This window comes from Podarcis muralis, chromosome 7 (genome assembly GCF_964188315.1).
Source record: "Podarcis muralis chromosome 7, rPodMur119.hap1.1, whole genome shotgun sequence".
In the NCBI taxonomy this organism is placed as follows: domain Eukaryota; kingdom Metazoa; phylum Chordata; class Lepidosauria; order Squamata; family Lacertidae; genus Podarcis; species Podarcis muralis.
Window position 1 is genome coordinate 77,490,239 of NC_135661.1, and position 142,080 is coordinate 77,632,318.

General features: G+C 45.3%; 5 protein-coding genes and 2 long non-coding RNA genes across 11 annotated transcripts; 6 read left to right on the forward strand and 1 right to left on the reverse strand.

The window, feature by feature from the left end:
• Positions 1-12,210: 12,210 nt before the first annotated feature.
• On the forward strand, positions 12,211-22,291 carry LOC114603430 (urokinase plasminogen activator surface receptor-like). The gene is made up of 7 exons (XM_028742416.2): positions 12,211-12,509; positions 14,911-15,021; positions 16,798-16,944; positions 18,085-18,246; positions 18,382-18,519; positions 19,259-19,405; positions 21,081-22,291. Exons 1-7 carry the CDS (start codon positions 12,461-12,463, stop codon positions 21,341-21,343), a joined length of 1,017 nt encoding a protein of 338 aa, XP_028598249.2. The 5' UTR covers positions 12,211-12,460; the 3' UTR covers positions 21,344-22,291.
• Positions 22,292-28,080: 5,789 nt separating this feature from the next.
• Positions 28,081-46,419, forward strand: LOC144328545 (uncharacterized). The gene is made up of 6 exons (XM_077932503.1): positions 28,081-28,211; positions 29,034-29,189; positions 31,866-32,045; positions 32,813-32,950; positions 34,630-34,831; positions 46,302-46,419. Exons 1-6 carry the CDS (start codon positions 28,133-28,135, stop codon positions 46,417-46,419), a joined length of 873 nt encoding a protein of 290 aa, XP_077788629.1. The 5' UTR covers positions 28,081-28,132.
• A 5,045-nt stretch (positions 46,420-51,464) lies between these two features.
• LOC114603428 (uncharacterized) lies at positions 51,465-53,431 on the reverse strand. Its single transcript, XR_003708097.2, has 3 exons — positions 53,217-53,431; positions 52,496-52,722; positions 51,465-51,830 (listed from the first exon to the last, which is right to left on the reverse strand). It is a non-coding gene; the product is annotated as an uncharacterized LOC114603428 (long non-coding RNA).
• Positions 52,527-67,335, forward strand: LOC114603429 (uncharacterized). The gene is made up of 5 exons (XM_077932155.1): positions 52,527-52,659; positions 54,506-54,661; positions 62,280-62,459; positions 64,119-64,256; positions 65,873-67,335. The coding sequence occupies exons 1-5, from the start codon at positions 52,581-52,583 to the stop codon at positions 66,196-66,198; spliced, it is 879 nt and encodes a 292-aa protein (XP_077788281.1). The 5' UTR covers positions 52,527-52,580; the 3' UTR covers positions 66,199-67,335.
• A 3,932-nt stretch (positions 67,336-71,267) lies between these two features.
• On the forward strand, positions 71,268-81,761 carry LOC144328487 (ly6/PLAUR domain-containing protein 5-like). Of its 2 annotated transcripts, none has more exons than XM_077932158.1 (5): positions 71,268-71,625; positions 75,921-76,076; positions 76,807-76,992; positions 78,155-78,283; positions 79,896-81,761. In XM_077932158.1, the coding sequence occupies exons 1-5, from the start codon at positions 71,547-71,549 to the stop codon at positions 80,270-80,272; spliced, it is 927 nt and encodes a 308-aa protein (XP_077788284.1). In that variant the 5' UTR covers positions 71,268-71,546; the 3' UTR covers positions 80,273-81,761. The 2 variants fall into 2 exon arrangements, with proteins under 2 accessions (XP_077788284.1, XP_077788283.1); XM_077932157.1 differs by having other exon boundaries at positions 71,272-71,625; positions 78,152-78,283.
• Positions 81,762-87,524: 5,763 nt separating this feature from the next.
• LOC114603427 (ly6/PLAUR domain-containing protein 5-like) lies at positions 87,525-129,093 on the forward strand. 4 transcript variants are annotated; one of them, XM_077932162.1, is made up of 5 exons: positions 87,525-88,068; positions 93,259-93,414; positions 126,369-126,554; positions 127,305-127,433; positions 127,947-129,093. In XM_077932162.1, exons 1-5 carry the CDS (start codon positions 87,990-87,992, stop codon positions 128,231-128,233), a joined length of 837 nt encoding a protein of 278 aa, XP_077788288.1. In that variant the 5' UTR covers positions 87,525-87,989; the 3' UTR covers positions 128,234-129,093. The 4 variants fall into 4 exon arrangements, with proteins under 4 accessions (XP_077788288.1, XP_077788287.1, XP_077788286.1 ...); XM_077932161.1 differs by having other exon boundaries at positions 87,527-88,068; positions 127,302-127,433; XM_077932160.1 differs by lacking the exons at positions 126,369-126,554; positions 127,305-127,433; positions 127,947-129,093 and adding exons at positions 94,169-94,354; positions 95,553-95,681; positions 97,735-98,261 and having other exon boundaries at positions 87,563-88,068.
• Positions 117,061-119,687, forward strand: LOC144328488 (uncharacterized). The gene is made up of 3 exons (XR_013393758.1): positions 117,061-117,242; positions 117,680-117,800; positions 119,535-119,687. It is a non-coding gene; the product is annotated as an uncharacterized LOC144328488 (long non-coding RNA).
• Positions 129,094-142,080: the final 12,987 nt, after the last annotated feature.

Sequence of the window (142,080 nt, forward strand, 5' to 3'; positions counted from 1 at the left end):
TGTAGAGCGTCCATTGCCCCGTTAGCTGCCATATGGAAATTGACTGTGCAAGTGGCATGAGAACCATTTGAAGACTAGATCCGACCCATGCTCCAGTCACATGCAATTAATTGTGCGTAACAATTTGAAGTTCCACAGTTCCCTGGAAGTTCAGGGGGCTTTCAGGATGTTGTCAGAAACAAAGATGGTGGCCACTGGGAGCTGGCAAGAGTGTTGCTGCTGCTGTTGTTTTTTAAAAGAGAAGGCAGGACAAGTGTCAGTGACACTTCCATGGTGCTGTCTGAGGTTGCTAGTGCTGGACCTCAGTATGGATATTGTAGTAGGGTTGCCATATTTCAAAAAGTGAAAATCTGAACACAAAAATTGTTGAGGTTTGTGTGTGTGTGTGTGTGAAATGTTAAATTAAAGTAAGCTGGTCCGCAGCACTTTCAGAACCACTTTGGATCCAGGAGCTTAAATCTAGCCTGTGGCTTCCTATTGGTTCTTTAAACTTCCAGAAGCCCAAGAGGTTCAGCAATCTTCTAGATGGGGGCTTGTGGCCCTCCAGATGTTACCGGACTCTAATTCCCATAATTCTTGGCCACCTTGTCAAGAACCAGTGGGAGACAGCATTCAGCAACAGCTGGAAGGCCACAAACACAAGACAGCACAAGAACTCAACCAAACTCCATATACCTCACATTTATTACACACCAGGGATTTTGACCTCTCTGAGGGAATAGCGATGTTTAAATTACATTTAAAGAGTGTGCAGTCTGTGTGCCTGTTCACATAAATAGTTGAGCTGTACATTCAAGCTGTGTACACATTACTGGTTTAAAATGCAGCCAGGGCTTTTCCAGCAGGATAAATGGGTTTTTACCATGAGCGTCCTCTTGTTTTAAATTTATTTTTTGTTTTAGTGTTTGTAACTGTTTTAATTACCTTATGTGGAAATTGCCTTGAGATGGTGAATTAAGTGGTTCTTCTTCTTGTTGTTGTTGTTAATACAGTTTTTGACATGTAGCATTCAACCCATGTACAATCTGTATACCTCCTTACATAACAGTTAAGCTGTACAAGTCAATAAGTGTACATTCTTTCAAGCAAACACCTCTCCATGTATAGACACAATCTGAACCCGTGTTCAGTGAAACATGGCAACAAGGCTACAGTTAAGCTGGTTTAATCATGAGTCCCTTTCCCCAGGGACCTCTGCAAAGGAGTGTTTCGTGGGGAGATGCCAACAATCTAAACAAATCTCAGGCAGAGATTATCTGTGCCGTCAGCAAACTACAATTCCCAGTAGCTCCTATGGAGGAACCCCGACTCTGAAATTGGCATAAATAAATGTGTTGTGTGCATAGGGGCATCATGTCCCATTGCCCTAAGGAAAAGAACCACAACCGCATTTCCCTACTTCTGTCTTTGTTAATTAATTTACAATTGCTGCATGATATAACGAGTTCAGTTTCCATGCTGTGGGACAAAACTAGGAGGATGTCCCCATGCTGTGGGACAAAACTAGGCTCTGTTTATTTATAACTCCAAGGCTTTTCCGTAACGGAATGAACTTAAATTAGGGAGGAGGAAACCCTGCTAAATTCTCGGGTTGCTAATTATAGAACCCTTGCCTTCAATGAGTTTGCAAGTGCTGCAGCAAACAGAGTTTTCTCTAGGTCTAGACAAAAGTCATATATGCACCTTTGTGACTGAAGTCCTTCACAGGCATTCTTAGCTTGTAGTGTGAGCACTTGTTGCTGAGGTGTGTGGGTGTATTATTGTGGTAGCAAGCTTTATCTCCAATCTGCACATATTTACTGTAAGATCTAAACAACAACAACAACAACCCCTGAAAAGACAGCTGTATTAGTGGAGAGTGGGAATGGCTGAGGAATGTAATATTTACAAATTCCCATTTGCATTGATCTGATTCACACCTCCCAGATTAATTTGGTTTTTTCCCCCCTTCTCAAAATTATGTTATCCACTGTGGGGGAACAAGCCCCTGTTGAGATGACCATGCTGTAACTCACTCTATGTAGACTAAAGGTGTAAATATGTGTAATTAAATCATACAGTTGTACCTTGGATCCCGAACGCCTTGCAAGTCGAATGTTTTGACTCCCTAATGCCGCAAACCCAGAAGTGAGTGTTCCGGTTTGTGAACATTCTTTGGAATCCGAACGTCTGATGGGGCTTCCATGGCCTCCAATTGGCTGCAGGAGCTTCCTACAGCCAATCAGAAGCCTTGGTTTCCGAATGTTTTGGAAGTCGAATGGACTTCTGGAATGGATTCCGTTTGACTTTCGAGGCACCACTCTATTTCTAAAGGCACAAGAGTCTCCACCACGTTTAATATTGAGATTCTAAAGTAAGGCTGAATTTCTAAATACAGTTCTAGCTAGGGAGTAAAACATGCTCAACTGAGGCCCCCTCTGTACTTAAAGCAGTACCGCATCACTTTAAGCAGTCATAACTTCCCCCAAAGAATCCTGGGAACTGTAGTTTGTTACAGGATTCTGAGAGTTGTTAGGAGACGGCTGTTCTCATCACAGAGCTACAGTTCCCAGGAAGAGGGACTGATTTGGGGGTGGTACCTCTGTGAGGGGAATAGAGGTCTGCTAACAGCAGACGCAGGTGGCACTGTGGGTTAAACCACAGAGCCTAGGGCTTGCCGATCAGAAGGTCGGCGGTTCGATTCCCCGCGATGGGGTGAGCTCCCGTTGCTCGGTCCCTGCTCCTGCCAACCTAGCAGTTCGAAAGCACATCAAAGTGCAAGTAGATAAATAGGTACCACTCCTGTGGGAAGGTAAACGGCATTTCAGTGCACTGCTCTGGTTCGCCAGAAGCGGCTTAGTCATGCTGGCCACATGACCCGGAAGCTGTACGCCGGCTCCCTCGGCCAATAAAGCGAGATGAGCGCTGCAACCCTTTACCTTTACCTTTAACAGCTCTCAACTCCTTAACACACTACAGCTTGAAGGATTATTTACGGAAAACTGTAACTGTTTAAAGTGCTTTGGAAAGTGCAAATACGCTTAGGAGTGCACTATGAATGCCACTTGACAAATGGCTAAAGCTCACATCCCCTCCTTATATGGGTGTGTGAAACTGTGACCTCGGCCATCTCTTTCCAGTAATAATGTTGAAACATTTGCAGAATAACCATCAGTCTCTCCAGGAAGGGTGAAGTTTGAAGGATGATTAATTCAAGCTGGTTGTTGTTTTTCCCTCAGATCATGTGTATCTGATGACACTGAGAAATAGGACAATGCTTGGTGTAACCAGCCTATTTTCTCCCCCAATCCTCATGCCAGCAGAGGCAGCCAAACGCCACCAAACCCAAAGGGCATCTGGGGGCAACTACCATTGGCACCATGCCATTCCTGGATTTTGCAGCTACTCCACTTCAGTGGAAGAAATGGGGTTTTGCTTTCCAGCAAAAGGGATTCAGATGAAACAGTATTGTCCAAGGGTGAGGAAGCTGTGGCTCTAAGAACATAAGAGAACAAAAGGTATTTAAATATACCTTCTTGAAAAACCAGAGGCCTTTCTCCTGGGCATTGTTGGCCAATTGGTGCCAAAGAAGGATAGAACTTTCTTTATGTATGCTACGACAGCAGCAAGAATACTTATTGCAAAGTATTGGAAGACTCAAGATTTACCCACCCTGGAAGAGTGGCAGATGAAGGTGATGGACTACATGGAATTGGCAGAAATGACTGGCAGAATCTGAGACCAGGGAGAAGAGGCGGTGGAAGAAGATTGGAAGAAATTTAAAGACTATTTACAGAAATATTGCAAAACTAATGAATGTTAGAATGATGCTGGATGAAAAGTTATGTGGTTTTTAGCTATAATGCTATAAGGAGTATGAAAAAATTCGACTATTAATAGACACAAATCTAATGTTATATTATTTTAAGATTAAAGATTAGGATAAGTAAAGAGGGGAAGGATTTGCTGAACTAACAAATTAAACTGGAATACAAAAGAGGGAGGTTTGAGGAGGTCCGGGAATCAAGCAAATGAAAGAATGTGATGGAAAGATGGAATTGTTTTTTATTTGTATGTTTTTCTCTTTTCTTTTTCATTTTGTAAAATTCTAATAAATATCTTAAAAAAAAAAAAAAGAACATAAGAGGACCAAGCCAGTCATTGTCTCTTAGCCCAACCCTACCTCACAGGGTCGTTGTGAGGAGGAAATTGGGAGGGAGAGGACCAGGTATGCCACCTTGAGCATCTTGGAAGAAAGGTGGGCTATAAATGAAATCAATCAATAAAAGAAAAAATAATAGAAGTCCCATTATTTTCTGATTCAGTTGTTTCTCCTGCATTCTAGGAAGCTTAGCTGCGAGTTTGGAAACCACCAAGGAGGCGCTTAAGGGTTCGGCACTGTGATACAGCAAATTCCTTAAATGCTTATGAGACAGGTGAAAACACCTCTCTGTTCAGCCCCCGAATTACGTCATGGCTCCCGTTCAGATACCTGCTCTAATCCCAGCCTCATTCCTTGGCCCACCCCGGTGACGTTCCTCTCTGGAATGTGACTTGCAATCCCTGAGGGTTGTTCATAGGCAACTCAGGTGAGAAAAGAAGGTTGGAGGGAAGCCTGCCAGATTCAGCTGTACAGCCTCCTGCATCCTGGTGTCCTCCAGATGGTATTGAGTTCGACTACAATTTCCATTAGTCCCAGCCAACATGGTGATGGGAGTTGTAGTACAAACGGCTGTGGAATGCTGGAGGGTCTGGCCCATACACTTCCATTAAGGGTGGATAGAATCATAGGTAAAGCAGGACAAACCCAAAACAAAATCAGATGTGCACATAGGGTAGGCTGGTATATCCTGAATAAATCCTAAATTCAACTCTAATTTAACTCTCTATCAAATTTAAAATCCAATAAAAATAGATATGTATGTTTCAAAGTCCTCTCATTTAAACCCTATTAAAACATACGGTCAGGTCTCCTTCCCCAATACTGCCCACACTTCAGAGCACAGGAGCATCAATCCTGCTAGGTGCAGTTTCGCCAGCTCATTCTCTGTGACAAACACAGCTGGTGAGCAGAGGGTTCAATGCTGCTCAGTTTGACTGCATTTGAGTGTCCTCTTGCTGGGAACACAGACATACAGTCAAAGTTTGTGTATGAATGCATATATTGATGAAAATAACATGCAAGGATGATACATATTTGTGTTGGATCCTGGAAGCCAAGACTCAGATTTGGGGCATACACTCTTTGAGGAGAGAACTCCAGCAGAGATTTAGAATTACAAAACATGCAGCAAAGAGAAGCGTGAAAATATCTGTAAAACCTTTAAAGTGTGCCCTTCAAGTAAGTCTCCGAAATATCCCCTTTTAAATTCTCCTAGCTTTCCCACTTCCCTAGCACAGAGATAGACCACATGTTTACTAAATCATAAAATGGTTTACTTACAAACTGTTCAAAGGTCAGATTCATGTGCTTTTCCATGCAGCAGCCAGGAAACATGCACAGGCAGTTAAAATGTTGCTTAGTTAACAAAAGGCAAAAGTTTCTAAACTATTGAGATAGGGGGCAGGGAACCCACTAGTTTCAGACTCCATTCTGATCTGAATAAAAAAAGACTGGTTGAGTTTGGAGTGACCAGCTCAGAGCTCCTTACATACTGAAATCCATATGGAGGGAGAGAAATAGCAAAGACTTGGTAATTGATTGCCTCTCAAGGTGAGGGGTCATGGCATAGGCTAAGCCTGGCAAAACAGCTTATTCGAAGGTTTAACTCCTTCATATGCACTAATTAGATTCAAACATGATAGAATGATATGAGGCTGAAACTCTACAATTTGGACTGCATTATGTTAGGGAAAAGGGGATGTAGGTGGTGCTGTGGGTTAAATCACAGAGCCTAGGGCTTGCTGATCAGAAGGTCGGCGATTTGAATTCCTGCAACGGGGTGAGCTCCTGTTGCTTGGTCCCTGCTCCTGCCAACCTAGCAGTTCGAAAGCACACAGTGCAAGTAGATAAATAGGTACTGTTCCGGTGGGAAGGTAAATGGCGCTTCCGTGCGCTGCTCTGGTTCACCAGAACATGGCCCAGTCATGCTGGCCACATGACCCAGAAGCTGTATGCCAGCTCCCTCGGCCAGTAAAGCGAGATGAGCACCACAACTCCAGAGTCACCCGCGACTGGACCTAATGGTCAGGGGTCCCTTCACCTTTACCTTTACTATGTTAGGGAAGCCATTTGCCCAAAATATGTATAATTAAACAAAAGTGCAAACCACTATGAATGTGCTAGATAAGAAATGCACTCTGAAATGCTGGTGAATTTTTGTGAGGACTTTAGAAGAAGAAATAATCACAAACTGAGATGGAAATATGGTGAAGTGAATTTAAGATTTGAAAAAAAGAAAAACGGAGAGAAACCAAAATTGGTGGTAATGCATTCCTAGTCAGGAGTGTGAAACTGCCCCGCTCCCTCTAACCATCACTTGCAAACCTAGTTCTTTTCAGAGGTCTGACTCTGAGCCACCCAAGAAAGGTCCGCTAAGGCTGAGGTGAGTCAGCATGACTGGAACCCGAAAGCAGAACAGAGTACCACAGGAATCTCCTTATTGGGAAGGTGTCATAATTGCCTTGTTTTCAAACTCTTTGCTTGTAAAAGAGGCTGTCAATAGCTTGCTTCCTCCTGTTTTCTTCTTAAAGAATTTGTTTTAATTGTGCAAACATCTCTGGATGCAATTTGGGTGAACGGCAGTATGAAAAAGGTTTAAGCATATTCAACAGCAATTTAAAGCCTGTGACTTCCCCCAGAGAATTCTGGGAACTGAAGTTTGCCCCTCACAGAGCTACGGTTTCCAGCACCCTAAACAAACTACAGTTCCCATGATTCTTCAGGGAGGGAGTCATGTGGTTTAAATGTGCACTACGCGGGTGGCACTGTGATCTAAACCACTGAGCCTCTTGGGCTTGCCGATCAGAAGATCGGCAGTTTGAACCCGCGTGATGGAGTGAGCTCCTGTTGCTCTGTCCCAGCTTCTGCCAACCTAGAAGTTCGAAAGCACGCCAGTGCAAGTAGATAAATAGGTACCACTGTGGCGGGAAGGTAAACAATGTTTCCATGTGCTCTGGTTTCCATCACACTGTTCTGTTGCACCAGAAGTGGATTAGTCATGCTGGCCACATGACCCGGAAAGATGTCTGTGGGCAAACGCCAACTCCCTCGGCCTGAAAGTGAGATGAGTGCCACAGCCCATAGTTGCCTTTGACTGAACTTAACCATCGAGGGGTCGTTTACCTTTACCTTACCTAGATATGCTTTGATTTCGTTGTGTGGATTTATACATTTAAGACAGTGTGGGAAATTAAAATGCACCCACCTGGCACCATTCAGAGGAGCATGGATGCTACTGGGTAGCCTTTCGGGGTGCATTGAAGGTCCCCACAGAAGGAACCCCTTCCAGAGGACCCCCTCTGCTCAAGCCCACAACTGGCCTGTCCAAACAGCCGGCGTTTTACCCAAACAGTATCATTGTGCTCTGTGAGGTAGCAGTTGTGAGTGGCAATGTCCCTTCAACTCATCCCAAAAGTTGGGTTTCTGGTTTAAAACTGAATTCAGATTGTTTGGGTTTCAATGCTGCTCTGTGTGGTCAGTATAAGGGAAGGCTTAGTCAGCAATGATTCAAACAATTATGGGATTAAGAGTGCCCAGGAGAATCCAAGATAAAGGGGAAGAAGCCTGTCTGCTTTTGCCACGTGGCCTTCCTCTTTCCCCAGTTGCCTCATAAGCAGCAAGTCTGAAGAACGTCACAACATTCAGTTTAGCGCTTTGTGTAGTTTCCTCTGAAAGAGCATTTCCTCAAATGTGTTTGCATCGAGTAGGTATGGAAGGATCTGTCCATTTCAGTTTCCTCAGTTTCTCATTGTTCCAAACTTAAATCCAGTTCTTCACATTTTGCAATTGTTTTTTTTTTTACAAACCCCATGAAAATTCATCACGTTCGTGCAAATTTCATCTAAAAGCAATACTTTTTAATATGCAGTTGTGAGTAATGTAGGTTTCCTTGCAAACAATTTCTCCATACATAATGCATATTTGCATGTCATTTTCACTCATTTATTCATTTTTATGCACATTTCCCCCTAAATGTGCTTTTTTGGGGGGTAAACATTGGAACATTGGTTGGCTGACGAATTGCATTGCAAAATTCAGATATGTACACATTTCAGAGGATAGTTGTGTTTTGGTTCGCATAATGCTTCAGAAAGTGAAAATTTGATAGATTCAGATTCATATGTGTACTGATTTGAAATTCTCCTCCATTCCCAGCATCAAGTAATCTTCACAAGCTTATTTTAAAAACAACAACAACCTTGCTCTTCAAAACTAAAAACATTTCAAAAGTTGCTGACTATTTAAAGCCAACCATTGAAATTTTAAAACCACCATCAGCCACCATAAAGAGACAATTAAATGATGGAAGGTTAGCCACAGTAAGGGACTATGGAGGAATTCATTTTGGTTTGCCTTAACAGTGGACGCTCTGGATACAAATTAAATTATTTTGGGGGTCTGTCTGCAACCCGAAACATCCGTAGACAGAGGTGCCGCTTCTGCGCACATGTGTGGTGTGATTGAGCGCTTCTGCGCATGTGCGTGTGGCAAAACCCGGAAGTATACACTTCCCGGTTTGCCACGTTCGTAAACCGAAAGTTACGTATCCAGAGCGGTACATAACTAGAAGGTCCACTGTAAATGCAAAAATTACCTAATTTGCACTTTCTGCAAGAATACTTAAGCCAAAACACAGTCATCCATTGAGATCTACTTTGGAACACCCTGCCTCTTGAGATCAAGCAGCCACCTTCCCTGTATTCTTTTCAGTGCCTGCCTAAAACAGACATGCTTTTTCAAGTAGACCCATCAAATTCAGTGCCAGCACTCATTTCCTTAACAGCTGCCTTCCATTTCAATTTGTAGGCCTGAGGGAACTTCGCCAGGCTGAGTCAGATGCTGTGCTCAGTGTGTGTGGCTCACAATAGACAGTGATTCATGCTATGTCATCAAGATTCCACTTGTGTGTTTGTTCATGTACACCTGAAATCCTACACTCACTTATTGAGAGCAAGTCCTCTTGAACTCAGTGGGGCTGGGGCTTACTTCTGAGTAGGCACTGCAAAGTACAGCAGTACCTTGGAAGTCAAACAGCTTAGTCATTTTGGCTCCCGAACATTGCAAACCCAGAAGTGACTGTTCCTGTTTGTGAACTATTTTTGGAAGCCGAACATCTGGCAGGGCTTCCGCTGCTCCCAATTGGCTGTAGGAGCAGCCAATCAAAAGCCATGCTTTGGTTTTCAATCTTTTTGGAAGTCGAATGGACTTCCAGAACGGATTTCATTCGACTTCCAAGGTACAACTGTACTTGCCTGTGCCTTTCAAAAAGTCATGAAAACTATGGGCTGGCTCAAAGGCTAGTCCTATGCAGAGTAGACCCACCAAAATTAGGTCCATTAATTTTAGTGAGTCTGTGCTGAGCAAAACGTAGGCCACAATCAGCATACTTTTAAAGTGTTACAAAACTACTTTGAACATTCAAGTCTTCCCCCATAGATTCCTGGGTGTTGTTGTTTGTTAAAAGTGCTGAGACTTGTTTAGGCCACCCCCATTCCCCTCCCAGACCTACAGTTCCCAGAGAACCTTAGGAAGTGTCAAACCACTCTGAGAACTGTAGGTCTGGTAAGGGAATAGGAGTCTCCTAAACAAGTCTTTGCACCTTTAACAAACTACAGCTCCCAGAATTCTTTGGGGGAAGGCCTTGAAAATCCAAAGGGGTATCACAGTGCTCAAGGAATTCTGGACACCGTGGTTTATTATGGGTTGATGGGAATCATAACTCTGTGGGATATAAACTACAGTGCCCAGAATTCCTTGAGGGAAATGTTATGCTTTGAATGTTCTTTAAATGTATTGTGTGTACAAAACCTCAGCTGCAAATTGGCATGTGCTGGAACATCAGAAAATGGGGTCGGTGGGACTTACACGCACTCTTCCCCGATGTAATGCTATTGCATTGCTGTCTATCTTATTGAGTTTTAAATAAATTGTAATATATTGTAAGTTATTTGACACGGGGGGGAGGGGGGGACGGACCTACAGATATGGTCCAAAAGGCGCACAGGCAGTTGTGTATATATGGGAGAATTTTTAAAAGCAAGTGGTCCTCACTGACCTGGTGCAAAAAGGTCTTGTCATTCTGAGGCTGCCTCAATAAAACACTATCGCTCCACACACCCTTACCTGGGAGTAAGGCCCACTGAACTTGTGGAATAGTGGGTAGACATGGCAGACGACACAGCGATTTCTCAAAAGCAGCTCTTTATTTTGTAAGCTGGAACAGAAACTGAACAGCAAACAGCTCAGCCGGCCTGCTTTTATAGGCAGCCAGCTGTCAACATTGTAGCAACAACAACCCAGGGTTTCCCACCTAAAATAACTGACGTGGACCTGAGTGAAAACTATCTACAGTATCCCCCTGTTGGCCCAGGGTGAGAACTTCAGTACATAACAGAACTCAGTGTGGCTTACTTCTGTAAAGGTAAAGGGACCCTTGACCATTAGGTCCAGTCGTGACCGACTCTGGGGTTGCGGCGCTCATCTCGCTTTATTGGCCGAGGGAGCCGGTGTACAGCTTCCGGGTCATGTGGCCAGCATGACTAAGCCGCTTCAGGCAAACCAGAGCAGCGCACGGAAATGCCGTTTACCTTCCCTCTGGAGTGGTACCTATTTATCTACTTGCACTTTGACGTGCTTTTGAACTGCTAGGTTGGCAGAAGCAGGGACCAACCAACGGGAGCTCAAACCACCAACCTTCTGATTGGCAAGTCCTAGGCTCTGTGGTTTAACCCACAGCGCCACCTGCGTCCCATCGGCTTTCTTCTGAGTAAACAGTTATTTACTAGATGTAAGTCAGCAGCTCCAGATGACCCAGCTCGGCTAGGCGCTGGGGCGGATTTCACCTTGCAGAGCCAAGCCAACGTTGCTGATGGGCCCTCCGCCCCTTGGCAACATCCAAAGGCGCTGATCCTCTGGGCCCAGCACTGGTGGCAGCAACAAGCAGCTCTGGCTCACCCAGCCCTACCCATTACCACCCCATCACTGCATTTACCTGACCTGGGGGTTCTGGATCATGGGCTCTGCTGGTCAAAATGGGAGGCTCAGCAATTGCCCTCTCCCTCCGGAAACAAACCAGCACTGCTCTAAGAGAGATAGATAATTTAATACGGTCAAAGACCAGCTCACACAACACAACACAACACAACACAACACAACACAACAAAAACAGAGTTCATAAAGATAAAATATACAATTGGAGAAGATTGCAGCAATAGCTCATGAGTTAAAAATCACACACACACACACACACACACACACACACACACACACACACACCCGTCCAACTGAGATTTGGGCTACCATAAAAAATTAACCCTGAGGCACCCCAAAGGGAAACTTCAGCATTTCCCTAGTAAGCTATTTTATACTAGAGGATGATCTGTGCCTACAAATCTGGGCGCAGAATCTGGCTACCAGCCAGGTCGTCTTATGATCTTTGCCTAAGAGGAGAGAATTAAGTTTCACTACTCTAAGAAAACACATGTGGCAAAAAAGGGGGGAAGCATTAGCCCTGGTGGGCTGCCCTCTACTACTTGTGACTGGCCAAGAGGATACCCCATCAATCAGGATTTCCCCCTTCACTTCTCACCTCCCTCTGTGGACCCCTAGCCTTGTGCTGTGGCCCCCTGTTTGCACGATTTTCACCTGGGGGCCCCTTGGAATATCCGGGGGGGCTGGGGGGGCAGGAATTTGTTTTAAATGCTACACCAGTTTGCCACCCGGAGCTCCTTAGGGGCAGAAGGGTGGCGTCTCTGAGATGACCTTCCCCAGCTCTAAAACCATATAAAAGGCGAGATCATGGGCCAACCAGGAATCTGCCCCCCACCCTGCCCCATTCCTGCTTTTTATTTAATCTCCCTCCCTCCAAGGACTGCAAGGAGTCAGTGGAGATGAGGCTTGCTTCCTCTTCATTCTGGTTTCACATTCTCCGGGGCTCTGTGCTGACGATGAGAGTGCATTTCAGGGAAACCTTTGAGACATACCCAGCACACAACAGAAAACTGTCACCACTTTCCCCCCCCCCCCCGTTCCCCCTCCTTCTCTTCTTCCTGCATCAGTCACATCATCGACTGCGTCACCCTCTGAAGTTCTGCATAGCAGAAATGATAAAAGTTCCTTTCCAATTGATTTCAGGGGTGGGGCCAGAGGGGGAAAAGAGTTTTCTTTTTCTTTTTTTGAAGTAATAAGCAGAGAGAGAGAGAGAGAGAGAGAGAGGTTGGCAGAACATTCTTCCTGCACAGAACAGAGGAACCAGCCAGGGACAGCAAGCTAGATCTGTGAATTAGAAAGAAATAATAACTTCTCTTCCAAACCACATCCATGGAATTATTTTGGTTCAGCTTCTCCTTGTCTTTGATGGTAGCTCACGGTAAGTATCGTGTATGTGTGTGTGTGTCATGTAGATTATCTTCTGCCTAATGCCTGTCTGCTATATCACATGAGTGTGTTTTTCTACAGAATGGTGGTTATGTCTTTTTTAGAATTCTCGGTTGTTGTTTTCCAGTAGTGGAGAGGAGCAAAGTTCAGTGGTGATCAGAATGTGTAACTTTTGGGGGAAGGGAGGGCGTTCAGTTCTCAAACTTCCTAGATTTTTATTTTTGGTATCGTTACAAGAAAATGTGGGTCTGGTGTGCAGACCAGAGGTGTAAAGCAGAGGAGAAGTGGTGTGCTGACTGCAGGCAGATCACCCACGGCAAAAAGGCCAGAGAGAAGTGGTTAGAACATTTGCCTGGCATGCGACTGTCAAAGTTTCGTTGTAAGCATTCCCTGCCCCCAAACATGGTACAGTATATTTATATTGAAATTATGGTTTTCTGCAGTTTAACTACAAACACAGATATCTTTGACTACTTGTTAAGATCCCCCTGAAATTCACTTAGTAGCATACATACTGAAAAGTATTTTAAAAGCTGCCAAACCATCATTTCTCTTGCATGGATTAAATATTGGTCTCAACCTCATCTGATGTCCCAGGGTTTGATCTCTGGCCTCTCCAAGGTAGAGCTGGAAGAGTGGAAGAGGATCTTGGAGACCCACTGGCAGGCAGCATAGACAATGCTAAGTTGACACAAAGGTCTGGTGCTCCTAATTCTGGGTGGAGAGTAAAGTGCAATGGTTGGAGCAAACAAACCAAAAGGAGAACAAGGTGTTTTATTCTTAATAGGAGATAGAGAGAGAATCTCATCTTAGGGGGAAACTATGAACGCGGGACGCGGGTGGCGCTGTGGGTAAAAGCCTCAGCGCCTAGGACTTGCCGATCGAAAGGTCGGCGGTTCGAATCCCTGCGGCGGGGTGCGCTCCCGTTGCTCGGTCCCAGCGCCTGCCAACCTAGCAGTTCGAAAGCACCCCCGGGTGCAAGTAGATAAATAGGGACCGCTTTCTAGCGGGAAGGTAAACGGTGTTCCGTGTGCTGCCCTGGCTTGCCAGAGCAGCGATGTCACGCTGGCCACGTGACCCGGAAGTGTCTCCGGACAGCGCTGGCCCCCGGCCTCTTGAGTGAGATGGGCGCACAACCCTAGAGTCTGTCAAGACTGGCCCGTACGGGCAGGGGTACCTTTACCTTTACCTTTTATGAGGATCTGGGTGTTTGCTGTTGAGAGCACATAATATAATAATAATAATTTATTATTTATACCCCGCCCATCTGGCTGGGCTTCCCCAGCCACTCTGGGCGGCTTCCAAAAGAATATTAAAATACTGTGATACATCAAACATTAAAAGCTTCCCTAAACATGTGAATGCAACCTTAGTCCAGCAATATGGGGAGGGCCACAGGCTTCCTAGCCCTGCAGTAAATCAACTGTCCAATTGCTTCTAGAGCTGTCACATGAAAGTAAAAATAGTCATAATTTTAAACTGGAGAAATCCTTTGTCTGTCAAAGCCTGGTCGCCTGACCTCATTTCTTCACACCTGACAGATGTGTAATATATTCACATCCTGTTGAGCTGGACATTTCCAAGCAGAAGGAAGGAAATGCCCAGCCAGGCAGGAACATAACCTTAAAAGGCGTGATGAGTGATGCCAGGGGGCTAAGGATTTCCCCATCCCCAGCAGTACTTGTGTCCTCACACAACCCTTGTGACAAAACCCTGGCTCAGCAGAGCCTCCAACCCTGGAAGGATGGAGCCCCAAAGACTTGACCCCTTCCCTCCCCGTCTCGCTGTCCCTCATCCTCTCATCTGTCAGCTATGCCACACAGGCAAGATCCCAGCAAGGCCAACTTCACCCTGAAGAGCGCTCAATTCCAAGGTCCACATGTTCTGAGGAAACCCCTACCACCACATGTGAAAGAATGCAGGAGGAAGTTGTGTTGGTCTCTGTGTGTGCCCCTCAATATGCCATGCTGTTGTGCACCATAGCCATGGGCCAACACCTGCATGTTCACCTGGCATAGGAAGGGGCTCCACGCATTTCAAGGACTGCCTCTCCCCATACGAAATGGGCTGGAGCCCACACATGCCATCTGAGGGCCTTCTCTGTGTGATGGAGGTCAGGTGGGTGGCAACATGAGAACTGGCCTTTTCAGTGGTGGCCCCCCACTTGTGGAATGTTCTCCCCAGGGAGGCTTACTTGGCACCATCTTTACACATCTATAGGTGCTGGGCAGATTGTCAGCATTTCTCCTGAAAAATGGGCATTTTTGTGGCTACTACAGTAGTTCCCTAGCCCCCAGATTCGAAAAGGTTAAGGACACACACACACACACACACACACCGATTTGCATTATGCTGAACCTGGTTTGCTAATGGCTTCCCTTCCCTTCTCTCAGTCGCCGGCCTTGAATGCTATGCTTGTGATGGCGACAGCGATTGCCAGGAAACAGAGATCTGCGAAGAGTACCAGGAGCAATGCAGCACCACCATAATGACTATACTGGCCCGTGAGTATTTTTAAAGGAGGAGGCTGTGGGGATTAGAAAGGGAGGACAAGGCAGATGAGAAGGAGCTGGAGAGCAGAGGTGTCAAAGGCAGCCCTCGAGGACAAACTCCCTCGTTCCACCTCTTGAATCATGCCCTTCATCAGCCCAGCGTTGCACCCTCCTCAAAGGTTTTTCCTTGGCTTGAACTCTGACAATGCTTCATGCTTGGCTGGATGGAGGAGCAGGGTGTAGCACAGGCATAAGCAAACTCAGCCCTCCAGATGTTTTCAGACTACAGCTCCAGTGGTCAGGGATGATGGGAGTCCCCAAACATCTGGAGGGCTGAGTTTGCTTATGCCTGGTGTAGAAACTAGCCGGCCAAACAAAGGTAACTCCACCCACTTTTGTCGCTCTTGCCTCTGGCCCCGCCCACCAGTGTCATGCGGTGCCTGGAAAGTTGCCCAGAAAGGAAACTCTCGCCTCGGAAGGGAAAAGACACCCAAACCCTGAGATAGAGGTTTTTAGAAGGATGTGAAAAAGGAGAACTCTCTTCTCCTCATGATACCAGAACTGGGAGATCACCCAATAAAAGGAGAAGAAACTTACTTTATTGTTTCCTTTTCGATATATATTGTTCTTTTTTGTATTGGTGGGGGTCTGCTTGTAATGTTTTTGTGTTTTGGTGTTGCAAGTGAATAAAAGGGGGTTTGGTCAGGTGTGGGGGAAGGGCTGGTGGCCAAAGGGCAAAGGGGTGAGGTGGGGGTTGGCTATCAGAGCGAGAAGCTCTGGTAGCCCTCAGTATTTATCTCTTCTGTGTGTGTGCTTTGCAAATTTTATGGATACATTTACTGAAACGTTTTTGTGCGGAAAGCAATAATTCAACGGCACCTTAGGTTTCCAGTCAACCCCAATGGGGTTTGCTGGAATCTGTCAAACAGAGGCGTAGACAGACCTACAGAAAAAGACATGCAATATTTGAAAGACGGTGGAACATTGCAGGTGTGGAAACATATGCATGTCTTAACACACCCAAGTGAGCCCTGGGAAAGAAGCAGCAACACACTCTTTTGCTAGTCTATAGCATGTTGCGTGTGGACAGTGGCGGTGACGAGCACCTATTGGCAAGTGCTTGTGACGCCACCCGCACTCCGGACCCCGGAGAAGCTTTGCACCAACTTTTAAAATGTCGATAAATTTTATTTCAACGAAGGATGACTATGTACAAACGTATATGTGCCGTAGTCTGTGACAACCAAACAGAACCACAAGGGGAAGACCTAAAGTGAGAGCTAATCTGGTTTGCATATCTGTAAGTTGTGAAAGAGGGACATGGGTGGCGCTGTGGGTTAAACCACAGAGCCTAGGACTTGTCGATCAGAAGGTCGGTGGTTCAAATCCCCATGACAGGGTGAGCTCCCATTGCTCGGTCCCTGCTCCTGCCAACCTAGCAGTTCGAAAGCACGTCAAAGTGCAAGTAGATAAATAGGTACCACTCCAGCGGGAAGGTAAACGGCGTTTCCGTGCGCTGCTCTGGTTCGCCAGAAGCGGTTTAGTCATGCTGGCCACATGACCAGGAAGCTGTATGCCGGCTCCCTTGGCCAATTAAGCGAGATGAGCATCAGAGTAGGCCACGACTGGACCTTATGGTCAAGGGTCCCTTTACCTTTACTTAAGTTGTGAAACAAGATTTATGCTGTGAGCACTAAGTCTGCATTTAGGAATGTTGCCTTCTAAAAAAGAACAGAAAAAAAGAACGGTGCCTTCATTTTTACTTCCTCTCTCTCTCTTTCCTTGCAGGATCTAAGATCTCCAGTTACATCCTGAAGGGCTGTGACGTGGGTGGGAAGCCAAACAGCTCCATCTCCCACCTCTCTGGCAACCAGGTCGTGTTCTTGGCGGAGGAGCACTGCGGGACTGACCTCTGCAACCAGGGGGTGCTAAACGGTCAGTCCATGTGAGCAGAGAGGATTCGCTCTGCGGGCTATGAAGCGCATTAAATTGGAACCCCATGAACAGAACTCCCGGGATAATTTTGTTTTCCCAAAAGCAGCTGCGAGGGTGGGTTTGGAACAGGTGGAGGGGCAGTAAGTCTTTGCCCCAACATCTGTTTTGGTGTGAAAGCAGCCTCACCCCTGGAGCTGAGCTGAATCACCCCCATGCCAAATGATTCCTCTATCACAGGGGTGGGGAAGCTGCAAACCCCACCATCCCATGCTGGCTGGGGCTCCAGAGTCCAACAGTTCCCCAAGGGTATCAGGCTGTGAAAGGCTGGTCCCAAGCCCAAAGTAAGCCTTTTTCTTCTATCCATTCACATGCATGCATTTGAACCACTAAACCTCATGCAATTAGACCTGCTAATTTCTGTAAACGGGTCATAGTTTCAGTTCTGGTGTTTCCCTCTCTGCATTAAATTTTATTTATTAAATGTCAAGTTGCCATTGCCCGGCTAGCATCCGTCTGTCTTGAGAGACAACGGAGGACAATGAAGTCAAACCACTGAAGAGTTACAGCGCCTGCTGTGGCTGCAGAGACTGATACAGGAGAGACATGTTTGGTTGCAGCTGGGGCAGAGGGAGGCGTCCAGTTGTGCTGCTGCAGTTGTACTCTGGCATTTCTTATCTCTGAGTTCCTCTCAGCAGTCATTCCTCCTCTGGTCACTGCTATGGATACACATTATTTATTTACTTATTGCCTGCCCTTTACTGGAAAGTCCCAGGGTAGGTTCCTACATCAGAACAAATTGAAAACAGTTTAAAGTAACGAAAAACATAAATAAAGCGCGGGGGGGGGGAGAGAGAAAGAAGAATACATCTATCTAGGATTTCCCTTCCCTTTTGTTTAATGGGAAAAGTGAATGCACATAAAAAATAAGATTTACATCCTGACAAAACAAAAGATTGCATGACTGTGTAGGCTTGGCCTCCTTAAATCCATGTGCCTATATAAAATTGTTTGATCCCAGCCAGATGGGAGATTCCTGAAAATATATCTGAATGCTTTGTGACTGTGATTCACCTAATAAGTTCAGCCCTGATTGTTCTCTCTGCTTCTCTCCCTGCTGCTGCTGCTTTCCTCAAACTGCAGTCGTGGATATGCTCACTGCTCGCGGTCGCCCACGAAATCCCTTGCATTGCTATTCCTGCAGCTCAGCCGACCAGACTTGCTACAACTCCAGCCATATGCAGATGCGCTGTGCGCGGCCAGAGGAGAAGTGCATAGACATCACATCCTTCACTGCGACAGAAGGTGAGCTCCTGTAGCCTTTGGTTTGATGGGGTTCTTCCTAACCTCCTAAGAGAGGTTGTTGCAATTAAATTTGCACCAGCGCCTCCTAGAGACAAAAGGCCACAATCACAGCCACTGTTTTCTCCCAACTGGCAGAGTTTCCGGGGGACGAACAGCGCATCAAGGGCTGTGGCTCGCTTACCCACTGCCAGGAGCCTCTGGGCTTCCACAACCAGAACAGTTTCCATCTGATCAAATGCTGCAATTCCAGCCAGTGCAATGATGACACACAAGGTAAGATTTGGGATTCCAGGAGCACCAACTGGGTCTGCAACAAAATGTTTCTGTGTGTTTTCCCAACTCCTGATGGCATTATTCTTGCTCAGGGGGGAAGACAGAGGACCCAGCTATACAGCTGCAAATAAAACGTTTTAAGTGTGCTGCAAAGTGCATTATACAGATGTGACCCTAGATGGCGATGGTGAGCTATGGCAAATTCAGTATATTTTCAAAACATTTTTTAAAAGGCATTTTCACAACTTTTTTTATGTGTCCAGATTCCACCATAGTTCTATGTCATACTATAAATTGTAGCAAGTCAATTCACTCCCCCAAACCCTCATAGTTTTCTATTTTCTTTTTCCAACCCTAACCATAGTTTCTTGACCACCCTACCCCAGCTACAAAGACATGGTGTAGGAACAGCTGGAAAAGAAACCAAACTTTGGGGAAACAAGTTTGGGGGAAATTACCCATGGTTACCTCAAAATTTGTTCAACAGACCATGGCTTAAACCAGTCATGCAGTGTTCTTCCAGGTGGCTGCTGGGCTGGCGCCCGCAATTTCTTTCTTTTATTACCCATGATGCCCTAGGATAGTGCTACACTGTGCCATTGCATCCTTTTAATAATGCCTTCCATTTTAATTTTTTTAAAAAAGGACCCAAATTTAAAGCCATAAATATGTGGCCTTGGTGCAGACAGCCTGGGATGAACTTTATGGTACTGAGAGTATTCACTTATTCTGCCTACAGACTACAAGGATACCCCACCCCAACCAAATGGGGTCACGTGTTTCAGTTGTGAGGGGAATTCCACCCATGGTTGTTCCCCAGATGACATCACTAAGGTGCAGTGCCGGGGTGTGATGACCCAATGCCTAGAGGCCTCAGGGATACATGGTGAGTATCATCTACTCATTCCTTCTCACTCACTCTACCTGGAGTTTAATGTGACCAGGTTAATCCCAACAGAAAGAGACACAGAGCAGAGGTTTTCAACCCTTTTGAGTCCATGGCTCCCTTGACCAAGTACTTTCTTTCTGTGGCATCCCTGTGGGGCTCAGGAGCCCAGTTATGTCACCCCTTGCCTGCAGAGCTGGTGGTCTCTCGCCCTTTTTTGAAAACACCCTCCCTTGTGGAGTCTTCCCCCCTCTCTTCTCCCCTCTCCTTGGGAGTCCTCTGGGCAGCCGCCCCTGGAGCTGCCCCCCCCTGCCCCAAAGAGAGGTGCCCCCTCACACTGCCCCACAGGGGCCTGGGAAGCACCCCCTCGCCAGCTCCAGAGGTACTATTTGCCTGGGGAACTTGTAGCCAGGGCTGTTGCAACAAACAACTGTGCAAGCCTTTGGGAGGCAGAGACATGAGAGGGCATCAGAGAAGGGAGGGAGGGAAAGAAAGAAAGAAAGAAAGAAAGAAAGAAAGAAAGAAAGAAAGAAAGAAAGAAAGAAAGAAAGAAAGAAAGAAAGAGGCCAGTGTTGACTGCAGCACTCCTGACCATCATTCAAGACACCCCAGGGTACTACGGAACACTGGTTGTAAACCACTGGCATAGGACAACTATGTGTTCTTTGAAGGGGTGGGAACAATAACATCCATTTAGGTGAATGCACATCATTTCAATGCTTTCAAAACTGACATGGGGAGGCAGACAGTGTGCCAGAAGGATAGGGAAGGGGTAGGTCATGCTGCTGAGTCAGGGCCAAATCCAACAAGACATAGTAGAGCCATAATCATTCCCCATCCCCCTTGGACAATCCTACTGTTCAGGATTGGAAGGCTCTCAAGCACATAGCACGTTACCTGAAAGGTACTATGCACTACAGACTGAGATTCATTAGTTAGAAGTCTGGAGGTCTTGAGATTTTTGCCGATGCAAGTTTTGAAATTGACACCACAGATGGTACAAGTACTTCTGGGGTGTGCTACATGCTTTTAATGCATTTTTGCCTGAAGTACACATTTTTGCAAAGCATATTTCCCCTAATATAATCCTAGAATTGTGGAGTTCGAAGGGACTCCAGGGGTCAACTAATCCAACACTCTGCAATACTGGAATTGCAACTAAAACATCCATGACAGGAAGGAGAGTCCACAGCCTTTCAAGGGAGACCATTCCACTGTCATACAGCTCTTACCATCAAAAGGTTATCCCTGCTTTTAGCTGGAAACTCTTTTCTTGTAGCTTGAAGCCATTGCTTCAAGTTCCAACCTCTGAACCAGGAGAAAACTAGCTTGTTCCCTCTTCCATATGGAAGCCCTTGACATATTTAAAGAGGGCTATCATATCTCCTCTCATTCTGCTCTTTTCCAGGTTAAACATACTCCTTCAACCATTCCTTATAATGCATGCTTGCATGTTCTTTTCACTAATATATGCATTTGTATGTACACACATTTTTGTACCCATTGGAGAACTGCATCGTGACATTTGGAGAAGTGTGCATTCCAGAAGATGGCTGTGTTTTGGTTCTCAGATTGTTTCAGAAAATATGCAATGTGGAGAAAATTGGCTTTTAAATGAGAACTGAAACCAATTTCTCCCCTTCTGTCACTAACCACTGCTCATTTCCACATCCAGGTTCTACTGGGCAAATCTCTGCCGTCAAGGGTTGTGCTTCGCCATCCTGGTGTGACAGTCCTTACACTTCTGTCTACAAGAACCTGGGTGCTATTTACAGCCATTGCTGCACTGGTGACCTCTGCAACAACTGGATTGTCGATGGGACGCTGAAACCATCCCCTAGGAGCCAAGCCAGCCGCCGAGTCTCAGCCCAACACACTTTGCTTTCAATGGGTCTTTTGATCCTTCTGACCTTTCTCCTCTCGTCAGAGAGCTCCTGATCTCCACAGCTAAGATCAGGGCATATTCCAGGCCAGGATGTTCCAGGGTTTTCTCCCCATCTTCCAATATTAGAATGCAGCTGTGAAGAAAACATGTGACATAAGAATGAACCACCTCTGAGCATACACAGAGTGCCTTTCCCCACACCACTGAGGAACTACAGCCCACTCCTATAACACATTGGGGATTAAGAGGCAGACTTTTCAGGTTCTAAGCAAGCACAAGCTCCATGACCTTCTGCTGCAAACGCGAGAAAGGGAGAGTCGTCTTTTGTTTGGCTGCTGCTTGAGGGTTTCCCACAGGCCTCTGGTTGGCCACTGTGAGAACAGGATGCTGGCCTCGATGGGGCCATCTTCTTACATTCTGATGTCTGGGTAATAAGTCCCACTGAAAAAAGCAAGACTTGCTTCTGAGTACTGGATCAGGCAGTAAATTATTTTTTGAGAAAAGGAGTGGAGTGGAGACTAGCGGCTGGGGAAGAGCGAGATTCAGGACTCCTGGGTTCTCTTCTCTGCTCTCTGTGTTGCAAATTAAGGCAGAGGAGCTGGACACCTCTCCTGACTGGAGAAATCCTGGTTACTTTTTTCATTTATGAAAACAGATATATGCAAAACAGAAACGTCCCACCTTATTATTTATTCTTTTTGCACTGCTGTGGAGGACTGCTGGACTCTTTCAAGAAACAAGGATTTGTCCCATTGGCTATTTAAGATCTGGAAGGCGCTTTTGGGTATCGCTCCTCCAACATAAGACTGTTCAGAAAACCAGAAGTTCCATCAGACATGGTAAATTGTGCAAGGCACCATCTAGACTCAGCTCCGGTTTGGACTTCCTGAAGTTTGTTAACCACAGGATGTGGTCACTGCCCTTTATTTTATTATCCTTATATATGTGTGCGTTTGAATATTATTTATCTTAATAAACTATTTTTTTATTATTTAAAGTAAGAGCTCGTGTGTCAGCCGTTTTAAATGCAGTGCTGGGGAACTCTGGAGATTGTTCGACTCCAACATCCATCAGCCCCTGCCAGCATGGCCAACCATCAGGGATAATGGGATCTGTAGTCCAACAACCTTGACAAGTTCCCAAGTCCCTCATCCATAAAGCAATTGACCCTACACAGAACAGATTCTGCTCTTATCCATGATATACATTTATAGTACTATAACAGTTGTGGCTTCCTGCAAAGAATCGTGGGAACCGTATTTTGTTGAGGGTGCTGGGAATTGTACCTCTGTGAGGAGTCCCTTAACAATTCTCAGCACCCATAACAAAATGAAGTTCTCAGTATTTATTTTTTCTTGGGGGGTGGAATCCATGGATGTTAAAGGAGTATTAGTGTGTTTAAAATGTGTAGTGTATGTGTGACCTGTGTGTGTGTGTGTGTGTGTGTGTGTGTGTCCCTCCTTCTGTCCACATCCACATGAACCTTTAAAGCATTATGATACCACTTTAAAAAGTTATGCCATCCCCCAAAAAACCTGGGCAGTGAAGTCTGTTAAGAGTGCTGAGAGTTGTTAGGAGATCACTATTCCTCAAAGAGCTACAGTTCCCAGAGCTCCCAGGGAAGAGGGACTGATTGTTAAACCACTCTGGGACACTGTAGCCCTGTAGTCCAGCTGGATCAGTCAAAATGCATTGCCTATGCACACTCACAGGTCCTATCTGCACTAGGGGAGCAGGTGGCACCGTAGTCTAAACCATTGAGCCTCTTGGGCTTGCTGATCAGAAGATCAGTGGTTCGAATCCCTGCGATGCAGTGAGCTCCCATTGCTGTGACCCAGCTTCTGCCAACCTAGCAGTTGGAAAGCATGCCAGTGCAAGTAGATAAATAGATACCACTGCAGTGGGAAGGTAAGCAGCATTTCCATGTGCTCTGGTTTCCGACACAGTGTCCTATTGTGCCAGAAGTTGTTTAGTCATGCTGGCCACATGACCCCAAAAAAACTATCTGCAGACAAATGCCAACTCCCTCGACCTGAAAGCGAGGTGAGTGCTGCGGCCCATAGCCACCTTTGACTGGACTTAATCGACCAGGGGTCCTTTACCTTTACCTATCTGCACTGCATATTTAAAGCAGTGTTCAAAGCACTTTTAAATAGTCCTGGCTTCTCTTCCAAAGAATCCTGGTTGTTGTAGTTTCTTAACCCTCACAGGGTTGCTGTTCTTATACCCCCCTGGAAAGATGTTATAAAGAGCCAATCCTTTGGCCCTATAAATATCACCAGCCAGTCAGGGCCTTGCTGCTCTGGCAGCAATTGCAATTGGGAGAAGAGTGACTTTGCAATCCAGATAGTCAGTCATGGTGTGAGGAGCATGACCAACCCATACCTGTCTTATGATCATTATGGGTCAGGTTTCCAAGGGCTCAGCCTTCAACTTTGCCCTTTCCTGGCAGTCCTGGGAACCACCATCCTCGGGATATGGGGGTGAGGAAGGGGGTTTGGGAGCGCCTAAACTGCTGGAACCTGAATTTGGGTTTGGAAGGGCTGTGTTGTGAAGAAGGGAGGGAGGGAGGGAGGGCTCAAAGGCAGTGACCTGTCCCAACCTATTGGATGTATGGCTCACATCTATAAAATAAAATTTTATTTTGGATAACCACCGCCTTGGGGTCTGATTTTCCCTTGCATAACGAAGCAATTTCTTTGATTCCCAGGACCCTACAGATTTTGACTGCGATGGCAAAATATTAATGGCTATAGCTAGGGTTGCTATATTTCAAACAGTGAAAATCCAGAGAGAAAAGTTGTTGTGCTTTGATTTTGGCCAAAGTTGCTAAACTTGTTGAGCTATTCTTATGGATGATTGGCAAAAACAGCACTGCCGACATGGGCTGCCATATATGCGGATTTTCCCAAACTTGTTTCCGATTTCTGCCAGGACATGGCTGCCAACTGCTGACGGACGTATGACAACCCTAGCTATACTCAACTAAGTGCTACTCAGAACAGACCCACTGAAATCAATGCACCCAAGTTAGCCATGCCCATTAACTTCAATGGGACTACTCTCTATTGGAATGGCATTGGAGACAACCCAGAAACTACATATTCAATATAATAATATTGTTATAGATTTTGGGGGACCCCTAAACCCTAGAAATTAATAACTGTTTGGATGTTGCTTATTTGGGATATGAAGGAAGAATAGAAGCTGTAGAGGAATTCCAGGACTAGCCTATGCAAAATGACCTGGCCAAGCTAGGGCCATTAAGGAACAATAGAGGGCTCTAGAGGGCCAGTGGCAATGCAAGAGAACCGCCCTTCCCCCCTGCCCTGACATGTGAATGGAGACTGGGGGTTTGGAAGGTTGCATGGGGAACTGGGTGTGAGGTGACAGGAAAAGACAGTTTTGAGCAAATGCTGCTGGGAATAAGAAGAAGGATTTACATTCCCCGATCAATGCACAGAAATTTGACACCCTGTAAGATGGGAAGGGGGTGTTGAAATATGCCTTGGGGGCTGCAGTCTTGCTTTTGAAACATCAGGCTGTTGGGCAAGTTCCTGGGTTGATTGTTTTGAAGAAATGAAGTGAAGCAAGCTGGGTTCAGAAACCCACTCAAACTTTCCTCACATCTGAGAGCTGTATGAACGGTGCCATGCCTTAAGGGAACCCCAGAGAAACAGGAAACTTTTAAAGATTTCTTGGAAATTTTCCATTTGCCTTTGGTTCCAGGAACATTGCTAGACTGCACACCTGTTTCATCATGGGGAGGGCAACCTTCTCCAGAGCAGGCTCCTATATTCTCAAATTTTAGAACCACCTACCCATAGGGCCTCTGTCTTGACAGTCTCAATTTATTGGCACCAGTGGCGTAGCGTGGGTTGTCAGCATCCGGGGCAAGGCAAGTAATTTGCGCCCCCTAACCTGTGGATTTGCGCCCCCTAACCTGTGGATTTGCGCCCCCTAACCCTAACCCCCAGATGTTGCGCCCGGTGCGGCCGGCCCCCCCTGCACCCCCCACGCTACGCCACTGATTGGCACTCATCCAGACCACCACTGTATCTGCCAGTCTACAGTCTGTGCAGCCTTTTCTAATGTAGCTGCCATTATTGATGCTCCCAATCCCACTTCCAATGGTTTCAAGTAGAAGCAGTGTGGTGTAGTGGTTAGAGAGGAGGACTTGGATCTGAGAGACTGGGGTTCAAACCCCCAACTCAGCCATGAAACTCACTGGGTGGCCTTGGCCCTGCCTCTTAGTCCAACCTACCTCACAGGGCTGTTGTGTGGATTAAATGGGCGAGGGGGAACCCTGTATGCCACCTTCTGCTCCTTGGAGAAAAAAAGCAGTAAATAAATGCAACAAATAAATAATATGCAATAAATAAATAATATACAGAATCATAGAATCATAAAGTTGGGAGGGACCAGGAGGTTCTAGAAAACAAGCCTTATGAGGAATAGTTGAAGGAGCTGGGTATGTTTAGCCTGGAAAAGAGGAGACAAAGTCAAAATATATTTAAAAAATAATAATAAATTGTCCAGTAGCACCTTAGAGACCAACTAAGTTTGTTCTTGGCATAAGCTTTTGTGTGCATGCCAAGAACCAAGAACAAACTTAGTTGGTCTCTAAGGTGCTACTGGACAATTTGTTTATTTTATATATAGATATTGAGAGGAGCCATCTTCAAATATCTTAAGGGCTATAACTGTCTTGGTGATTTTTAATTTCTTTTTGCCAGGGAGGGAACATTAGGCTGGGAAAGAGGAGAGGAAGATTGGATGGGGAAAGAGGGTGGGGAGAGCAAGAAAGGGCCTGTCTCGCTTTGTACCAGTGCAGCTGGTTTGCCATTGCTAGGAGGTGCCAAATTTTGTACTAGCTTGGGGCTCCATGTTGCCAGAATCTGCAATATAGAACCTAGCAGTTTGAAAGCACGTCAGTTTAAGTAGATAGATAGGCACTGTTGGGTTGGGGAGGTAAACGCCATTTGCATGCGCTCAGGCTTCCGTCACAATGTCCTGTTGTGCCCGAAGTGGTTGAGTCATCTTGGCCACATGACCCGGAAAGCTGTCTGTGGACAAACTCCCTCAGCCTGAAAGTGAGATGAGCGCTGCACCCCATAGTCACCTTTGACTGGACTTAACCGTCCAGGGGTCATTTACCTTTTTTATTATTATTATTTTTATTGAATCTTACAAGAAAAGAAAAGGAAAAAGAAAGAGGAACAAAGAATAATACATAACACTGTAAAGCACATTTATATACATGTTTTCCAAAATGCAAACTAAAAAAAAAAAGACAAAAGACAAAAGAAAAGGAAAAGGAAAAAAATACTTTTCACAACCAATAATATTACCAAATTCATGCTTCAAACATTACAATATATAAATCCTATTTCAAATATTATAAAAGATTTCCACCGCATTCACCTCACGTCTCTTAGTTATCTAGCTCACTTTTACAACTGTTCTTCAATCATTTCCCTTCCTTAGGTTCTTTCATAATCGGTCAAATCTTTATGTTCTCTATATTCTTCACAAGGTTAGTCTAAGCACAACCAAACTTTCATATTTGAGCCCTGCTTATATAAATTTTCATTTAAGCATTCCCATTGTTTCTGAATTAAATTTTTGGATTTATGCCTTATTAAATCCTTCAATTTTGCCTAACTCCAGGTACTCACATAGTTTACTTAACCATTCCCCTTTTGTTGGGATATATTTCCTTTCCAATGGCTGGCTACCAATGTTCTCGCTGCTGTTGTTGCACACAGAGAGATGTTAATTTTGTCTTTGGGGATATCCTTACTCAAGATTCCAAGTAAATATGCTTCTGCCCTTTTGATATATGATACTTTTATCAATTTTTTAATCTCTTCATGGATCATCTCCCAAAAAATTTTGATCTCTGGACATGTCCACCACATATGGTATAGAGTGCCTTTCATTCTATTACATCTCCAGCATTTATTACTATTCGATCTATTCATATTTGCCAGTCTGTCTGGTGCCATATACCATCTGTGGTGCATCTTCATTCTCTCTTAATGAATAGCAGGCCGTGAAATTTATATTTCCCCCCAAAAAACTTTTTCCAATCTTCAGAATCAATTGTATATCCTAAATCCTGTTCCCACTTTAGCATATTCTCTCCTTTGACTTCTTGATCTGGGAGGACTTTATCTAATAATCTATACATTTTAGAGTGTTTTTGATTATTTTGTAAAACCTCTTTCTAATGTTGATATTTTATTCCCAAATCCCCTAGTTTTTATATCTTTCTCATATGTAGCCTTAAATTGGAAATATTCTAACCAATTTATTCCCAATATTTTGAGTTCTTCATATTCTTTTAATCTGATATTTTTATTCATTCCTTCTACTAAATCTCTATAAATTGGCCAGGCAATTCTTAATATATATATATATATATATATATATATATATATATATATATATGTCGAGGTTGCCTCTTTTTGAGAGGTCCACCATGGTGTTCTTTCTATAATTCTCTCTTTCATTCTCTCCCATACCTCAAATAGTGCCCCACCCCATAGTCACCTTTCACTGGACTTATCCGTTTACCTTTACCTTATTGCCAGAATCCACATCTGTTGCTGTTTACTGTTTGTATAGGCTTCCTTCTTCTTTGCGTAATCCTGCCATCACCAGAACTGCTCTTGTCTTTCAGGGAGTCCCTCCAGCCAGCCAATCACTACTGAGCACATTTGTGCTTGATATATATATATAACCAAACAGCCCAACTCTCTCTGATCTTTGACTGCTTTTCCTCCACGACTCATCAGGAAACTGGTTCTTTGGCTCAGAGGGCCTCTCGGCTTCAGACCATGGAGGGTGTCGCGTTGAGATGGAGAGCTGCAACAGTTGTGCTGCAAGGACTGCTGGCGATGACCTTTCTTATTTCAGGTACCAGTTATTGCTATCGGGATGTCCTGGAGTTGCAGACCTGGGTGGTTGGGTGGGAGTCAACTAGATTTGCACAGAGAAACAAGAAGGAATTCCAAGGTAAATGGAAATGTTTCAGAAAGGAATGACTTGTCTATGAGGAAAGTTTGCAGCATTAGGGATGTTTTAGTTTAGAGAAAATAGGAGAAAGAGTTCACATGATAGATGCTCAATAATTATGCGTGGCGTGAAGAAAGTGGTTAGAGAAACATTTCTCTCTCCCTCTCAAAGCAATAGATATTGTGGACTGAAAGTTGGCAGATTCAGGGCAGCTAAAAGAAAGATCTTCTTCACACAGTGCAAAGTTAAACTATAGAACTCCCTCCCACAGGAGACAGGGATGGCAACCCACCTGGATGGCTTTAAAAGAGGAATAGGCTGCCTGGGGGCGGGTAATGACTATGATTTGGTTGTCATTGTTCTGTTTTGTAAGTTTACATCTGACTGGTGTTGGTGTGAGTTGAAATCCAACAATTGGCATTGGACTAGATGCCCCTTGTTGTGCCATCCACCTCTATGATTTAATAAAGCCCTAGGGCTGCCCATTATAGCATTTCTGACATCCTTCTTTGGTATCTATGCATCAAACCACTCACTCAGGTCCCTCCTTTGGGCCAGCGGTTCAGAACAGACATTTGACACAAATTTCTGCCTCCTAAGAATTTCTGTTTTCACTTCAAAAGGTGGAAACCAATTTTTGGTCCCTGATGATTTCAAGGCAGAAAGACATTGCTAATAATTTCACCAGGATCTCCTAAGCTTTCTCCCCACATTTCTTTTCAGGAATTTCTGCCTTGAAGTGTCATAGCTCCAACACCGTCCATCTTATGACTCCAAACAATGGCAACAAAACATCACATGCCTCCCCAGTAAGCAGTATTACCAACTGCTCCAGTGCTCAGAACGTTTGCACAGATGCACAACTTATATTCTCTATAGGTAAGTGCTGCTTTGTCAGATGGATCCTGTGTGGCTGCTAGATTTTTGAGAGAGGGAAAGCATGAAATTGCTTACAACCCATAAAATTCCCAGTGGGATTACCTGGGGCTTGAAATGATGTTTTGCATGCATTCAGAACTGAGGTATTTAAAATATGATTTGATTTATTTTATTTTATCTTTGCAGATTTTTTTCCAAACCCGTGCCCTCCATTTTTTAAATTTTTAATAAAAAGAATACCTAGCTGTTTCTGAGAGTTGACACAGACCCAGGTCAGATGTAACACTAAGCCATAGGTTAGTGCAGAGACAGGGGACCTCTCATCCCTCCAGATTTGGTTGGATCTCAACTCTTACCACCCCTAAACATTGGTCACGCTGGCTGGGGCTGATGTGAGTGGAATCCAACATCTGGCATTGGACTAGATGACACTTGTGGTCCCATCCATATCTACAATTCTATGAAATCTGTAGGGGCATAGATTCCTGCCACCAGTATAGTGTTACAAGAGCAACCTTCTGACAGTTTATAAATCTTGTCTTGTTCTTTCAGTTTGATATCCTAGTTCATAGCTTTTAAACCTTTTTGAGTCCACGGCTCCCTGTTGAACAAGTACAGTGGTACCTTGAGTTACAAACGCCTCCGGTTACAAACGCTTCAGGTTACAAACTCCACTACCCTGGAAGAGTTACCTCGAGTTGAGAACTTTGTCCCAGGATGAGAACGGAAATCATGTGCGCAGCAGCAGCAAGAGGCCCCATGAGCAAAAGCATGCCTTTAGTTAAGAACAGTTTCAGGTTAAGAACGGACCTCCGGAACAAATTAAGTTTGTATCTAGAGGTACCACTGTACATTCTTTCTGCAACTTGCCTGTGTGGAGCCAATTAACTGTGGGGCTCAGGATCCAGTTATGTCACCCCTTGTCTGCAGAGGTGGCAGTTTCTCACCCTTTTAGTGAACACCCTCCATGGGGAGTATTCCCTCAGCCTCCTCTCCTCTCCCCTCTCCTTGGCAGTCCTCCTGGCAGCCGCTGGTCTCTGAGTTGCTCCCTCTTACTCCAAAGAGAGGTTCCTCCTCACACTGCCCCTCAGGAGCCTGGGAAGAGGGTACCCCCAGCCTTAGTGGCCCAACGGAGACTGGCCAAAGTTGAACATAGGCCAGCACCTTACCTTGGGAGGTGACAGCAATGGGCACTCAGCTCCCAGGCAAGCTTTGCGCACAGCAAACACAAGAAAGGCCAGCGTGGCACCTGGCTGTCTGGCCTCCCACTAGTCTGTCCATTCCCAACAGCTAGGGCTGGTGGACTGGCCAGCTGGGCTACCCCACCCACTTGCTTACTTACTTACTCTGAAGCCACCTCAGCTCCTGGCAACTAGCACCCTCTGGCCAGCCCAACAATGGCACCATTCAACGGGGGAGCTTTTAGTGAGAGCTGTTGCAACAAACAGATGTGCAAACCTTTGGGAGGCAGAGACGCAAGAGGGCATCAGAGGAGAGAGGGGAGGAAAGAAAGACGGACAGATTCCAGTGTTGCCCGCGGCATCCCTGACCAACATTTAAAGCACCTCAGGGTGCCAGGGCACACTGGTTGAATACATTGTCCTAGTTTATTAGAACAAACCACAGTTCCCTGGGTTCTGACACAGCAGAGAACTATGGCTATTTCAGATACGAAAGCAGAAACCTTTTATCTCCTTGTGGCACAAATGAAAGAAAAGGACAAGGGAGGCAGGTGCAGACTTTCATTGTGTTCTTTTTATATATATAAACTTTATTTTCAGTTTTCACAAGATTACAAATGCACACCTTACAAACACATATATTATTTTCCCCACCCCCTTTTGTGGTTCCTTTTCTACTTTAGCTTTAACACTGTGTGTTCCACTTTACTCCATTTTAAAGTTATTCTTCCATTTATCTTAGTAATATTTTTAGCTGCTGATTTAAGTTAAACCTACTAATGAACTTACTTGCAGCCACTCTTCCTAAGTTGGTACAGCATCTTCTTTCCACCACTGGGCAAATGCCATTCTGGCTCCAGTCCTTCCTTGTGATCTTTTGCCAGGCTGGACTGCATGCTAAAAATACAATATGCATCTTACTTGCCTCAGTGGAGGATTTGGAGATATGAGGGTGTAGAAAAGCTCTGGATTTTGCATGGGTAGAATGCAGGCTACCGTCCTATGGGAACCCAGCTATATAAGGCTTTTGAGGTAAAACAGCTGTCAGGAAATGTGTGACGAAGAAACAGGAAGAAGTGGGAAGTGGGAAGAACTGTCAGCACTTTCTAGGGCCACTCACATGAACAAAATCACCCCCACCCGTGGCACTAAGGTAGACATGAACCAGAAGCAGCAGCCCCCTCCCCCTGTAAAGAGTTGCCGTATGTCCAGAATTTTCCAGACATTCCCAGGATTCGGCCATCGGAAACAGTGTTTGGGCCGAAATTGCTGAAATGTTCAGGCATCAACAACTTTGGCCAAAAACCTAGAAACAAACAAAAACCTTTTTTGTCCAGGTTTTACGTTTTTGAAATATGGCAACCCTAACCCTGCCAAATCATGTATAAATGACACCCAGAGAAAAAATTGTCAAGGTAAGGTCTTTGGAACACCCTGCCACTGCATCATTCTATTGTTTGTATATATACATCTCTTCCCACCCCCCTCATTTCAGATAAAGAAGTTTTGATAATGAGTCACAAAGGCTGTGCCAGCAAGGACCTTGTGGATGAAACAAAACCAATCAACTCTGGTGACCGACACTTTGCCATCCAGTTCAACCAGAGCTACTGTTTTGGTGACCTTTGCAATGCGAAAACGAGGGAAGTTCCCAACACACCTATCGAAGACGGAGGTAATTTTTTTTTTTTGGGGGGGGGGTTGAATGCCACCTGAGAGGAAAGTGAGAACTCACAGTTTCACTTGTTGGGCAGGTGGTTGTCAATAGGGAGGCTTGAAGAATTCAATTTTGGAGATTTCTAAGGCAAGCGGCCCTGTTCCCCAACTCTTGGGCGCAAGTGCTATAGAAAAGGTAACCCCGCTTCTCAAGAAATGAGAAAAGACTGTGTGCTTTAGGGTGTAATTTAGTGGCGAGAGCATGGGGAAAGATTTGGAGGGAGCCGTGAGCGTAGTGGGAATATGGGGTGCACTGCAGAGGTTGTGTGAGCTGGGGGGGGGGATAGGCGAGGGGTGAGTGGGGGGTAAAGGACTTGTTCAGGCGTGGGGTTTGGCAAAGGGTCTGGCAGGTTTGGCAAGTAGAGAAAGCAGGGCCATCAGCTCCTAATATGTGCAAAAATCGCCTATAACTATAACTTGGAGAACTGCCTCACAAAATTCAGGAAAGTGTGGATTTTGAAGGGTAATACCTCGCTTAATGCATCCACATAAACACATGCTGATTCATTTTGGTGGGTTTACCCTGAGTATGATTAAGATACCCATTGCTTTGACAAGGGCAATTTAAGTAGCTTCACTTTGATATGCAAAGTAAATCAAAATATTCCCCCCTATCATCGTTTAAGAGACAGAAAAAAAGGGGGAGACTCCTGTAAAGGGGCGTGACCTTTTTTGATCCAGATCCACTACAGACCCCTTGCTCTTCATTTTGATTTCTTACTCCAGACACTGGCTCCAACCAGTGCTACTCGGGCTTTGGTTGGGGCGCCAGTGGAAACATCAAGGAGACTATGGAATGTGGCAAAGACTACGACCAGTGCTACCAAGGCAGCATGAACATTACTATTGCACTAGATGGAGGAGGTGAGTTCACCCTAGGGAATTCCTTCCACATCCTTAAATTGCTCCACTTCTGACCTCCTCTAATTTTACCATATTGCGCCCTGCTTCCCTTCTAAATACATTATTTAAAGGGTGTGTTTGTGATTTAATTCAAGGTTGGTTGGTGAAGATAGTGACTTGGCTATGGAACAAGGTCAAAACGATTTCATCTGCCCACCAGTGTTAGAAACTCAGATATATAATCTAGGTGCCAAATGGCTTCTTAAACCAAGGTTACAGTTGCCAAAACAGAATGTCTATATGCCAGCTCTAAAGACAGCTCTAAAGTCTTATTTTCCAAATGATGGACTGACTGTGATTGATTCTTGGTTAAACATCTGGCTAGTTCAGATGACCATCTTGAGCTAGGTTAAGAACTTAAAGTTCTCAGGGAAGAAAAGTCTCTTGATCCAGGGAAAGTCCACATATATATTATGTTATACACAATGTAAGAATATTCTTCACAACTGTGAGCAGGGCAGTGGAGTGGGGGAAATGAAGACAAGTGTCAACAATTAGCTATAATGTTGTTCACTGCTCCTGCTCAGGCTGCACTGAAAAAGCATCTTGGTTCCTGAAATTCATTCTGATTGTGCAGATCAAAATATAACAGATAGAATTCTACAGGATGTGGTATTAGTGCGTGAAAACAGTCAAGATCCAGGGATCTCCAGGCAGGTACCTCCAGATGTTGGAGATGTTAGGTGTCATCCTGGCACTTGGTCGCAGGTGGCGATAGCAGGTGCAAAATGTGCTTGGGACCTGGCTAATTTCAAACCTTGCTGCACATGTCTTGCTTGAAGACTCCTTTCTTTACAGCATCCTTTGCCAGCCCTGGTGCCCTCTAGATGTTGGCTGGGGCTGATGGGAATTGGAGTCCATGACGTATGGACAGCCCAAGTTGGTGAAGCCTGTTTTACAGCTTCACTGTGACTCTCTCCCTATTTTAGCAATTGTCTGCTGATTTATTCCCTCTTTAGGGTGATTGGTTGATTGCAGGGGGCCTTTTGTTTATGTGACATCTTAATAATGCCTAATAATAATAATAATAATAATAATAATAATAATAATAATAATATCAGTAGCAAGCTGCTTGGGAATTTGGGCACATTGAAAAATGGGACGTGACAAGCTGTTTCTAAATGAAATAAATGCATCTGACCAGGTTCAGAGGTGACTGGGGCCCCTTGACACAAGTGTATTGCTTTACATGTACCAATATGAATATAATTTATGTGTATGGCCAAAGCCATTGCACAAGATAAAAGACATAAAGCAGATAAAAAAACAGAATAAAATATATTACACAGCTAAAATAAATAATTAAAATACTTTTTGAAGCCAAACATTATAGCGTCATAGAACATAAACCTGTTGAGTTGGAAGGGACACCAAGGATCATCTAGTCCAACCACCTGCGATGTCAGAATTTGCCCCCCTGAATAATTAAATAAACTTACACACACAAACCTTTCACCTCCAAATCGCCGCTCTAAGGCAAAACAGGCCGCTTTTTCACCCCTAAGCGTGGGTTGCCCCTCAGGCTCCAAGTTCCTCATGATTCCCTGTGGTGTCTCAATGCATGCTGGGAGAAGTGGGCCAACGTTCCCCCATACCTAACATGTTGTGACTTTCTTGTCCTCCCTTCTCTTCCACAACAGGATACAGCTCCGTGCCCATGATTCTCAGGACCTGCCAGCGCTCATCCTGCGATGTTATAAAGAGCCAGTCCTTCGGCCCTATAAATATCACCAGCGAGTCGGGGCCTTGCTGCTCCGGCAGCAAATGCAATTGGAAGGATGATGGCTTTTCATTCAAGATAATCCACCCAACCAATGATGGTGTAAGGAGCACACCAAACCTGTCTTAAGATCAGTATGGGTCAGGTTTCCAAGGGCCCGCCCTCTCCTGGCAGCATTAGGAGCCACTGTCCTTGGGATATGGGGCTGAGAAAGGGGCTTTGGGAGCACCTGAATTGCTGGAACCTGCACTTGGGTTTGGAAGGGCTGTGTTGTGTAGCAGGAAGGAAGGAGGGGAGTTAGGGCTCAGTGACCAGTCTCTTTTTTAAAAAAATAATTTTTATTAAGAATTTCAACATAACAAATTATCAAAACATATCATCTTCAGTATTTCCCCCCTTTTTTCCCTCCCTCCTCCCCCTCACCAAAGAGCCCTCCCCCCAAGACTTCCCTCAGTTCCTCTCTCTGATTTCTCAATACATGTTATTCTTTGCATATAAATCCTAACATTATCTGTCTATTATGTTAACAATCAATAAATTTGTGTATGTTTATTCAAAACCTGCCAAGGAGTCCAATTCATTTTGCTGTCTTTTTACGTAGTTTGTAAAAAGTTTCCATCCTTCTTTGAAGTCACAGTTGTCCTTGTCCAGGGACGCGGACTTATAAAAAATATTGGGGGGGGGGGGCGGGAAAGCTCATGAATAATAAATAAGCTCATGAATATGCAAATAAAGTGGCGCCGCCTCCTCGTGAGCGAATAGGGGAGAGCGTGCTGCGCCTATTAATCAGCTCCAAAGGAAATTGGGTGGAGCTTTTGCTCGGGAGGGAGGGCAGGAGGCATGCAGCCCGCCCCTCCCTGTGCATTTTGGGCTGGGGGAGGGGCGGCGATGGCGCTCTGCTGGAGGGGCGCCGGAGATTATTGGGGGGGCAGAGCCCCCCCAAACGAATTTTTGAGGGGGCTCGGGCCCCCTCAAGCCCCATGGAGTCGGCGCCTATGTCCTTGTCTCGCAATTTGTATGTCAGTTTCGCCAGTCAGTTCTGCATAGTTCATCAATTTCTCTTGCCACTGTTCTTTTGCCGGGGTTTCCTCATTCTACCATCCTTGTGCTATCAAGACTCTTGCCGCCGTTGTAGCATACATAAATAAATTCTTTGTTTTTCTTGGCCAGGCTTTTCCTACCATCCCTAACAAAAATGCTTCTGGTTTGTTTGTTTTTTTGCAAATGTTAATTTAAACATTTTCTTCGACTCATTATATATCATTTCCCCCCCAAAATTTATTTCTCTACATTCCCACCACATATGGTAAAAAGTCCCTTCTTTTTCTTTACACTTCCAGCATACGTTTGACCCAGTTTTGTACATTCTTGCAATCTGTACTGGTGTTATATACCAACTATACATCATTTTCATGTAATTTCTTTCAAAAGAGAACAATCTGTAAATTTTAAATCTGTTTTCCACAATTTTTCCCAATCCTCAAATTGTATATTATGTCCTATATCTTGTGCCCATTTGATCATGACCGATTTCACCTCCTCATCTTTTGTTTCCCATTCTAGCAGAATACTATATGCACCCTTCAGCAACTTCACTTTCTCTTCTATGACTTCCTTTTGAAATTTAGAAGTGGTATAACTAAATCCGGGGGTTTTTGGTCTTCTTTATATATCTCATGTAATTGCCTGTAATGTAACCAACTCTGAAAATGTTCTTTTATTTCCTCATACTCTTTCCTTCTTGGTCTTTCAATAAATCACTATATGTGAGCCACTTTCCTTTTTTGCCCAATGGCTTGAGCAACCAAGCTTCAATTGGTGAGAGCCACCAAGGTGTCTTTTGTTCTATTAAGTCTTTATATCTCTCCCATACCCTCATTAATGATTTCCTGATTATATGATTTCAAAATCCTTTATGTACTTTTCCTTTCCCATACCACAAGTATGCATGCCATCCAAATCTATTATCGTGACCTTCTAAGTCCAGTGCTTCTTCCTTTTCCAGTTTTATCCAGTCACTAATCCATACCAAACATGCAGCCTCATAATACAATTTAAGGTCTGGGAGGGGAAAACTGCCTCTTTCTTTTGTGTCTGTAAGTATCTTATGCTTTATCCTTGGCCTCCTGCCCCCCCCATAAACTTAGAAATTTACTTCTGCCATCTTTTGAGGCAATCATCTTTCACCATTACTGGGACTGTCTGGAAAAGAAATAGCATTTTTGGCAAAACATTCATTTTTACCGCTGCTATTTTTCCTAGCCGGGAAAGGTTCATTCTACTCCATATTTCTAAATTCCTTTTTATCTCAAACCACACTTTTTCAGAAGTGTCTTTGTAGATATTTATATTTCTTGTTGTTAGCCATATCCCTAAATATTTTACCTTTTTATGGACTTCTATCTCAATACTTTGCTGCAACTCTTTTTTTTCTTCTTCCTTCAATTTTTTAACCAATAACTTAGTTTTATTCCTATTTAATTTAAATCCTGCCACTTCCCCAAATTTCTGAATCTTTTCTATAACTCTAGGGAGTGAGTTTTTTGGAACTTCCACTGTAATCACCAAATCATCAGCATATGCTTTCAATTTAAACTCACATTTCCTGGTTTTTATCCCAGTGATCTCTTTATATGCTCTTATATTTTTGGCAAGTACTTCGAGGACCAGAATGAACAAAAGCGCCGATAATGGACAGCCTGTCTAGTTCCTTTTTGCATCTTGCAATCATCTGTTATCACCTGGTTTACAATGAATTTAGCTTTTTGTTCTGAATATATTGCTTGTATTCCTTTGAAAAGTTTAGATCCGCAATTAATTTCTTCAAGTAATTATATAATGAAATTCCAAGAGATGTTGTCAAAGGCTTTTTCAGCATCTATAAACATCATTGCTGCTTTCTTTTCATTTTTGACCTCCAGGTACTCTATTACATTCAAAATGTTTCTTATATTCTTCCTCATTTGCCTACCTGGAAGGAATCCTGTCTGATCTTGATGTATATACTCATTTATTTTATTTTTTTCATTCTGTTAGCTAAAATGTTTGCAAATAATTTATAATCATTGTTTAACAATGTGATACGCCATAATAATAATAATAATAAATGAGATAGGCCTATAATTCCTAATTTGCAGCAAATCTGTGTCTTGTTTTAGAATTATTATGATATAAGCCTCTTTCCATGTTTCTGGGATTTCACCTGTATTTAAAATCTCATTCATAACATTTTTCAATGGGTTTACCAGTTGTTCACTTAATTTTTTATAATACTTTGCCGTTAATCCATCTGGACCAGGAGACTTGCCATTTTTTGACCACTTTATTGCCTCTAGCACTTCTTGAACTGTTATTTGAGTATTTAAGATAGTCATTTGTTTTATTTTTGGTAAGTTACTACTTTTAATATATTCCTCTATTTTAAAATTTTTCTCCTTTGCCTTTCCTATACAAATCTGAAAAATATTTTACAAATGCTCCCCTTATTTCCTTCGTATTATCTGTGATCTTTCCATTTATGTTAATTTTATTTATGGAGTTCCTTTGTTCACATTTCTTCAGCTGCCACACTAGCAGTTTTCCTGATTTATTGGCATGCTCAAAATATTTTTGTTTCATTTTTTTATTTTCCAGCTAATTTCATCATTGACTATCATAGAATATTGAGTTTCTAATATTCTAATTGCCTGTTTGACTGACTCTTTATTTACTTTCTTTGACAATTGTTTCTCCTTATTCTCAATTTCCACTAAAATCTCTTTTTTCCTTTTTCCTTTCAATTTCTTTTTGAATGAATTTTGTTGTATAAACAGTCCTCTCATCACAGCCTTACTTGCGTTCCAGACCGTCTGCAATTTTGTCTGTCCTTGAATGTTTATTTCAAAATAATCACTCAAGGCCTTTTTGGCTTTTTCCATAAATTTTTGATCATCTAGTAAATCTCCATTCAATCTCCATCTAAATCAAATTTGGCTTCCTTTTTGTATTTCCATTGTCAAGGAATTATGATCTGAAAATGTCTGGGGATTAATCTCATTTTTTTAACTTGAGGTTCCAACTCTTTGGATATCCATAGAGAGTCAATTCTTGAACTGCTGTCATGAACATGACCGTAATAGGTGAACTCTTTGTCAAGCAAATGTCTTATTCTCCATAGATCTATCAAATTCAAATTTTGAGCCAAATCAAAAATGGTCTTTGGTAATCTGCCTTCTTTCCTCTCTTTTTTCCTAGCTGATCTATCTTTTTCTAATGATGGAACTCCATTTAAATCTCCCATTAAGATCATTTTTTGATCTGTAAATTCAAGTAATTCTGTTTCTAATTTTTTTAAAAAGACTGCTTTTTTCTCATTGGGTGCATAAATTCCTACCAGAATCACCTTCTCTCCCTGAATTTTTATTTGTATTATTAAAATCCTCCCTTTTTCATCTTTTTGAATCAATTTGGGTTCTAGTGCAGGGTTAATGTAAAAAAATTACTCCTCTCTTTTTTGCTTTATCCACTGAGATGAGGTCCAAACCTAATTTTGTATTAATTAAAACTTTTTAAATTTTTTTGCAATGTGTCTCTTGAAGACAAATTATGTCCAACTTCTGTTTTAAAACAAAAAAAAAATTCCTTCCAGTAGCACCTTAAAGACCAACTAAGTTAGTTCTTGGTATGAGCTTTCGTGTGCATGCACACTTCTTCAGATACCAACTCTGTTGGTATCTGTTTTAAAATTACATGCTGAATCCTGTTACGTTTAGCTTTGCAATGCAAGCCATTCACGTTCCAACTCAATATTTTAAGATTGGCCATTATCAGAGTCAGTTACAATATCTGTTTTTCCACCTGTTGCTCCTTCCAATGACAGCCGCTCCAGGGCAGCTCTTTGTTCTGCTACTGGGTCTGTTCTTATTTCATGTCCAGGGTCTAAGTCTCTTCTATTTTTTTCAAAAAATTCTTTGGCCTGGTATTCTGTTGTCAACCTGTATCTCTTTTTCATAAATGTAAAGGATATCCCTTCTGGATATTCCCATTTGTACCTGATGTCTACCCTCTTCAGTGCTATTGGTAAAAATCGATATTTAGTCCTCCTAAGTCTCAGTTTCAATGGAATCTCCTGAAAAATGTCCACTTTCTGTCCAGCAACCATGAGATTGAAGGATTGCATTCATTCATTCTTTTGAAGGATTGCATCCTTCATTCTTTTAGAAACTAATGTTAATAGAACATCTCCTGGCTGCTTTCTCAGTCTGCTTTCTCTCATCTTTACTCTAAAACAGCTCTCCAACAATCCTTCCAACCAGTCTTTCCTCTCCCCCATCCATTCTGCAATTTTCTGTGTAACATATGTTTCTAAATTCTGTTCTATCTCTGATTCTGGTAGGCCTCTTATTTGTACCGTCCTGTCTCTCTCCCTTAACTGCAAGAGGAGGATTTGATCCTCCAGCTCACTTTGTTTCTCCTGTACTCCTCCCAGTATCCCTTTAGCTGCTTTTTGTTCTTCCTTCAGTTGTCCTACCTCCTCAGTAGTTTTTTCCCCAATTTATGCACTTTAGTTTCCAGATTATTGACCTTTTCACCTAGTTTTCTAAATTGTTCTGTCAGTAATTTATTTGAATTCTCCATATCCCTGTGCATTTGTTCTGCCAGCAATTGATTCAATTTCTCCAAATCCGTGTGCACTTGCTGAACAAAATTTTTCATTGACTGAGCCATCTCTTTCCTAAATTCCAAAAACTGCTGTGTAAGAAAATCTGTATGTTCTTTCCCTACTTTTTCTAATGTCTCCTCTTGCACACTTGTCCGTCTCTTTTCCATGCCAGCTTTTCTAGTCACTGCTCCTTCTTGTTTACCTGCCATCTCTAAACCAACAGTTTCCCACAGTTCAGAACTCTTGTTTTAAGCTGTTCAAGGTCACATCTGCACTCCCTGTCTCAGCCCAGAAGTGAAAGTATTTTTCCCACTCCCAAGTTGAGCCAAAGGATTTTTAATTCCTTTTAACCAACCTTCCCCCTCCCTCAAAGCAATGAACCAGAGAACAGACAAAAGGGGGAGGGGAAGAAAACTTAAAATATGCAATCAAATGTATGAAATACAAAAATTAACAATTCTCACTTCCAGGCCTCAGAAAGTGACCAGTAAAGAGGAAAAAACAAAACAAAACCCTGAAGGATCAGTAGCACCATGCAACAATCAATAACAACACAATCATAGAAAGAGACGATGAAGAAAGGGTGTGTGTGTTAAAAATGGTTTTGGAGGAAAGTTTAAGAGAGGAATTGATGCAATATATTCAGAAAAACAAGCAAGGTTAATTGTGAACAATGTAATCACTGAGAAATGTAAAATTGTGAAAGGGACAAGACAAGGATGTCTCTTGTCACCACTATTGTTTATTTTAGTTTTAGCAATCCTGGTGAGAAACCTAACAGCGGATGAAACCATCAGAGGAATTACAATAGGAAATAAAGTATATAAATTAAAAGCATTTGCAGATGATTTAGTAATAATGGTTGAAGACCCTACCAATTCATTAGTGAAAGTATTAGAAAAAATACAATAATTTGGACAGGTTTCAGGCTTTAAATTGAATAAAAATAAGACTCAAATTTTAGTGAAGAATGTTTCAGACCAAGATAAAAAGGAAATACAGCAGAAGACAGATATAACCATATGTAAACAAGTTAAATACTAGGGAATATGGTTGACAGCTAAGAATATTAATTTAGTTAAAGGCAATTATGAAAAATTATGGAAATAAATAAAAAGAAATTTAGAAATTTGGGGAAGGATGAATTTGTCATTATTAGGTAGAATATCAGTGATCAAAATGAATGTATTGCCAAAAATGCTGTTCTAATTTCAATCTGTCCCGGTGATAAGCAATGTGAGTTGTTTCAAAGAGTGGTAAAGAGATGTTTCAAAATTCATCAGGAGAGGAAAGCAACCAAGAATAAAACATAAATTATGAATAGATATCAAAGACAGAGGAAGCTTCTCTCTACCAGATTTAAGATTATATTATGAAGCATCATGCATTTGTTGGATCCGGGACTGGATAACTTTACAAAATGCTGATTTGTTAGACTTGGAAGGTCATGACAATAGATTTGGTTGGCATGCATATTTATGGTATCATAAGGCTAAAGGACATAAAAGTTTTCATAACTATATAATAAGAAATGTGATCTTTAAAGTTTGGGAGAAATATAAAGATTTACTAGAACAGAAAACACCATGGTGGCTTTCTCTGTTAGAAGCAATATCTGTTAAAAAATTAAATATGAGGACTTCCTGTCTGCTGCAATGGCTGACTGCTGTGTCCTGACCACTGGAGCCTTTTCGTGGGAAGAAATGGAGGGAATATGGGAGTAATTAGCCCCCCCCCAACTCCTCCAAGGGTCATGGAGAAGGCAGATTTCGCCCGCAGTTGCCCAATATCTGCCACCCGTACCAAGGGAATGTGGGGGTAAAGAGCACTGGGCAGAAAAAACCCGCATGCTTAGGTAGCTCTCCAAAGTCATCGCCATACCTGCCTATTACTAAAGAAAAAATTTGCATTTAATCAGCAGGCATGTTTTGAACTAGTGGAGAGAAAATAACTTGCAAATTTAACCAGCCACTGAAAAGGATCATATCTGGAGTAAGAATTTCACTACAATTAAAGACACTTTTTTGAATATGTGAGTAGACTTTGAATTTAACGGATGAAGGATTGTGGAATTTGGACTATGATTTAATTAGAGAAAGATGAAAGGATATCCCTGTTGGATTTATTTGTATCAGCGTAGAAACGACATCTCATTATCTGCTGGAAAGACACCAAAGAATTCTGGATGTTTGCCCGAGTTCAATGGCGAAGTGGTGTGACAAACTTTAAAATGCAAGCAGCCATTGACTGACTTGAGAGCAGAAATAAAATATGGATTTCAACAAGGAAGATTCCACAAAGAATTATGAAAGTGAAAGTCAGAAGACCAGTGGCTGCAGGAATAAAAATAAATAAAGGACAGAAGGATTAACATCTAAGTGGTTTACTGAAGAACTATGAAATGCAATGTGATATCAGTTGATCAGCAATCCACGAACTTCAAAGCATGGAAAGTCATTTAAAAGATACATAATTCAGGATTTGTATTTGGCTTTTTATGATTTGGTATAATTTGGAATGTTTTAATGTGGTTTTAATTGGTAATTAAAATGGAAAATTTAATAAATATTATTTCTTTTAAAAATTAAATATGAGGACAAAGTGGTTGACTTATAGAGAGCTGTTAATTGAAAAAGATACTCAATTAAAATTAAAGATTCCGAAGAAGTTAGTGGAAAAGTAACGGACTGGTTACAATATTTTCAACTAAATGAAACGTTCAAAACAATAAAAAGAAAGGATTTATTGATGAAGTATCAAAGTTTCAGAGAGAGATTGTAGAAAATAAGCTTCTGGAAGCAAGGAGAAGGTTCATGATGTTTGGGTTATTCCTTCAGAGAAGCTGAGTACAACTGGTTTAAACTGGTTCTGTTATCTCTTTCAGTCAAGGTCATGCTGACTACAGTAAGGCCAGAAGGAGCCTGGGTCTTCACTTTCTCTCTCTATCTCTTTTCCTTCTGGTGTGGTGTTCTGTATATAGTGTTATGGTTTAGTCTTCTTATAAGTTATTGTAAGTTTAAGTATGCTGGAAGTGGATTTCTTATGGACAGTGCCAATCCTGGATGTTTTGGATTTGTGACCATTATGCTCATTTGCCTTCAGTAGCCGTAAAGCTCTGCTGGATGAAATATTAATTGCCTCTGGTCTACTTTTTTGGGAATTCTGTAACGTGTTTAAGTTTTTATTCTGCTAACTATACATTGGAATCTACTCTGGATCAATACTGGGTAGAATTCCCATGACACCTGCTTCTTCAAATTTTGGCTTCACATGGGGCTCCATATTCCCAGAGTCTGCCTCTTTTGCTGTTTACAGTTTCCACAGGCTTCCTTCTTCTTTGCGTAATCCTGCCCTAACTAGAACTGCTCTTGTCTTTCAGGAGGTCCCTCCCACCAATCTCTACCAAGCACATTTGTGCGTGATGTATATATAACCAAACAGCCCAACTCTCTCAGATCATAGACTGCTTTTCCTCCACAACTCATCAGGAAACTGTCGCCTTCAGACCATGGAGGGTGTCGCGTTGAGATGGAGAGCTGCAACAGTTGTGCTGCAAGGACTGCTGGCGATGACCTTTCTTATTTCAGGTACCAGTTATTGCTATTGGGATGTCCTGGAGTTGCAGACCTGGGTGGTTGGGTAGGTGCCAACTAGATTTGCACAGAGAAACAAGAAGGAATTTCAAGGTAAATGGAGCGTTTCAGAAAGTGGCAACCAAAACTGTTCAAGGGGATGGAGCAACAGTCCTATGAAGATAGTCTGCAGCATTTGGAGTGTTTTAGTTGAGAGAAAATATGAGAAAGTTCACATGATAGATGCTCAAGAATTATGTGTGGCATGGAGAAAGTGGGTAGAGAACTGTTTCTCTCTCTCTCTCTCTCTCTCTCTCTCTCTCTCTCTCAAAGCACTAGAAAGCGTGGACACCCAGCGAGACTGAAAGGTGGCAGATTCAGGAAAAATAAAAGAAAGACCTTCTTCACACAGTGCAAAGTTAAACTATGGAACCACGGAAGGCAGGGATGACCCCACCTGGATGGCTTTAAAAGAGGAATAGGCTGCCTCTCAGGTTGATTTCTCTGGTTTTTCTTGAGAGCTGGAATAGCTGGTAGAGCATGAGACACTTAATCTCAGGGTCATAGGTTTGAACCCCATGTTGGGCAAAAGATTCCTGCATTTAATATGTACATAAGGACTCTCCTTAAGGGCGGGGTGTGTGTGTGTGTGTGTGTGTGTTACCTCTTGCCCTCCCAGACTCCTTATTGTAGCTGAGCCAGCATTGTATTCTCCCCCCCCGCCCAAGCCAGCCCCCTGTCTCTCTCCCCCACCTGCTTGTTTTCCGGCTCCCTGCGCATCCCTAGCACGCTTCCCTGGACGCAGCAGCAGCAGCACCAGAGCACAGAGAGGAGGCGATGGAGACAGCTGTCGGTTGCACTCCTAGCCGCCGGAAGCTGAGCCAGGTGGGCTGGAGCCTGCGCGCAGTGTGACTAGGAAGGAATTAGCAGGAAGGACACGATGCTTTCCCCTCTGTAAGTGGCTCTTCTCCTCTCCTGCTTTGCTGCTTTTCAGCGAGCTGAGCTAGGGAGGAGAGAGAGAAAGAGAGCCCTCTCACTTTAAAGCAGCCAACCAGACAGGAGCCGCTTACACCCGTGTAAACGGCTCCTCTCCCGCTTTGCTGCTACAAAGCAAGCCACGGAGGAGGGAAGGAAGGATCCTCTGCTGGCGACTGCAGTGGGATCCCCTGTCATCCGTAAGAATTCACTCCATAAGATGCACAGACGTTCCCCCTTACTTTTTAGGAGGAAAAAAGTGCATCTTATGGAGCGAAAAATACGGAAGTTCCTTCTTTCTTCATGCATAGACCTATACTCATACACATTCATTTCAGTGGGTTACCCTGAGTACAATTAAAGTACTGACTGCTTTGAAAAGGGCAAATTAAGTAGGTTCACTTTCATATGCAAAGCAAACCGAAAGATCACCCCTCAATCATTACTGAAGACACAGAATAATGGGGGAGCCTCCTATAAAGGGGACCACCCTTTTCAACCCAGCCCCACTTTAGCAGCTTAATGGGGTGAATGATGCTCAACAGGCCCCTTGCTCTTCATTTTGATTTCTTATTGCAGCAGCTGAAGGAAGCAGCTCCAACCAGTGTTACTCAGGCTTTGATTGGGGCCTTGATGATACCGTCCATCGGATTGTGACATGCAGCAGGGGCTACAACCGGTGTTACAATGGCAACTACAGCATTTCAGTAGGTGAGTTCTTCCTAGGAAATTTATTCCACAGCTCCTGGCCTACAAAACATTTTGCCCCCTGCTGGTCTTTCTTGGTGGTTGTGGGTGGACAGGACAGGAAGCATGCTTTGCGATTAACAGTTCAACATCCCAACCTATGCAAATATGATTTATGTGTGTGTGGCCAGAGTCATTACAGAAGATAAAAGACATAAAAGAGAATAAGATACATGACACAGTTAAAATAAATAATTAAAACAGTTCTTAAGACCAAACGTTATGTCAGTTAAGAGTTTGCTCCCCGGAAGAATTTAACAGATTTCCCCCTTCAAAATTGCTGCTCTAAGGCAAAACAGGCTGCTTTTTCAGAGGTGTAGGGGGGCCTGCCCCCTAAGTACTCATGGGTGTGGATTACCCCTCAGGCTCCATGTTCTTCACAATTCCTTGTGGCGTCCCACTGCATGCTGGGAGAAGAGGAGCAACACCCCTCATGCCTAACGTTTTTTGCCTTTCTTCCCTTCCCTTCCCTTCCCTTCCCACAACAGCAGGCCTCCAAACATCAATGATCTTCAGGACCTGCCAGCGCCCAGCCTGCGATGCTATAAAGAGCCAAATCTTTGGACCCATAAATATCACCAGCAAGTCGGAGTCTTGTTGCTCCAGCAGCAATTGCAATGGCAAGATAATCAACCCAACCAATTATGGTGCGAGGAGCACCACTAACCCATACCTGTCTTGTGATCATTATGGGTCAGGATTCCAAGGGCTCAGCCTTCAACTTTGCCCTTTCCTGGCAGTCCTGGGAACCACCATACTCGGGATATGGGGGTGAGGAAGGGGGTTTGGGAGCGCCTAAACTGCTGGAACCTGCATTTGGGTTTGGAAGGGCTGTGTTGTGGTGAAGGGAGGGAGGGAGGAAGCTGGGGAGTTGGGGTTCCAAGACAGTGACCTGTCCCAACCAATACAGTGGTACCTCGCAAGACGAATGCCTCGCAAGACAAAAAACTCGCCTCGCAAGACGAATTTCCCTATGGGCTTGCTTCGCAAGACGAAAACGTCTCGCGACTTTGTTTCCTTTGTATAAAAACCGTTAAAACAAAGGGTGCTTAGCTTGAACAGCTGCAGTTGCGACTTGACTTCGAGGAGCAACTGTTAGCACGTGGTTTGGTAGCCTTTTCTCAGACTTTGCTCACTTTTGAAGCTTTTCCAAAACTTTTCCAGAACTTCTCTTGCATCCATTTGGTAAGTTAAACTTTTAAAACTTTTTTGGGGGTTTTTGGATTTTGGGTTGGGGTGTTTGGGATTCAAGGACTTGGTGTTGTGGGGGGGGGTTGCGATAATCTGGGAGCTTGTGGGGCTTTTTTTTGGAATTTTTATGATTTTCTGTGACCATTGGGCCAGGTTGTTTTTTTCCCCAATTTTTTTTCTGAGTTTGAATTTCTGAGTGCTGGCTGGCTGGGGGAACAGTTGGAGAGGTTTCTGCAGGAATCTGGGAGCTTGTGGGGCTTTTTTTGGAATTTTTATGATTTTCTGTGACCATTGGGCCAGGTTGTTTTTTTCCCCAATTTTTTTTTCTGAGTTTGAATTTCTGAGTGCTGGCTGGCTGGGGGAACAGTTGGAGAGGTTTCTGCAGGAATCTGGGAGCTTGTGGGGCTTTTTTTGGAATTTTTATGATTTTCTGTGACCATTGGGCCAGGTTGTTTTTTTTCCCAATTTTTTTTTCTGAGTTTGAATTTCTGAGTGCTGGCTGGCTGGGGGAACAGTTGGAGAGGTTTCTGCAGGAATCTGGGACCATTGAGCCATGTTGTTATTTTTTGAAATTTTTTTTGTCTGGGTGGGGGAACAGTTGGGGAGGGGTTTGCAGCAGTTGGGGAGGGGCTGGGGGAGCAGTTGGGGAGGGGTTTGCAATTTCTGTGTGGTGGGTGGGTGGGTGTCTGTGGGAACAGTTGAGGTTTTTGAAGACATTGGTGATTTTTGAAGCTTTTCCAAAACTTATTTTGCAGCCATTTGAGGTTTCTGAAGACTTCGGTGATTGATTGTTGAAGCTTTTCAAGAACTTCTCTTGCATCCATTTGGTAAGTTAAACTTTTAAAACTTTTTTGGGGGGTTTTGGGTTTTGGATTTTGGGTTGGGGTGTTTGGGATTCAAGGACTTGGTTCTGGGTTTTAATTTCTGTGTGGTGGGTGGCTGGGTGCTTTTGAATTTTTTGGATTTGAAGCACATCACTGATTTCTTTTTCTTTTTCTGAGTTTACGAAGGTAAGAGCTGTGCTGCCATGGGACCCAAGAAGACTGCTGCTGCGGTGGCCGGCGAGAGGAAGAAGGAGAAGGTGACGCTGGAAATGAAGAAGGAGATCATCCGGAAGCACGACGGCGGAATGCGTGTGACGGACATCGCCAGGGAGTACGGGAGGAATCCATCAACCATCGGGACCATCCTGAAGATGAGGGAGAAGATCCTGGCGACTGATGCAGCCAAGGGAGTGACCAGGATCGTGAAGAACCGCCCAGCTGTTCTGGAGGAGGTCGAGAAGTTGCTGCTCATCTGGATAGAAGAGAAGCAGCGTGCAGGGGACACAGTGTCTGAGGCCGTCATTTGTGAGAAGGCCAAGGCCTTGCACGCTGACCTCATCCGGGAACAGCCAGGAGCCTCAGGCGAGCCAGAAGTCTTCAAGGCAAGCAGAGGTTGGTTTGACCGGTTCAAGACAAGATCTGGCATCCACAGCGTGGTCAGGCATGGAGAGGCTGCCAGTTCTGATGTTCCTGCGGCTGAAGACTTTGCAGCGGAGTTCCTGGAGGTTGTGTCCTCCAAAGAACTGAGGGACATTTGCCAGAAGTGGAAAGATGTGCAGGCTTTTGCACAGTGGCACCACCCTGACAAGGACCTGACACGTGACCTTGCGAACACTTTTGATACGAGGGTCATGTCGTCTTTCAGGGAGGTGCTGAAAAGGCGGATGAAGCAGCAGACTATGGACAGGTTCTTGAGCAAGAAGCAAAGAGTGGAAGAGGAGCCTTCTTCGAGTGGTCCCCCAGAGTCTTAGAAAATGTACTGTACACTTTGTTGATTTTTAAATGTTTTTCTGTCATGTTTAGAAAGTTAATTTATTTTCCCTTCAATTTTTGAACTGCTCTTTACAGTATGTGTGACTTTAAAGAGCAGTTAATAAACTGTTGTTGTACCAAATTTGGCTTTGTTTGGACTTTTTTTGACCATAAAGGTAAAGGTACCCCTGCCCGTACGGGCCAGTCTTGACAGACTCTAGGGTTGTGCGCCCATCTCACTCAAGAGGCCGGGGGCCAGCGCTGTCCGCAGACACTTCCGGGTCACGTGGCCAGCGTGACAAGCTGCATCTGGCGAACCAGAGCCGCACACGGAAACGCCGTTTACCTTCCTGCTAGTAAGCGGTCCCTATTTATCTACTTGCACCCGGGGGTGCTTTCGAACTGCTAGGTTGGCAGGCGCTGGGACCGAGCAACGGGAGTGCACCCTGCCGCGGGGATTCGAACCGCCGACCTTTCGATCGGCAAGCCCTAGGCGCTGAGGCTTTTACCCACAGCGCCACCCGCGTCCCCATTAATTGATTTTCAATGCATTCCTATGGGATTTCGTGATTCGCAAGACGAAAAATTCGCTAGACGACAAAACTTGTGGAACGAATTAATTTCGTCTTGCGGGGCACCACTGTAGCATGTATGGCTCATATCTATAAAATAAAAATTTTATTTGGATAACTACCACCTTGGGGTCTGATTCTCCCTCCCAAAACCAAACAATTTGTTTGCTTCCCAAGACCCCACAGATTTCGGCTATGATGGCAAAATACGACGGGCTATACCCAACCAGGTTCTACTCAGAGCAGATCCACTCAAATCAGTAATAATAATAATAATAATAATAATAATAATAATAATAATAATAATATATTATTTCTATCCTGCCCATCTGACTGGGTTTCCCTAGCCACTAAGGGTGGCTTTCAGCAGAACAGAATAAAACTTAAACATTAAAAACTTCCCTAAACGGGGCTGCCTTCAGATGTATTTTAAAGATAAGATAGCTGCTTATTTCCTTCACATCTGAAGGGAGGGTGTTCCACAGGGCAGGCGCCACTACCGAGAAGGCCCTCTGTCTGGTTCCCTGTAACCTCACTTCTCGTAGTGAGGGAACCGCCAGAAGGCCCTCGATGCTGGACCTTAGTGTCCAAGCTGAACAATGGGGGTGGAGACACTACTTCTGGTATAGCTGAAGTTAATAGCCATGCCCATTAACTTCAATGGGACTACTCTCCATAGGACTGGGATTGGATACAACTCATAAACTACATATTCAATATAATAATGTTATTGATTGGGGGGACCCCTAAACCCTAGAAATTAATAAATGCTAGGATGTTGATTATTTGGGATATGAAGGGAGAATTGAAGCTGCAGAGGAATTCCTGGACTAGCCTATGCAAAATGACCTGGCCAAGCTAGGGCCGTTAAGGAACAATAGGGGCCCTAGAGGGAAGTTGGGGGGTGGGGTCCTGTCTCACAGTGTTCATAGGACCAAGAGACATGCAGGGTGAGGGAGCTGCTTCAGTGACTTGCAACACCTGTGCCAATACCTCAAGGACAGCCTCTTTCCATGTGAACCTACCGGGATCCTGAGATCATCTTCTGAGGCCTTTCTTTGTGTGCCTCCTCCTCGAGAGGTCCAGAGGGTGGCAACACAAGAACGGGCCTTCTCTGCAGTGGCTCCCCGACTATGGAATGCTCTCTCCTGGTGCCTTCCTTAAACACCCTTGGGCGCCAGGCAAAATCATACCTTTTTAACCAGGACTTTGGTTGTTCTGATTGACATCCTATGCCCTTTTAAAATGTGGCTCTTTTCTGGGGGGGGGGGTGTTATTGGGTTGTTGTTTTTATTTTGATTATATATATTGTGGTTTTTATGTTGATCTTTTCTGTGAAACTCCCTGAGACCTCCGGGTATACGACGGTATATAAATTCAATGAATAATAATAATAATAATGATGATGATGATGATGATGATGATGATGATGATGATGATGTTTGTGTGGTGGATATCACTTGGAAATGCAGCTCGATAAAGGCATTTCTTAAGGAAACTAGTGAGAGTTTGGTCTAAAATGCTCTGTTCTCAAGTCTGGATACCAAGGGGGTGTTTCCTATTAGTTGTAGGTCCATTCTGGATTCTATCCAGAAGAGCCAATCCCTTAGTTGACACTTACTCAAAGTCACAGCAGTACTCAATTCTGGAAAATAAGAAGAACCTAAAACATATTGACAAGCTGCTTTCCAGAGTTGGTTGTCATACTCATTTTCTATCCAGAGGGCATTTGGCTCGTGCTATTTATGGTGGTAAATAAGTCTTCTCTTTTAAGCCCATCAACTTTGGGAGTCAACAGCCCCCTCAAATATAATATGGAGGGCAACAAATATACCTCGGCCTCTAGGAGTTGGTGCCTATGATCTGCTGTTTGCAGACTTTGGAGACAGTGGCGTAACAGAAGGGTGGCTGTTGGGGCCATTGCCCCAGGCACATTTTTTTGTGCCCCCACCTATAGTTCCCATCGAGGGAAGCTGCGACTGGGCTGGACTTTGGGGCTGGGCTTTGGCGCATGGGCGACAGCAGCAGACCCAGGGGGAGGAAGCCTGGGAGAGACAGCAGTGCTGCCTTTCTCTGATGCTGTGATCGTCCACCGGAGAGGCTGAGGGCAGTGGCAGAGGAAGAGGACGGGCTGCCCTGGGTGCCATTTCTGAGGGGGTGACAAAAAGGCACCCCGCGGGGGGCTCACCCCACCATCCCTGACAGCAGCAAACTCTAGCTGAGCTATCCAGAAGCTATGCACCCAAAGAGCCGCTTCTTCCAAGGATTCCAACAAAGTTTATTGATCCTCAGCCAACACAGTTATATCTAAATACCAGCTGTGTGCATGCACATTTTCTTCACTTTTCTGGGCAGAAACGTTTCGCCTCTAACAAGTCTTGTTTTCATAGTCTGTTGGCTGAAGTCCGTTGTCAAAGCTGGATTTAGGCCTGGTGGGCGGTTCCCCAGCACAGGGCACTGAGCCAGGGAGAGGTAAGGGAGGTTTTGAGCAGCAAGCTGTTTTTGACAGTTCCTCCCATCCTCCACCTTACAGTTCACAGCGAGATTTGTCTGAAAACGGACGAAATGGGCAGAAGGAACTGGAAATCCTAAAAGCATCTCCTCCAGGCAGGTTTGGAGACTGGAAGCTGAAGGAAATTGCTTTGCATTAGATTTTTTATTTAATAATAATAATAATAATAATAATAATAATAATAATAATAATAATAATTTTTTATTTATACCCCGCCCTCCCCAGCCAAGGCCGGGCTCAGAGCGGCTTACAATCAATAATAAAAACAAGTTGAATGATTACAACTTTAAAACAAAATTAAAATACAACATTAAAATATTAAAACATTAAAATATTAAAATGTAGCCTCATCACAGGAGGAGAAGGAAAAGAAAAAAGAAAGAGAGGGGAGGATTTATGAAGCTATGAATTTGTCTATCTGCTTGAGAAAAATAGAAAGGGGAAAGGAGGGTGGGAACCCCTAGACATCTGCCCGACTGTCTTTGTGATTCAGCCATGGAGTGAACATCAGACAAAGAAAAAGGAGTGGAAGATAGGATGGGAGAAGTGGGCGAGGAGAGCAAGAGAGGCCAGCCTTCGCTGCATCAGCGCAGCTGGTTGGCTATCACTCATTATTAAAATATTAAAATATGGGTCCGCCCCTGTTGGACAGCTGCCTGCTTCTTTATGTAATCCTGTCCTCACCAGAACTGCTCTCGTATTTCAGATAGTCCCTCCTGTTATTCTCTAGCTAGCATGTTTGTGCACGATATATATATATAACCAAACAGCCCAACTCACTCAGATAATAGACTGCTTTTCCTTTTCCTCCACAACTCATCAGGAAACTGGTTCTTTGGCTTGGAGGGCCTCTCGGCTTCAGACCATGGAGGGTGTCTCATTGAGATGGAGAGCTGCAACAGTTGTGCTGCAAGGACTGCTGGCGATGACCTTTCTTATTTCAGGTACCAGTTATTGCTATTGGGATGTCCTCTAGTTGCAGACCTGGGTGGTTGGGTGGGTGCCAACTACATTTGCACGGAGAAACAAGAAAGAATCCTAAGGTGTATGGGAAAAGTTCAGAAAGGGGCAACCAAAAGGGTTCAAGGGGGTGGAATGACTCATCTGGTAGAGCATGAGAAGCTTAATCTCAGGGTCATGGGTTTGAGCCCCATGTTGGGCAAAAGATTCCTGCATTTAATATGTACATAAGGACTCTCCTTAAGGGCAGAGGGATGTTAACTCTTGCCCTTCCAGACTCCTTCTTCAAGATCTTGAAGCTGAGCCAGCATCCTTTTAGTTCAGCAACAAGAAAAATGAATGATATAGTATGTAGCCAGTTTAAGCTGCAGCTCTGTTGTGATTCACTTAGCTGGGTGCCTTAGATCTGAGTCTAATACACTAGAATTTTTTCTTAGATTAATGTAAACAAAGTAACAAAGTAACAAAGAGAAACCTGGACATTTAAAATCCTCCCAGACAGAAATTTCAAGGAAAAAGAGGACATACTACTACTACATACCCTACTCCGGATGTTTCCCAGATAGTGAACGTCGTATGACTTGCTTAAGTCACATTTTGGGGCTGCTGGTTGGGAGGAGTGTCTCTATGATGTGGGTTCTCTATCTGTGGGAGAAGGGACCCAGCGGCCGAGGTGGACTGGCTGTTCGTGTCTTTGTGGAAATCTGTTTTTCTTTTGCGATGCGTACTAAGCTTTTACGAGCAGCCCCACCCCAGTGGGAGGGTCCCCCGTCTGTTTTGTGAGTGCTGGTGGGGAGGAGTTTCTCTGTGACGTGGGTTTAGCCCTGTCTGCGAGGAGGAGAAGGTCTGGGCTGCGTCAAGTAAAGAGAAGGCGGAGTCATGTCCCCCAGGAGGTTTCCCAGAAAGTGAATGCGGTTTGATTTGCTTCATGCTGGCACTCAGTAGAGAGGCAATGGCTAAGCAGCCTAATGTAGTGTTTTTAAAGTTGTGGGAAAACCTACCCATGGAGAAGCAGGAAATGAAGAAGACCTGAGCCATCTGCTCCCCTCCCGCTGAAGAGGGAGAAGTGGGGAGGGGATGTTTAAGCTCTTTCTTCTGAGTGACAGCTGTCAGCCAAGAATCTGTATCCTGCCTCTAAGCAAAGGCAGTAAAAACAGTCAGACCAGGTACTGTGAAGTGTGCCCCCATGGAGCTGACTGCCTCCACCCATAAATTTTTTGGGTTCAAACTTACACTGTGCTGTACGTCTTTCCCCATTATTATTCTCTATATTCTTCATTAAAAGATAAAAAGTGCATAATTACAAGTGCACAGAGTAAGATAAGACACAAAACAGAAGAAGAGAATAAAAGAAAGAATACCCAGGTAGAAAACTTTGTTTTTTCATTTTTATAAATAAAGTATTAGGTTAAGTTTTGTTTAACTACAATACCTTGTTGGGGCTGGGGCTAATAACTGTAATTTGGTTGTCATTGTTCTCTTTTGTAAGTTTACATCTGACTGTTGTTGGTGCGAGTTGGAATCCAATATCTGGCATTGGACTAGATGCTCCTCGTGGTCCCATCCAACTCTATCATTTAATAAAGCTCTAGGACTGGCTTTTTTGACATCCGTCTTTCGTATCCACACATTAAACCACTCACTCAGGCCCTTCCTTTGGGCCTGCGGGTCAGAACATGGATTTGGCGCAAATCTTTGCCTCCTAAGAACTTCTGCTTTCGTTTTAAAAGGGGGAAACCAATTTCTAGTCCCTGATGATTTCAAGGCAGAAAGACATTGCTAATAGCTTCTCCAGCATCTCATACCCTTTCTCCCCACACTTCTTTTCAGGAATTTCTGCCTTGAAGTGTCATAGCTCCAGCACCGTGAAACATACCACTCCACGCAAGGGCAACACCACGTCAAATACTTACACAGGAGGTGGCATTAGAAACTGCTCCCATGCTGAAAATGTTTGCACAGATGCACAACTTACATTGACTATTGGTAAGTGCTGCTCTGTCAGATGAATCCTGTGTGGCTGCAAGATTTTTGAGAGAGGAAAAGCATGAAATTACTTACAATCCCTAAAATTCCCAGCGGGATTACCTGGGGCCTGAAATGATGCTTTGCATGCATTCAGAATTGAGGTATTTAAAATGTGTTTTGATTCATGTTATTTTCTATTTGCACGTGTTGGGTTTTTTTGTTTTTTGTTTACTTTGTACAGCGCATGTGCAGCATCGCTAGATACACCGCATGCGCTGTACGTAGCGATGCCGCACATGCACTGTACAAAGTGGTTTGCCGCTGGCACTGCTCCATCGCCTTACGGACAGCGGTGGGATCCCTCCCTCGCCGCTACAGCCACATGCAAGCAATCCTCCGTTCGCAGCTGCAGCCACGAGCAGAGCATCCCAGCACTGTCCATACGGCGCTGGAGCACCGTCGCCGGCAAACCGCTATCTACAACGCATGTGCAGCGTCGCTACAGTGTCATACATAGCTATGTCGCACATGTGCCCTGTGTAGCAACGCCCTGCCTCAGGTGTCACAATGCCTTCCTTTGCCCCTGCTTCTGGTAGCCGCTGATGTCCGAGTCGCTCCCTCCCACTCCAAACAGAGTTGCCTTCTCACACTGCCCCACAGGGGCCTGGGAAGAGGATACCTCCAGCCTTAGTGGCTGAAATATACTCAGAGTCGCAAAGTGATTTCATGCTCTTTATTCAGCTCATAGTGGTGAGGAGGAATGAGTGAATGTCTGAGGGGTCTGCTTTATATACATTATTTACACAATGGGCTGCACATGATTGGCTAATTCTGGAATTCTACTGTAAGCCAATCAGGTTGTGGATTCACTTCTATCTGGAGCATGATTGGGTGGTTCCTGCCAACCAATCATACTGCTGCATTGTTCTAAGACCAATCAGACTGCTGCATTCTGAATCCTATTGTTCTAGGACCAATCAGACTGCTGCCTTTTGGATCCTATTGTTCTAGGACCAATCAGACTGCTGCAGTTTGGATCCTATTCAATTCAGTACATAACACCCCTCCCCTCTAAGTTCCTGGTCTGGGGTTCAGGTTCTGGCTCGCGTTCCAAGGATGCTGGCTGTGATGGGGCTGTTTGGTCTGGTGCAACCTGCTCGCTCAGTCGTAGTTCTGGTTCCGGTGTCCTTTCGGCCTCACGGGTCCTCTCTGTATTTACTGATTCTGCCTCTCCTGCTTGCCCTTGCTGCTCTATGGGCCTAACTGCCCCACTGTTCCCTTGGGACTCCTTTGACCTGTCCTCCTCCTCCTGGTTTTCTCCCGGGAATCGTCGCCGTATCTGGTCGCAGTGGCGGCGCCAGCATTGCCCCCCATCTGTTAGCACCTCGTACGACACGGGGCCAGTGACCCTGGTGACTGTGGCGGGTACCCATGCAGGGCCTGCCCCAAAATTCTTTGCGTACACTGGGTCCTGGGCCTCGAAGGTCCGGGGGTTCCTGCCTTCCCCCACCACTACCTCATCCTGAGCTCTATCGGGGTGCAGGCGGTCCAATCTGATTGCAAGGCGCCGACCCATTAGTAGTTCAGCGGGGTTCCGGCCAGTCGTTGAGCTGGGGGTGCTGTGCTGTGCTAGAAGGAATGTGGCAAGGCGGTACTCCCAATCCCCTTGCGTCATGCGGCGAAGGGTGTCCTTGGTGGTCCGCACCATGCGTTATGCTTGGCCATTGGTGGCCGGGTGGAATGGCGCTGAACGGATGTGGCGGATGGCGTTCTGCGCTGTGAAGGTTTGGAATTCTCCTGACGTAAATGCAGTCCCGTTGTCTGAGACGAGAGTGTCAGGGAGCCCGTGGGTTGCAAACAGCCTGCGTAGTACCCGGATGGCTGCGGACGTAGAAGTGGGCGGTACCAGTGCGACTTCCAGCCATTTGGTGTAGGAGTCCACCACTATGAAGAATGTTTTCCCCTGAAAGGGGCCAGCGAAGTCCACATGCAGGCGTGACCATGGTGCTCGGGCGGACTCCCAGGACTGGACTGGGGCCCTTGGGGGATCTGGGCGGGATTCTTGGCAGGCCTGGCAGTGTTTGACCCAGGCCTCTATCTCTCCGTCGATCCCCGGCCACCACACATAACTCCTGGCAAGGGCTTTCATTCTTACTACCCCTGGGTGTGTCTCATGTAGGGCTGTGAGGACCCTTTTGCGGAGGGGTTGGGGAACAACGACCCTGCTTCCATAACAGGCACCCCTTGTGGGCTGACAGTTCATGTTTGCGGGTTGTGTAGCCAGCGAATTCTGGCCCGGGGCTGCTGCTGGGCCATCCCCTCCACACCCAGTCCAGGACCCGGGAGATGACCCTATCTTTCTTGGAATGGTGTGCGACTTCTTGTGCCTGAATGGGGCGGTCGGGAAGCAGCTCCAGGCTCATAACCTCTTGTGCAGGTGCTGGGTCGGGGCCTGTTTCCGGTAGTGGTAGCCTGCTGAGGGCGTCCGCATGGCCCATCGCCTTCCCAGGGCGGTGAATCAGTGCATACTGGTAGCTGGCAAGGAAAATTGACCACCTGAGGACGCGAGGAGACAGCACTTGGGGGGTCTGCTTTTCGGGGGCAAACAAGCCAAGCAACGGCTTGTGGTCAGTCACCACGGTGAAGGGCCGCCCGTACAAGAAATCATGGAATTTTTTTACTCCCTTCACGATTGCCAGACCCTCCTTGTCGATTTGTGAGTAGTTCCGCTCGGTTTCGTTGAGTGTCTGGGAAAAGTATGCCACCGGTACCTCTCTTCCATCCGGGAGTTGGTGTCCCAGGACAGCGCCAATGCCATAGGGTGAGGCGTCGCATGCTAGCACCACCGGCAGCCTCTCATCGAAGTGTGCCAAGACCGAGTTTGAGACAAGCAAGTCCTTGACTGCCTGGAATGCGGCCTCCTGACGCTGGCCCCACACCCAAGGGGCCCGCTTGTCCAGGAGTCTGTGTAGGGGCTCCGCTACCGCCGCCTTGTGGGGAAGGAAGGAATGGTAAAAGTTCAATAGTCCCAAGAAGGCCTGAAGTTCAGTCTTGTTCTTGGGCGCTGGGGCATCACAAATGGCCCGTACCTTGTCCCCAGTCGGGTGGACCCCTTCTGCGTCCACCATAAATCCCAGAAAGTCCACCTGAGGCACTCCTAGTAGACATTTTTCCCGCTTCACCTTGAGACCCGCCGTCTGGAAACGGTGCAGAACAGTGCGGAGGCGGTCCTCAAACTCCTCTGGTGTGGGCCCGGCAATCAACACATCATCGAAGAAGGGGGTGACACCAGGAATCCCTTTAAGGAGAGAGTCCATTAGATTCTGGAATATGCCTGGTGCCACGCTGACCCCGAATTGCAGCCGCTTTACCCTGAACGCTCCTCTGTGCGTCACAATCGTCTGTGCCTCTGCTGTAGCCTCATCTACTGGCAGCTGTTGATATGCTTGGGCCAAGTCCAGCTTGCCAAAAATTTTCGACCCAGCCAGGGTGGCAAGGACATGGCTGACCACTGGCACTGGGTATGCATGGGCCGTGAGGGCCTTGTTTATGGTACATTTGTAGTCTGCGCAGATGCGGACCGAACCATTAGGCTTGACGGGTGTGACGATTGGGGTTTCCCAGGGGGCATTAGGCACCGGCTCCAGCACTCCTTGCTCCACGAGTCGGTCCAATTCCTCATCTATACGGGGTTTCAGGGCGAACGGGACCCGGCGGGCCTTGAGCCTGACCGGTCGTACTGCGGGGTCAAGCTGTAGAGCAATGGGGGGCCCCGTATACTGTCCCAATTTCCCATCGAAAACCCCTGGAAATTCCTTGCATATGGCGTCCACTTGTAAGCTCATGTGGTTCACCCCGGTGATGGCTAGCCCCAGTGGTCCAAACCATGCCAATCCCAGTAAGCTAATGTAGGGGCCCTTGACCACAAGCAAGTCCAGTTGCCGCGTCCGCCCTCGGTATTGGACCCTGAAGGTCCCCACCCCCATTGTGGGGACCTTACGTTTCTGGAAGTCCCGGAGGGTGAATGGGGCTGGCCTGAGTTTGGGACCCCCAGTAGGACACAGTTTCCTTAAGGTCCTTGCCGAGATTATGGATAGAGTTGAACCCGTGTCAAGCTCCATGCGGCATGGGGCCCCCTCTATCTGTACCTCTACATAAATTTTCTCTACGTTGGGGTGGGGCAACTGGTATACCTGGAAGTCTGTGAGCTCCGTTGAGTTGCCTTGGTGCGTTGGGCCCCGGGACCTGGGGCTCTTGGATTGGTCATCTGATGCCTGGCGTCGGGTGGGCCAAGCCCGACACACCCGGGCGATGTGTCCCAATTTTCTGCACTGCCTGCACTCTGCGTTGCGGAAACGGCAGGTCCTCCTCTCGTGACTTTCTCCACAGCTTGCGCAGTTCCCTCCTTCTCGTCGAGGCAGCTGTGGTATGTGGGCTGCTTGAGTGCGCTGCTGTACTCTGTGCACCTCCTCCCTGTCGGATCCTGAGTCGTCGGTGAGGTCTTCGTGGTGGACCCTCGGTTGGGACGGCTGGCTCGGCCGTGCCTCTTGCGTTGACCTCTTGGCAGCTTCCGTTGCCAGGGCCTCCTCCAGAGTGACCTGGAACGTTAGGTTCTTCTTAGCGTAGAGGCGTCGTTGCAGCTTCTCATCCTTCAGGCCACCGACGAGGCGGTCACGAAGCATGTTCTCCAGCTCTGAGAAGTTGCAGAACCGGGCAGCTTGGCGGAGAGAGGTCACAAACCCAGTTATGGTTTCCCCAGGGGCTTGCCGCTTTGCGTAGAAGGCATTTCGACAAGCCACCACTGAGGGCTGTGGCGAAAAGTGCCCCTTCAGCTGTTCCATTATTGTTTTGTATGGAACAGTAGCGACGTCTTCAGGTGCAAGAAGAGCCCGGGCGATTTCAAACGTCTCCTCTCCGCAGACACTGAAGAATATTGCCCTCTTCTTGGCGTCTTCTGCATCGGTGACCCCTTTGGCTTCTAGGAGGAAGGTGAAACGGGAGGCGTACGCTTCCCAGTCTCCAGATGCTGGGTTGAACGGCGAGAAGCTGCTGTCGGTTGCCATTCTGAGTTCCTTGTGTCCCGGAGCTGAAGCCTGGATACACGGTGCGAGGCAGCGGTGCGGCAGGTGGCGGTGCTGCGGTGCTGTGTGTGGCAGTCAGCTCAGCGGGATCCCACCTTCGTCGCCAGTGAAATATACTCAGAGTCGCAAAGTGATTTCATGCTCTTTATTCAGCTCATAGTGGTGAGGAGGAATGAGTGAATGTCTGAGGGGTCTGCTTTATATACATTATTTACACAATGGGCTGCACATGATTGGCTAATTCTGGAATTCTACTGTAAGCCAATCAGGTTGTGGATTCACTTCTATCTGGAGCATGATTGGGTGGTTCCTGCCAACCAATCATACTGCTGCATTGTTCTAAGACCAATCAGACTGCTGCATTCTGAATCCTATTGTTCTAGGACCAATCAGACTGCTGCCTTTTGGATCCTATTGTTCTAGGACCAATCAGACTGCTGCAGTTTGGATCCTATTCAATTCAGTACATAACAGTGGCCCAACGGAGACTGGCCAAAGGTGAACGTGAGGACAGCACCTTACCTTGGGAGGCTGCAGTGACAGCAACAGGCACTTAGCTCCCAGGCAAGCTTTGTACACAGGAAGCACAAGAAAGGCCAGCGTGGCGCCTGGCTGTCTGGCCTCCCACTAGTCTGTCCACTCTCAGCAGCAAGGGCTGGTAGACTGGCTGGGCTCCCTCACCTACTTGCTTGCTTACTCCATGGCCATCTCAGCTCCTGGCAACAAGCACTACCTGGCCAGCCCCTGAGGCATCATCCATCTGGGGAGCTTATAGCCAGGGCTGCTGCAACGAACAGCTGTACAAGCCTTTGGGAGGCAGAGACGAGAGAGGGCACATCAGAGGAGGGAGGGAAGGAAAGAAAGAAGGACAGAGGCCAATGTTGCCCATGGCATCCCTGACCATCATTCAAGGCACCCCAGGGTGCCACTGCACACTAGTTGAAAACCACTGTCCTCGTTTATTAGAATAAACCACAGTTCCTGGGCACAAAGAAAAGAAAAGAAAAGGATAAGGGAGGGTGGTGTAGACTTCCATTGTGTTCTTTTTTTATATATAAACTTTATTTTCAGTTTTCACAAGTTTACAAATACACACCTTACAAACACATATATTATTTCCCCCAACCCCTTTTGTGGTTCCTTTTCTACTTTAGCTTTAACGCTGCATGTTCCACTTTACTCCATTTTAAAGTTATTTTTTCATTTATCTTAGTAATATTTAAGTTAATCCTACTAATGAACTTATTAGCATGCCATAACTTTTCAGATATTCTACAAATTTTCCCCTTTCTTTACCCCCCCCCCCCAGTTTCTTATTACACCCATCATTTTTGCCATTTCAGTATAATCCATCAATTTAATCAGCCACTCTTCCTAAGTTGGTTCAGCATTTTCTTTACTCCTCTGAGAAAGCGCCATTCTGGCTCCAGCCCTTCCTTGTGTTCTGCATGCTTGAAATGAATATGCATCTTACTTGCCTCAGAGGAGGATTTGGAGATGTGAGAGTGTAGAAAAGCTCTGGATTTTGCATGGGTAGAATGCAGGCTGCCGTTCTATGGGAAGAGCCACACACATTGCACCATCCAGTATTCCTTCTGCCCCTTGCGTCACAGGACAGGCAGGTGGCCCACAGATGCTTGGTCACAGTCTTGGGCTGGTTTCCAACACAGCTGTATAAGGCTTTTGAGGTAAACAGCTGCCAGGAAGTGTGTCATGAGGAAATAGGAAGAAGTAGGAAGTGGGAAGAACTATCAGCACGTTCTAGGGGCACTCACATGACCAAAATCACCCCCACCCATGGCACCAAGCTAGACATGAACCAGCGGGAGGGGAAAGGGGGATTGGCAGCCACCCCACCCTTCATTGAGTTGCCCATACATCTGGAATTTTTGCAGGCATTCCTGGAATCCGGCTGTCGCAACAGCGTCTGGGTAGAAATCACTGGAATACAGCAATACCTCCATGAACGTCCACCTTGTCTAGCATCCATTCCGGCGATGCTAGACAAGGCTTGACAACCATATGTCAGGAGTGCTCTGATGGTGTTTCCTGCTTGGCAGGGGGTTGGACTCGATGGCCCTTGTGGTCTATTCCAACTCTATGATTCTATGAATGTCCGCGGCAAATCCAGAAGTACCAGAATGGGTTACTTCTGAGTTTGCTTCTCGCGCCTGCGCAGACACACTAAATCGCGCTTCGTGCATGCACAGAAGTGCAAACCACTCCATGTGTGTGTGCTGACATGGCGCTTTGCCCTGCATCCTTTTCGACTACCAGCCGGGGCTCCAGAACGGATCCTGGCCACAAAACAAGGTACGACTGTATCCGGGCATCAACAACTTTGGGCAAAACAAAAAGGCTTAACAACTTTGGCCAAAAACAAACAGAAACTTTTGTGCCCAGATTTTCAGTTTTTGAAATATGGCAACCCTAACCCCACCAAAATAAATCAGCCACAGAGCAAAGATTGTGAAAGCAAGGTCTTTGGAACACCCTGCCACAGCATCAATCTATTGTTTGTATTTATACATCTCTCCCCCTCCCCCACCTTTTAGATAAAGAGGTTTTGATAATAAGCTACAAAGGCTGCGCCAGCAAAGACCTTATGGATGAAACAAAATCAATCACCTCTGGTGACCGACACTTTGCCATCCAGTTCGACCAGAGCTACTGTTTCCGTGACCTTTGCAATGCGAAAACGAGGGTAGTTTCCAAGACCCCTATCAAGGACAAAGGTATTTCGGGGGGGGGGGTGGGTGTTGAGGGCCACCAGAGAGGAAAGTGTGAACTCACAGTTTCACTTGTTGGGCGGGTGGTTGTCAATAGGGAAGCTTGAAGATGACACTTTACCATCCAGTTCGACAAGGGCTACTGTTTTGATGACCTTTGCAATGCGAAAACGGAAATGAGGGAAGTTCTCAAGACCCCTATAGAGGACAGAGGTATTTTTTTAATAGGCCACCTGACCGTTAAATGAGAACTCACAGTTTCACTTGTTTGGCAGGAGGTGGTCAATAGGGAGGCTGCCTTGAAGTACAGTGGTACCTCGGGTTACAGAAACTTCAGGTTACAGACTCCGCTAACCCGAATGTAGTACCTCGTGTTACGAACTTTACCTCATGATGAGAACAGAAATCGGGCAGCAGCAGCGCGGCGGCAGCAGGAGGCCCCATTAGCTAAAGTTTCAGCTTAATAACGGACCTCCGGAACAAATTAAGTTCTTAACCAGAGGTACCACTGTCTTTAATTTTGGAGATTTCTAAGGCAAGCGGCTAGGGACTCAGGTGGCGCTGTGGGTTAAACCACGGAGCCTAGGACTTGCCGATCAGAAGGTAGGCGGTTCGAATCCCTGCGACGGGGTGAGCTCCTGTTGCTCGGTCCCTGCTTCTGCCAACCTAGCAGTTCGAAAGCACGTCAAAGTGCAAGTAGATAAACAGGTACCGCTCCGGCGGGAAGGTAAACGGCGTTTCCATGTGCTGCTCTGGTTCTCCAGAAGCGGTTTAGTCATGCTGGCCACATGACCCAGAACTGTCTGCAGACAAACGCTGGCTCCCTCGGCCTATAGAGCGAGATGAGCGCGCAACCCCAGAGTCGGTCACGACTGGACCTAATGGTCAAGGGTCCCTTTATCTTTACTAAGGCAAGCGGCCCTGTTCCCCAACTCTTGGGCTTACGTGCTATAGAAAAGGTAACCCTGCTTCCCAAGAAATGTACAAGACTGTGTGCTTTAGGGTGTAATTTAGCAGCGAGAACACGAGGAAAGATTTGAAGGGACCTATGAGGGGAGTGGGAATATAGGGTGCACTGCAGGGGTTGTGTGAGCTGGGGGATATAGGCGAGGGGTGAGTGAGGGTAAAGGGGAGGTACTTGTTCAGGTGTGGGGTTTGGCAAAGGGTCTGGCAGGTTTGGCAAGTAGAGAAAGCAGGTGCATCTGCTCCTAATATGTGCAAAAATTGCACACACCTATAAGTTTGAGAAGCATGAGTTTGACCAAACTGCGGGAGGTAGTGGAGGACAGAGGTGCCTGGCGTGCTCTGGTCCATGGGGTCACGAAGAGTCGGACACGACTAAACGACTAAACAACAACAACAACATAAGTTTGAGAACTGCCTCACAAAATTCAGGAAAGTGTGGATTTTGAAGGATAACACTTCACTTAATGCATCCAACACATACCAATTCATTTTGGTGGGTTTACTCTGAGTACGATTAAGATACCCATTGCTTTGAAAAGGGCAAATTAATTAGCTTCACTTTGATATGCAAAGCAAGTCAAAATATTCTCCCCCTATCATTATTTAAGAGACAGGGAAAAGGGAGAGACTCCTACAAAGGGGAGTGGCCTTTTTCAATTCAGACCCACTACAGCTCTTCATTTTGATTTCTTACTCCAGTAACAGGCTCCAACCAGTGTTACTCGGGCTTTGGTTGGGGCACCAGTGGAAGCATCAAGGAGACTATGGAATGCGGCAAAGACTACGACCGGTGTTACCAAGGCAGCATGAACATTACTGTTGAAATAGATGGAGGAGGTGAGTTTGCTTAGGAAATTTCTTCCACAGCTCCTGCCCTCCGAAATACTCCCCCTCCCCACAAACTGGGCTCACTTCCACCATCAGAACCTGGTGGTTGTGGAAGGCTAGGACTTGTTAGGAAGCATACTTTGGCATCAACTGTTCAACACCCCTCTTCCCTTGGAGATTAGGTGGGTCCAATGCTCAGATTATGGGATAAAGTTGCTTCACTCTTGACCTCCTCTAATTTTACCATACCATGCCCTGCTTCCCTTCTAAAAGCATTATTTAAAATGCAAGTAGAATGTCTACTTGCTCTAAAGTCTTATTTTCCAAATGACGGACTGATTGTGATTGATTCTCAGCTAAACCCCTGGCTAGTTCAGATGACCACCTTGAGCTAGGTTAAGAACTTTAAGTTCTCAAAGAAGAAAAATCTCTTCATCCAGGGACAGTCCACATATATATTGGCCTATTCCTACCTCTTTTTCTTAATGGTGACATGGACCATTCATAACGTAAGAATATTCCTAACAATTGTGAGCAGGACAGTGGGGTGAGGAAAGTGAAAACAAGCAAAAACAATTAGCTGCTCCTGCTCCTGAAAAAGCCTTTTGGTTCCTGAAGTTCATTCTGATTGTGCAGATCAAAATATAACAGATAGAATTCTACAGGATGTGGTATTCGTGTGTGAAAACAGTCAAGATCCAGTGATCCCCAGGCTGGTACCTCCAGATGGTGGAGATGTTAGGTGTCATCCTGGCACTTGGTTGCAGGTAGCCAATAGCAGGTGCAAAACGTGCCTGGCTAATTTCAAACACTGCTGCCCACGTCTTACTTGAAGACTGCTTTCTTTACAGCAGCCTTTGCCAGGCCTGGTGCCCTCTAGAAGTTGGCTGGGGCTGATGGGAGTTGGAGTCCATGACATATGGACAGCCCCAAGTTGGTGAAACCTGAAGTACTGCTTCACTGTGGCTCCCTCTCTAGTTTAGCAATGGTGTGCTGATTTATTCCCTTTTTAGGGTGATCGGTCGATTGCAAGGGGCCTTTTGGTGAGATGATGTCTTAATTGTACCATCTTTTTATTATAATAATAATCATAATAAATCTGCAGCAAGCTGCTTTGAGGATTTGGGCACACTGAAAAATGGGATGTGACAAGCTTTTTCTAAATGAAATAAATGCATCTTACTCAGGTTCAAATGTGACAGATAAAAAACACAAAGCAGAATGAAAACAGAATAAAATATATTGCGCAGTTAAAATAAACAATTAAGATACTTCTTAAAGCCAAACATTATAGAATCATAGAACATAGAATTGTAGAATTGGAAGGGACACCAAGGGACATCTAGTCCAACCACCTGCGATGTCAGAATCTGCCTCCCAGAGTAATTTAACTTACTCACACAAACTTTTCACCTCAAAAATGCCACTCTGAGGCAAAACAGGCCTCTTTTCCAGAGGTGTGGGGGCCCTGCCCCCTAATAACTCATGGATGTGGGTTACCCCCTCAGGCTCCATGTACTTCACAATTCCCTGTGGCATCTCAATTCATGCTGGGAGAAGTGGGCCAATGCCCTCCATACCTAACATGTTGTGTCTTTCTTGTCCTCCCTTCTCTTCCACAACAGGATCCAGCTCCATGCCGATGATTATCCAGACCTGCCAGCGCTCAGCCTGCGATGTTATAAAGAGCCAGTCCTTCGGCCCTATAAATATCACCAGCGAGTCGGGGCCTTGCTGCTCCGGCAGCAAATGCAATTGGAAGGATGATGGCTTTTATTTCAATATGAGAAGCACTGCCAAGCCAAACCTCTTTTCTGATCAGGATGAGGATGTTAACCTTGGACATGCAAAAGAGCCTGTCACCCTGGAGTCAGGTTTCCAAGGGCTCAGCCCTCAACTTTGCCCTCTCCTGGCAGTCCTGGGAACCACCATCCTCGGGATATGGGGGTGAGAAGGGGATTGGGGAGTACCTGAACTGCTGAAACCTGCATTTGGGTTTGGAAGGGCTGTGTTGTGGAGAAGGAAGGAAGGGAGTTAGGGCTGTGATGGCAAAATACTAAGGGCTATAGCTAGGGTTGTCATATTTCAAATGGTGAAAATCCAGACTTTTTGAGCTAATCTTATGGATAATTTGCAAAAACAGCACTGCCAACATGGGCTGCCATACACCCGGATTTTCCCAAACATTTTGCCTATTTCCGACAAGACACTGCTGCCGACTGTTGCCGGATGTATGGCAACCCTAATGATACCCAACTAAGCGCTACTCAGAGCAGACCCACTGAAATCAATGCACCCAAGTTAGCCATGCCCATTGACTTCAATGGCTCTCACTCTCCATAGGACTGGCATTGGAGACAACTCATAAACAACATATTCCATATAATGTTATTGATGGGGACGGACCCCTAAACCCTAGAAATTAATAAATGCTAGGATGATTATTATTTGGGATATGAAGGAAGAATAGAAGCTGTAGAGGAATTCCTGGACTAGCCTATGCAAAATGACCTGGCCAAGCTAGGGCCATTAAGGAACAATAGAGGGCTCTAGAGGGCCAGTGGCAATGCAAGAAAACCACCCTTCCCCCCTGCCCTGACATGTGAATGGAGACTGGGGGTTTGGAAGGTTGCCAGGGCAACAGGGTGTGAGGTGACAGGAAAAGAGAGTTTTGAGCAAATGCTGCTGGGAATAAGAAGAAGGAAGAAGGACTGGTATCTATATTGGGCAGGCTGGCTAAAGGCTGGTGAAAAGAGATGCCTTGGTCTTCCTCTGGAAAGGACTCTTCTGTAAGATCTGGGCTCCCTCCATGCAGACTTAAGGTGTAAAAAGGTGAATTAAGCATATTTCTTAAAGCTGTGACAGTCTCCACCATGTCTCAGTTCTCCAAAGGAACACAGACTCTGAGTCAGTGCCTGGAACCCCCTGGGCTCTTGCCACTGCTCGGCAGATAGAGGGGGAGAACTTTTGTGACAATATCAAGAATGGTAATCCTTTCCAACAATGGTAATCTATTCTACAGTTCTGTGATTCCATGCTGCGTGGCAAGTCCCCTCCCCCATGTGAAATAAAGACACGGGACACATTATTTAAGGTTAATGGGCTTAAAAAGGCCACAACTTTATTGATTACAGAATTGAAAGGTATTGGCCTTAGGCATTGGCTCCTATCGACTACCCGGCATGGAGACCGGGAAGGGTTATCCACAAGCCGTGGGGGTCCTGTTGAAGTACGCCAACTAGGATCCCACGGGTGTCACCGCTCGGGGGCGTGCCGGAGGCCCTTACCTCCCTAGGTTTCGGACAAGGCAACGCCCCCCGGAGTCCTCTACCGGACTACCCCTTTTCATTGGGGAAGGTGATGGCGCTTCCTTCCCCCCTCATTTGCATAACAATTACCCCTGCCAATGCCTAACCGCCAATACCGAGGAAGTTGTGACGTTTGCTACGAGGTAGGCGAAAAAACCAAAAGGCTGGAAGTGCGCCAAGTTGGAAAAATTCCTACCAGGCCCCTTGCGGCGACCAACCATAGCAAGGTCATACCTAGCTAAGCCTAAAGGGTGGGTGGGATGGGAAAACCGGTCAGCTGGAACGGGGCAAAGAGGGCGGTCCTCGGTCGTGCCTGGCCTTAAATGGGCTAGGCCACACCTCCCTGGCCCGCCGAATGGCGGGCAGGGTTGCAGGCACACCCGGGGATTCCCCTGTTCTCGCGGGGGCAAAAGGCCAGCCCCCGCGAGTGGAGTGTGGGAGGGGTTAGCCCGCAACCCCCTCTCCTCTCTAGTTTGGAAATGGCTTTCCTACAACTAGAGAGCAAAGGTAACACATGGAAGATGACCCTTGAATTCTTCCTTCCTTCCTTCCTTCCTTGAAAAATCCACTCTTCACTCAACACAATGCAATAAAAACTACATCATATTCTTCAAACAGGAGTAAGACTGAGAGACAAGAATAATATGTTGTTGTTAAGTAGAACAAATGTGATGAAACAATTGCAAATGCCTGGCAAATAAAACTCCACAAGAGGGACAAAAGGTTTGGCTGAACAATTGGGGTTTACAATGATAGAAGCAGCCTTTGGAGACTCTGTTCAGCAGTGATTTTAGGCAAGACAAAGATTGCTCCACTACAGACATGAGGCACCTCAGGCCCAGTGGCTGAATGCGGCTCACCAAATGTCTCTGTGTGGCCCCCAGGACTTTCCAAAGGCTGTACTCCTTATCCTCAGGTTGCAGCCCTCACTGTTCTTGACTCGCACCCTCCTCAAGTGATTTTGCAGGAATGACATGTACACTTGAACTATGAAATGCCTCTTGTTTTTCTGGAGGAAGGGTGGAGATGTGTGTATACAGGGATGTGGAGATTGAATGACTTTTGCACAGCTGGAATGTCGTTCACACTTGCTCCACCTACTTGTTTGCCTCTGGCTCTGCCCACCACTGGTATAAATCCCTCCCCAGGTTGCCTTCTAAGGAATACAGTTCTGGGCAGCAGGAGGGGTCCCCCAACTCTGTCCCGTTCAGCTAGGTCACGGTGCAAGATCAGTGTTGCTTTGCCAGCGACGTCTGCAGAATCTTCCGCTCCAAACCAGAAGCCATCAATCAGAAGCCATAATTTGATTCAGACAGGGCCAGCTGGCTGAGATGTCAGGTTGCACAAGTTACACAATGTCCTTTTCATAAGAGACAGACTATATCTGAAGTTTGCCGTTTATTTCTCATGTTGGCGGTGCTTCCAACAGGGAAGCATATGTCCCAGCTGTTCCTACTTACCCAACACAGTCCAGGGACACATTCCAGCCAGGCTAAAACAGACAAGGGGCTCAGCTATACAGCTACAAAAGAAAATGTGTGTTGTAAAGTGCAGTAAAGAAATTTGACACTAGATGGTGATGGTTTGCTATGGAAAATTTGATGTATTTTTTTCCAAAACCTTTTTTTAAACAAGCATTTTCACAGCATTTTTTAATATGTGTGTAGATTCCACAAAGGAGGATTTGAAGCAGGGCTGGTGATGTGTGTAGTCTGGGGAGAGTCATAAGGAATAGATAGAGGCCTCTGGCCTAGGATCGCTCGCCCCTGAAATAAAAGGCTGGCTGAATTTAAAAATAAAAGGAGAGCTGAATTTAATCATAGATAAATGGGGAACGGAGAAAACTGAAAGTGACAGAACATCCCTATTTGCAGCATGATTAAATAGGGACAGCTCCTGTTTTCACTCAGTAGTGATAGTCACACAGCTATGGATCCTCATAGCCACACACCCTTCTAATTTCCCAGACACAGCCGGTATTTGGCCCTTGTAAACAGTGTCCGGGCAGAAAGCGTTGGAATGTCTGGGAAAATCTGCATGTATGAGATTGGATTTTGGCAAATTGCATTAAAAATAGCTGAAAATCAAATTTTTATTTTTAGATTTTTCAAAAATAAATAAATAAATGAAGCTTTTGTGTCTGGAATTTCAGTTTTTTGAAATATGGCAAACCCTAAGTGAGAGCTACTATTTTCTGTGTACCTATGCTCATTTGCTGCTACTGGGAATTCTCAACCAAGTGTTCACAAACAAGTCTCACAAATGAAGGTGTTTCGAGGGTGCTTAGCAGGATAGTTTGAGCAGGGGCTGGGGGGCAGTCTCGCGGTGTTCATAGGACCAAGGGACATGGAGGGTGAGCGAGCTGCTTCAGTGACCTGCAACACCTGTGCCAACCCCTCAAGGACCGCCTCTTTCCATATGAACCCACCAGGATCCTGAGATCATCTTCCGAGGCCCTCCTTCGTGTGTCTGCTCCTCGAGAGATCCAGAGGGTGGCAACACGAGAACGGGCCTTCTCTGCAGTGGTGTTTCCTATTAGTTATAGATCCATTCTATTAGTTGTAGATCCCTTAAAGGTAAAGGGACCCCTGACCATTAGGTCCAGTCGTGACCGACTCTGAGGTTGCGGCACTCATTTCACTTTATTGGCCAAGGGAGCCGGCATATAGCTTCCGGGTCATGTGGCCAGCATGACTAAGCTGCTTCTGGTGAACCAGAGCAGCACATGGAAATGCAGTTTACCTTCCCGCCGGAGCGGTACCTATTTATCTACTTGCACTTTGACGTGCTTTCAAACTTCTAGGTTGGCAGGAGCAGGGACCGAGCAACGGAAGCTCACCCCGTCACGGGGATTCGAACCGCCGACCTTCCGATCGGCAAGTCCTAGGCTCTGTGGTTTAACCCACAGCGCCACCCGCGTCCCTCTCTTGTAGATCCCTTAGTTGACACTTATTCAAAGTCAAAGCAGAACTCAGTTCTGGAAAATAAGAAGAACTTAAAACATACTGACAAGCTGCCTTCCCGAGTTGGTTATCATACTCATTTTCTATCCAGAGGGCATTTGGCTCGTGCTGTTTAATCAGCCAGGATAGGCATCCCACAGTCTCTGTTGCCACAATTGCTTTATACTTACCTCTGCCTCCCTTGCTGAATCACAACAGTCCAGCATGTATTTCTGGATTAAATTTGGCAATGGAGTTCTGGATGCTTTAACTGAAGCACTACAGGTCTATGTTCATGTAACAGGCATGTAAAAACTGTTCCAACTGCAGAGTATCCATTGCTCATTGTACCTACTCCTTCAGAGACAGGGCGGCCCCCACCCAGAACAAGCCACTCACCTTTCTTATAGAATTGTGGAATGGTACAGTTGGAAGGGACCCTGAGGATCATCTAATCCAGGAAAATACAGCTATCCCAAATGGGAATCAAACCTGCAACCTGGGCATTGACAGCACCATGCTCTAACTAGCTGAGCTATCCAGAAGCTATGCACCCAAAGAATCCCAAGGATTCCAACAAAGTTTATTGATCCTCAACCAGCACAACATTATGGCTAAACACCAGTTGTGTGCATGCTCATTTTCTTGACTTTTCTGCCTCTAAGAACTCTTGTTTTCCTGGTCTGTAGGCTGAAGTCCGTTGTCAAAGCTGGATTTAGACCAGGGTGGGCAGTTCCCCAGCATAGTCTCCGTTTGCACCATCGCAACTGGTTGGCCATCACTCAGGGGCTCACATGGGACTCCATATAAATGTGAAAATATGGGTCCACCCCTGTTGCACAACCTTCTTACTTTTTGTGTAATCCTGTCCTCACCAGAACGGCTCCTGTCTCCTTGGGAAGTTTCTCCTGTCAATCTCTACCCAGCACATTTGTGCACGATAAAGCCAAACAACCCAACTCTCTCAGATCGTGGACTGCTTTTCCTTTTCCTCCACGACTCATCAGGAAATTGGTTCTTTGGCTCAGAGAGCCTCTCGGCTTCAGACCATGGAGGATGTCGCCTTGAGATGGAGAGCTGCAACAGTTGTGCTGCAAGGACTTCTGGCAATGACCTTTCTTATTTCAGGTACCAGTTATTGCTATTGGAATGTCCTCGAGTTGCAGACCTGGGTGGTTGGGTGGGCGCCAACTAGAATTGCACACAGAAAGAAGAAGGAATTCCATGGTAAATGGAAAAGGTTCAGAAAGGGACGACCAAAAATGTTCATGGGGGTGGAATGACTCTCTTACGAGGAAAATTTGCAGCACTAGGGACTTTTTAGTTTAGAGAAAATATGAGAAAGAGTTCACAGCATAGAAGCTCAAGAATTGTGTGTGGCATGGAGAAAGTGGATAGAGAACCATCTCTCTCTCTCTCTCTCTATCTCTCTCTCTCTCTCTCTCTCTCTCTCAAAGCACTAAAAATCGTGGACACCCAGCGAGACTGAAAGTTGGCAGATTCCGGACAGATAAAAGACCTTCTTCACACAGTTCAAAGTTAAACTACAGGAGACAGGGATGTCCACCCACCTACCTTTCAGCTTGACTTCTCTTGTTCTTCTCAAGAGCTTGGACAGCTTAGCTGGTAGGGCATGAGACTCTTAATGTTAGGGTTGAGCCCCACATTGGGGGAAAGATTCCTGCATTGCAGGGGGTTGGATTTGATGACCCCCATGGTCACTTCCAGCTTAACAATTTCATGATGCTAAGATTCAGTGGTTACTAGCCATGATGGCTATGCTCTCCCTTGACGGTTGGAGGCAGTGATGGTTGTGAAACCACAGGAAGGAAGAGGGTTCTTGTGCTCAAGTCCTGCTTTTGGGTATCTTAACGGCATCTGGTTGGCCACTGTGAGAGCAAGATGCTGGACTAGGTGGGCCATTGGTCTGATGCAGCAGGTTGTTCTTATGTTCCTAGTTCCTGTGTTCTCACATGAAGTATGATGCATGAAAAGTGCAGGGGGGTGGGCAAAATAAAATCAGTTTATGGAGCACTAAGGAGATGTTTTGCATGGTTAGAAAAATGACAGGATTAATGCACTAGGAAGTTCAGGTTAACAGCCGGACACCGAGACAACTAGCCCATCTGGAAGTGCCATGACACTATGTTTTGATGCTCAGCTCTTTAAAGACGAAAAGAGCTGTAACTGAAGTTTGTGGGAGAAGGGACACTGGTCATGGTGGGCTGGCTGTTCCTGTCTGTGCTGAAATCTGTTTTTCTGCTGGGATGCATACTAATCTTCTATGAGCAGCCACACCCCAGTGGGAGGGTCCTCTGTCAGTTTTGGGACTGCTACTGGGGGGGGGAGTGTCTCTATGATGTCATTTTAGCCCTGTCTGCGAGGAGGAGGAAGTCTGGGCAGCATCAAGTAAAGAGAAGGTGGAGTCATGTCCCCCAGGAGCTTTCCCGGAAAGTGAATGTGGTTTGACTTGCTTCATGCTGGCACTCAGTAAAGAGGCAATGGCTAAGCAGCCTAATGTAGTGTTTTTAAAATTGTGGGAAAACCTACCTAGGGAGAAGCAGGAAATGAAGAAGACCTGAGCCTTCTGCTCCCCTCCCTGCTGAAGAGGGACAAGTGGGGAGGGGGTGTCTCAGCTCTTTCCGCTGAGTGACATCTGTCAGTTAAGATTCTGTATCCTGCCTCTAAGCAAATGCAGTAAAAGCAGTCAGACCAGGAACTGTGAAGCATGCTCCTATGGAGCGGTCTGTCTCCACTCATTTTTATTTTATTTTTTATTTTGGTTCAAATTTATTCTCATTATTTTGACCCAAATCATACTTCTAACCTTTCAGTAAAACAGTAATTAGAAGCCAAGAACTCTTAACACGTGAATACACGATTACAGAAATACAGAAAAAAATTACAAACATTTCAAGTTTTGCTTTTAAAATTGCGGCAACCAAGCAACTACGTTGGAGCAGGGGGCACAGTAAAATTTCCCAGATTGTAGATTAATTAGGTAGTGCTTTCTTTTTTAGTATATTCACCTTGCTCATGAGTCCCAAAACCTATTCGCTTTTTCTAGGGATGTTCCAAGCCCTGCCCCAAGGTCAGTTATGTTTCCTTATCGTATGCCATGCTTGTCTCTGATGATTTAACTTTTCTGGATTGGTGTGTTAAGGATATGCAAGACCGCCTGCAGTGCCAAGCGGTTGGGCAAAGGTCAAGGACCATGGAGGTGAAATAAGGGTGCACTTATTCTATGTGTGTCCCGGGGGACATATAGTAGGGCACAGGGTGGCACCCAACAGATGTATAGAGAAAAGAAAGGACGGGTTGCAATTGGCATTTTTCTGGCAACAAAGTGAAAGAATTGTAGCAGCTTGTGAAACTTGCTGGAAGCAAAAGCCCTTGTTTTACAAGCTACCCATTTGCAGGCTCTCGCTGAGGGCAGAAAGAGCAGTGAGCTGGGTGTGTTTCAGCAACAGCTCCTCGAAGGAACTGAAACCCGGTACCCACTTCTTGGAGAGCAGCTGTGTATCATGCTTCAGAGCCGCAGAATGCATGAGCATATTATTGGAACAGCAATTCGGAATTCTGCCTGGGTCACCCAAATCCCTGAAGGAGTGGGCCCCCATTCTGGAACTTACGGTATGGCTGCTGAACAATTGACAGACTGGGAGGGGATCCGCCGTGGAAGAGCAAAAGGCTTTTCCAGTTCCTGTATATTAAATGGCCTCGGGCCAGTATATTTGAAGGAGCATCTCCACCCCTATCATTCAGCCCAGACATTGAGGTCCAGCTCCGATGGCATTCCGGCAATTCCCTCATGGAGAGAAGTGATGTTGAAGGGAAACAGGCAGAGGGCTTTCTCGGTAGGGGCACCCACCTTGTGGAACACCCTCCCACCAGATGTCAAGGGAATAAACAACAATCTGACTTTTAGAAGACATCTTAAGGCAGCCCTGTTTAGGGAAGTTTTTAATGTTTGATGTTTTATCGCTTTATTATTATTATTATATTTTGTTGGGAGTCACCCAGAGTGGCTGGGGAAACCTAATCTGATGGGTGGGGTATATTATTATTATTATTATTATTTGAGTGTGGAAAATGCACCCTGGTGTACAATTGATTATATGGGCCCTGGACGGAGTGCAACTACTCGGGGGCATCATAGACCCCAACTATTGAGGAGAAGGAAAACTGATCCCTGGAAAAGACCCTGATGTTGGGAAAGATGGAGGGCACAAGGATAAGGGGACGACAGAGGACAAGACGGTTGGACAGTGTTCTCGAATCTACCAACATGAGTTTGACCAAACTGCGGGAGGCAGTGGAAGACAGGAGTGCCTGGAGTGCTCTGGTCCATGGGGTCATGAAGAGTCGGACATGACTGAACGACTAAACAACAACAAAATTGATCCTGCAAGCTCTGCAGACGTTGCCCTATCAGGCTGGGGGAAGTGGGCTCAACTTCAACTGCTGGCCACTGAAATTCTGAGCATGGCTGGGACAGCTACTAGTGCAATGCTGGTGCTGGCAGAGGATGTAGGGTTGAGCCTAACCAATATTTGTTTGCCCATTAGCAGGCTGTCCCTGAGCAGATAGCGGTGGTCATTGTTATCCTACTGTACGGGGCCCTGGAACTCCTAAGCTGGCTTGTCTCCATTGTGCCAGGATGTTCCAATACCACATGTGGACTGGGAGCTTGGGGTGTTTGGCTGTCGTGAAGGAGACAGCAAAGGTTTCTGCTGCAATTGGATGTATTGTTCAGCAGCAAACACTGACTCACATGATTGCTGCATCTGCACGCAGATGCCAGTACATGGACAAGGAGGTATTCCAGTATATTTCAAGGTGTTGAATGAAGTCCAAGCAAAGGCAGTTGACAGGGAGGTGCCAAATTTTGGCATTGCACCAGGTGCCACTGAGCTTTCAAACACCAACATGCACTGAGACAGGAGAAGCTTTCAATAGCTGCCACCTATGGCCTCGCTGGCCAGGTGTGATGGGACATTTGGAGAAAACTGATGCATGCTGCTCTGTGTATCCATTCTGTAGGAAAGTTTGCTTGGGTGTGGACTAGTCATGTCAACATTTCACTGTTGCAGAGTCTGTCCTGCATCTGTGAAGGCAGTGAGGCTCTGCACACTGTGCTGTGGGCTTACATCTTTCTTTAATAAAGTTCTAGGACTGGCCATTCTGGCTTTTTTTTCTTCATCCTTCTTTGGTATCCACTCATCAAAGCACTCACTCAGGCCCCTCCTTTGGGCCTGTGGTTCAGAACAGGCACTTGGCGCAAATCTTTGCTTCCTAAGAACTTCTGCTTTCATGTTAAAAGGGGGAAATCAATTTCTTGTCTCTGGTGATTTCAAGGCAGGATGACATTGCTGATAGCCTTTCCAGGATCTCATACCCTTTCTCCCCACACTTCTTTTCAGGAATTTCTGCCTTGAGCTGTCATAGCTCCAACACCGTGAAACATTTCACTCCGCGCAAGGGCAACACCACATTGTATGTCCCCGCAGTGGATGGCATTATCAACTGCTCCAGTGCTCAGAACGTTTGCACAGATGCACAACTTACATTAACTATAGGTAAGTGCTGCTCCGCCAGATGGATCCTGTGTGGCTGCAAGATTTTTGACAGAGGAAAAGCATGCAATTACTTGCAACCCCTAAAATTCCTAGTGGATCAAAACATATTTTAAGTACCTTAATTCCGAATGCATGCAAAGCATCATTTCAGGCTTGAATTGGGGCCTGAAATGAAGCGTTGCATGCATTCAGAATTAAGGTACTTAAAATGTGCTTTGATTCCTCTTATTTTATATTTGCATATTTTTGGACAAACTCCTCTCTTCCATTGCTTTCTTTTTAAATAATAATAAAAAACCCCATAGCTATTGTTAAGAGTTGTCACAGACCCAGTTCAGATGTAACACTAAGCCAGAGTTTAGTGCAGAGACAGGGGACCTCTGGCCCCTCCAGATTTTGTTGGATCTCAACTCCTACCATCCCTAAACATTGGTCATGCTGGCTGGGGATGATGTGAGTGGAATCCAATATTTGGCATTGGTCCTATCCAACTCTACAATTCTATTAAATCTGGAGGGACAGATTCCTGTCCACAATGTAGTGTTACAAGAGCGACCTTCTGTAGGTTTGTCTGGGTTTTGACATCACAGAGAACTATGCCTATTTCAAATGTGATAGCAGAAACCAAATAATGTATAAATCACCCCCACCCAGAGCAAAAATTGTCTTTGGAAAACTCTGCCACTGCATCAATCTATTGTTTGGATATATGCATCTCCCCTTGTTTTAGATAAAGAAGTTTTGATGGTGATCCACAAAGGCTGCGCCAGCAAGGACCTTAAGAATGAAACAGAATTTATAACCTCTGGTGACCGACACTTTGCCATCCAGTTCAACGAGAGCTACTGTTTTGATGACCTTTGCAATGCGAAACCAGAAAAGAGGGAAGTTCCCAGGACCCCTATTGAGGACGGAGGTATTTTTTTAGTAGGAATTCTGACCGTTAAGGGAGAAATCACAGTTTCACTTGTTGTGTGGGTGGTGGCCAGTAGGTTTTCAATAGCTTGAACAATTCAATTTTGTAGATTTCTAAGGCAAATGGCCCGCTTCCCCAACCCTTGGGCTTGTGTGCCAAAGAGAGCTAACACGCTTCTCAATAAATGTACAAAACAGTGTGCTTTAGGATGTGATTTAGCTGTGAGAGCATGGGAAAGGTTTGGAGGAAGCTGTGATGGGAGTGGGAACATGGAGTGACCTGTAGGGGAGGGATGGGCTGGGGGGGGTTAGGTGAGGGGTGAGTGAGGGGTAAAGGGAGGGGACTTGCTCAGCTGTGGGGCTTGATGAAGGGTCTGGTGGGTTTGGCAAGTGGAAAAGGGAAGGGCGTCAGCACAGACTTGTAAGTTGGAGAACTGCCTTGGAAAATTTGGGAAAGTGTGAATTTCGAATGATAGCTCCTTCTTTCTTCACACATCGACCTATACTCATACGCATTCATTTCAGTGGGTTTACCCTGAGCACTTTTTTTATTTACTTTTAAAATTCCTTTATTGTACATATAACATAAAATACACAAATTACAAACATTGAAAAGAGGGGGAAAAGAAAAGAAAAGAAAAGAAAAAGAAGTAGAAAAAAGTATGTTAAGAAAAAAGAAACCTTCCGACTATACCCATTGTACTATTTTGCATTTTGATTTTGTTTTTTACACAGTTTCCTAGAATTGCTTTTCTCCTTCTTAATTCTGTTTTTCCTCCACCGTTACATTATGTTACAAGACTCATTCAATATCTGTCAGGAGAAATTAGTTATCACAGTAACTATTGAGATAATATTTAAATACTATCCAATCTTTATTAACATCTTGTATCGAATGTCCTCTCGCTCTGAGTATAATTGTAGCCTGAGTACAATTAAGGTACTGATTGCTTTGAAAAGCGCAAATTAAATAGGTTCACTTTGATATGCATAGCAAACCGAAAGATCACCCCCAATCGTTATTGAAGAGACGGAATAATGGGGGGAGGGAATCCTATAAAAGGGAGTCACCCTTTTCCACCCAGCCCCACATTAGCAGCTTAATGGGGTGAGTGTTGCTCTACAGGCCCCTTGTTCTTCATTTTGATTTCCTATTCCAGCAGCTGAAGCAAGCGGCTCCAACCAGTGTTACGCAGGATTTGCTTGGGGCCCCGGTGAAACCGTCCAGCAGACTATGACATGCAGCAGGGGCTACAACCGGTGTTACAATGGCACCAAGAGCATTTCAGTAGGTGAGTTCGCCCTAGGAAATTTATTCCACAGCTCCTGGCCTAGATCTAGGGACAGTCCACATATATCTTGGCCTATTCCTACCTCTTTTTCTTAATGGTGGCACAGGTCATTTGTAACGTAAGAATATTCTTCACAGCAGTGAGCAGGGTAGTGGGATGAGGTAAGTGAAGACAAACGAAAACAATTAGCTAGAACATTGTTCGCTGCTGCTGCTCCTGAAAAACCATTTTGGTTCCTGAAATTCATTCTGATTGTGCAGATAAAATTTTGTTTGTTGTTGTTGTTTAGTCGTTTAGTCGTGTCCGACTCTTCGTGACCCCATGGACCAGAGCACGCCAGGCACCTCTGTCCTGATAAAATATAACGGACAGAATTCTACAGGATGTGGTATTAGTGTGTGGAAACAGTCGAGATCCGATGATCCTCAGGCATACACCTCCTCCAGTTGTTGGGGATGTCAGGTGCCATCCTGGCACTTGGTCGCAAGTGGCCGATAGCAGATGCAGAATGCAAACTGTTCTGCCTTCTTCTCACTTGAAGACTGCTTTCTTTACAGCAGCCTTTGCAAGCTCTAGTGCCCTCTAGAAGTTGGCTGGGGCTGATGGCAGTTTGAGTCCATGACATATGAATGGCACCAAATTAGTGAAGCCTGATTTACAGCTTCACTGTGGTACTCTCTCTAGTTTAGCAATTGTCTGCTGATTTATTCCCCTTTGAGGTTGATCCACTGATTGCAGGGGGTGTTTTGATGATGTGACATCTTAATGGTGCCTAATAATAATAATAATAATAATAATAATAATAATAATAATAATAATATCATCACCTGCAACCTACTTTGAGAATATTGGCACACTGAAAACTGGGATGTGACAAGCTGCTTCTAAATGAAATAAATGTATCTCACCCCTGTTCAGATGTGCCTGGGGCCCCTTGATGGAGATGACATAGATGTATTCCTTTTCATGTAACTACAACAACAACAGCAACAATTTTATTATTTATACCACACCCATTTGGTTGTGTTGCCTCAGCCATTCTGGGCAGCTTCCAGGACATATAACAACGTAATGAACCATCAATCATTAATAAGAACAATCTGATCAAATGTAAAAAAAAAGAAGCCATAATAACTTTAAAATAAACAACTTATGTGCAAATACGATTTATGTTTGTGGCCAAAACCAATACAAAAGATAAAAGACATAAAAGAGAATAAAATACATTGCACAGTTAGAATAAATATTTAATAATTAATTTAATTTACTTTAAAAATAATTAAAATTAAAATAATTAAAACCGAACATTATGTCAGTTCAGAGTTTGCTTCTCTGAAGAACTTACTCGCACAGATTTTCACCTCAGAATTGCCACTCTAAGGCAAAGCAGGCCGCTTTTTCAAAGATGTAGGGGGACCTGCCCCATAATAAAACGTTAGGCATGTTGTCTGAGCCTTGGTCACACTATACTCATGGGTGTGGGCTACCCCTCGGGCTCTACGCTCTTCAGGATTCTCTGTGGCGTCCTACTGCATTCTGGGAGAAGAGGGGCAACAGCCCTCATGCCTAACATTTTGTGCCTTTCTTGTCTTCCCTTCCCTTCCCACAACAGGACCCCTTTTCGTATCCATGATCTTCAGGACCTGCCAGCGTCCAGCCTGCGATGTATCTGAGAGCCAATCCTTTGGCCCTATAAATATCACCAGCGAGTCAGGGTCTTGTTGTTCAGGCAGCAATTGCAACGAGGAGGAGGTTGGCATTCTGAAAAAGGGAATCAACCCAACAGCTCCTGTCAAAATAGATTATGATGTGAAGAACATCGCCAACCCAAACCTCTTTTATGATCAGGATGAGGATGAGGATGAGAGTGATAAACTCGTACGTACAGAATGGCTTGTCCCCATGCAGTCAGGTTCCCAAGGGAACAGCCTTCAGCTTTGCCCTCTCCTGGCAGCCCTAGGAGCCACCATCCTCGGGATATGGGGGTGAGGAAGGGGGTTTGGGAGTACCTGAACTGCCAGCATTTGGGTTTGGAAGGGCTGTGTTGTGGAGCACAGAGGAAGGAAGAAGGGAGGGGAATTAGTGCTCCAAGACAGTGATCAATCCCAACCAATTGCATGTATGGCTCATATATTTAATACAATGTTATTTTGGATGGCCACCACCTTGGAGTCGATTCTCCCTCCCAAAACCAAGCAATTTGTTTGATTCCCAGGACCCCACATATTTGGGCTGTGATGGCAACATACTAAGGGCTATACCCAATTCAGTTCTACTCAGGCAATAAACCTATTGAACAACAATGCTATTATAAGTACCTGGGCTTGGGTTTTAATTCAAAACTGTCCTGGAAGCCACACCTACTTGCAGCTAAATTGAAATCCTCTCACTCTATTTACTCTTTATTATGGTTTTCCAGAGTTCGGGGGGGGGGGGGTTTAGTTGCCCCACAGCTGAGGTATTTCAAAAGAAGATTGTGCCACAATTATTGTATGGTGCAGAGATTTGGGGATATAGTAATGGCCGCCCGTTAGAAGTGGTGCAGAACTCTTTCCTGAAGTCACTGTTGATTGTCCCCAAAGGTACACTGGCCCCCTTTTTAAGAGCTGAACCAGGGCTAATCTCCTGACAAACTAGTGTACATGTAGCACTAACCCTATACTGGCTGAAGTTGGCTAGCATGCGGAATACTCGGCTCCCTAAAAAATGCTTCTTAGAGCAATTGCAATCTATGCCCCAAAGCTCCAGGCCAAACTCAGTCAGTAAGATTCTCCATTATTATGGGATTGATGTGGAATCCCTACCAAATTTTGCCTCTAACGGAGTCAAACAACACATCAAAGAAAAAATTTATTCTGACTCTAAATAGAGGAACCTTCATTCACTTTCCCAGATAGCATACACATCGTGGTATCCAATATATAAAACATATTTTGGGCTGGAGGAGGACTTTATTAATCTCATGCTGGATACATTTAGAAAAGCATTTACAGCTCTGCGTCTTCATTGTACGCCCTCTGCATATCTCATGGGAATACCCTGTGTACCAAAGGCTCTGCATCTGTGAGTCGTGAGACATGGAGGACATTCAACACTATTTGTTATGATGCCCTTTATAAGCCCTTGTCCCCTAGACAAGAATTCCTCGATTGCATCCTTTGCTCTCTTTCTAACTGAACTCCCCTTGAGCGAATCTCTATTTTGCTGGCTGGCAATAACTTATTTACTACTGCACTGGTTGCAAAATTTGCCTTGGCTGCAAGTAAGTTGAGAGCTAGGCACCAAGACAGGTATCATAAGGGGAATGTGAGAAGTGGAGTGTTTAACTTACGCAGGTGTAATTTTTGCATTTTTGTATGTATGCTTTGCTATTGTTGTTGTTGTTCAGTTTTAAATCAGTTATTTGTATTCTACGCATCGTGACCAATTGTGATGGCTTATAGCTTTTTCCAATAAAGATTTCATTCATTCATCAGCAGATCCGAGCCACTGAAATCAATGGACCCAAGTTAGCCATGCCCATTAACTTCAGTGGGACTACTCTGCATAGGACTGGCATTGGAGACTAACTCATGAACTACACATTCAATATAATACTATAGATTTTGTGGTACCCCTAAACCCTAGAAGTTAATAAATGCTAGGGTGTTGATTATTTGGGATATGAAGGGAGAATAGAAGCTGCAGAGGAATTACAGGACTAGCTTCTGCAAAATGACCTGGCCAGGCTAGGGCCATTAAGGAACAAAAGGTGGCCCTAGAGGGCCATTGGCAATGCAAAACTTTTTTTTTTAAAAAAAAGCATTTTCACAGTATTTTTTAGATGTGTGTAGATTCTACCAAGGAGAATTTGAAGCAGGGCTGGTGAGGAGTGCCGTCTGGGGAGAGTCACAAGCAGGGGTCGGCAACCTAAGGCCAATGGTCCACAAGCGACCCATGGGGGTTATTTAACCGGCCCATGAGCTGCCCCCAAACCAAGCCCCCATGCTCAGAGAGTCCCCACGTGCTGCGGCAGGGACATACTTCTATGTTGCTGGAAATTGTGTCTGCGCTTGCGCAGACACCGAAAATCACGTCTGCACAGAAACAGATGCCAAAAATCACACACTGAAAATCACACACACACATATTCTGACCCACAGAAGGATCTCCGCTGGAGTGAACTGGCCCAGGCGAGGTAAACCTTGCTGACTCTTGGTCATAAGGAACCGATACAGAGGGCTCTGGAGGGCTGAATTTGGACCTCTGGCCTAGGATTCCTCCCTGTTTAGGGAAGTTTTACATGGACCGCCTCTGAACATACACAGAGTGCCTTTCCCCACACCACTGAGGACCTTCTCTTTTGAAAGTTGCTGCAAACGGAAGAAGGGGAAAGTTGTCTTTTGTTTGGCTGCTGCTTGAGGGTTTCCCACAGGCCTCTGGTTGGCCACTGTGAGGACAGGATGCTGGCCTCGATGGGGCCATTTTCTTACATTCTGATGTCTGGGTATTAAGTCCCACTGAACAAAGCAAGGCTTGCTTCTGAGTACTGAATCAGGCACTAAGTTACTTGTTGAGAAAGGAGTGGAGTGGAGACTAGAGGCTGGGGAAGAGTGAGACTCAGGACTCCTGGGTTCTCTGCTCTGCTCTCTGTGTTGCAAATTAAGGCAGAGGAGCTGGACACCTCTTCTGACTGGAGAAATACTGGTGGCCATTGCTTTTCTTTCATTTTTGAAAACAGATGCAGTGGTACCTCAGGTTAAGTACTTAATTCATTCCTGAGGTCGGTTCTTAACCTGAAACTGTTCTTAACATGAAGCACCATTTTAGCTAATGGGGCCTCCTGCTGCTACCTGCTTCTCTAGAGGGCCAGTGGCAATGCCAGAGAATGGTCCTTCCCCCCTCCCTGAGGTGTGAGCAGAGACTGGGGGTTTGGAAGGTTGCCAGGGGAACCGGGTGTGAGGTGACAGGAAAAGACAGTTTTGAGCAAATGCTGCTGGGAATAAGAAGAAGGAAGAAGAACTGGAATGCATCTTGGGTAGGCGGCCTGAAGGCTGGCAATGAGAGATGCCTTGGACTTCCTCTGGAAAGAACTCTACTGTACGATCTGGACTCCCTCCATGCAGATTTAAGGTGTAAAAATTATTAAGCATATTTATTAAAGCTATGAGTCTCCGCCATGTCTCAATTCTCCAAAAGAAACACAGACTCTGAGTCAGTGCCTGGAACCCCCTGGGCTCTTGCTACCACTTGGCAGATAGAGGGGGACAACTTTTGTGACAATATCAAGAATGGTAATCCATTCCAACAATGGTAATCTATTCTACAGTTCAGTGATTCCATGTTCCTACAACTAGAGAGCAAAGGTAACACATGGAAGATGACCCTTGAATTCTTCCTTCCTTCCTTCCTTCCTTGAAAAATCCACTCTTCACTCAACACAATGCAATAAAAACTACATCATATTCTTCAAACAGGAGTAAGACTGAGAGACAAGAATAATATAATGTTGTTAAGTAGAACAAATGTGATGAAACAATTGCAAATGCCTGGCAAATAAAACCCCACAAGAGGGACAAAAAGTTTGGCTGAACAATTGGGGTTTACAATGATAGAAGCAGCCTTTGGAGACTCTGTTCAGCAGTGATTTTAGGCAAGACAAAGATTGCTCCACTACAGACATGAGGCACCTCAGGCCCAGTGGCTGAATGCGGCCCACCAAATGTCTCTGTGTGGCCCCCAGGACTTTCCAAAGGCTGTACTCCATATCCTTAGGTTGCAGCCCTTGCTGTTCTTGACTCGCACCCTCCTCAAGTGATTTTGCAGGAATGACATGTACACTTGAACTATGAAATGCCTCTTGTTTTTCTGGAGGAAGGGTGGAGATGTGTGAATACAGGGATGTGGAGATTGAATGACTTTTGCACAACTGGAATGTAGTTCACACTCCTGGCTCCACCTACCTGTTTGCCTCTGGCTCTGCCCACCACTGGTATAAATCCCTCCCCAGGTTGCCTTCTAAGGAATACAGTTCTGGGCAGCAGGAGGGGTCCCCCAACTCTGTCCCGTTCAGCTAGGTCACGGTGCAAGATCAGTGTTGCTTTGCCAGCGACGTCTGCAGAATCTTCCGCTCCAAACCAGAAGCCATCAATCAGAAGCCATAATTTGATTAAGACAGGGCCAGCTGGCTGAGATGTCAGGTTGCACAAGTTACACAATGTCCTTTTCATAAGAGACAGTCTATATCTGAAGTTTGCCGTTTATTTCTCATGTTGGCGGTGCTTCCAACAGGAAAGCATATGTCCCAGCTGTTCCTACTTACGCAACACAGTCCAGGGACACATTCCAACCAGGCGAAAACAGACAAGGGGCTCAGCTATACAGCTACAGAGAAAATGTGTGTTGTAAAGTGCAGTAAAGAAATTTGACACTAGATGGTGATGGTGAGCTATGGAAAATTTGATGTATTTTTTTTCAAAACCTATTTTTAAACAAGCATTTTCACAGCATTTTTTAATATGTGTGTAGATTCCACCAAGGAGGATTTGAAGCAGGGCTGGTGATGTGTGTAGTCTGGGGAGAGTCATAAGGAATAGATAGAGAGGTCTCTGGCCTAGGATCGCTCGCCCCTGAAATAAAAGGCTGGCTGAATTTAAAAATAAAAGGAGAGCTGAATTTAATCATAGATAAATGGGGAGCGGAGAAAACTGAAAGTGACAGAACATCCCTATTTGCAGCATGATTAAATAGGGACAGCTCTTGTTTTCACTCAGTAGTGATAGTCACACAGCTATGGATCCTCATAGCCACACACCCTTCTAATTCCCCAGACACAGCCGGTATTTGGCCCTCGTAAACAGTGTCCGGGCAGAAAGCATTGAAATGTCTGGGAAAATTTCATTAAGAATAGCTGAAAATCAAATAAATAAATAAATAAAGCTTTTGTGTCTGGAATTTCAGTTTTTGAAATATGGCTAGAGCTACTATTTTCTGTGTACCTATGCTCATTTGCTGCTACTGGGAGTTCTCAACCAAGTGTTCACAAAAAGGCCTTGCAAATGAAGGTTTTTCAACGGTGTTTGGCAGAATAGTTTGAGCAGGGACTGGAGTACTGTCTCACGGTGTTCATAGGACCAAGGGACATTGAGGGTGAGCGAGCTGCTTCAGTGACCTGCAACACCTGTGCCAACCCCTCAAGGACTGCCTCTTTCCATATGAACCCACCAGGATCCTGAGATCATCCTCTGAGGCCCTCCTTCGTGTGTCTGCTCCTCGAGAGGTCCAGAGGGTGGCAACACGAGAACGGGCCTTCTCTGCAGTGGCTCCCCATCTGTGGAATGCTCTCCCCAGGGAAATTTGCCTGGCGCCTTCATTCTACACCAGGCAAAAATGTTCCTTTTTAACCAGGCCTTTGGTTGTTCTGATTGACATCCTATGCCATTTTAAAAGGTGGCTCTTGGGGGGGGGGGAGGTGTTATTGGGTTGTTGTTTTTATTTTGATTATATATGTTGCGGTTTTTATGTTGATCTTTTCTGTGAACCGCCGTGAGACCTCCAGGTATAGGGCGGTATATAAAATCAATAAATAATACTACTAATAATATTGTTTGTTTGTGTGGTGGATATCACTTGGAAATGCAGCTCAATACAGTGGTACCTTTGGTTACATACACTTCAGGTTACATACACTTCAGGTTACATACACTTCAGGTTACAGACTCCGCTAACCCAGAAATAGTACCTCAGATTAAGAACTTTGCTTCAGGATGAGAACAGAAATCATGCTCTGGCGGCACAGCAGCAGCAGGAGGCCCCATTAGCTAAAGTGGTGCTTCAGGTTAAGAACAGTTTCAGGTTAAGAACGGACCTCTGGAATGTATTAAGTACTTAACCTGAGGTACTACTGTAAAGGCATTTCTTAAGGAAACTAGTGAGAGTTTGGTCTAAAATGCTCTGTCCTCAAGAGCAGATACCAAGCGGAAAATTGGTGTTTCCTATTAGTTGTAGATCCATTCTATTAGTTGTAGATCCCTTAAAGGTAAAGCTAAAGGGACCCCTGACCATTAGGTCCAGTCGTGACCGACTCTGAGGTTGCGGCGCTCATCTCGCTTTATTGGCCAAGGGAGCTGGCGTATAGCTTCCGGGTCATGTGACCAGCATGACTAAGCTGCTTCTGGCGAACCAGAGCAGCACATGGAAATGCAGTTTACCTTCCCGCCGGAGCGGTACCTATTTATCTACTTGCACTTTGACGTGCTTTCAAACTTCTAGGTTGGCAGGAGCAGGGACCGAGCAACGGAAGCTCACCCCGTCACGGGGATTCGAACCGCCGACCTTCCGATCGGCAAGTCCTAGGCTCTGTGGTTTAACCCACAGCGCCACCCGCGTCCCTCTCTTGTAGATCCCTTAGTTGACACTTATTCAAAGTCAAAGCAGAACTCAGTTCTGGAAAATAAGAAGAACTTAAAACATACTGACAAGCTGCTTTCCCAAGTTGGTTATCATACTCATTTTCTATCCAGAGGGCATTTGGCTCGTGCTGTTTAATCAGCCAGGATAGGCATCCCACAGTCTCTGTTGCCACAATTGCTTTATACTTACCTCTGCTTCCCTTGCTGAATCACAACAGTCCAGCATGTATTTCTGGATTAAATTTGGCAATGGAGTTCTGGATGCTTTAACTGAAGCACTACAGGCCTATGTTCATGTAAGTGGCATGTAAAAACTGTTCCAACTGCAGAGTATCCATTGCTCATTGTACCTACTCCTTCAGAGACAGTGCGGTCCCCACCCAGAACAAGCCACTTACCTTTCTCATAGAATTGTGGAATGGTACAGTTGGAGGGGACCCTGAGGATCATCTAGTCCAGGAATATACAGCTATCCCAAATGGGGATCAAACCTGCAACCTGGGCATTGACAGCACCATGCTCTAACTAGCTGAGCTATCCAGTCGCTATGCACCCAAAGAATCCCAAGGATTCCAGCCAAGTTTCTTGATCCTCAACCAGCACAACATTATGGCTAAACACCAGTTGTGTGCATGCTCATTTTCTTGACTTTTCTGCCTCTAAGAACTCTTGTTTTCCTGGTCTGTTGGCTGAAGTCCGTTGTCAAAGCTGGATTTAGACCAGGGTGGGCAGTTCCCCAGCACAGGACACTGAGCCAGGGAGAGGAGACGGAAGTGGTAGCAGCAAGCTGTTTTGGGCAGTCCCCTCCCCCCACTTCGAAATTGTCTTTCTGCTTGAGGAGAATAGATAGAAAGGGGGAAGGAGGGAGGGAAAGGAGGGTGGGAATCCCTGGAGGTCTGCCCGACTTTTTTTGTAATTCTTTATTTCTTTCTGCCATGGAAAGAACATCAGACGAAGAAAAAGGAGAGGAAGATAGGATGGGAGAACAGGCCAAGGAGAGCAAGAGAGGGTAGTCTCCTTTTGCACCATCGCAACTGGTTGGCCATCACTCAGGGGCTCACATGGGACTCCATATAAATATGAAAATATGGGTCCGCCCCTGTTGCACAACCTTCTTACTTTTTGCGTAATCCTGTCCTCACCAGAACGGCTCCTGTCTCCTTGGGAAGTTTCTCCTGTCAATCTCTACCCAGCACATTTGTGCGCGATAAAGCCAAACAACCCAACTCTCTCAGATCATAGGCTGCTCTTCCTTTTCCTCCACGACTCATCAGGAAATTGGTTCTTTGGCTCAGAGGACCTCTCAACTTCTGACCATGAAGCGTGTCACATTGAGATGGAGAGCTGCAACAGTTGTACTGCAAGGACTGCTGGCAATGACCTTTCTTATTTCAGGTACCACTTATTGCTATTGGGATGTCCTCCAGTTGCAGATCTGGGTGGTTGGGTGGGCGCCAACTAGATTTGCACGGAGAAACAAGAAGGAATTCCAAGGTAAATGGAAAAGGTTCAGAAAGGGATGACCAAAAATGTTCATGGGGGTGGAATGACGCTCCTATGAGGAAAATTTGCAGCACTAGGGACTTTTTAGTTTAGAGAAAATATGAGAAAGAGTTCACAGGATAGAAGCTCAAGAATTGTGTGTGGCATGGAGAAAGTGGGTAGAGAACCATCTCTCTCTCTCTCTCTCTCTCTCTCTCTGTGTGTGTGTGTGTGTGTGTGTGTTTCTCAAAGCACTAAAAATCGTGGACACCCAGCGAGACTGAAAGTTGGCAGATTCCGGACAGATAAAAGACCTTCTTCACACAGTTCAAAGTTAAACTACAGGAGACAGGGATGTCCACCCACCTGCCTTTCAGCTTGACTTCTCTTGTTCTTCTCAAGAGCTTGGACAGCTTAGCTGGTAGAGCATGAGACTCTTAATGTTAGGGTTGTGGGTTCAAGCCCCACGTTGGGTGAAAGATTCCTGCATTGCAGGGGGTTGGACTTGATGACCCCCATGGTCTCTTCCAGCTCAACAATTTCATGATGCTAAGATTCAGTGGTTACTAGCCATGATGGCTATGCTCTCCCTTGACGGTTGGAGGCAGTGATGGTTGTGAAACCACAGGAAGGAAGAGGAAGAGCTTTTGGGTATCTTAACGGCATCTGGTTGGCCAATGTGAGAGCAAGATGCTGGACTAGGTGGGCCATTGGCCTGATGCAGCAGGTTGTTCTTATGTTCCTAGTTCCTGTGTTCTCACATTGAAGTATGATGCATGAAACGTGCAGGGGAGTGGGCAAAATAAAATCAGTTTATGGAGCACTAAGGAGATGTTTTGCATGGTTAGAAAAATAACAGGATTAATGCACTAGGAAGTTCAGGTTAACAGCCAGACACTGAAACAACTAGCCCATCTGGAAGTTCCATGATGACATTATGTTTTGATGCTCAGCTCTGTAAAGAAGAAAAGAGCTGTAACTGATCATTAACTGAGAAAGCAGACGACTTTCTTGAGAGAATGAGCTCCTATATGCTCATATTCACTTGCTCTGATATATGCCGATTCGCTTGCTTTGATGCTGTGCTTATCTGTGGGCTGTGGGATGCTGGTTCAGAGAGAGAGGAAGCTTTCAATAGCTGCCCCCTATGGCCTTGCCAGTCAGGTTTGATGGGAGGTGCTAGGCAAACTAGCCCATGTTGCTTTGCGCATATAGGCTGTGTGAATGTTTTATTGTTTGTTTGTTTATACATACCCCGCCCATCTGGATGAGTTTCCTCAGCCACTCTGGCGGCTCCCAATCTAGTGTTAAAAACAATACAGCTTTAAATATTAAAAACTACAGGGCTTCCTTCAGATGTCTTTTAAAAATAGGATAGCTGCATATTTCCTTGACATCTGATGGGAGGGTGTTCCACAGGGTAGACACCACTACCGAGAAGGCCCTCTGTCTGGTTCCCTGTACCTTCATTATCGCAATGATGGAATCGCCAGAAGGCCCTCGGCGCTGGATCTCAGTGTCTGGGCTGAACGCTTGGGTGTCATGACGACCTCTCACAGTTGCACTATCCGTCCCACATCTGTAAAGGCAGTGAGACTCTGCATGTTGTATTATCAGTTTCTTTAATAAAGCTCTAGGACTGGTCATTCTATTGTTTGGCGCATCCTTCTTTGGTATTCCTGCGTCACACCAATTGCTCAGGCCTTCCTCTGAGCCTGCGGTTCAGGACAATTGACGTAGTTGGCAGGATGCCAAAATAAGGATGGGGTGGGCTGGACTGGGATTCAGCGGTTGCCTAAGGTGAAGGCATTGGACTGGTCCGTTGTCATGCCAGATCCAGCAGCCATAACCACTGCGCTCGAGGCACTAGGTTTGACAACTGAAGTTTGTGGGAGAAGGGACACTGGTCATGGTGGGCTGGCTGTTCCTGTCTGTGCTGAAATCTGTTTTTCTGCTGGGATGCATACTAATCTTCTATGAGCAGCCACACCCCAGTGGGAGGGTCCTCTGTCTGTTTTGGGACTGCTGCTGGGGGGGAGTGTCTCTATGATGTCATTTTAGCCCTGTCTGCGAGGAGGAGAAAGTCTGGGCAGCATCAAGTAAAGAGAAGGTGGAGTCATGTCCCCCAGGAGCTTTCCCGGAAAGTGATTTGTGGTTTGACTTGCTTCATGCTGGCACTCAGTAAAGAGGCAATGGCTAAGCAGCCTGATGTAGTGTTTTTAAAATTGTGGGAAAACCTACCCAGGGGGAAACAGGAAATGAAGAAGACCTGAGCCTTCTGCTCCCCTCCCTGCTGAAGAGGGACAAGTGGGGAGGGGGTGTCTCAGCTCTTTCCGCTGAGTGACATCTGTCAGTTAAGATTCTGTATCCTGCCTCTAAGCAAGTGCAGTAAAAGCAGTCGGACTAGGAACTGTGAAGCATGCTCCTATGGAGCGTTCAGCCTCCACTAATTTTTATTTTATTTTTTATTTTGGTTCAAATTGATTCTCATTATTTTGACCCAAATCATACTTCTAAGCTTTCAGTAAAACAGTAATTAAAAGCCAAGAACTCTTAACACATGAATAAACAATTACAGAAATACAGAAAAAAATTACAAACATTTCAAGTTTTGCTTTTAAAATTGCGGCAACCAAGCAACCACGCTTGGGGCAGGGGGCACTGTAAAATTTCCCAAATTGTAGATGAATTAGATAGTGCTTTCTTTTTTAGTATATTCACCTTGCTCATGAGTCCCAAAACCTATTCGCTTTTTCTAGGGATGTTCCAAGCCCTGCCCCAAGGTCAGTTGTGTTTCCTTATCGTATGCCATGCTTGTCTCTGATGATTTAACTTTTCTGGATTGGTGTGTTAAGGATATGCAAGACCGCCTGCAGTGCCAAGCGGTTGGGCAAAGATCAAGGACCATTGAGGTGAAATAAGGGTACACTTATTCTATGTGTGTCCCGGGGGACACATAGTAGGGCACAGGGTGGCACCCAACAGATGTATAGAGAAAAGAAAGGACGGGTTGCAATTGGCATTTTTCTGGCAACAAAGTGAAAGAATTGTAGCAGCTTGTGAAACTTGCTGGAAGCAAAAGCCCTTGTTTTACAAGCTACCCATTTGCAGGCTCTCGCTGAGGGCAGAAAGAGCAGTGAGCTGGGTGTGTTTCAGCAACAGCTCCTCGAAGGAACTGAAACCCGGTACCCACTTCTCGGAGAGCAGCTGTGTACTGTGTATCATGCTTTAGAGCCACAGAATACATGAGCGTATTATGGGAACAGCAATTCCGAATTCTGCCTGGGTCACCCAAATCCCTGAAGGAGTGGGCCCCCATGCGGTATGGCTGATGAACAATTGGCAGACTGGGAGGGGGTCCCCCCTGGAAGAGCAAAAGTCTTTTCCAGTTCCTGTATATTAAATGGCCTCAGCCCAGTATACCTGAAGGAGCATCTCCACCCCTATCATTCAGCCCAGACACTGAGGTCCAGCTCCAATGGCATTCCGGCAATTCCCTCACTGTGAGAAGTGATTTTGCAGGGAACCAGGCAGAGGTCTTTCTCGGTAGGGGCACCCGCCCTGTGGAACACCCTCCCACCAGATGTCAAGGAAATAAACAACTATCTGACTTTTAGAAGACATCTGAAGGCAGCCCTGTTTAGGGAAGTTTTTAATATTTGATGTTTTATCGCTTTATTATTATATTTTGTTGGGAGTCACAATCTGATGGATGGGGTATATTATTATTATTATTATTATTATTATTATTATTATTATTCGCTGGTGGAAAATGCACCCTGGTGTACAATTGATTATATGGGCCCTGGACGGAGTGCAACTGCTCGGGCGCATGATAGACCCCAACTATTGAGGAGAAGTAAAACTGATCCCTGGAAAAGACCTGGATGTTGGGAAAGATTGAGGGCACAAGGAAAAGGGGACGACAGAGGACGAGATGGTTGGACAGTGTTCTCGAAGCTACCAACATCAGTTTGACCAAAGTGCGAGAGGCAGTGGAAGACAGGAGTGCCTGGCGTGCTCTGGTCCATGGGGTCACAAAGAGTCAGACACGACTAAATGACTAAACAACAACAAAACTGATCCTGCAAGCTCTGCAGACGTTGCCCTATCAGGCTGGGGAAAGTGGGCTCAACTCCAACTGCTGGCCACTGAAATTCTGAGCATGGCTGGGACAGCTACTAGTGCAATGCTGGTGCTGGCAGAGGATGTAGGATTGAGCCTAACCAATATTTGTTTGCCCATTAGCAGGCTGCCCCTGAGTAGATAGTGGTGGTCATTGTTATCCTACTGTGCGTGGTCCTGGAACTCCTAAGCTGGCTTGTCTCCATTGTGCCAGGATGTTCCAATACCACATGTGGACTGGGAGCTTGGGGAGTCTGGCCGTCGTGAAGGAGACAGCAAAGGTTTCTGCTGCAATTGGATGTATCGTTCAGCAGCAAACACTGACACACATGATTGCTGCATCTGCACGCAGATGCCAGTACATGGACAAGGAGGTATTCCAGTATATTTCAAGGTGTTGAATGAAGTCCAAGCAAAGGCAGTTGACAGGGAGGTGCCAAATTTTGGCATTGCACCAGGTGCCACTGAGCTTTCAAACACCAACATGCACTGAGACAGGAGAAGCTTTCAATAGCTGCCACCTATGGCCTCGCTGGCCAGGTGTGATGGGACATTTGAAGAAAACTGATGCATGCTGCTCTGTGTATCCATTCTGTAGGAAAGTTTGCTTGGGTGTGGACTAGTCATGTCAACATTTCACTGTTGCAGAGTCCGCCCTGCATCTGTGAAGGCAGTGAGGCTCTGCACACTGTGCTGTGGGCTTACATCTTTCTTTAATAAAGTTCTAGGACTGGCCATTCTGGCTTTTTTCCCTTCATCCTTCTTTGGTATCCACTCATCAAAGCACTCACTCAGGCCCCTCCTTTGGGCCTGCGGTTCAGAACAGGCACTTGGCGCAAATCTTTGCTTCCTAAGAACTTCTGCTTTCGTTTTAAAAGGGGGAAACCAATTTCTAGTCTCTGGTGATTTCAAGGCAGGGTGACATTGCTGATAGCCTTTCCAGGATCTCATACCCTTTCTCCCCACACTTCTTTTCAGGAATTTCTGCCTTGAGCTGTCATAGCGCCAACAGCGTGAATCATTTCACTCCCAACAAGGGCAACACCACAGTGTATGTCGCAGCAGTGGGTGGCATTATCAACTGCTCCAGTGCTCAGAACGTTTGCACAGATGCACAACTTACATTAACTATAGGTAAGTGCTGCTCCGCCAGATGGATCCTGTGTGGCTGCAAGATTTTTGACAGAGGAAAAGCATGCAATTACTTGCAACCCCTAAAATTCCTAGTGGATCAAAACATATTTTAAGTTCCTTACTTCCGAATGCATGCAAAGCATCATTTCAGGCTTGAATTGGGGCCTGAAATGAAGCGTTGCATGCATTCAGAATTAAGGTACTTAAAATGTGCTTTGATTCCTCTTATTTTATAGTTGCATATTTTTGGACAAACTCCTCTCTTCCATTGCTTTCTTTTTAAATAATAATAAAAACAAACAAACCCATAGCTATTGTTAAGAGTTGTCACAGACCCAGTTCAGATGTAACACTAAGCCAGAGTTTAGTGCAGAGACAGGGGACCTCTGGCCCCTCCAGATTTTGTTGGATCTCAACTCCTACCATCCCTAAACATTGGTCATGCTGGCTGGGGATGATGTGAGTGGAATCCAATATTTGGCATTGGACCAGATGACACTTGTGGTCCTATCCAACTCTACAATTCTATTAAATCTGGAGGGACAGATTCCTGTCCACAATGTAGTGTTACAAGAGCGACCTTCTGTAGGTTTGTCTGGGTTTTGACATCACAGAGAACTATGCCTATTTCAAATGTGATAGCAGAAACCAAATAATGTATAAATCACCCCCACCCAGAGCAAAAATTGTCTTCAGAAAACTCTGCCACTGCATCAATCTATTGTTTGGATATATGCATCTCCCCTTGTTTTAGATAAAGAAGTTTTGATGGTGATCCACAAAGGCTGCGCCAGCAAGGACCTTAAGAATGAAACAGAATTTATAACCTCTGGTGACCGACACTTTGCCATCCAGTTCAACGAGAGCTACTGTTTTGATGACCTTTGCAATGCGAAACCAGAAAAGAGGGAAGTTCCCAGGACCCCTATTGAGGACGGAGGTATTTTTTTAGTAGGAATTCTGACCGTTAAGGGAGAAATCACAGTTTCACTTGTTGTGTGGGTGGTGGCCAGTAGGTTTTCAATAGCTTGAACAATTCAATTTTGTAGATTTCTAAGGCAAATGGCCCGCTTCCCCAACCCTTGGGCTTGTGTGCCAAAGAAAGCTAACACGCTTCTCAATAAATGTACAAAAGAGTGTGCTTTAGGATGTGATTTAGCTGTGAGAGCATGGGAAAGGTTTGGAGGAAGCTGTGATGGGAGTGGGAACATGGAGTGACCTGTAGGGGAGGGATGGGCTGGGGGGGGGGTTAGGTGAGGGGTGAGTGAGGGGTAAAGGGAGGGGACTTGCTCAGGTGTGGGGCTTGATGAAGGGTCTGGTGGGTTTGGCAAGTGGAGAAAGGCAAGGGCGTCAGCACACACTTATAAGTTGGAGAACTGCCTTGGAAAATTTGGGAAAGTGTGAATTTCAAATGATAGCTCCTTCGTTCTTCACACATCGACCTATACTCATACGCATTCATTTCAGTGGGTTTACCCTGAGCACTTTTTTTTTTTACTTTTAAAATTCCTTTATTGTACATATAACATAAAATACACAAAATACAAACATTGCACACCACAAATAATACAACAAATTACAAACATTGAAAAGAGGGGGGAAAGAAAAGAAAAGAAAAAGAAGTAGAAAAAAGTATGTTAAGAAAAAAGAAACCTTCCGACTATACCCATTGTACTATTTTGCATTTTGATTTTGTTTTTTACACAGTTTCCTAGAATTGCTTTTCTCCTTCTTAATTCTGTTTTTCCTCCACCGTTAAATTATGTTACAAGACTCATTCAATATCTGCCAGGAGACTTTAGTTATCACAGTAACTATTGAGATAATATTTAAATACTATCCATTCTTTATTAACATCTTGTATCGAATGTCCTCTCGCTCTGAGTACAATTGTAGCCTGAGTACAATTAAGGTACTGATTGCTTTGAAAAGCGCAAATTAAATAGGTTCACTTTGATATGCAAAGCAAACCGAAATATCACCCCCAATCGTTATTGAAGAGATGGAATAATGGGGGGGGGGGGGAATCCTATAAAAGGGAGTCACCCTTTTCCACCCAGCCCCACATTAGCAGCTTAATGGGGTGAGTGTTGCTCTACAGGCCCCTTGTTCTTCATTTTGATTTCCTATTCCAGCAGCTGAAGCAAGCGGCTCCAACCAGTGTTACGCAGGATTTGCTTGGGGCCCCGGTGAAACCATCCAGCAGACTATGACATGCAGCAGGGGCTACAACCTGTGTTACAATGGCACCAAGAGCATTTCAGTAGGTGAGTTCGCCCTAGGAAATTTATTCCACAGCTCCTGGCCTACAAAACATTTTGCCCCCTGCTGGACTTGTCGGGAAGCATGCCTTGCGATTAACTGTTCAACATCCCAACCTATGAAGGTGTCTTTTCCTTTGGAGATTAGGTGGGTGCAATGCTCAAATTATGGGAGAAAGTGGAGAGGGAGCCTGAAATTGCTCCACTCCTGACATCCTCTCATTTTACCATACCAATGCCCTCCTTCTCTTCTAAATACATTATTTAAAGGGTGTGTTTGTGCTTTAATTCAAGAAGTGATGGTTGGTGACCAGAAACAAGGCCTTCCTTCTCCATGATGGTAAATTGGCTATGGAATGCACCTAAGTTTTAGGCACAAAGTCAAAACAATTTCACCTGCCCACATGTTAGAAACTCAAGATATATAATCAAAGTGCCAAATGGCTCCTTAAACCAAGGTGACAGTTGCAAAAAAGGAATGTCCAGTTTCCATTTGGGGGCAAGACGGCTCTAAAGTCTTGGTCTTCAAATGATGGACTGACTGTGATTGATTCTCAGTTAAACATCTGACTAGATCTAGGGACAGTCCACATATATCTTGGCCTATTCCTACCTCTTTTTCTTAATGGTGACACAGGTCATTTGTAACGTAAGAATATTCTTCACAGCAGTGAGCAGGGCAGTGGGATGAGGTAAGTGAAGACAAGCGAAAACAATTAGCTAGAACGTTGTTCGCTGCTCCTGCTCCTGAAAAAGCATTTTGGTTCCTGAAATTCATTCTGATTGTGCAGATAAAATATAACGGACAGAATTCTACAGGATGTGGTATTAGTATGTGGAAACAGCCGAGATCCGATGATCCTCAGGCATACACCTCCTCCAGTTGTTGGAGATGTCAGGTGCCATCCTGGCACTTGGTCGCAAGTGGCCGATAGCAGATGCAGAATGCAAACTGTTCTACCTTCTTCTCACTTGAAGACTGCTTTCTTGACAGCAGACTTTGCAAGCTCTAGTGCCCTCTAGAAGTTGGCTGGGGCTGGTGGCAGTTTGAGTCCATGACATATGAATGGCACCAAATTAGTGAAGCCTGATTTACAGCTTCACTGTGGTACTCTCTCTAGTTTAGCAATTGTCTGCTGATTTATTCCCCTTTGAGGTTGATCCACTGATTGCAGGGGGTGTTTTGATGATGTGACATCTTAATGGTGCCTAATAATAATAATAATAATAATAATAATAATAATAATAATAATAATAATAATATCATCACCTGCAACCTACTTTGAGAATATTGGCACACTGAAAACTGGGATGTGACAAGCTGCTTCTAAACGAAATAAATGTATCTCACCCCTGTTCAGATGTGCCTGAGGCCCCTTGATGGAGATGACATAGATTTATTCCTTTTCATGTAACTACAACAACAACAACAGCAACAATTTTATTATTTATACCCCACCCATTTGGTTGTGTTGCCTCAGCCATTCTGGGCAGCTTCCAGGACATATAAAAACGTAATGAACCATCAATCATTAATAAGAACAATCCGATCAAATGTAAAAAAAAAAAAAGCCACAATAACTTTAAAATAAACAACTTATGTGCAAATACGATTTATGTTTGTGGCCAAAACCAATACAAAAGATAAAAGACATAAAAGAGAATAAAATACATTGCACAGTTAGAATAAATATTTAATAATTAATTTAATTTAATTTTAAAATAATTAAAATTAAAATAATTAAAACCGAACATCATGTCAGTTCAGAGTTTGCTTCTCTGAAGAACTTACTGCCACAGATTTTCACCTCAGAATTGCCACTCTAAGGCAAAGCAGGCCGCTTTTTCAAAGATGTAGGGGGACCTGCCCCCTAATAAAAAGTTAGGCACGTTGTCTGAGCCTTGGTCACACTATACTCATGGGTGTGGGCTACCCCTCGGGCTCTACGCTCTTCAGGATTCTCTGTGGCGTCCTACTGCATTCTGGGAGAAGAGGGGCAACAGCCCTCATGCCTAACATTTTGTGCCTTTCTTGTCTTCCCTTCCCTTCCCACAACAGGACCCCTTTTCGTATCCATGATCTTCAGGACCTGCCAGCGTCCAGCCTGCGATGTGTCTGAGAGCCAATCCTTTGGCCCTATAAATATCACCAGCGAGTCAGGGTCTTGTTGTTCAGGCAGCAATTGCAACGAGGAGGAGGTTGGCATTCTGAACAAGGGAATCAACCCAACAGCTCCTGTCAAAATAGATTATGATGTGAAGAACATCGCCAACCCAAACCTCTTTTATGATCAGGATGAGGATGAGGATGAGAGTGATAAACTCGTACGTACAGAATGGCTTGCCCCCGTGCCGTCAGGTTTCCAAGGGTACAGCCTTCAGCTTTGCCCTCTCCTGGCAGCCCTAGGAGCCACCATCCTCGGGATATGGGGGTGAGGAAGGGGGTTTGGGAGTACCTGAACTGCCAGCATTTGGGTTTGGAAGGGCTGTGTTGTGGAGCACAGAGGAAGGAGGAAGGGAGGGGAATTAGTGCTCCAAGACAGTGATCAATCCCAACCAATTGCATGTATGGCTCATATATATATATAACTGTCAGAGCTGGCTCCAGGTCCCAGCTCACAGAGGACCAACGCTAGCCGGTAGTAATGTACAAAAGTCTTTATTGAAGTACAGTTTCCATTTTCAAGCCGCAGCGCCCCAGCTCTACGTCTTAGAGGCTAGACCGGCGAAGCTCCATCTGAGTCTCCACCCCCTGTACACCAGCTTAAGATTCTAGCCTTACTCCACCTCTTACGTCTCTCCTTTCTCCTCTGGGTCCTTCTGCCCCCCGGGGTCTCCTCCTTTCTGGACTCTTCTAACGCTGACGTACATTTGAACTTGGCGCGCGCGCCCAGCCTCCAACCTTCCTCTTGACCATTTCCTCGCTCTCCGATGGAGGCGTGGCCAATCCTGACTCCTCTCCTCCCGCTGGTGGTGGGCTTCCTGGGACTCCTCCCCCCTACTGCGCTCTGGTGGGGAAGCTGGTCCCGATTTCCAACTGCTGCTCTCTGAGTCCCCTCTGGCCCCTTCTTCCTGGGGTGTCCCCCTAGGCACCCCCCTTGCTCTGACCATGGGAGCCCCTTTCTGTGAATCTTCCGATTCGCTGGAAAGACTCAGAGACCTCGGACCGCTGTCATCGTTAACATTTCCTTCGGATTCCTCCCCCTCGCTCTCTATTTCCTCCCTTTCCTGTGCCTCTGCTCCTGAGCCCCTGACAATAATAAAATTTTATTTTGGATGGCCACCACCTTGGAGTTGATTCTCCCTCCCAAAACCAAGCAATTTGTTTGCTTCCCAAGACCCCACATATTTGGGCTGTGATGGCAACATACTAAGGGCTATACCCAATTCAGTTCTACTCAGGCAATAAACCTATTGAACAACAATGCTATTATAAGTACCTGGGCTTGGGTTTTAATTCAAAACTGTCCTGGAAGCCACACCTACTTGCAGCTAAATTGAAATCCTCTCACTCTATTCACTCTTTATTATGGTTTTCCAGAGTTCGGGGGGGGGGGAGGGGAGTTTAGTTGCCCCACAGCTGAGGTATTTCAAAAGAAGATTGTGCCACAATTGTTGTATGGTGCAGAGATTTGGGGATATAGTAATGGCCGCCCGTTAGAAGTGGTGCAGAACTCTTTCCTGAAGTCACTGTTGATTGTCCCCAAAGGTACACCGGCCCCCTTTTTAAGAGCTGAACCAGGGCTAATCTGACAAACTAGTGTACATGTAGCACTAACCCTATACTGGCTGAAGTTGGCTAGCATGAGGAATACTAGGCTCCCTAAAAAATGCTTCTTAGAGCAATTGCAATCTATGCCCCAAAGCTCTTGGGCAAACTCAGTCAGTAAGATTCCCCATTATTATGGGATTAATGTGGAATCCCTACCAAATTTTGCCTCTAACGGAGTCAAACAACACATCAAAGAAAAAATTTATTCTGACTCTAAATAGAGGAACCTTCATTCACTTTCCCAGATAGCATACACATCGTGGTATCCAATATATAAAACATATTTTGGGTTGGAGGAGGACTTTATTAATCTCATGCTGGAACCATTTAGAAAAGCATTTATAGCTCTGCGTCTTCATTGTACGCCCTCTGCATATCTCATGGGAATACCCTGTGTACCAAAGGCTCTGCATCTGTGAGTCGTGAGACATGGAGGACATTCAACACTATTTGTTATGATGCCCTTTATAAGCCCTTGTCCCCTAGACAAGAATTCCTCAATTGCATCCTTTGCTCTCTTTCTAACTGAACTCCCCTTGAGCGAATCTCTATTTTGCTGGCTGGCAAGAACGTATTTACTACTGCACTGGTTGCAAAATTTGCCTTGGCTGAAAGTAAGTTGAGAGCTAGGCACCAAGACAGGTATCATAAGGGGAATGTGAGAAGTGGAGTGCTTAACTTACGCAGGTGTAATTTTTGCATTTTTGTATGTATACTTTGCTATTGTTGTTGTTCAGTTTTAAATCAGTTATTTGTATTGTACGCATCATGACCAATTGTGATGGCTTATAGCTTTTTCCAATAAAGATTTCATTCATTCATCAGCAGATCCGAGCCACTGAAATCAATGGACCCAAGTTAGCCATGCCCATTAACTTCAATGGGACTACTCTCCATAGGACTGGCATTGGAGACAACTCATAAACTACATATTCAATATTATAATATTGTTATAGATTTTGGTGGACCCCTAAACCCTAGAAATTAATAAATGCTAGGGTGTTGATTATTTGGGATATGAAGGGAGAATTGAAGCTGCATAGGAATTCCTGGACTAGCCTATGCAAAATGACCTGGCCAAGCTAGGACCATTAAGGAAGAATAGGGGTCTCTAGAGGGCCATTGGCAATGCAAGAGAATCATCTTTCCCCCCTGCCCTGAGGTGTGAACGAAGACTGGGGGTTTGGAAGGTTGCCAGGGGAACCGGGTGTGAGGTGACAGGAAAAGAGAGTTTTGAGCAAATTCTGCTGGGAATAAGAAGAAGGAAGAAGGACTGGCATCCATTTTGGGCAGGCTGGCTAAAGGCTGGAGAAGAGAGATGCCTTGGAGTTCCTCTGGAAAGGACTCTTCTGTAAGATATGGACTCCCTCCATGCAGACTTAAGGTGTAAAGATGTGAATTAAGCGTATTTCTTAAAGCTACAACAGTCTCTGCCGTGTCTCAATTCACCAAAGGAACACAGACTCTGAGTCAATGCCTGGCACCCCCTGGGCTCTTGCCACCGCTTGGCAGATAGAGGGGGAGAACTTTTGTGACAATATCAAGAATGGTAATCCATTCCAACAAGGGTAATCTATTCTACAGTTCTGTGATTCCATGTTCCTACAACTAGAGGGCAAAGGTAACACATGGAAGATGACCCTTGAATACTTCCTTCCTTCCTTCCTTCCTTCCTTCCTTCCTTCCTTCCTTCCTTCCTTCCTTCCTTCCTTGAAAAATACACTCTTCACTCAACACAATGCAATAAAAACTACATCATATTCTTCAAACAGGAGTAAGACTGAGAGACAAGAATAATATAATGTTGTTAAGTAGAACAAATGTGATGAAATAAGTACAAATGCCTGGCAAATAAAATCCCACAAGAGGGACAAAATGTTTACTCACCAAGTGGGTTTTACAATGAAAGAAGCAGCCTTTGGAGACTCTGTTCAGCAGTGATTTTAGGCAAGACAAAGATTGCTCCACTACAGACATGAGGCACCTCAGGCCCAGTGGCTGAATGCGGCCCACCAAATGTCTCTATGTGGCCCCCAGGACTTTCCAAAGGCTGTACTCCTTATACTCAGGTTGCAGCCCTTGCTGTTCTTGACTCGCACCCTCCTCAAGTGATTTTGCAGGAATGACATGTACACTTGAACTATGAAATGCCTCTTGTTTATCTGGAGGAAAGGTGGAGATGTGTGAATATAGGAATGTGGAGACTGAATGACTTTTGCACAACTGGAATGTAGTTCACACTCCTGGCTCCACCTACTTGTTTGCCTCTGGCTCCGCCCACCACTGGCATAAATCCCTCCCCAGGTTGCCTTCTAAGGAATACAGTTCTGGGCAGCAGGAGGGGGTCCCCCAACTCTATCCTGCTCAGCTAGGTCACGGTGCAACATTTCTTTGCCAGTGACGTCTGCAGAATCTTCCGCTCCAAACCAGAAGCCATCAATCAGAAGCCATAATTTGATAAAACAGGACCATCTGGCGGAGATGTCAGGTTGCACTAGTTACACAATGTCTTTTTCATAAGAGACAGTTTATTTCTGCTGCTGTTGCTGCTTCTGTGGGCATTTGGAAAGACCGCTCCCTCCTCCAGTCAATTCCATCGGGCAAATGGGGCGGGGCCTACACCCACCACCACAGCTTAAGAAGCGAGAGAGAGGCCTCTGGGACATTGCTGCTGTTGCTGCTCTGGTAAGTGTTGGGAAGACCACTCCACCCTGCAAGCCAATTCCATCGGGCCCAAGGGGCGGGGCCTAAACTCACACATACTCTGAGCAGCTCCCTGCAGCAAGTGGCAAAAATGATATTAAATGTTTTAAGTGTTCTTAATTTGCTGCACCTCAAATGGTGTTTTTTTACAGTATTATATTATTTTATTATTTTCTTTCTGCTTGGGGTGGGATAAATGTTTAGTTGGGGTGAGGAGTAGTTTAAATATAGCATAATTTCTTGCTTTGTTTTTACTTTCATTATTTTGTTAAGTTACTGTATAGTTTGTACTTTGCTTTTTAAGGGGAAGGGTTAGGGCTGCCTGGGAGAGGGCCTCAGCCAATAGAATGGCTGGGGCAGGTTCCACGGGGGGGATGTATTGGGACACCCGATCTCAGGGATCAAGGGCAGGAGGAGGAGTTACGCTAAGACCATGTCATTACCGAGGAGGCAGGCTTAGTCATTGTTTGAGGAGTATCCCTGCCTCCAGGTCTGGTCCTGACCGGAAGGATACTGGAATCAGCAAGAGAAACCCACATGACCTGAAAGTGTTGCTGTGCAATGCCAGGTCAATGATGAATAAAACCAGTCCCATCCAAGACCTGATTGTGAATGGAGAATTTGACCTGGCATGTGTGACAGAGACTTGGTTGGATGAAGCAGATGGGCTTATCCTTGCCGCTGCTTGTCCACCAGGTTTCTCTTACATGCAGAAACCAAGGTCATGTGGGCAGGGAGGGGGGGTTGCAGTGATTTTTAGGAAGTCATTAGTTTGCACAGGCGTCCCGTTGGGAAGACCCAGTTTTATGAGTGCATGTTCTGGAAGTTGGGCAATAGGGGTAGTACAGGATTCCTTTTGGTGTACCGACCTCCCCGCTGCACCAAGGATTCCCTGCCTGAGCTGCTCCAGATCGTGGCGGATATGCTCCTGGAGACAACTAGTCTGGTTGTCCTGGGGGATTTTAACATCCATGCCAACATGACCTTACAAGGGGCCGCTCAGGACTTTGTGGAAAGCATGGCCTCCATGGGGCTGTCCCTGAATAAGTTTGGCCCAACTCATAGCCGCAGACATGCCTTAGACCTGGTGTTTGCCTCTACGGATGTTGGTGATCTGACACTAAGTAAAAGCGAAATAAAAGAAGTGCCATGGTCAGATCACTTCCTGGTGCAACTGGACTTCTCCGCGACCCTTCCCCTCTGCAGGGAGGTGGGACCGATTCAGATGGTCCACCCCCACCACTTAATGGATCCAATTGGCTTCCAGAGAGTGGTAGGGGATGTTTTATCCCAAGCTGATGGCTTTTCAGCTGATTCCCTGGTGGCCCGCTAGAATGTGGAGTTAACCAGGGCTATTGACTGTCTGGCTCCAAAGCGCCCTCTCCGATTGCATGGAGCCCGGACAGCCCCATGGTTTCCCCTGGAGCTGAGGGCAATCAAACAATCGTTGAGACAGCTAGAGCACCAGTGGCGGAAAACTCATTTTGAATCAGACCAGACACGGGCTAGAGCTCAACGTCGAGCCTACCATGTGGCAATGGCCACGGCGAAGAGGGCCTTCTTCACCGTCTCTATTGCATCTGCAGAAAACTGTTAGGGTGTGAAACCTAAGACGCTGGCAAGTTAGCAATGTCATGTGACTTTAAGTAGTCAAGCTCGTTAAGTTGTTAAGTTGCTCAGTATATAAAGAGTGTTTGTTTTCTCTGCCTGTGGGGCATGAAGCAAAAATGTCTGAAAGCTCCGGAGGTGTTTCTGTTATCTTTCTGCAATAAACCTGTCTTTGGAAAGACAGGCTTCCCTGTGTCGTTATTTCTTTGCTGCTGAGACTCTGAAGCTTGTACTGCAACAAGAATCTCTGCACTGGACTTAATTAATGCTCTGCAAAGAGAACTGTTGCTGGTTACGCAGCGGAAGCATTTACTGGACCAGTACACAGACTCTCTTAGGTTATGGCTCCTTCTACGTTTCTACTGCTGTATTGTGTGCAGAGAAAGTGAAAGCAGCTTTCGGATGAGAGAAGACCGGCTTGGTCGTGAATCCAGCTCTTAAAGGAACTGAGAGGCTGCAGAAAGTTGAGAGAGCTGCGTAAGTGAAGATTTACAGCTTCATTAGCTGCAAAAGGCTAGCTTGACCTCCCGTTGTGTTTTTGTTTTGTTAATAAAAACAGAGGACGGTGGTAGGTTGCTAGTGAAGAGACGGAGGGAAAAAAGTTTAAAAGGCTTCAGAGGAGGCTGGAGGCGTCTGAAAAGTGAGTAAAACAAATCCCAAGGGGAAAGAGAAGCAAGGGCACACAGAGGGAGTAGCAGCAGACCCCAAGAATGGCAGTGGAAAATTTCCAGGTTCCCTTTACAAAGTTGAACTCTGCTAATTACGTGCAGTGGCCTAAGAGGGCTCAAGTCTGGTTGGAATCCAAAGAAGTGTGGGCTGACTATGTCCAGAGGCGAAAGCCGTTTGTGGCTGTTGCAGCAGATGCCACAGCAGAGCAACAGGCTGCTGCACATGCTCAGAACAGGGAACATGATAAAATGGACACTAAAGCTAGATGCATGTTGATGGTATCGATAGACGATTCCCAATTACCTCATGTGGAAAATTTAAGGTCTGCATTTGAAATTTGGGAAGCTCTTAGGCGAATTCACCATAGAGCCACGCCTGGAGAGAAGGTGAACATTATACGTGCTTTGTATGAGTTGAAACTGAAGCCAGGGGATAGTGTGGTTGAACACACGTCACATATGACTGAGTATTTCAACCGACTGTCATCTCTAGGTGTGAATTTTCCTGAAAATATTAAAGTTTATACTCTGCTTAGCAGCCTGCATGCAGGGTTTGAAAACTTAGTACTAACTTTACAAGTTTTGCCAGAGGACCAGCTGAATATGAATTATGTGACTGGTAGATTGTGTGAGCAAGAATATCAACATCATCAAAAACGTATTGATAATTCAAATACCCCAAGGGTTGGATGTTCAGATAATTCCCAGCGTGAGGGAACTAGCAGGCAGAGCTGTAAGGAAGCCTCACAAGTGTCTGCTATGGCCAGCAAGTCATGTTTTCGATGTGGCAGCAGGTTTCATTTGATAGCAAAGTGTCCAGAAAAGCAACAGGAATTTCAACAGTCCAAGGCCAGTTTCCGGAGCTACAGGGGAAGACGACGTGAGAACTACAAGAATCAACGATCCAGAGGGGGAGCAGGTGCTGATAAGGGACTATCTGCAATGGCAGCACAACAGAGTCCTAAAAGGAGCCAACAAACCTTGAAGTGGATAATTGACAGTGGAGCAAGTCACAGTTTAGTTCCAGCGACATCTAGTGGCAGCTTGATGAACTGCAAGACATTGCCAGTTGCAAAAACTGTGACTATAGCAGACAATAGTAAACGAGAAATGAACCTTAAAGGCACAATTTATGTTAATTGTTTGCAAACTAACCTTCCTGTTTTTGTTCTTCCAGGAATGAAGAATGGACTTTTGAGTGTGTCATGCCTGGTAAAAAGTGGTTTTAAGGTTGAGTTTGAAAATGATGTGTGCACCATTTCAAAACAGGGGAAGGAGCTAGTTAAAATTCCCTGTGAGGATGGGCTTTTTGTTTTGGATGAAGAGCAGTTAGCAGCAGGTAGATGTTCAACAGGTGAAGCGCAAGCTAAGTGTGTAAATAAGGCTCCTCATACAGGTTGTGCGCATCTACTACACAGAAGGTTAGCTCATATATGCTTTAAGTATGTAAGCAAGATGCCAGATTTAGCTGAGGAGTGTAACATTAAACCCTGTCCAAATTTTCTGGATTGTTGTGCTTGTAAACATGCTAAGGTTAAGACATGTAACTATCCTAGATCTGATAGAGTAAGCAAGAAACCCTTTGAACTTGTGCACACAGACGTGTGTGGCCCTATGCCAGTCAAATCGCTTGGAGGTGCGAGATTTATGCAAATTTTGGTGGATGATTTTTCAAGGGCTAGTTGGGTTTTCTTTCTGAAAGAAAAATCACAAGCAGCTTCCATCCTGATGGATTGGATTGAAGAAGTCGAATGTAAATTTGACACCAGGGTACGTAAAATACAATCAGATCGTGGTGGGGAATATGTGAACCATACGCTGGAGACGTGGTTAAAAAGGAAAGGCATAGTTCATAGACTTACCAATCCCTATTCACCACAGGAGAATGCAGTTGCCGAAAGAAAATTTCGTACATTACAGGAAGCCATTACTGCTTTGCTGTTTGATTCTGGACTTCCACAGCGTTTTTGGGCTGAGGCTGCACTGTATGCAAATTATACTTTTAACAGAGTGTACAATAGCACAGTAGGCAACACTCCTTACTTCATGCTATTTGGGGAAAAACCAAAAATTGATCATTTAAGAGTTTTTGGATGTCGTGCTTATGTGCTGGTGCCTAGGGCACAACGTAGGAAAGGCGATCCTAGATCTAAAGAAATGTTTTTCTGTGGTTATCAAGCAAACACAAAAGGTTGGAGATTTGTGAATGTAGAGGGCAATCAAACGAAAATCACAATCAGCAGAAGTGCGGAATTTTGTGAACAGGATGGTTGGAATAAAATTCATGGAAATCCTGACATACTATTTGATGTGGTGAACAGTAACAATGAAACTCAGGCCCCAGTGCAGGTATTAGTTCCAGAACAGGCTAAGGAATTTGAGTCTGAGGACGAGGGTGAGAAATCGTCTAGTTCACCCAAGTCTGTAAAGTCAGAATCTTCTAGCTCTCAAAGTTCACCTGTACAGCAAGAGAGACGTGTAAAGTCAGAATCAGAAAGTTCTTCAACTACTAGTGACAAACAGGTGACGACTAGTGATTCTGGGTCAGAGGGGGAAACTGAAGGAACATCGCAGGAACTGTTAAGGCGTTCCAAGCGTGCCAACAAAGGTAAACCGCCTGAAAGGTACCAAGCTATTAGCGTTTGGGCTGGTTTGGCAAATTGTGAACCTGAAAGTTTTGAGGAGGTTGAGCAATTACCCCAGGAGGAGGCCAGTAGGTGGCGTGAGGCCATGCAAAAAGAGTTGAATTCTATGAAAGAATTGGGTGTGTTTTCCATCACCAAACTGCCAGAAGGTACCAAGGCAGTAAGTTGTAGGTGGGTGTACAGGATAAAGACAACAGCGATGGGGGAACCAGAGTACAAAGCAAGGCTTGTAGCTCGAGGTTTTACGCAAAGAAAGGGGTTACATTATTCCGAAGTCTATGCACCCACTTCAAGGAGTGAATCCCTACGGGCACTATTAGCAGTTGCTGCTCAGAAAGGGTTCAAAGTGAATCAATTTGATGTCTCTACAGCTTATCTTCATTCAGACTTGGCTGAAGAGCTCTATATGGAGCTACCGCCAGGATTGAAAGTTGGTAAATCAAATCAGGTATGGAAACTACATAAATCTATTTATGGACTCAAGCAATCTGCTCATAATTGGAATGAGTGTTTGAATGACGTTTTGGTAGGCATTGGTTTTAGCAGGAGCAAGGCTGACAATTGCTTATATTTCAGAGGTTCAGGAGATGCTCAAGAATCTTTGCTTGTTTATGTAGATGACCTGATTTATACTTCAAAGACACAAGAACAAGTAAAAAAACTAGCCAAAGAGTTAAATAAACACTTCAAAGTTAAGAATCTTGGTGATGTGAAGGTCTATCTTGGTGTTCAGATAGATAGGACCAAAAATGGCAGTTTTCTACTGAATCAAAAAGGCAAGATATTGCAAATGTTGAAAAAGTTTGGCATGACGGAGTGTGCAGGAGTTAGAACACCAATGGAAATGGGTTTTGTAAAAGACAATGAGTTCAAGGATAGTGCTGAATTCAAGCGTGCTGAAATCTTTCAGTCAGCACTGGGAAGCTTACTTCATCTCTCGCAATGGAGTAGACCAGATATTGCTTACGCTGTTAACTTACTCAGCAGAGAAGCTTCAAAACCTAGTGTAAATGCGTGGAAAGGAATTCAAAGAGTGTTAAGATATTTACAATACACCAAAGATTTTTGCCTTGAATTATCTTCGGAAGGACAAGCACAGATTACTTGTTGGGCAGATAGTGATTGGGCAAATTTAAAGGATAGAAAATCAGTGTCTGGCTGTGTAATAAAATTTGGTAACTCTCTGATTGGGTGGAGATCCAAGAAACAGAACCTGATTGCTTTGTCGTCAACAGAAGCTGAGTTCTGTGCCTTATCTGAGTTATGTAGAGATCTAGAATTTTACAAATGCTTGGCACAAGAGATGTATGAAAAGGCCATCACTCCAATCACTGTATGGGGTGATAATCAACCGTGTCTTAAGTTAGCACAAAATGGGCAGTTTAAAGGTCGTACAAAACATTTGGATATCCGCTTTCAAAATGTTTGTCAAACGGTAAAAGCAGGAATTGTTAAATTAAATTACTGTCCCAGTCATGAAAATCAAGCTGATGGTTTTACAAAACCGCTTGGGTTTCAGCGGCATGAAAACTTTTGTGAAGAAATGGGTCTGAAGTAATTTTGTTTTTGTATTGCCAGCGAGAGGGGGTGTTAGGGTGTGAAACCTAAGACGCTGGCAAGTTAGCAATGTCATGTGACTTTAAGTAGTCAAGCTCGTTAAGTTGTTAAGTTGCTCAGTATATAAAGAGTGTTTGTTTTCTCTGCCTGTGGGGCGTGAAGCAAAAATGTCTGAAAGCTCCGGAGGTGTTTCTGTTATCTTTCTGCAATAAACCTGTCTTTGGAAAGACAGGCTTCCCTGTGTCGTTATTTCTTTGCTGCTGAGACTCTGAAGCTTGTACTGCAACAAGAATCTCTGCACTGGACTTAATTAATGCTCTGCAAAGAGAACTGTTGCTGGTTACGCAGCGGAAGCATTTACTGGACCAGTACACAGACTCTCTTAAAAACAGCAGCAGGAGACTCATTCAGGTGATTTGCAATCTATTGGAACCACCTTCTTCACCGGGGCCTGGTAGGGACCCCAAGATCTCCTGCAATGCTTTTGCAAAGTTTTTTTGCAGATAAAGTCACTCAGATTCAGAAGGAGATAGACTCCACCGTGGAAGCAGGGCCAGGGCGGGAGAGTGCTAGAGTTCTGTCTATTCCTGTTACAAGGGATCTATTCCAATCTGTTACCTCCGAGGATGTGGACAGGCTGCTTGGACGAGTGAAAGAGATCACCTGTCTCCTTGATCCTTGCCCATCCTGGCTGATAAAAGCGACGCTGGGTGATGGGCTCTGCGGGGTGGTGAATGCTTCCCTCTGTGAGGGTGCCTTCCCAGACCCGCTGAAAGAGACGGTCATTAGACCACTTCTTAAAAAAACATCTTTAGACCCGGCCAGCATGGCCAACTATCGCCCAGTCTCAAATCTTCCATGGGCAAGGTGATTGAGTGGGTGGTTGCTGAACAACTCCAAGGATGCCTGGAGGATGCAGACCATTTGGATCCCTTCCAGTCGGGATTCAGGCCTCACCATGGGACTGAAACTGCCTTGGTGCGCTGGTCGATGATCTCTGGTGGGCTAGGGATAAAGGTGAGAGCTGTTTCCTAGTTCTGCTGGATCTCTCAGCGGCCTTTAACACCATCGACCATAACATCCTTCTGGACCGTCGAGAGGGGCTGGGAGCTGGGAGCAGTGTTATACAGTGGTTCTGCTCCTTTCTCCTGGGCCATGTCTAGAAAGTGGTGGGGGGGATGAGTGTTCAGACCCCTGGGCTCTCACTTGTGGGGTGCCTCAGGGTTCCATCCTCTCCCCCGTGCTTTTTAATATCTATATGAAGCCGCTGGGAGAGATCATCTGGGGTTTGGGCTGGGTGTTAATCAGTATGCAGATGACACCCAGCTCTACCTCTCTTTTAAATCAGAACCAGTGAAGGTGGTGAAGGTCCTGTGTGAGTGCCTGGAGGTGGTTGGAGGATGGATGGTGGGTAGCAGATTGAGGTTGAATCCTGAGAAGACAGGAGTACTGTTTTTGGGATACATGGGGCGGGCAGGTGTGGGGTCTCCCTGGTCCTGAATAGGGTAACTGTGCCCCTGAAGGACCAGGTGCGCAGCCTGGGAGTCATTTTGGACTCACAGCTGTCCATGGAGGCACAGGTTAATTCTGTGTCCAGGGTGGCTGTCTACCAGCTCCACCTGGTACGCAGGCTGAGACCCTACCTGCCCGCAGACTGTCTCACCAGAGTGGTGCATGCTCTAATTATCTCCTGCTTGGACTACTGCAATGCGCTCTATATGGGGCTACCTTTGAAAGTGACCCAGAAACTGTAATTAATCCAGAATGCGGCAGCTAGACTGGTGACTGGGAGTGGCTGCCGGGACCACATAACACCGGTCCTGAGAGACAATCTTGCATTTCTCGAGATGAGACAGAAACAAATAAATTTGAAATTTCGAGGAATCCTGGGACAGGAAGGGAAGGATGTGAGAATAAAACTGGTTACAGAAATTGCAAAATGGTTAGAGTTAAAGGATGAAGATGTTGATTATACAATAGTAAATGCATTCAGAATAAAGGTCACATCCCTCAAGGCTAAGGCAAAAAAATATCCAGGAGATTGCCTGGTAATGTTTAACTCGATGGAGATGAGGAATACCATCTTGAAAATGAGCCAGGAAAAGTAGTTATGTATCAATGAACAGATAATAATCGTATTTAAGGAGATCCCAAACAGATTTTTGAGAAAATAAATTATTATAAAGAAAATACTGGAACATTAAATGTGAATAAAATTAGATTTCGTTGGGAGTAACCGGAAGGAATCTCCTTTTATTACAAACATAAGAAATTCAAGATCGGGAATCCACAGGATACAGCCAAATTTTGGAGGAAATATGCCAAAGAATTGGGGAGGAAGGAGGAGGACAGACCTGGACTTGGAGAACAGTCAGAAGAAGATAAAGAGGAAGAGGAAGAATCCCAATCATAATAATAAAATTATTTTAATTGGATATAGAAATGGCGGTGAAAGCATTATCATGGAATGTTTATAGACTTAATTAGAAAGTGAAAAGAAATAAAATCAAACATTTATTGATTTTTAAAAAATGTATATAATTTGTTTACAGGAAACACATGTTGCTAAAAAACACACACAGAAGAGTTCTAATAAATAAAAGATTGGGAAATGCATTTGTAACTTCAGCTGTAAATAAGAAAAGGGGAATGGTTTTGTAAATTAACACAATGCAAAAGAATTGTTTAAAGACAATGAGTGGGGAATGATAGGGGTCCAAGTCACACTGCAAGGCAACAACTTTATCATTGTTGGAATCTACGCACCAAGTGAGAGGAAATCAGACTTTTATAAAGAATTGGAGGAAAAATTGTTTGACTATATGGACCAGAAAATAATTTTGATGGGTGATTTAAATGGAGTGGTGTTGTTAGAAATGGACAGAACGTCAAGCAAAAGGGAGGGAAACCTGGGAAAACTCCAAAGGCTCTTTTTTCATTGGTGGATAATCATGATTTGATATTTGGAGACTTAAAAAACCGTTAACAAAACAATTCACATTTTTCTCTGATTCAAATCAAGTTCTAGTAGAGTAGACCATGTCTGGATTCCCAAGGACTTAGCTCTAAGAACAATAAGTACAGAGATATTGCCAAGGACATTTTTGGATCATAATTCCATAACTTTGGAATTTAAAGGTAAAGATCAATCTTCTTTAGCACATCTCTCACACAAGACGCGACACACTAGCAATATGAATAGTTGAGGTTTATTTCTCAACCGTAGGCTTTCAGCAATCCGAGCTTCCCACAATTCAGTCCTCACTGTCAGAGTCAGTTGACTCAACTGGCTTCTGGCCCCTTCCAAGGCCAGGTATACTCCAAGCCTACCCCCACTTCCTGCGGGTCTTCCTCTGTTGTAATTGCTTGCTCCACCTCCTGCTTCTTGGAGACTCAGGTGCAGCCAATTATTCCTCCTCTGGAGTTGAATCCAGCCCTCTACTACCACCTGCATCCTTCTCCTTCATCTCTGTGCTGTGCTGCAGAAATTTACAGGCAGCAATCCAGAGTGAGGAGGGCTTATCTCACTTTTGTTGTGAGAACAACTCAAGTTCCTGTTTTCCTCTGCCTCTTCCTCCCCCTCTGCAGACTCCTCTCTGCCAACCATGTCTCTGACAAGTGGACCTTCTTCCTGGGCACCAATTGAAAGATAATGAGAGAAATATAGTTAGAAGAGAAGTAACATTAGAAGAGTGACATGCCAGAGTTCACAGAGGATCATGCAATAAGAATCATGCAATAAGAAAACTGTTGTATGAAGTATGGGTGAGATATAAAGAAGTATTAGAACATAAAACACCAATGGTGGGTTTCACCAGCAGAAGCAATTTCAGTCAAGCGGTTAAATATGAAAGGTAATTGGCCAACATATAAGGAGTTGCTAATAGAAAGGGATAAAGTGTTAAAAATGAAACCATATGATGAAACATGTGATAAGCTAACAGGTTAGGGTTACAGTATCAACAAATTAATGATGTATTTGAAAAAGACAAAAGGAAGAATGGCTTTGAGACATTTAGAGCCACGCTGGAAACTGAATTGTTGGAAAGTAAAACAAAAATTCTATCTAAAATGTATGAGTTACTTCTAGAATGGCATACAAAAGATGAGGAAATTAACGAAGTAATGATATAATGGCCCATAGACATTGTCCATAACTTTGACTTTGATAAATGGTCAAGGTTATGGAATACGGGTATGAAATTTACTGCAGGCATGACATTGAAGGAAAATATAATGAAAATGATATATAGATGGCATTTGTTCACTACCAACTACGACTTGCCGATCAGAAGGTTGGTGCATCAAATCCCTGCGACGGGGTGAGCGCTCCCGTTGCTCGGTCCCTGCTCCTGCCAACCTAGCAGTTCGAAAGCACATCAAAGTGCAAGTAGATAAATAGGTACTGCTCCGGCGGGAAGGTAAACGGCGTTTCTGTGCACTGCTCTGGTTCACCAGAAGCGGCTTAGTCATGCTGGCCACATGACCTGGAAGCTGTACACCGGCTCCCTCGGGCAGTAAAGCGAGATGAGCACCGCAACCCCAGAGTCGGTCATGACTGGACCTAATGGTCAGGGGTCCCTTTACCTTTAAACTAGCAAAAATGTATAGAATGAGTAATAAGCATTTTTGGAAATGTAAGGTTAAAGAAGGGGATTTTTACCATATGTGGGGGACGTGTGATAAAGTTAAACTATTTTGGAACAGTATTTACAATGAATTAAGAAAGATGTTCACGTACACCTTCCCAAAGAAACCTGAAGCTTTTCTGTTAGGAATGCTAGGTGGGAAAATATCAAGAGTTGAACAGAAATTGTTTGTGTATGCACAACAGCTGCTAGAATTTTATTAGTCCAAAAATGGAAACAGCAGGAGTTACCGACAATCGAAGAATGGCAGACGATGCTGGTGGAATATGCGGAACTGTCAAAGCTGACCGGGAGAATCCGGAACTAGAGTGACCAAGCATTCCAGAGAGAAGGGAGTAAATTCATATCATATAGAGAGAACCATTGTAAACACAGAAAGACACTAGAATAAAACTCACAACGTTTAAAATAAGTATTCCACATCTTCATTTATATACACTATTACAACTTTATCAAACCTATTCAGTGAGGCTTAATCATCAATGGGTCCCATATGGCAAATGGTCATTGCGGTCTCCACTTCCTAATGTTGAACATAAAAGTATAAATTAATCTTAGGAGATTGTAACATCATTAATTACCTAAACACCTGTTGTTACAAGAAAGGATACCTTCTTTGCAGTAATTCAGACAACACAGGCTATCTATAGAAGAAATAAGTAATGCATACCCCAGGAACACCAAAGTCAAAGATATTCTAAGTAATAATCAATTTGTTGTTGTTGTTTAGTCGTTTAGTCGTGTCCGACTCTTCGTGACCCCATGGACCAGAGCACGCCAGGCACCTCTATCCTCCACTACTTCCCGCAGTTTGGTCAGACTCATGCTGGTAACCTCGAAAACACTATCCAACCATCTCGTCCTCTGTCGCCCCCTTCTCCTTGTGCCCTCCATCTTTCCCAGCATCAGTGTCTTCTCCAGGGAGTCTTCTCTTCTCATGAGGTGGCCAAAGTACTGGAGCCTCAGCTTCACGATCTGTCCTTCCAGTGAGCACTCAGGGCTGATTTCCTTAAGAATGGATGCGTTTGATCTTCTTGCAGTCCATGGGACTCTCAAGAGTCTTCTCCAGCACCATAATTCAAAAGCATCAATTCTTCGGCGATCAGCCTTCTTGATGGTCCAGCTCTCACTTCCATACATCACTACTGGGAAAACCATGGCTTTAACTATACGGACCTTTGTTGGCAAGGTGACGTCTCTACTTCTCAAGATGCTGTCTAGGCCTGTCATTGCCCTTCTCCCAAGAAGGAGGCGTCTTTTAATTTCGTGGCTGCTGTCACCATCTGCAGTGATCATGGAGCCCAAGAAAGTAAAATCTCTCACTGCCTCCATTTCTTCCCCTTCTATTTGCCAGGAGGTGATGGGACCAGTGGCCATGATCTTCGTTTTTTTGATGTTGAGCTTCAGACCATATTTTGCGCTCTCCTCTTTCACCCTCATTAAAAGGTTCTTTAATTCCTCCTCACTTTCTGCCATCAAGGTTGTGTCATCTGCATATCTGAGGTTGTTGATATTTCTTCCGGCAATCTTAATTCCAGTTTGGGATTCATCCAGCCCAGCCTTTCGCATGATGTATTCTGCATATAAATTAAATAAGCAGGGAGACAAAATACAGCCTTGTCGTACTCCTTTCCCAATTTTGAACCAATCAGTTGTTCCATATCCAGTTCTAACTGTAGCTTCTTGTCCCACATAGAGATTTCTCAGGAGACAGATGAGGTGATCAGGCACTCCCATTTCTTTGAGAACTTGCCATAGTTTGCTGTGGTCGACACAGTCAAAGGCTTTTGCATAGTCAATGAAGCAGAAGTAGATGTCTTTCTGGAACTCTCTAGCTTTCTCCATAATCCAGCGCATGTTTGCAATTTGGTCTCTGGTTCCTCTGCCTCTTCTAAATCCAGCTTGCACTTCTGGGAGTTCTCGATCCACATACTGCTTAAGCCTTCCTTGTAGAATTTTAAGCATAACCTTGCTAGCGTGTGAAATGAGTGCAATTGTGCGGTAGTTGGAGCATTTTTGGCACTACCCTTCTTTGGGACTGGGATGTAGACTGATCTTCTCCAATCTTCTGGCCACTGCTGAGTTTTCCAAATTTGCTGGCATATTGAGTGTAGCACCTTAACAGCATCATCTTTTAAAATTTTAAATAGTTCAGCTGGAATACCATCACTTCCACTGGCCTTGTTATTTGCAGTGCTTTCTAAGGCCCATTTGACTTCACTCTCCAGGATGTCTGGCTCAAGGTCAGCAACCACACTACCTGGGGTGTACGAGACATCCATATCTTTCTGGTATAATTCTTCTGTGTATTCTTGCCACCTCTTCTTGATGTCTTCTGCTTCTGTTAGGTCCTTACCACTTTTGTCCTTTATTATGGTAATCTTTGTACGAAATGTTCCTTTCATATCTCCAATTTTCTTGAACAGATCTCTGGATCTTCCCATTCTGTTGTTTTCCTCTATTTGTTTGCATTGCTCGTTTAAGAAGGCCTTCTTGTCTCTCCTTGCTATTCTTTGGAAATCTGCATTCAATTTCCTGTATCTTTCACTATCTCCCTCGCATTTTGCTTGCCTTCTCTCCTCCGCTATTTGTAAGGCCTCATTGGACAGCCACTTTGCTTTCTTGCATTTCCTTTTCATTGGGATGGTTTTCGTTGCTGCCTCCTGTACAATGTTACGAGCCTCCATCCATAGTTCTTCAGGCACTCTGTCCACCAAATCTAAATCCTTAAACCTGTTCCTCACTTCCACTGTGTATTCATAAGGGATTTGACTTAGATTGTATCTTACCGGCCCAGTGGTTTTTCCTACTTTCTTCAGTTTAAGCTTGAATTTTGCTATAAGAAGCTGATGATCTGAGCCACAGTCGGCTCCAGGTCTTGTTTTTGCTGACTGTATAGAGCTTCTCCATCTTTGGCTGCAGAGAATATAATCAATCTGATTTCGATGCTGCCCATCTGGTGATGTCCATGTGTAGAGTCGTCTCTTGTGTTGTTGGAAAAGCGTGTTTGTGATGACCAGCTTGTTCTCTTGACAGAACTCTATTAGCCTTTGCCCTGCTTCGTTTTGATCTCCAAGGCCAAACTTGCCAGTTGTTCCTTTTATCTCTTGCCTCCCTACTTTAGCATTCCAATCCCCTATAATGAGAAGAACATCCTTCTTTGGTGTCACTTCTATAAGGTGTTGTAAGTCTTCATAGAATTGGTCAATTTCAGTTTCTTCAGCACCAGTAGTTGGTGCATAAACTTGGATTATTGTGATGTTAAAAGGTCTAATAATCAATAGGTACAGGCAATTAGAATCTACCATTCTTAAAGGAACATAATCACAATGATATCCAACTAGCAGAGATCTAGTACATTAAGTTTTTTACATCTTCATTAGTATTTCTTAGCTTTTTAAAGATTTATCCAGTGTAAATTAATCATAAATAGATTCCACCTGCTAAATAGTCATTGCTGTCTCCACTTTTTATATTGTAATAATCAAACTATTAATATGTGACCTCATTGATTACCTAAATTATATCAATAGAAACAGCCATGGCAAATGACTAGGTCAACACACACCACAATTGCCTCATTGCATAAATCAAGTTCAGAATACCACAACACACATGTAACTGGCTGTAAAGTAACATAACATTATATATAATGAAACTGTAATCTAATCGTCATACCAAAAAATTGCAAAGCACTGTTCCTGATGGCAATAAGATATCATATTACTATTATATGTTTTTATTGTCGTAAAGTCCAAGGATAGTCAAGTCCAAAGATTGTCAAGTCCAATGATTACAAAGTACAGTTCCTGTTGGCAATGCCATTTCATACTGATATCGTCCTTCTGCAGCGTCCCATGTCTTAAAAGTCCACTGCTTTTCTTTTGTTTTGGAGAAAGAGATTGAGGAAAGAGAGGGGAGGATTTCTGAAGCTTTGAATTTGTCTTTCTGCTTGAGAAAAATAGGTAGAAAGGGGGAAGAGGGATGGGAATGTGGAGTGGGAGTGGGAACCCCTAGACATCCGCCTGACTGTTTTTGTGATTTTTAATTTCTTTCTGTCATGGAGAGAACATTAGATGAAGAAAGAGAGGAAGATAGGATGGGAGAAGTGGGCGAGGAGAGCAAGAGACGCCAGCCTCCCTTTGCACCATCTCAGCTAGTTGGCCATCACTCAGGGGCTCACATGGGGCTCCATATAAATATGAAAATATGGGTCCGCCCCTGTTGCACAGCTGCCTTCTTCTTTGCATAATCCTGCCATCAACAGAACTGCTCCTGTCTCCTCGGGAATTTCAACCTGTGAAGCTCTACCGAGCACATTTGTGCCTGATATATATATAACCAAACAGCCCAACTCTCTCAGATCATGAACTGCTTTCCCTTTTCCTCCACAACTCATCAGGAAATTGGTTCTTTGGCTCGGAGAGCCTCTCGGCTTCAGACCATGGAGGGTGTCGCATTGAGATGGAGAGCTGCAACAGTTGTGCTGCAAGGACTTCTGGCGATGACCTTTCTTATTTCAGGTACCAGTTATTGCTATTGGGATTGGGATGTCCTCTAGTTGCAGACCTGGGTGGTTGGGTGGGCACCAACTAGATTTGCACAGAGAAACAAGAAGGAATTCCAAGGTAAATGGAAAAGGCTCAGAAAGGGGCAACCAAAAGGGTTCAAGGGGGTGGAATGACTCATCTGGTAGAGCATGAGAAGCTTAATCTCAGGGTCATGGGTTTGAGCACCATGTTGGGCAAAGGATTCCTGCATTTAACATGTACATAAGGACTCTCCTTAAGGGCAGAGGGATGTTAACTCTTGCCCTCCCAGATTCCTTCTTCAAGATCTTGAAGCTGAGCCAGCATCCTTTTAGATCAGCAACAAGAGAAAGGATTGATAGAGTATGTAGCTACGGTAGTTTAAGCTGCTGCTCTGTTGTGATTCTCTTAGCTGGGTGCCTTAAATCTGAGTCTAATACACTAGATTATTATTATTATTTGAGATTACTGCAAACAAGTAAATAAACAAAAACCTGGACATTTAAAAATCCACCCAGGCAGAAATTTCAATCCTGAAAAAGAGGGTGTGTCCAGGAAAAAAAGAGGACATATTGCAATCCTACTCAGGAGGTTTCCCATTAAGTGAATGTGCTATGACTTGCTTAATTCACATTTTTGGGAATGCTGGTGGGGAGGAGTGTCTCTATGACATCAGTTTAGCCTTGTCTACAAGGAAGAGGAGGTCTGGGCTGCACCAGGGTAAGAGAAGGAGGAATCATGTCCCCCAGGAGGTTTGCCAGAAAGTGAATGTGGTTTGACTTGCTTCATGCTGGCACTCAGTAGAGAGGCAATGACTAAGCAGCCTAGTGTAGTGGTTTTTTTAAAATTGTGGGAAAATTTACCCATGGAGAAGCAGGAAATGAAGAAGACTTGAGCCTTCTGCTCCCTTCCCTGCTGAAGAGGGAGAAATGGGGAGGGGATGTTTCAGCTCTTTCTGCTGAGTGACAGCTGTCCGCCAAGAATCTGTATCCTGCCTCTAAGCAAGGGCAGTAAAAGCAGTCAGACCAGGAACTGCGAAGTGTGCCCCCATGGAGCTGTCTGCCTCCACCCATTTTTTATTTTTTTATTTGTTCAAACTTTACTTTCAAACCAACATTGTGCTGTAGGTTTTTTCCATTATTATTTTCTATATTCTTCATTAAAAAATATAAAGTGCATAATTACAAGTGCACAGAGTAAGATAAGACACAATAAAGAAGAAGGAAAAGAAAATATGAGTACCCATGTAGAAAACTCCACCCCACCCCCATTTTTATAAATAACATATTAGGTTAAGTTCTGGTTAACTACAATACCTTTTTGGGGGGGGGGGGTGTTAATGCCCATGATTTGGTTGTCATTGTTCTGTTTTGTCAGTTTACATCTGACCGGTGTTGGTGTGAGTTGGAATCCAACATCTGGCATTGGGCTAGACGCCCCTCCTAGTCCCATCCACCTCTATGATTTAATAAAGCTCTAAGACTGACCATTCTGGCATAGTTTTGCATCCTCCTTTGATATCTACACATCAAACCACTCACTCAGGCCCCTCCTTTGGGCCTGCGGTTCAGAACAGGCACTTGGCACAAATTTCTGCCCCCTAAGAACTTCTGCTTTCACTTTAAAGGGGGAAAACCTATTTCTAGTCCCTGATGATTTCAAGGCAGAAAGACATTGCTAATAGCTTCTCCCGGATCTCATACCCTTTCTCCCCAAACTTCTTTTCAGGAATTTCTGCCTTGGAGTGCCATCACTACAGCTACATAGATCATCCCACATTCAAGTTATATACAACACAGGAGTACATTAGTAACTGTTCCAGTGCTGAGAATGTTTGCACAATTGCACAACTTGCATTAATTATAGGTAAGTGCTGCTCTGTCAGATGGATCCTGTGTGGCTGCTAGATTTTTGAGAGGAATAGCATGAAATTACTTACAACCCCTCAAATTCCCAGCAGGATTAACTGGGGCCTGAAATGATGCTTTGCATGCTTTCAGAATTGAAGTACTCAAAACATGTTTTGATTCATTTTAATTTATATTTGCTGATTTATGTACAAATCCTTGCACTCCATTTATTTCTTTTTTAATAAAGAAAATTCTTAGCTGTTTCTGAGCGTTAACACAACCCAGTTCAGATGTAACACTAAGCCATAGGTTAGTGCAGTGACAGGGGACCTCTGCCCCCCCACCCAGATTTTGTCGGATCTCAGCTCCTACCATCCCTAACCATTGGTCATGCTGGCTGGGGCTGATGTGAGTGGAATCCAACATCTGGCATTGGACTAGATGACGCTTGTACTCCCATCCAAATCTTTGAAATCTGGAGGGGCGTAGATTCCTGTCCACAAAGTAGTGTTACAAGAACAACCTTCCATAAGTTTCTCCGGGTTTTGACATTGCAGAGAAGTATGCCTATTTCAAATACAAAAGCAGAAACCTTTTATCTCCCTGTGGCACATGTAATAAATAATAATAATAATAATAATAATAATAATAATAATAATAATAATAATTTATTATTTATACCCCGCCCATCTGGCTGAGTTTCCCCAGCCACTCTGGGCGGCTCCCAATCAGTGTTAAAAACAGTACAGCGTTACATATTAAAAGCTTCCCTGAACAGGGCTGCCTTAAGATGTCTTCTGAATGTCAGGTAATTATTTATCTCTTTGACATCTGATGGGAGGGCGTTCCATAGGGCGGGCGCCACTACCGAGAAGGCCCTCTGTCTGGTTCCCTGTAGCCTCACTTCTCGCAATGAGGGAACCGCCAGAAGGCCCTTGGTGCTGGATCTCAGTGTCCGGGCTGAACGATGGGGGTGGAGACGCTCCTTCAGGTATACAGGACCGAGGCCGTTTAGGGCTTTAAAGGTCAGCACCAACACTTTGAATCGTGCTCGGAAACGTACTGGGAGCCAATGCAGATCTCTCAGAACCGGTGTTATGTGGTCCCGGCGGCCACTCCCAGTCACCAGTCTAGCTGCCGCATTCTGGATTAATTGCAGTTTCCGGGTCACCTTCAAAGGTAGCCCCACGTAGAGCGTGTTGCAGTAGTCCAAGCGTGAGATAACCAGAGCATGCACCACTCTGGCGAGACAGTCCACGGGCAGGTAGGGTCTTAGCCTGCGTACCAGGTGGAGCTGGTAGACAGCTGCCCTGGACACAGAGTTAACCTGCGCCTCCATGGACAGCTGTGAGTCCAAAATGACTCCCAGGCTGCGCACCTGGTCCTTCAGGGACACAGCTACCCCATTCAAGACCAGGGAATCCCCCACACCAACCCGCTCCCTGTCCCCCAAAAACAGTACTTCTGTCTTGTCAGGATTCAACCTCAATCTGTTAGCCACCATCCATCCTCCTACTGCCTCCATGCACTCATACAGGACCTTCACCGCCTTCACTGGTTCTGATTTAAAGGAGAGGTAGAGCTGGGTGTCATCTGCATACTGATGAACACCCAGCCCAAACCCCCTGATGATCTCTCCCAGCGGCTTAATATAGATATTAAAAAGCATGGGGGAGAGGACAGAACCCTGAGGCACCCCACAAGTGAGAGCCCAGGGGTCTGAACACTCATCCCCCACCACCACTTTCTGGACATGGCCCAGGAGGAAGGAGGGGAACCACTGTATGACAGTGCCCCCAGCTCCCAGCCCCTCTCGACGGTCCATGGTGTCAAAGGCCACTGAGACATCCAGCAGAACTAGGAAACAGCTCTCACCTTTGTCCCTAGCCCGCCGGAGATCATCAACCAGTGCGACCAAGGCAGTTTCAGTCCCATGGTGAGGCCTTAATCCCGATTTGAATGGATCCAAATGGTCCGTTTCATCCAGGTGTGCTTGGAATTGTTCAGCAACCACCCGCTCAATCACCTTGCCCAAGAATGGCAGATTTGAGACTGGGCGATAGTTGGCCAAATTGGCTGGGTCTTTATTATTACCATAATAAAGGACAAAAGTGGTAAGGACCTAACAGAAGCAGAAGACATCAAGAAGATGTGGCAAGAATACACAGAGGAATTACACCAGAAAGATATGGATGTCTTGTACATCCCAGGTAGTGTGGTTGCTGACCTTGAGCCAGACATCCTGGAAAGTGAAGTCAAATGGGCCTTAGAAAGCATTGCAAATAACAAGGCTAGTGGAAGTGATGGTATTCCAGCTGAACTATTTAAAATTTTAAAAGATGATGCTGTTAAGGTACTACACTCAATATGCCAGCAAATTTGGAAAACTCAGCAGTGGCCAGAAGATTGGAGAAGATCAGTCTACATCCCAATCCCAAAGAAGGGCAGTGCCAAAGAATGCTCCAACTACCGCACAATTGCACTCATTTCACACGCTAGCAAGGTTATGCTTAAAATTCTACAAGGAAGGCTCAAGCAGTATGTGGATCAAGAACTCCCAGAAGTGCAAGCTGGATTTAGAAGAGGCAGAGGAACCAGAGACCAAATTGCAAACATGCGCTGGATTATGGAGAAAGCTATAGAGTTCCAGAAAGACATCTACTTCTGCTTCATTGACTATGCAAAAGCCTTTGACTGTGTAGACCACAGCAAACTATGGCAAGTTCTTAAAGAAATGGGAGTGCCTGATCACCTCATCTGTCTCCTGAGAAATCTCTATGTGGGACAAGAAGCTACAGTTAGAACTGGATATGGAACAACTGATTGGTTCAAAATTGGGAAAGGAGTACGACAAGGCTGTATTTTGTCTCCCTGCTTATTTAATTTATATGCAGAATACATCATGCGAAAGGCTGGGCTGGATGAATCCCAAACTGGAATTAAGATTGCCGGAAGAAATATCAACAACCTCAGATATGCAGATGACACAACCTTGATGGCAGAAAGTGAGGAGGAATTAAAGAACCTTTTATTGAGGGTGAAAGAGGAGAGCGCAAAATATGGTCTGAAGCTCAACATCAAAAAAAACGAAGATCATGGCCACTGGTCCCATCACCTCCTGGCAAATAGAAGGGGAAGAAATGGAGGCAGTGAGAGATTTTACTTTCTTGGGCTCCATGATCACTGCAGATGGTGACAGCAGCCACGAAATTAAAAGACGCCTACTTCTTGGGAGAAGGGCAATGACAGGCCTAGACAGCATCTTGAGAAGTAGAGACGTCACCTTGCCAACAAAGGTCCGTATAGTTAAAGCCATGGTTTTCCCAGTAGTGATGTATGGAAGTGAGAGCTGGACCATCAAGAAGGCTGATCGCCGAAGAATTGATGCTTTTGAATTATGGTGCTGGAGAAGACTCTTGAGAGTCCCATGGACTGCAAGAAGATCAAACGCATCCATTCTGAAGGAAATCAGCCCTGAGTGCTCACTGGAAGGACAGATCGTGAAGCTGAGGCTCCAGTACTTTGGCCACCTCATGAGAAGAGAAGACTCCCTGGAGAAGACACTGATGTTGGGAAAGATGGAGGGCACAAGCAGAAGGGGGCGACAGAGGATGAGATGGTTGGATAGTGTTTTCGAGGTTACCAGCATGAGTTTGACCAAACTACGGGAGGTAGTGGAGGACAGAGGTGCCCGGCGTGCTCTGGTCCATGGGGTCACGAAGAGTCGGACACGACTAAACGACAACAACAAAAGATTTTTTTTTAAGAAGCGGTTTAATGACCGCCTCTTTCAGCGGGTCTGGGAAGGCTCCCTCACAGAGGGAAGCATTCACCACCCCGCAGAGCCCATCGCCCAGCCCTTCCCAGCTCGCTTTTATCAGCCAGGATGGGCAAGGATCAAGGAAACAGGTGGTCAGTTTCACTTGTCCAAGCAGCCTGTCCACATCCTCGGAGGTAACAGATTGGAATTGATCCCATGTAACAGGACCAGACAGAACTCTAGCACTCTCCCGCCCTGGCCCTGCTCCCACGGTGGAGTCTACCTCCTTCTGAATCTGAGCGATTTTATCTGCAAAAAAACTTTGCAAAAGCATTGCAGCAGATCTTGGGGTCCCTACCAGGCCCCGGTGGTACAGGTGGTTCTGATAGATTGCGAACCACCTGGAAAAGTCTCTTGCTGCTGTTTTCTGCAGATGCAATGGAGGCGGCGAAGAAGGCCCTCTTCGCCGTCGCCATTGCCACTTGGTAGGCTCGACGTTGAGCTCTAGCCCGTGCCCGGTCTGATTCAGAATGAGTTTTCCGCCACTGGTGCTCTAGCCGTCTCAACGATTGTTTCATCACCCTCAGCTCTGGGGAAACCAACGGGGCTGTCCAGGCTCCATGCAATCGGAGAGGGCGCTTCGGAGCCAGACAGTCAATAGCCCTGGTTAACTCCGCATTCCAGCGTGCCACCAGGGAATCAGCTGAAAGGCCATCAACTTGGGATAAAACATCCCCTACCACTCTTTGGAAGCCAATTGGATGCATTAAGTGGCGGGGGCGGACCATCTGAATCGGTCCCACCTCCCTGCAGAGGGAAAGGGTCGCGGAGAAGTCCAGTTGCACCAGGAAGTGATCTGACCATGGCACTTCTTTTGTTTCGCTTTTTGTTAGTGTCAGATCACCAACATCCATAGAGGTGAACACCAAGTCTAAGGCATGTCCACGGCTATGAGTTGGGCCAAACTTATTCAGGGACAGCCCCATGGAGGCCATGCTTTCCACAAAGTCCCGAGCGGCCCCTTGTAAGGTCGTGTCGGCATGGATGTTAAAATCCCCCAGGACAACAAAGCATATCTGCCACAACCTGAAGCAGCTCGGGCAGGGAATCCTTGGTGCAGCGGGGAGGTCAGTACACCAGTAGGAATCCTGTACTGCCCCTATTGCCCAACTTCCAGAACATGCACTCAGAGAACTGGGTCTTCCCAATAGGACGCCTGGTGCAGACTAATGACTTCCTAAAAATCACTGCAACCCCCCCTCCCCGCCCACATGACCTGGGTAGCAACCCAGGTGAGTAAGAGAAACCTGGTGGGCAAGCAGCGGCAAGGACAGGCCCATCTGCTTCATCCAACCAGGTCTCTGTCACACATGCCAGGTCAAATCCTCCATCCACAATCAGGTTGTGGATGGCAGTGGTTTTATTCATCATTGACCCGGCATTGCACAGCAACACTTTCAGGTCATGTGGGTTTCCCTTGCTGATTACTGTATCCTTCCGGTCTGGACCAGACCTGGAGGCAGGGATAGTCCTCAAACAACGACTAAACCTGCCTCCTCGGTAATGACATGGTCTGGTCTTAGCATAACTCCTCCTCCTGCCCATGATCACTGAGATCGGGTGTCCCAATACATCCCCCCCTGTGGAACCTGCCCCACCCAATCTATTGGCTAAGGCCCACTCCCAGGCAGCCATGACCCTTCCCCTTAAAAAGCAAAATACAAACTATATAATAATTTAACAGAATAATAATAATAATAATAATAATAAAAACAGAACAGAACAAAACAAAACAAAACAAAGCAAGAAACAATAGCGCTGACTAAATGCTTATCCCATCCCAAGCAAAAATAAAATAATGAAATAATATAATATTATAAAAAACAACAACCACCATTTAAGGTGCTGCAAATTAAAAGCAATTAAAACATTTAAAACCATTTTGTCCGTTGCTGCCGGTAGCTACTCAGGCCTCTAAACTGTAGTGGTAGTGCAGGCCCCACCCCCTAGGCCGGATGGAGTTGGCAGGAGAGGGAGCTGTCTTCCCAGCACTCACACAAGCAGCAACAGCAGCAGTGTCCCGGAGGCCTCTCTCAGGCCTCTTATGCTGTGGCGGTGAGTGCAGGCCCCGCCCCCTAGGCCAGATGGAGTTGGCAGAAAAGGGAGTGGTCCTCCCAACACTCATGCGAGCAGCAGCCGTGTCCCGGAGGCCTTGATGGAGGCCCTCAAGCTGTGGCGGTGAGTGCAGGCCCCGCCCCCTAGGCTGGATGGAGTTGGCAGGAGAGGGAGCGGTCTTCCCAGCACTCACACAAGCAGCAGCAGCAGCCGTGTCCCGGAGGCCTTGATGGAGGCCCTCAAGCTGTCTCAAGTGAACACAAAGGACAAGGGAGGCTGATGCAGACCTTCCTTGAGTTATTTTGCTAGGCTGGTCTGCATGATAGAAATATGATGTGCCTTTTGCGTGCTTCAGTGGGGGGTTGGGAAATGTGAGAGTGTAGAAAAAGCTCTGGATTTTGCATGGCTGGGATGTAGGTCAGCCTCTTACAGGACAAGTCGCACCCATTGCTCCATCCAGAATTCCTTCTGCCTCTTGCGTCAGGTGGCCCACAGATTTTTGCCCACAACTGTGGGCTGATTTCCAACCCCGTTATTAGGCTTCTGAGGTATAACAACAGCCAGGAAGTGTGCCCCCTCCCCCCAAAAAAAAACAGGCATAAGCAGAAAGAACTGTGTCAGCAGTTTCAAGGGGCACTCACATAAACCAAATTACATCCACCTCAGCACAAAACTAGCCGCAAACCAGAGAAAAGCAGGCAGCTTTCACAGCCACTCCACTCCACCAAATCATGTATAAATCACCCCCAGAGTAAAACTGCTCAAGGTAAGATCTTTGGAACACCCTGCCAATGCATCCATCTATTGTTTGTATATATGTATCCACCCTCGTTTTAGATAAAGACCTTTTGATAATGGGCTACAAAGGCTGTGCCAGCAAGGACCTTTGGGATGGACCCATATCAAGTTTCTCTGGTGACCGACACTTTGCCGTCCAGTACGATGAGAGCTACTGTTTTGGTGACCTTTGCAACGGGCATTCGATAAAGTGGAAGGTTCCCAAGACCCCTATCGAGGACACAGGTATTTTTTTAAAAGGCCACCTGACCGTTAAGTGAGAACTCACAGTTTCACTTGTTGGGTGGTTGGTTGTCAATAGGGAGGCTTGAAGAATTCAATTTTGGAGATTTCTAAGGCAAGCAGCCCTGTTCCCCAACTCTTGGGCTCCTATGCCAAAGAAAAGGTAACCCCGCTTCTCAAGCAATGTACAGGATGGTGTGCTTTAGGGTGTAATTTAGCTGCGAGAGGATGGGAAAGGTTTGGTGGAGTGGGAACATGGGATGCGCTGTAGGGGAGGGGTGAACTGGGGTAAAGGGAGGGGACGTGCTCAGGTGTGGGGGTTTGACAAAGAGTCTGGCAGGTTGGGCAAGTGGAGAACGGCAAGGGCAGCAGCTCCTAGTATGTGCAAACATTCGCACACATTCTAACTTAGAGAATTGCAATGCAAAATTCGAGAACGTTTGGGTTTCAAAGGATAGCTTTTTTTCTTCATGTATCGACCTATACTCATATGTATTCATTTAAATAGGTTTACCCTGAGTACAATTAAGGTACTGACTGCTTTGGAAAGGGAAAATTAAGTAGGTTCACTTTGATATGCAAAGCAAACCGAAAGATCCCCCCCCCCCAATCGTTAGTGAAGACACACAGTAATGGGGGAGCCTCCTATAAAGGGGACCACCCTTTTCAACCCAGCCCCACTTTAGCAGCTTAATGGGGTGAGTGATGCTCAACGGGCCCCTTGCTCTTCATTTTGATTTCTTATTGCAGCAGCTGAAGGAAGCAGCTCCAACCAGTGTTACACAGGCTTTGATTCGACCTACTATGGAATACTCCAGCAGACTATGAGATGCGGCAGTGGCTACAACCGATGTTACAATGGCAGTAAGGTCATTTCAGTAGGTGAGTTCACCCTAGGAAATTTATTCCACAGCTCCTGGCCTACAAAACATTTTGCCCCCTGCTGAACAGGACTTGTTGGGAAGCATTCTTTGCAATTAATTGTTCAACCTCCCAACCTATGCAAATATGATTTATGAGTGTGTGGCCAAAGCCATTACAGAGGATAAAATACATAAAAGATTATAAAATACATTACAGAGTTATAATAAATAATTAAAATAGTTCTTAAAACCAAACGTTATGCCAGTTAAGAGTTTACTCCCTGGTAGAATTTAACTTACTCCCACAGATCCCCCCCTCAAAATTGCCGCTCTAAGGCAAAACAGGCCATTTTTTCAGAGGTGAAGGGGGCCCTGCCCCCTAAGAACTCATGGATGTGGGTTACGCCTCAGGCTCCATGTTCTTCATGATTCCCTGTGGTGTCCCACTGCATGCTGGGAGAAGAGGGGCATCACCCCTCATGCCTAACGTTTTGTGCCTTTCTTTTCTTCCCTTCCCTCCAAACATCAACAGGAGGCCTCAGAACATCAATGATCTTCAGAACCTGCCAGCGCCCAGCCTGCATTGATATGAGAACTGATTTCACCAGTAATATAAATATCACCAGCGAGTGGGGGTTGTGTTGCTCCGGCAGCAATTGCAATAGTCAGATAATTAACCCAACCAATTTTGGTGTGAGGAGCACCACCAACCCATACCTGTCTTATGATCATTATGGGTCAGGTTTCCAAGGGCTCAGTCTTCAACTTTGCCCTTTCCTGGCAGTCCTAGGAACCACCATCCTCAGGATATGGGGGTGAGGAAGGGGTTTGGGAGCACCTGAACTGCTGGAACCTGCATTTGGGTTTGGCAAGGATGTGTTGTGGAGCAGAAAGGGAGGGAGGGAGGGAGGGAGGGAGTTAGGGCTCCAAGACAGTGACCAATTGGATGTATAGCTCATATCTATAAAATAAAATTTTATTTGGATAACTACCCCCTTGGGGTCTGATTCTCCCTCCCAAAATCAAGCAATTTGTTTGCTTCCCAAGACCCCACAGATTTGGGCTGTGGTGGCAAAATACTAAGGGCTATACCCAACTAACTTCTACTCAGAGCAGATCCATGGAAAAAAAAATAATAGTAATAGTAATAGTAATAATAATAATAATTTATTATTTGTATCCCACCCATCTGACTGGGTTTCCCCAGCCGCAGCTTTCAACAGAACATTACAAACAGAATAAAACTTCAGACATTAAAAACTTCCCTAAACAGGGCTACCATCAGATGTCTTCTAAAAGTCAGATAGAACTTTATTTTCTTGACATATGATGCGAGGGCGTTCCACAGGGCAGGCGCCACTACCAAGAATGCCCTCTGTCTGGTTCCCTGTAACCTCACTTCTCGCAGTGAGGGAACCGCCAGAAGGCCCTCGGCGCTGGACCTCAGTGTCCAGGCTGAACAACGGGGATGGAGACGCTCCTTCTGGTATAGCTGAAGTTAATAGGTAAAGGTAAAGGTACCCCTGCCCGTACGGGCCAGTCTTGACAGACTCTAGGGTTGTGCGCTCATCTCACTCTATAGGCCGGGAGCCAGCGCTGTCCGCAGACACTTCCGGGTCACGTGGCCAGCATGACAAGCTGCATCTGGCGAGCCAGCGCAGCACACGGAGCACCGTTTACCTTCCCGCTAGTAAGCGGTCCCTATTTATCTACTTGCACCTGAGGGTGCTTTCAAACTGCTAGGTTGGCAGGCGCTGGGACCGAGCGACGGGAGCGCACCCCGCTGTGGAGATTCGAACCGCCGACCTTTCCATCGGCAGGTCCTAGGCGCTGAGGCTTTAACCCACAGCGCCACCCGCGTCCCTTGAAGTTAATAGCCTTGCCCATTAACTTCAATAGCACTACTCTCCATAGGACTGGCATTGGAGACAACTCATAAACTACATATTCAATATTATAATATTGTTATAGATTTTGGTGGACCCCTAAACCCTAGACATTAATAAATGCTAAGATGTTGATTATTTTTGATATGAAGGGAGAATTGAAGCTGCAGAGGAATTACAGGACTAGCCTATGCAAAATGACCTGGCCAAGCTAGGGCCATTAAGGAAGAAAAGGGGGCTCTAGAGGGCCAAGAGAACTGTCCTTCCCCCCTGCCCTGAGGTGTGAACAGAGGCTGGGGGTTTGGAAGGTTGTCAGGGGAACCGGGTGTGAGGTGACAGGAAAAGAGTTTTAAGCAAATGCTGCTGGGAATAAGAAGAAGGAAGGACTGGGATCCATCTTGGGCAGGCTGGCTAAAGGCTGAGGAAGAGAGATGCCTTGGACTTCCTCTGGAAAGGACTCTTCTGTAAGATCTGGGCTCCCTCCATGCAGATTTAAGGTGTAAATAGGTGAATTAAGCTTTATTAAAGTTTCAACAGTCTCCGTCATGTCTCAATTCTCCAAAGGAACACAGACTCTGAGTCAGTGCCTGGAACCCCATGGGCTCTTGCCACTGCTCGACAGACAGGGGGGGAGAACTTTTGTGACAATATCAAGAATGGTAATCCTTGGAGATATGAATGGAGTGGTGTCTACACATATGGATAAGTCTCAAAGTCAAAATTTAACATCAGACGGTAGACTGCCTAAAACTTTTTTCGAATTGACTGACAATTTGGATTTGATTGACATATGGAGGACAAAGAACCCCCTAGGTAAAGAAGGAACTTTTTTCTCTGAGGCCCACCTGTCCTGGACAAGGATCGACCAAATCTGGACATCTAGAGGGCTGGCACCTAAGACCAGAAAGGTGGAAATCTGCCCAAAAACATGCTCCGACCACAACGCTCTGAAATTAGAATTCAGACTAACTCAATCCGGTTCCTTCAGATGGAGAATGAATGACACACTATTAAGAGATCAAGAGATTGTGAAAAAGGCCCAAAAAACGCTAAAGGACTATTTTGAGATAAATTTGAATACTACAGTAGAAAAAAGAACGATCTGGGACGCAAGCAAAGCTGTTATGAGAGGGTTTCTGATACAACAGAACACAATTAAGAAAAAGCTCTGGAATGGAAAGAAGGATAAAATATTGGAGAAAATACATCAAGGAGAGAAAAAATTGAGAACTAAACCAAAGTCAAAGGAGGTGCTGAGAGAAATCAAATTCCATCAAGCAGAATATTCTAAGTTGATAAATCAGGAGATTGAATGGAAAATTAAACAGATGAAGCAAAGATCGTTTGAATCAGCAAATAAATGTGGAAAGCTGCTAGCTTGGCAGCTGAAAAAAAGACAAAAGCTAAACACAGTTACAAATCTAGAGATTGAAGGAAGAATGGTACAGAAACCAGAAGAAATTAGGAAGTGCTTCCACAGATATTTTAAAGAACTTTATGCACAGGGGCCTCAGAAAGAATCAGAGATAGATCAATTCTTAAAGACAAATGGACTATCAAAAATAACTCAAGATAAAAGATCAATCTTGAACTCTACAATAACTTCACAGGAAATCGAAGGTGCCATTCAGAATATGCAAATAGGCAAATCTCCAGGCCCGGATGGGCTTACCTCCAAATACTACAAGACTTTGAAGGATTATTTGATACAACCTCTGTTGGAGGTATGCAACCAGATTATGGATGGGAAGAGGGCACCAGAAACGTGGAAAGAAGCTTTCATCACATTGATACCTAAGACAGAATCTGAAAAGACTCAGCTTAAGAACTACCGTCCCATCTCACTCCTGAATGTGGATTACAAAATATTTGCAGACATTTTGGCAAGTAGACTTAAAAAGGTCTTAAATGAAGTAATTCACAAAGACCAAGCAGGCTTTCTCCCTGGTAGACATTTATATGAGAATACCAGAAACATCATTGACATTTTGGAACTTCTGCAAACCAATAGGAACACAAGGGCGGTGTTAATTTTTATTGATGCGGAGAAAGCATTTGACAACATATCTTGGATGTTTATGAAGAAAAACTTGGAAGGGATGGGAGTGGGACGGGGGTTTGAAAATGGAATACAAGCAATTTATTCAGAACAGAAAGCTAAACTAATAGTGAACAATGTGGTGACGGAGGAATTTAAAATTGAAAAAGGGACACGACAAGGGTGTCCTCTATCCCCTCTTTTATTTATTTCAGTCCTGGAGGTGCTACTGAACATGATAAGGGAGGACCGGTCGGTACAAGGGATAGAGGTCGGAGTGAAACAATATAAACTGAAAGCTTTTGCAGATGATCTAGTTTTGACACTGCAGGAGCCAGAGTCCAGTACAAAAAGAGTTCTGGAACTTATATCTGAGTTTGGTCGGGTGGCGGGATTTAAGTTGAACAAACAAAAAACTAAGGTTCTGACCAAGAATTTGACACCTACAGAAACAGAGGGGTTTCAGAGAGAAACAGAATTAAGTGTGGTCAAAAAAGTGAAATACTTAGGGATCTATTTGTCTTCCAAAAATTTGAATTTATTTAAAGACAATTATGAGAAATGTTGGTTGGAAGTTAAAAAGGACTTAGAAATTTGGTCAAGATTGAAACTTTCCTTGTTGGGAAGAATCGCAGCTATAAAAATGAATGTATTGCCGAAAATGTTGTTTTTGTTTCAAACCCTACAGATCGTGGACAGAGTGGAATGTTTTGGAAAATGGCAGAAGGATATATCTAAGTTTGTCTGGCAGGGCAAAAAGCCTCGAATAAAGTTTAAAATATTAACTGATTCGAAAGAAAGAGGAGGGTTTGCCCTGCCGGACTTGAGGTTGTACTATGAAGCTGCAGCCTTCTGCTGGCTGAAAGATTGGTTCTTGTTGGAAAACACTGATGTTCTAGATCTGGAAGGTTTTGACAATGCTTTTGGTTGGCATGCATACTTATGGTATGACAAGGTTAAAGTTCATAAACTGTTCAGAAACCATATTGTCAGAAAAGCAATTTTTGCAGTCTGGTTGAAATACAAAGACTTATTAGAGAGCAAAACACCGAGGTGGTTATCACCGGTGGAGGCCAAGGCTCGAAAAAGACCCAATATGGAGGCCTATTGGCCGAAATATTGGGAATTAATTGAAAAAATTGGAGATAACTGGAAGTTGCAGAGTCAGGATAAACTAAAAAATAAGGTGCGAGATTGGTTACACTATGCTCAAATTCAAGAGGTTTTTAAAATGGACAAAAAAGTGGGTTTCCAGGTGGAAAAATCGAAATTAGAGACGGAATTGTTAGAATCAAAAACTAAGACACTTTCGAAAATGTATAACTTGCTGCTTAAATGGAATACACAGGATGAGACAGTTAAATCTGCCATGATAAAATGGGCACAGGATGTTGGACATAACATTATGTTTGAAGACTGGGAAAGGTTATGGAACACCGGAATGAAATTCACGGCATGTAGTGCCCTGAAGGAAAACATTATGAAAATGATATACCGGTGGTACATGACCCCAGTCAAGTTAGCTAAGATTCACCACCTGTCCGACAACAAATGTTGGAAGTGTAAGGAGGCAGAGGGGACCTTTTTTCATCTCTGGTGGACCTGCCCAAAAGTGAGGGCCTTCTGGGAAATGATTTATAATGAATTGAAAAAGGTATTTAGGTATACCTTTCCCAAGAAACCAGAGGCCTTCCTTCTGGGTATGGTGGACCAGAAAATGTCAAAGAAGGACAGAACTTTGTTTATGTACGCTAGCACAGCAGCAAGAATACTCATCGCAAAGAGTTGGAAGACACAAGATTTGCCCACGCTGGAGGAATGGCAGACGCAGTTGATGAACTACATGGAGATAGCTGAACTGACCGGCAGAATCCGAGATTTGGATCAAGAAATAATTGAGGGGGACTGGAAAAAATTTAAAGACTATTTGCAAAAATATTACAAGCTGTACGAATCTTAAGATAGTGCACGTTCAGGAAATGTCATGCTTTAGCAATTATGATTAAGTAAATGGTAAAATAAGTGATAAAAGAGAAAAGGAGACAAATTGAATTGAATATGTTATGTTTATTTTAAAGGTATTAAAACTGAGATATAATACATTGAATTTGGATACATAACAATTGAAAGTTACAGTGAGGTATGAAATAAGGTAACAAATTGCTGACATTGTCAATATAAAGAACGCAGATCCGGAAGGGGTAGGGAAGTCCAAATGTATCTATTTCTTTCTTTTTCTTTTTTTCTTCTGTGTGTGTTGTTTTTTGTATTGCTAAAAAAGAAAAAATTGTTTCTTGTATCTATTGTATGTGTCTGCAATGTACAAAACTATGGAAAGAAACGCAATAAAAAATTTTATAAAAAAAAAAAGAATGGTAATCCTTTACAACAATGGTAATCTATACTACAGTTCTGTGATTCTATGTTCCTACAACTAGAGGGCAAAGGTAACACATGGAAGATGTCCCTTGAATCCTTCCTTCCTTCCTTCCTTCCTTCCTTCCTTCCTTCCTTCCTTCCTTCCTTCCTTCCTTCCTTCCTTCCTTCCTTCCTTCCTTGAAAAATCCACTCTTCACTCAACACAATGCAATAAAAACTACATCATATTCTTCAAACAGGAGTAAGACTGAGAGACAAGAATAATATAATGATGTTAAGCGGAACAGATGCGATGAAATAATTGCAAATGCCTGGCAAATAAAATGCCACAAGAGGGACAAAATGTTTACTCACCAAGGGGGGATAGAAGCAGACTCTGTTCAACAGTGATTTTAGGCAAGACAAAGATTGCTCCACTACAGACATGAGGCACCTCAGGCCCAGTGGCTGAATGCGGCCCACCAAATGTCTCTGTGTGGCCCCCAGGACTTTCCAAAGGCTGTACTCCTTATCCTCAGGTTGCAGCCCTCGCTGTTCTTGACTCGCACCCTCCTCAAGTGATTTTGCAGGAATGACATGTACACTTGAACTATGTAATGCCTCTTGTTTTTCTGGAGGAAGGGTGGAGATGTGTGTATACAGGGATGTGGAGATTGAATAACTTTTGCACAACTGGAATGTAGTTCACACTCCTGGCTCCACCTACCTGTTTGCCTCTGGCTCCGCCTAATACTGGCATAAATCCCTCCCCATGTTGCCTTATAAGGAATACAGTTCTGGGCAGCAGGAGAGGTCCCCCAACTCTGTCCCATTCAGCTAGGTCACGGTGCAAGATCAGTGTTTCTTTGCCAGCGACGTCTGCAGAATCTTCCGCTCCAAACCAGAGTCCATCAATCAGAAGCCATAATTTGATAAAACAGGGGCATCTGGCAGAGATGTCAGGTTGCACTAGTTACACAATGTCCTTTTCATAAGAGGCAGTTTATTTCTGCTGCTGTTGCTGCTTCTGTGGGCATTTGGGAAGACCACTCCCTCCTCCAGCCAATTCCATCGGAGGGGCAGGGCCTATACCCACCACCACAGCTTAAGAGGCGAGAGAGAGGCCTCCAGGACATTGCTGCTGTTGCTGCATTGGTGAGTCTTTGGGAGGACCGCTCCCTCCTCCAGTCAATTCCATCGGGCAAACGGGGCGGGGCCTACACCCACCACCACAGCTTAAGAAGCGAGAGAGAGGCCTCTGGGACATTGCTGCTGTTGCTGCTCTGGTGAGTATTGGGAAGACCACTCCACCCTGCAAGCCAATTCCATCAGGCCCAAGGGGCGGGGCCTAAACTCACACATACTCTGAGCAGCTCCCTGCAGCAAGTGACAAATATGGTATTAAATGTTTTAAGTGTTCTTAATTTGCTGCACGTCAAATGGTGTTTTTTTACAGTATTATATTATTTTATTATTTTCTTTCTGCTTGGGGTGGGATAAATGTTTAGTTGGGGTGAGGAGTAGTTTAAATATAGCATAATTCTTTCTTGCTTTGTTTTTACTTTCATTATTTTGTTAAGTTACTGTATAGTTTATATTTTGCTTTTTAAGGGGAAGGCTGCCTGGGAGAGGGCCTCAGCCAATAGAATGGCTGGGGCAGGTTCCACGGGGGGGGATGTATTGGGACACCTGATCTCAGTAATCAACGGTGGGAGGATGAGTTAACCTAAGACCATGTCATTACCGAGGAGGCAGGCTTAGTCATTGTTTAAGGACTATCCCTGCCCCCAGGTCTGGTCCTGACTGGAAGGATACTGGAATCAGCAAGGGAAACCCACATGACCTGAAAGTGTTGCTGTGCAATGCCAGGTCAATGGTGAATAAAACCAGTGCCATCCAACACCTGATTGTGGATGGAGAATTTGACCTGGCATGTGTGACAGAGACTTGGTTGGATGAAGCAGATGGGCCTGTCCTTGCCGCTGCTTGTCCACCAGGTTTCTCTTACATGCAGAAACCCAGGTCATGTGGGCAGGGAGGGGGGGTTGCAGTGATTTTTAGGAAGTCATTAGTCTGCACAGGCGTCCCGTTGGGAAGACCCAGTTTTATGAGTGCATGTTTTGGAAGTTGGGCAATAGGGGCAGTACAGGATTCCTTTTGGTGTACCGACCTCCCCGCTGCACCAAGGATTCCCTGCCTGAGCTGCTCCAGGTCGTGGTGGATATGCTCCTGGAGACAACTAGTCTGGGTGTCCTGGGGGATTTTAACATCCATGCCGACATGACCTTACAAGGGGCCGCTCAGGACTTTGTGGAAAGCATGGCCTCCATGGGGCTGTCCCTGAATAAGTTTGGCCCAACTCATAGCCGCGAACATGCCTTAGACCTGGTGTTTGCCTCTACGGATGTTGGTGATCTGACACTAAGTAAAAGCGAAATAAAAGAAGTGCCATGGTCAGATCACTTCCTGGTGCAACTGGACTTCTCCGCGACTCTTTCCCTCTGCAGGGAGGTGGGACCGATTCAGATGGTCCGCCCCCGCCACTTAATGGATCCAATTGGCTTCCAGAGAGTGGTAGGGGATGTTTTATCCCAAGCTGATGGCTTTTCAGCTGATTCCCTGGTGGCCCGCTAGAATGTGGAGTTAACCAGGGCTATTGACTGTCTGGCTCCAAAGCGCCCTCTCCGATTGCATGGAGCCCGGACAGCCCCATGGTTTCCCCTGGAGCTGAGGGCAATCAAACAATCGTTGAGACGGCTAGAGCACCAGTGGCGGAAAACTGATTTTGAATCAGACCAGACACGGGCTAGAGCTCAACGTCGACCCTACCATGTGGCAATGGCCACGGCGAAGAGGGCCTTCTTCACCATCTCTATTGCATCTGCAGAAAACAGCAGCAGGAGACTCATTCAGGTGATTTGCAATCTATTGGAACCACCTTCTTCACCGGGGCCTGGTAGGGACCCCAAGATCTCCTGCAATGCTTTTGCAAAGTTTTTTTGCAGATAAAGTCACTCAGATTCAGAAGGAGATAGACTCCACCGTGGAAGCAGGGCCAGGGCGGGAGAGTGCTAGAGTTCTGTCTATTCCTGTTACAAGGGATCAATTCCAATCTGTTACCTCCGAGGATGTGGACAGGCTGCTTGGACGAGTGAAAGAGATCACCTGTCTCCTTGATCCTTGCCCATCCTGGCTGATAAAAGCGACGCTGGGTGATGGGCTCTGCGGGGTGGTGAATGCTTCCCTCTGTGAGGGTGCCTTCCCAGACCCGCTGAAAGAGACGGTCATTAAACTGCTTCTTAAAAAAACATCTTTAGACCCGGCCAGCATGGCCAACTATCGCCCAGTCTCCAATCTTCCATTCTTGGGCAAGGTGATTGAGTGGGTGGTTGCTGAACAACTCCAAGGATGCCTGGAGGATGCAGACCATTTGGATCCCTTCCAGTCGGGATTCAGGCCTCACCATGGGACTGAAACTGCCTTGGTTGCACTGGTCGATGATCTCTGGTGGGCTAGGGATAAAGGTGAGAGCTGTTTCCTAGTTCTGCTGGATCTCTCAGCGGCCTTTAACACCATCGACCATAACATCCTTCTGGACCGTCGAGAGGGGCTGGGAGCTGGGAGCAGTGTTATACAGTGGTTCTGCTCATAGGCGCCGACTCCATGGGGCCTGAGGGGGCCCGAGCCCCCTCAAAAATTTTATTGGGGGGGCTCTGCCCCCCCAATAATTTAAGAACATTTTTAGTTATATTCAGCGGCGCCCGGCAGAGCAGCCCTCTCGGCCACGGCAGCCCGGCTCTCCCAGCTCCCGGGGGCTGCCCTCCTCCCTCGCGCACCCACAGCGTTCCCGCTGCGGGCGGTGTACGTGCTCAACGACGGCCCCAAGGGCGGCTCGGGGGCGCGGAGCCCCAAGGCCGGCGCGCTGCAGTGCCTGGCGCGGGCTTGCGAGGCCGAGGGAGCCCAGCTCAGCACCGTCAACTTTGGCGAGCTGGACTTCGGCGAGACGGCCGTGCTGGACGCCTTCTACGACGCGGGTGAGTGAGGGCAGCTGGCGGAGAGAAAGGAGGCTGGAGGGGCAGCCCCTCCGCGCAGGGGAGGGGGCGAAAGCGAGGCGCCGGCTCCCTCAGCAACAGGCGCCCCCCAAGGCGCCACTAGCGCTTCCAGCCTGCCTGCCTGGCGGCGTGTTTTCGCTCAGCAGCTGAGGAGAAGCTGTTTCCTTGGCCGGGCGAGGGCCGCCCAAGCCAAACGCCTGCCCTGCTGCCCCAAGGGCACGCGAGGCAGCGGGGACGCTCGGCAGATCTTTGAAGACTGGAATCGCTGGTTAAAAACAAAACAAAAGCCCTTCCCCCGAGGTGCGCCCTCTGATCTGGTTGCGCCCTTTGGCCCTTTATCCCAGGAAGGTTGTCTCAGCGCCAAGAGATCACAGCTTTCCCCCTCCTCCCGCAATACGTGTGGATTTCTAAGCAACTCTGTTCAATGCATGAGGAGAGGGCTCTCGTGCTTTTAGAAGTTGTGCCAAAAGGCGGGAGGGGTTGATTTCTGCAGGCGCCGCTTTTCTCAACTTTGCAAGAGGACCGATGCTGCACGGCTAGCGTCAAAAGCGCAGGAGCCCGGCCTTTCTCTGCGTGCTGCCACAGGCAGGGGTGCCAACTTGAAAAAAATATTGGGCGTGGGGTGGGGGGCAGGCGAGCCCTGCTCTGCATAATCAATCACGTGACACGGTGCGCGCACACTTTTTGAATGGCAATGCTCATCAACTTTTTCGGGGGGGGGGGGCAGCCCTTTCAAATATTTTATTGGAGGAAGGGGCGAAGTGAATTCGGCCCCTAGGAGTCGCACTGACGATCCCATGTTCCTGTATCAGGTTGTGTGTGCATGCAAATGTTTTAAAAGCTTCTATTTAAATATATTTCCAGCTGTGAAGCCTCTTGCTGTCAAAAAGGCTGTTTGCAATGAAGAGGAGGTTGGCATTCATGCTTAACGCGCTGCTTTCTCCTCGTAAACCGTTTAGGTGCAAGATAAAGTGCATCGTTGCGGTAAACGGGTAGGGAGGGAATCTAAGTATCTCCTTTCCTCACTGTTCCAAATAACACCCCCCCCCTGCAGTTTAGCAGCAGTGAAGAAGGTCGGGATTTACTTTCACGTGTAACCTCATGTTGTGGGGGAAATGCATTATGTACATGCATGGAGGCAATAAGCCTAGTATTCGTTCACATCTTCCAAGACAGTGCCTATTGCAAACAAGTTACACGGCCAAGTCCTGAAACTAGCAGGGAAGAGGTACAGAATAGGAAGGAAGTGACATGGAGATGCTCATTTGCTGTCCTTGAGCAATAGATATTTCAGCCTCAGTTTGTGCAAATAGAATGGTAGTGGCTAAGCAGGGTTGTGAGGCTATACGGGCACGGAAGAAGCCCTGCAAAGAGCTTTGTGCAGCTGAAGAAGCACCATAAACAAAGTTTAATGGAAACCAGGATAATCAGCCATCATATTTCAAAATGTGTAGTGAAAGCACAATGCAGGGGCACTTGTAGGGGCCCATGTTCCTCAGCAGGGTCTGCCAGGGTGGGCACCTTAGAATCATAGAATCATAGAATCATAGAATCATAGAGTTGGAAGAGACCACAAGGGCCATCAAGTCCAACCCCCTGCCAAGCAGGAAACACCATCAGAGCACTCCTGACATATGGTTGTCAAGCCTCTGCTTAAAGACCTCCAAAGAAGGAGACTCCACCACACTCCTTGGCAGCAAATTCCACTGTCGAACAGCTCTTACTGTCAGGAAGTTCTTCCTAATGTTTAGGTGGAATCTTCTTTCTTGTAGTTTGGATCCATTGCTCCGTGTCCGCTTCTCTGGAGCAGCAGAAAACAGCCTTTCTCCCTCCTCTATGTGACATCCTTTTATATATTTGTACATGGCTATCATATCACCCCGTAACCTCCTCTTCTCCAGGCTAAACATGCCCAGCTCCCTTAGCCGTTCCTCATAAGGCATCGTTTCCAGGCCTTTGACCATTTTGGTTGCCCTCCTCTGGACACGTTCGAGTTTGTCAGTGTCCTTCTTGAACTGTGGTGCCCAGAACTGGACACAGTACTCCAGGTGAGGTCTGACCAGAGCAGAATACAGTGGCACTATTACTTCCCTTGATCTAGATGCTATACTCCTATTGATGAGGCCCAGAATTGCATTGGCTTTTTTAGCTGCCGCGTCACATTGTTGGCTCATGTCAAGTTTGTGGTCAACCAAGACTCCTAGATCCTTTTCACATGTACTGCTCTCAAGCCAGGTGTCCCCCATCTTGTATTTGTGCCTCTCATTTTTTTTGCCCAAGTGCAATACTTTACATTTCTCCCTGTTAAAATTCATCTTGTTTGTTTTGGCCCAGTTCTCTAATGTGTCAAGGTCGTTTTGAAGTGTGATCCTGTCCTCTGGGGTGTTAGTCACCCCTCCCAGTTTGGTGTCATCTGCAAATTTGATCAGGATGCCCTTGAGTCCATCATCCAAGTCGTTGATAAAGATGTTGAATAAGATCGGGCCCAAGACAGAACCCTGTGGCACCCCACTAGTCACTCTTCTCCAGGATGAAGAGGAACCATTGATGAACACCCTTTGGGTTCGGTCAGTCAGCCAGTTACAAATCCACTGAGTGGTAGCATAGTCAAGACCGCATTTTACCAGCTTCTTTACAAGAATATCATGGGGCACCTTGTCAAATGCCTTGCTGAAATCAAGGTAGACTACATCCACTGCGTTCCCTTCATCTACCAGGCTTGTAATTCTGTCAAAAAACGAGATCAGGTTAGTCTGACATGACTTATTTTTCAGAAATCCATGCTGACTATTGGTGATCACAGCATTCCTTTCTAGGTGCTCACAGACTGTTTGCTTAATGATCTGCTCCAGAATCTTCCCTGGTATTGATGTCAGACTGACTGGGCGGTAATTATTTGCCCCACCCCAGCATGCACCACCACTAGTCCTCCTTGGTGGTAGTGCAGCTGCCAGCCTCCTGCTTATGTGATTGCCCCCCTCCCCCATTGCTCACAGAAGAGTGAGTACAGTAGTACCTCGGGTTACATACACTTCAGGTTACAGACTCCACTAACCCTGAAATAGTACCTCTGGTTAAGAACTTTGCTTCAGGATGAGAACACAAATCGTGTGGTGGTGGCAGTGGGAGGCCCCATTAGCTAAAGTGGTGCTTCAGGTTAAGAACAATTTCGGGTTAAGAATGGACCTCTGGAACGAATAAAGTACGTAACCAGAGGTACCACTGTACATGGGATGGGAAGATGCTCATATGGCTACAGCTGGGGGACCCAACTGGAAATGTGTGTTGGGGGGAAATTGGCCTGGGGCACCCACAAAGGGCAGCCTGCCCAGGGCTCTCCCAAACTCTAGATCAGTGTCTGGTAAGTCCCATTGTGTTCAATGGGACTTTCAAAGCCAGGTAATACATGTAAGATTTCTGTCTTAAGCATGGTTTTTCACAACTTCAGGGATTAGAAACCTGTGGCCCTTCAGATGTTGCTGGACTGTGGCTTTGATAATCCCTGACCAATGGCCATGCTGGCTGGGGCTGATGGGGAATGAAGTCCAACATCATCCAAACTGCCACAGGTTGACCACCATTGCTTTCCTGTGTAGTACACCTTAATGGGACCTCAGTTTGGCTTCTTGCAAAACTTACAATGTCTTTAATGAATCAACAGAGGCTCTCTTGCAAAGCAAGAACACATAAGAGTGACTGAACTAGTGATCATCCACAAATCTAGCATTCTTTCTCCAGTAATGCCTGTAGAGACCAGGATCAGCCAGATAGCCCTGGAAGTTCGCAAGCAGCCCATGAAGGCCATAATCATCTCTGTTGTTTGTCCCCAGCATCTTGTGTTCAGAGGTACACATACTGGCTAAGCATGGAGGTTTCATTTGGCTTTTATGGATAAATGCCATTGAGAGAATTATGCATTTGTAAAGGCAGTATGAAGATTATCCCTAAAAATTCTGTAGAATCATTTGTTACTATGAGCCAGATCCTGCCACCTTGTAATAAACCATTATGTGGCTTCGCTTACCTCTCTTTTAAGGACCTTGTTTTCTTTATTATCTTTTCATTCTGGGATAAGGCGAGAGGTTGTGCTCTGTCTGTTAGCATACTGAACTAGAAGGCTTTATAACTAGCAGATAAAGACGTGAAAGAACAGCTATTTACAGTTAGCATTTGGATGAAGGACTGGGGGGGAAAGGAGAGAAGAGAAACTTTCCTGTTACTCTGCTGCCAGCTCCATGCCAGCTCGCGCACCCGCAGCGTTCCCGCCCGGGGAGGCGGCGCCCCCAGGAGAGGCGGCAGCAGCAGCAGCAGCCGCGCGCGGCCCGGGCTCGC

Bases quoted from the DNA above. Each gene is read 5' to 3' on its own strand.
- LOC114603427 (XM_077932159.1), top strand. From the start codon at position 87,990: ATGAAGCGTGTCACATTGAGATGGAGAGCTGCAACAGTTGTACTGCAA. The intron at 88,069-93,258 runs GTACCACTTATT...ACTTCTTTTCAG, and splicing joins AATGACCTTTCTTATTTCAG to GAATTTCTGCCTTGAGCTGT. The intron at 94,355-95,549 runs GTATTTTTTTAG...TTCCTATTCCAG, and splicing joins GACCCCTATTGAGGACGGAG to CAGCTGAAGCAAGCGGCTCC.
- LOC114603429 (XM_077932155.1), top strand. From the start codon at position 52,581: ATGGAGGGTGTCTCATTGAGATGGAGAGCTGCAACAGTTGTGCTGCAA. The intron at 54,662-62,279 runs GTAAGTGCTGCT...CCCACCTTTTAG, and splicing joins ACAACTTACATTGACTATTG to ATAAAGAGGTTTTGATAATA. The intron at 64,257-65,872 runs GTGAGTTTGCTT...CTTCCACAACAG, and splicing joins TGTTGAAATAGATGGAGGAG to GATCCAGCTCCATGCCGATG.
- LOC144328545 (XM_077932503.1), top strand. From the start codon at position 28,133: ATGGAGGGTGTCGCGTTGAGATGGAGAGCTGCAACAGTTGTGCTGCAA. The intron at 28,212-29,033 runs GTACCAGTTATT...ATTTCTTTTCAG, and splicing joins GATGACCTTTCTTATTTCAG to GAATTTCTGCCTTGAAGTGT. The intron at 32,951-34,629 runs GTGAGTTCACCC...CTTCCACAACAG, and splicing joins TATTGCACTAGATGGAGGAG to GATACAGCTCCGTGCCCATG.
- LOC114603430 (XM_028742416.2), top strand. From the start codon at position 12,461: ATGGAATTATTTTGGTTCAGCTTCTCCTTGTCTTTGATGGTAGCTCAC. The intron at 16,945-18,084 runs GTCAGTCCATGT...CTCAAACTGCAG, and splicing joins CAACCAGGGGGTGCTAAACG to TCGTGGATATGCTCACTGCT. The intron at 18,520-19,258 runs GTAAGATTTGGG...TTCTGCCTACAG, and splicing joins GTGCAATGATGACACACAAG to ACTACAAGGATACCCCACCC.
- LOC144328487 (XM_077932157.1), top strand. From the start codon at position 71,547: ATGGAGGATGTCGCCTTGAGATGGAGAGCTGCAACAGTTGTGCTGCAA. The intron at 76,993-78,151 runs GTATTTTTTTAG...TTCCTATTCCAG, and splicing joins GACCCCTATTGAGGACGGAG to CAGCTGAAGCAAGCGGCTCC. The intron at 78,284-79,895 runs GTGAGTTCGCCC...TTCCCACAACAG, and splicing joins CACCAAGAGCATTTCAGTAG to GACCCCTTTTCGTATCCATG.